At 41.4% G+C, this 144179-nt stretch overlaps 4 protein-coding genes across 11 annotated transcripts in view; all 4 read right to left on the bottom strand.

The window, feature by feature from the left end:
• shot (dystonin-like protein short stop) overlaps positions 1-26695 on the bottom strand; it is a 465355-nt gene extending 438660 nt beyond the window's left edge. For all 8 annotated transcript variants that reach the window (XM_071592974.1, XM_071592987.1, XM_071593006.1 and 5 more), the window contains exon 1: positions 26520-26695. In XM_071592974.1, coding sequence (XP_071449075.1) covers positions 26520-26622 — 103 coding nt within the window. In that variant the 5' untranslated portion in view covers positions 26623-26695. The remainder of the gene's footprint in view (positions 1-26519) is intronic.
• Positions 26696-37774: 11079 nt separating this feature from the next.
• asun (integrator complex subunit 13 asun) lies at positions 37775-58354 on the bottom strand. The gene is made up of 13 exons (XM_071592606.1): positions 58186-58354; positions 57930-58036; positions 57771-57845; positions 57532-57690; positions 57326-57450; positions 56932-57022; positions 55485-55695; positions 53010-53163; positions 51751-51967; positions 46727-46894; positions 45367-45524; positions 40952-41137; positions 37775-38195 (listed from the first exon to the last, which is right to left on the bottom strand). Exons 1-13 carry the CDS (start codon positions 58187-58189, stop codon positions 37775-37777), a joined length of 2076 nt encoding a protein of 691 aa, XP_071448707.1. The 5' UTR covers positions 58190-58354.
• A 7931-nt stretch (positions 58355-66285) lies between these two features.
• On the bottom strand, positions 66286-101877 carry ApepP (Aminopeptidase P). Its single transcript, XM_071591826.1, has 14 exons — positions 101589-101877; positions 101178-101301; positions 94657-94825; positions 94251-94493; positions 92547-92642; positions 92153-92352; positions 88603-88744; positions 82805-82931; positions 81301-81450; positions 74232-74361; positions 72560-72737; positions 71178-71353; positions 68182-68296; positions 66286-67659 (listed from the first exon to the last, which is right to left on the bottom strand). Exons 2-14 carry the CDS (start codon positions 101295-101297, stop codon positions 67607-67609), a joined length of 1899 nt encoding a protein of 632 aa, XP_071447927.1. The 5' UTR covers positions 101298-101301; positions 101589-101877; the 3' UTR covers positions 66286-67606.
• A 10352-nt stretch (positions 101878-112229) lies between these two features.
• Positions 112230-136080, bottom strand: nvd (cholesterol 7-desaturase nvd). Its single transcript, XM_071592605.1, has 7 exons — positions 135880-136080; positions 125482-125677; positions 122749-122946; positions 121784-121962; positions 118391-118633; positions 116631-116804; positions 112230-112396 (listed from the first exon to the last, which is right to left on the bottom strand). Exons 1-7 carry the CDS (start codon positions 136078-136080, stop codon positions 112235-112237), a joined length of 1353 nt encoding a protein of 450 aa, XP_071448706.1. The 3' UTR covers positions 112230-112234.
• Between the last annotated feature and the right edge of the window lie 8099 nt (positions 136081-144179).

Below are 144179 nucleotides of genomic sequence, written 5' to 3'. Positions count from 1 at the left end.
TGACGGAGAATAACGATGGCGGGAGACAATACAAGCACGGGGATTCATGGGAGTAGGAGTGTTCTCGGAGGTCATGACCCCGCAAAACCTGCCTTGATTGAGGCCTGATTGTCCTCGTTTCACTTACACACGGACAATGAACCCGATGCCGACGAAGTTATCGTCCATAGACTTGCAATGAGAGCCACTCTATGCGTCTAGGATTTTTTCTATCAGTTTGAACAGTGATTGGAACGTGTACTTAAGTTTTGAAAAATGTCGTCGTCATTCTACAGTCAAAATGAAACTCAGCAATTCCACAATTTACTCCCACTCTCCGACAATGGTCTGACCACTGCGTGGCATCATCATGGTGGGCCGATGGGCGTCTTGACCAGGTGACGGGGGACGATGCCACACAGCCGGAGGGAAAAAATATTTACTGCGGCATCATTGAGTTCCATTTTGTCGGTACAAGGGAAAAACACCAATTAGAGGGTGAAAATTTCTTATGTCGGTGTCATCCAATAAACGTTCTTAAGCCACGGCATGGCATTCCGCAAATAGCCTGGTCCACATCCGCCCTCAACTCATAACCTATAAACCTATATACAGTATAATATCTAGTAGCTGACACTTACATCTCAATTCACGCCTTTGACAGTTCTCCCGTTCGTGGCGCATCGACAGTTTTGTAACGATATACTATCCAGCAAGTGAAAAAGGCAATAATCAAGAGAACCAGTTAGGATTTGCATCGAGACAGGCATCGAAATATCGTTCCAATTGCACGCTCGCACGCACGCACGCACACAAACACACTTGGGGAGGAGGGCCACCCCACACGCGACCTCGCCTGACCCGATCCCATTCGCGAGCTTTCCGATCGCCCTGCCGGCACTCCGGGGGAGCCCGCTGGGGGAGGGGTGCCCGGAGGGGGGAAGCAACCCGCTCTTGCAAACAGAAGCTGCCCCGCTAAATCGCCGGCGCCGCGCGGGGCGCCCCAAGATAGGCCCACCACCCCCGACCATGGAGCTCATTACACGTACGGTGAAAACGAGAAGCAAATTGAAATTCCGAAGGAAACCCACCCACGAGGAAACCACGGTCTGCGATTAACGTTTTAATATGGTTGGCTCTTTTCAATGTGCGTTGGGTTTCTGGAATGAACCCAACACACAAAAGAATTATTACTGGAACTCGACCGGTTCTGGTAGTTTTTGGATGGACACAGAATACGAACCGTTTCTTAACAGCCTTACAGTCCCTGCCATCAATTACCTCTTCCTTGTGAAAGCCTCTTTGCCTAGCGCAATTCTTCTCCTTTCGTCCCGACTACTTTGACCGTGTTGGTCCAAAACACTTACGAGATACGCAAAAGTTTCCACCTGCTCTAGTTTTTGCCCTTCTTTTTTAATGTTTAGCTTAGCCTTTTTCTTTATAGAAAATCGCATAACCTTTATTTTATTAATATTGATTCTCATCCCATATCTGTCGCACGGAATTTCCAATTCACTCAGCTATGCTTGCAACCTCTTGGCTGACTGACGAACTATAGCTCGGTCATCAGGGAACCTTACATATTTCACGAATTCCCCTCCGACTTTCATTCCTACCTCCAATTCTTCCCATGCCTCTTTAATCATTCCCTCTGCATACAGGATGAACAGCAACGGTGATAATGGGCAACCCTGCCTTACACCTCTTCCTAAAACTGCCCATCCGGACTCTCCGTTCCTCACTCGCACCTGAGCAGTCTGAGACATGAACAGGTTGCGGATTAGCCTCCTGTCCCTCCAATCTATTCCTATTTTTCTGCAATATACGATCACGTTGCAATACATTTCAAGCCATTAATTTTACCTCGTAATTTAGTCTTATCGAAATCTAAGGCACAAAAGACATCCCGATTGTATTCTGTTTTCATTTCTATTAGTGACCTCATTACTGCAATAGCACCACGTGTACCTCTCCCCTTCCTGAACCCTAACTGATCATCCCTCGTGTATTCATTCAATTTCACTGCTCCCCATCCGCTTATTGATGATCCTGAGAATAACTTTAGCTGCGTGCGCTGAAATCAAAGCTATTGTTCTGCAGTCCTCACACGATGTAGACTTTCCCCTTTTTGGGATGGGAACTAACACCGATCTGATGATGATGAAACAATAATGGATGGTAAAGAATGAGCAAACAGAAAAAATATGACGCAATACAAGAGACTCTCTTTTGATTCAATTTTTGACTAGGGATGCTTTAATGCGCTCACAACTGAGACGCTCAACCATCGAATCGCGGCCTACAGTAATCAAGAAGAAGTTTCTAGAGCGAAATCCAAACCGTATAGTAATTTTATCAATTTCGCCATGTTATCAAGGCAAAAAATGTACGTTTCATTTGAATTTAGATGCCCACTACGTGACAAAATAACAACTCGAGTCTAATGAACCATTTTGGTTTTAAATAAATGTACATTATTAACACAAAGAAACTAGGACTATATTTTCGACTTTTGACCGATTTCAATGGCGCGAGAATTAATATTACGCGTAAAAATATTAAACTTTTGCTTCTTGTAATACCAGGCCAAAAGGGTCAACCCTCGCTCTGATCCAATGGAACTCATTCCGCCTAGAGTGAGGTCCAAATCGGTGACAGCCAAGAGCCATTATTTTAGTGAGCCAAGACTGCTGCGGCGACCATTTTCAAACCAGTGCTCGGAGGTCGATGCTCCAGATGCACAGAAGTGGCCTGGGTTTAAACTATTCGGGGATGGAGCCGACTGGAATTCAAATCGTCTCCGCGTGCACCTTTTACGGAACCGCAATCGAAAATTTGACGATGAACAGACTGCAGCAAAGCGATAAAAGGATTGTATACAAAGTATCGGGGACAATTTTTTCCAGACGTGACTGCACGTCCGTAAATACGGCACACGCCCCTGCGGCGGATTGCGGGGTATTATGTAGATAAACATGTAGGTCACGACGCGCTCGCACTGCGAAGGCTCGTTGGTGGGGGGTCTGACCTTCAACACATGCCAAGCGCCAATCGTCTTCGAGCATTTTTCAGGCTAGATCGTGTTATTAGCTGACCCCTGTCGAGTGCCTCAGTGTAAGCGCTAAATACGGTACGCCATCAAATTAAGTGTTGGACTGGGGAATTCGGGTACGGAAACGTTGGGCATTATTCGCCAAATATTAAAGGATGAAATTATATCACGACCTGCACTTTTTAAGTGCAGCTTTACCTATTCCTAAAAGTAAGAAAAACTTAGACTTACTTAACAACTGCAGTTTTTAAGTTTAAGTTTTTCATCACAAGCTCATCAAAGATGCCGAAAGAGTGTGGATCCCCGCGCTGGACGACCGTCGACGTCAAGAACCGACGATGGCGTGCAATGTGCGCGTGAAATGCTGAACTCAGACCATCGGTTGCGTACGAACGCAGACCGTATTGGCATTGAAAAGACGACAGTGCAGACCATTATCACTGAAAATTTGGCGATGAGAAAGATCTGCGCTAAACTCGTCCTTTCAAAGGTCTTGACGAACGACCAAGAGCAGAGGCAAGACTGCCTGCACGCAAAGACCTCCAAAGCGTTAAAGAAGACCCCGACTTGGCACCAGCAGACTATTACCAATTCCTAAAAGTAAAATGAAGTACACCACCATGGGACCCTAAGTAGTGCCCTCCAAGAAGGTTGCACGCGTACCCTTAAGGACCTTCCGTGATCCGCCTCCCAGGGAGCCTTGGAGTCGTGAAAAAACCGCTACGGAAAGTGTGTGGACGCTCAAGGGAGGTGGTACTTGGGCATTGTAGGAATATCAGAAATAAATATTTTTTTCCGAAAATTTTCGCAATATTTTTATATACATTTATTCTAGCAATTTTGGAAACCCGAAAACTCGAGACTCAAACCCCGACCCTCGTGACAGGGGCCCTAATTCCACCCTATCCTCTCCCATAAACTCGTGGTTTGTTCATAGTGCGCGTCCAACATAATTTTATTGGAAAGGCAAAAAAATAAACCAAACAGAGGTAAAAACTTATGCTAAGACGATTCGAGGTCGGGAGGTGGTGCTCTTGGTCGGAGTAGAGTACGTAATGAAGGCGCTGGAGAGAGGCCTCGCGGAGCCAAGGAAGTGCCCTCCGCCGCGACGCCAGCAAAAGCACATTTATGTCATTAGTTGAACTCTCATTATTCGAATAACCGTAGACGAATAAAGCTGATATGAATTATGTAAAGGGTGAGGAGCAAGACACCGAAGAGATGTCTGGAATGTTCGTAGCGCATGACCGCAGAGGAAGAGGGAACGGCCTTGAATCGATGCGGAGAGAAGGCAGAGGCTTACGAATCCACCAGCAGACAAGACCGAGAAAAGCCACGAGTACCACAAATTTATATTGCTGCAGGAAAATGATCGAACACTCGAAGAAGGGCCGCAATCGTGCGAATAATGCACAGCGTCACTGACATGAAATTACCAATAAAATTCTGTGAGCCGACTGTTATTTCAAACTTGTGATCACGTGATCATGTTGGATCGTGTTAACAGAGCTATTTACTATGCTCAGGGTTTACTCCAATGCGAGGGATGTTCATCTAATAGTGATCATATTTTTCTAATTCGCATTATTCATAGTGCAAAAAATTGTGCTAGCTCCATTTAGTTAGTTTTAAATTGCTAGTTAAATGAGTCAAGCATACCGGACAAGTTTCATCGATTTACCTCCGAAGAGCAACATGATGCCTTGAAATTCGTTTTCGTTCGAACATATCGCCGGTCGAGGTATATTTGATGTTACCGGAGGCTTATGTAAGGTCTGCTCTAGGCTGTGACACAGCCAGAAAATGGTCCGAAATGTTTCAAGAGGAGGGAGACAATCAAATTCAAAGTGAGGGAGGAAGAGGGACACCCAGTCAATGCTCTTGCGAAAGAAGGCATCACCCCCGCCGCTGCCACTGCGGGAGAGGAGGTGGTCGAATAGATTTTGAGAACACTCTCGGGAATTTCGATAACTATTTTCAAGCGCTGCCACCCACGCGTTGCCCACAGAATAATCACACGAAGGGCGTGTTTCTGCGCCGTGGGTTCCATGGCCGTTCATAGCAGAACAAAAGGGACTCCGGGTGCCTCCGCAATTGAAGTTGATGTTACGAGGAGTTTCTTCCGAAGGTTATTACAAGAAATGCCACTTGGCTACATCATTTTAATCCCGACGGCAAACAGCAACTCACTGCGTGGTCATCTCCAGAATAAACAACATAAATAATAAGCCAAAGTGGTGGGAAAGTTTTGGTCACATGATTCATCAGTATTCAGGGAATGGTGTACGTATCAGCACGTCGTTCTGGTGCACAGGTCAGTCAATGGGTCATGCCAAGTGGATTTAAATGATAATCCACCCTGGCCATTCCAATCGCAAGCAAAAGGCACCCCACATTCCAAAACGCCTCAGTTTTGAAATGATGCACCACGATAATGTATGGCAGCATATCGAAAATGCTGCTGCTGAATATCCCGCGAAGACCGACGTGAGGTGTGTTCCTCAGCCTCCCTAGAGCCCTCACCTAGTCCTACGTGGCGTTATCTTGTTTCCTTAATGTGTTCTATGTGCCGCCAATTGCATCCGTCTTTGCCCTGGGTGGACTGAAAGTGCCTCAAGTTGTTACGCCTGCCGCAAACGCTAAGCTGGAGTCAAAGCAATGAACCTTGTGGCACTTCTTGCATTACTTCCCGTTCACTCTCCCACCTGTGCGTCAGGCCAGCTGCAGCAGCCGAAATGTGTTCGACGACGACTGCGGTCCTGATTCTTTCGACTGATTCAAACTCGTCTCTTCCTTCGCCCAACTTTCATTAAACATTTTTTTTACTAGCCTTACAGTTAATAACATCCGAAGGTATATTGCCATGCTCCCTCTCAACCACGAGGATCCCCATCTTCCAGTGTCATACACCAAATATTCCGCTAACATTTGGAATCCCTTTGGTCCACTTATCGAGACCCTTTGGTGGGTTGGCTTCCGGCAAATGTGACCGCGCAGCCGAGGCAGCCGCAGTTTCGTTGGCGGTGCGGAGGGGAAACACCCGAATTTTCGCTGTTTTGGGCTACTTGGATGACATAAGACGTTACTCTCAGGAGATGACTCTCAGGCGTTACTTAATGGATGTGTTTCATACTAGTTCTACGTGACCGAGGACCAACTTGGCCAATGCCACTAGAGTTTTCATTTTTCACGACCACAGTTTCGTCGCAATGCAACATCACGTGATGGCGTTGCCTTGCGACGAACCCATGGTGGTGAAATATAAAAATTCTAGTGGCAACAGCCAAATTGGTCCTTCCTTCATGTACACCTACCAAAATGGGATACAAAATGGGGTAGTTCATTTCTCGTTGGATCTCGGCGATTTAATCTAGCTTAAGTCAATTCACACATGAAGGCATGAGCTTTAGTATAAAGAGGCATCCATTTTTAAGTAATTAGAAACATTTAATGGGGCACCAAAATTAGCAGAATTAATACGCAGATCAGCCTTAAAGGAGCAAGGAAATGTGCCGTTGTACTGTTACACAGTCTGTTTTTATCCAAAAACTAACTTAGCCAGTAAAATACCAACAACAACCAACGTGATATTCCATGTTCTCAATTTCAAATGACCTAAATACAGGGTTCGTCCGGAAAATAAGCGTACTGAGCTCAGGAAAAAAAAATTATTACACTTTTACATATCTTAAGCTAATATTCCTCAAAATAGGACCCTTGTGAGTCGATACACTTGTTTCAGCGGCGTTCCCATTCCTGGAACGCTCCCGCGAAGGCATCATCGGGAACCTCTCGAAGACACGTCGTCACGGCCTCTTTGACGGCGTCCAAAGTCCCGTATCGCGTTCCTTTCAAACTCCTCTTTATATTCGGGAACAGAAAGAAGTCCGGTGATGCCAAGTCCGGGCTGTAGGGCGGGTGCGGCAGCGTTGCCACGCCGTGCTTGGCCAAGAAGTCCGACACGACAAGCGCGGTATGAGACGGCGCATTGTCGTGATGCAGCCGCCAGATGTTTTTGATCGCTGGCCGGACCCTAATAATCTCGTGCACTATTGTTTTTGGCACATTGCACTGCTCTGCTATCATCCGAACACTAAGACGACGATCAGAGTTCAGTACATCGCGAACTTTTCGCACATTTTCGTCGGTGAGTGTCGTTGATGGGCGTCCAGGCCGTGCGTGGTTCGTCGTCGACCTCTTCTCTGCCCTCCACGAACATCTTGTGCCACCGAAAGATGATGTTTCTGGACATGGCTGACTCCCCGTAAGCCTGGTTAATCATACCGACAGTTTCGGTAGACGATTTCCCAAGCTTTACCGCAAATTTGATGGAATAACGCTGCTCCAAAAACTTCGGCATCGCGTTCCGTGACGTGGGTCGAGCGTGGAGGTTCGCGTTAACAGAGCTCCTCACTACACCACAGCTCAGAGCCGACTGCCTTTTTCAGCGTCGCTTGCCAACATACCCCCCTCCAATCGCAGCCCGTCAGAGCGGTGCTGGGTGCGCCTGGAGCGGCGGGAAAAAATCAGTACACTTATTTTCCGTACGAACCCTGTAATAAAAGGAAAGAAAAAGTCCGTCCGCCTACTTACAGCTACCTCCATTTTTAGAGTAACTTTCAGTTTGATATTTCGATTGGAATCCTCAGTTCTTAGCCTAGAATCAATATTGATAATTCTAACTTTCAGGAATTGCGTAGCTCTTCTTGTTGAACGAGGATTTCTTTCGCAAAATGCAAGAAGTGAACTTTTTGAGATAAGCAAATTTTGGTATCACGATTTCAAAGGTTGCTCTCACAGATATAAGGACACGATTGGGATCATGAGATTCGACTTAAATGCAACGAGATTAGATTTTGAAAAATTCCCACAATCCTTTCGTGGCACACAAATAGCATCGATTTTTCCCCGCCTTAGCCCTTAGCTCGAATGCCCGCGCGTGAGTTTCCGTTTCCCAAAAATATTTCCCCGACCAAGTGCCAACCGCCCGACGAACACGTTAATTGGCGGATGAGGCCAGTGGTCCACGGCCGCGATCTCACTCATCAGGCGACATCAATTATTTCACGATTTCTACATCGCCGAATGACTTCACTTTTCCCCCGGCACGAAATAAGCTGCCCTCACAAGTTGCTCCAGTGACACCGTGGCATTACTCCTGGGTCTCGCAGCTTTTAGAGCCAACAATCTTTGCTAATCACGTTTTAATTTCTGAGAGCAAGCCTTTCGCGTCTCCTCCCTTCCTACTTTTTACTATTTACGGTCTTTATTTCGCCCCAATCACTAAGAGTACACATTTGGTCACAGAAGAGAAGACATATATCACTGATGGAGAAATTTCCTGGAATTCTCCCATGGAGCACTGCACACAGTTAATGAACCTCTCACTGAGTGTGACACCAAACCTTCCACAGGGACTGAACACGGAAAGAGAGAGAAAGTATCCCCAAATGTAGTAGTCAGTCACCTACCACTGAAAATTATGAGCTTTATGCATTTGATTCTGCACGGCTGAGTGTCGCTAGGTTTTCATACAGGGTTCGTACAATAAGTATCGTGATTGGTTCGCTGTAGCCTCAACGGAGCGGTGGATTGGGGGTCCAACCGGTCGGCCCGGTAGAGGGGTCCCTCACCACTCAGGCGCACTTAAGTTCAGTCGCCTCCGGGCATGCGTTGAGACAGGAGGTGGATTTTTGTCACGTGTGATTGTTTGTGGTGTCGTCGCGCCAGCATGGAGCGCACCGCCGAGCAATGCTACGCTGTGAAATTTTGCGTTAAACTCGGGGAAATCCGCGTCGGAGACCCTTCAACTCATTAAACAGGCTTATGGGGACGATGCCTTAATCCACACAAGAGTTTTTGAGTGGCACAAAATGTTCAAGGAAGGCCAGGAGCTCGCCTAAGACGAGCACCGCGTCGGATGCACGACGACCGCTCGAACCGATGCTAAGGTGGCCAAAGTAAAAAAGTTTTGGACTCTGACAGGCGTTTAATCATCGCCCTTATGAGTGACGAGACCGGCCTCTCAGTCAGAACCGTCCACACCATTGTAACAGAGGATCTTGCGATGAGGAAAGTGTGCGCGAAGCTGGTGCCGAAAGTCTTGAGCGAGCAACAAAAACTGTCGCGGGTGGAAATGTCGAAAGAAATTTTTGAATGCGTTCAGGAAGATTAAGATTTTTTCGACAACTTCATTGCCTCAAAAGGAGCTCAAAGGATATCGGTTCGACTCCGAGGTGGTTCAAGCGGCGACGACAAAGGCTCTCAACACTATTCCGGAAAACGACTTCCAGGGGACTTTTGAGGAGTGGCAGACGCGCCGAACTAAGTTTATCGATGCAGGAGGAATGTATCTTGAAGGTTATTAAGTAATTGTAATGAAAACTGCAATAAATTTTAATTTTTGGAACCAGTCCCGATACTTATAGCACGGACCCTGCAGTTCTAAATAACAGGGCCAGCACAAAATGTCGAAAGAATTTGTAGAAAAATATTTTGGGCGAAAACAGGGCATCGGCGAATCGGCCTCGGCAGCGATAGGTACAGTATAAGGTTTACAAAGTTACGAAAATATATGAATGTTATACTAGAAGTATTGATGAATATTCAAAGTTACATAAATTAAGATAGGAACAAGAAGTGACGACTCAGCTCTGATCGAGTACATATTTTATGAAATAAAGTAAAAGATACAAAGATATCATATTTGTTTAAAACGAGAGCTGTGGTAGTATTTATTTGTCAGCCATAAGTAAGTGACAATACACCGAACAACTGAATACGTGGAATAGAACCCACGAGATCGTACCACTTCGTAAATTACAAGTATTCGCCGACAGGTCGAGTTCATTAGAGGCAGAAGTAACTTCAGGAGTGCCGCAGGGAAGCGTTTCAGGGCCCCTAATCTTCTCGTCATACATTAACGGCCTCGGCTGCCAGACGGCACAGTGACTTTCAGAGAAATAAGAACAGCAGATCTGATGTAAATTTTAATATTTACGGGAACGGATTTAGCATTTCAGAAGAGAACATATGCTTGGGGGTTACACTGGCATCAAAATTTTCATGGCGTACACCCTTCACAAGAATATGCGGGTTAGCCCGAAAGAAACAAGGTTTCACAAGACGAGTTGAACGAAAATGTAATGAAAATATAAGAGAGAGGTGTTTCTCCGCTTTACTTAAGGCACATTTGGAATACGCGGCAATCGGAATTAATGGGAGAAAACTTTAATTTAAGAAATGGAAAAGTTTCAAAGAAAATCCACCAGATCTGATGGAGGTATTAGGGCTAACAACGTCACCGACAGATTGAAGTAGTCGTGCTCCAGCGAACGATACGGAATCATAACAAAATCGAATGCACGCACCAGTATATATTTACTTAAAGGCTAGCATAACTGTATCATGGTTCAGTCAATTATTGCAAGATATATATTGAAATGTCGAGGGGAGAATGTTGGGCAAACGAGGAAAGGGAAGGAACAGGATAGGGATGTTGGACGGGATGAAGGGAGGAAGGAAGTACTCAGAGATGAAGAGGGGCCTGATATAGAGTAGGATGCTGGATTTTGTGTTTTGTTAGGAGTCACAAAATGTTTTATTTAGTAGCCTTGTCCATCCAAAAACCTACCTTAACCGGTAGATTACCTAATAATAATATTGAAATGAGGGTAGCGGTAGTCCAGGGGTAGAGCGTTGGACTTCTGACCGGAGGGTCCCGGGCAATTCTCTAGGCACCTGCAGCTCCCCCCACGCTATGTGATTATTTGGGTGCCAGATCTTCCTGGGAAACCATAACCGGCACAGGGAAAGGAACTGGCCCCCATACCCTGATGCGTGAATTTTCACACGCCGTATAGGGCTTTGTACTCTGGGTGAACTCTACCATCACCTACCAAACCGACTTTCGGGTTGATTAGCGTGTTTCTATCATTTCTCTCGAGAGATACAAAATAGAAGTCATCACAAAATTATTGGCAAAACTATGCTTTTAAGGAGGACTAGAAAAACTATTTTTTAACGATTATCGACCGTTTAAGGAAGGTTTGGTCAGGACACTGAGTAAACTAAAATTAAATTTCTTTGCCTCTTCTAACAAAACGCAACCTGGCATCCGACACTACAACAACCCCCTCTTCAATTCCGCATGCTTATTTCCTCCATTCCGTCCAATATCCATATATGCCCCTTCCCCGCCTGCCTAACAATCTCCTACCCAAACAGACCTTCGGGATGATTACTGTGTTTATGTTCTTCTTATATTGAAATGCATGATGTACATACCCCCAACATCGAATCAGGCCAGGTATAAAGTGAACCGCTAATTAAGAGCTCTAATCAATTTCTTCGACAAAAACAGTTTCACAACTAATGAAAGAGGAAAATTTTGAACGGAATGGTCCATTTCTTTAACACTTCTTACCATTGACTGTTTGCGACGGTATCACATCCCGCGGGTTTTTTAAGACTTTATTTATTTCTGAGGAGATTTACCATCTTCACCAGAAGCAAATCCAGTGGCGATCACGCCTGCCTGCCCTGGGGGGGGGGAGCGCCCCAAGGGGGTCCTCCACCCCCCCCGAAGGTGTAATTGGCACGCCTGCCACCCATCCCCCAACACACGCCGCCGGGAGCGGAGGGCGCTAATTTTTTAACCGTCGCACGGGACTGAGAGCAGTCTAGAGTTGAAACTGTTAAAGAGCTAACGATTTACCAGCCACAGGATGAGAGCCGCTGACACGAAAAACAACTGAAAGTCATTGCTCGCATTCGTCTGGATGGGAGCGGTAAATATGGGTCACTTGAAAGTTGTCAACATCACTTCTTTTGGATTTCGGAGCGGAAAACGGAAGGATCTCAGTTATACTTCATTTCGTCCGAGAAAGCGTATGTTAAAGTCATCACACTGGCAACCAAATAAATATTTTACATGAAGATTTTGCGCCTATCGAAAGTAATTTGTGCTCTTAACTTGAAAATACGCGCAAGCACAATGCGAATTCGTTAGAAACGAATTTATATGTACAGCAGGTACCGAGATTTTCACGTTTAGAGATAAAGAAGGCATGATTCTCAAGATAGTAAGCATCTGATATCATGATCTTGTGAAAAAATAGATCTAAAAATTTGAATTGTGCAGAAAATAGTGCGCGCGTCATATTACGCCGCTGGCTAGGCTCGTAAAAATATCAAGTGACCACAAACCTGGTTATGTACACGTCTATCCCCCCTTTCTTAGACATAGAACATACTTTGAGACAAATTGATGGAATTTCTGCGAACTCGACACGCACATCGCCCCAAACAGCTAACACGGGGGGTAATGGGGGAGGGTGACAACCAAAGGACGACACGAGGTGCCAATCCGGGGCCTAGTCCCGACAGAACTAACATGGAGCACGGCATTCGATACGACCGTGATTCGGAATTGAGTAAAAATATTAATAAGGAAGATTGATTAAGAAATATTTAGAAAAATGCAAGAGCATAACTTCTAAGAGGAACAGGACTTCAAGCAGCACCGTGGCATAAGTGTACCGCGAACATCTTCCGCCGGCCGGGTTGGGTCGAGTGCGGGCGGGGCGACGTCTTCCCGGACGGAGGCCAAAGCTTCCGCCTCCTCTCAAGCATTCAACTCGACAGATTGACGGGCCCTCCGAATGCACTCCTCAATTCAATATAAAAACCTGCCCGGGCGGAAGCGCCGTTTGCGTCCCTTCCCGCCCGGGTGTTTTCCCACACCACATGACTGTCTTGGGCGTTCGTGAATGTCCTCCTTTTCAATTTAATTCTTAAGATGCAATGTAAGAGGCCGATAATAGGCTTCCGATTATTGATCAAAAATATGAGTAAGCTTTCTAATCCGGACTGATTAATGTAGTCGAGTAAAGAGTACTGAAGCATTCATTACCATCGGCAGACTCTGAATGTTCGAATTACGACAATTTGTAAACCAAATCGACGCCTTTGCGAGCGCCACATTCTCGATGACCCTCTGGTGAGGGCAGTCGGAAAGCGAACTTCCGGCGACGAGCGAATCTCTCGGCGGACAGCAGCGGAGCGCGGCTTCTGGAGCCAAACCGAAGGCGACATTCCAGCCAAGGTCGGAGAGCGATTGGGCTGGGCACGGTGGTGATCCCGAGGGCGCGTGGCACGCGTGCGACGCCAGGACCGCACCCCCGTGACGGGCATCAACATTTAACGACCACTGCTGTCAATTGCTTCACTTGGATGTGAAACCGATCTACCTCTCCTCCCATCGGCCCTGCTTTGGGCTTTGCCGGCGGTTCCTCACCCCCCTCCGCCCCTCTCCGGATGAGCGAAAGATGAGTGAAGAAAGACCCAGAAGACGTGAGGGGTCACATGGTTCATTAGAAATTACATTATCGGCAGAAAAATTAGTCCGTGAGCATGCAGGAAAGACAGATTGGGTGAAATTAACTATGCATCCATTTCTACAGAAAACTGTTTAATTCAAAGCCTGGACCGAGAACAGAGGAATTGGATAAAGAATCGATTTTTCCCAATCGATGAGCAAAGAAGATTGAACGGCAAATGGCGGTGGTGAAGGATGGGGGAGGCTGGACCGCCATCAATCAAAGAAATCAAAACAATCGGATCACACTCCCCCTCGCATATATATGGCAACTTGCGCCGCATCTAGAAATCATACTTAGGAAATCGCTGGTAGATCACAAGGTTTCCAGTGAATGGAAAACGGCTAACGTAACACCGATACTTAAGAACGGAGACAGAGAGGAACCGAGCAATTGCAGACCTATTTCCCTCACATTCATTTTGTGCGAGGTCATGGAACATACTATAGTTGCTAGTTCGATCGTGAGACTCCTCGATTATCTGGAGCTATCAATGAAAAATCAGCACGGTTTCAGAAAAGATATATCCTGCGAGACACAACTTGCGCTTTTTGTTCATGATATTCTTATTTCGGGAGAAAGCAATGCTCCAGTGGTCGCGAATTTTCTAGATTTTAAGAAAGCCTTCGACAAAGTACCTCACAGTTAACTACTAACAAAGCTAGAAGCCTATGACATACTTGTAGGTAACAAAATACCCTGGGCAGGATTAAAGAATTCATGAATGGTCGGGTACAAGGAGTATGTATAGATGGAGTTAACTCAAATGCAGTAGAAGTCACGTCAGGTGTTCCCCAGAGAAGTGTCATCGGACCTCATTTATTCCTACTTTACGGTAATGACATTAACTCCGTAGTCAAGAGTAAGATACGTTTGGTGATTTCCACATTTTTCGGGCTGCGTCCGCGTATGTCGTTTAAATGTACAATAGTTTTGCCAGCTATCCTGCTGGCGTCCTCAGGTCAAGGATGAAAAGAAGCTTGTTGTCCCATCTTATATAGGGAAAATCCGGCGCCAATACCGGGAAATTTCTTGGCCAATCAGGGAACGTCCTCATATTTGCGCGGAATAATTCTTTTCCACGCACTGTGGAGTGGATATCCATCCTCTCTGTTAAAATTTTCTGGCCTTTTAACGATTTCAATGGCCTCTTTGATTATTCTCTGGAAGTATTTTTCTTCTATACGTTTCTAAGATACGTTTATTTGCCGACGGTGCAGTGGTTTACGGAGATATCCGTGATGCTTAGGATTAATAGCTTTAGCAGATGACCTAAATGCTGCGCAACGTTGGTCCGACACTTGAAAATTAGAATTAAACTTAAAAAAGTGCAAGGTGATGAATTTTTGGAAAAAGGGCGATTTCCTACAGAATGCATACTGCATTGGGAACACCGAAATGGAATGTTGCTCTCACTCAGGACCTCTCGTGGGTGAAAAATACACGGGGGATATATGGATAAGCTAACAAAAAATTAGGACATATTAGGAGAGTACTAGGTAAATGAGATGAAAAGGTTAGATAGAAATGCCGCATATATAATAAGGCATCTTCATGAAGTTGGTTTGATCGATGAATTGAAATGAAAATGACGCTGTTATGATGAACTTAGTGGCGTTTCCAAAATATCATTGTGAGGAGGAGTTTGGTTGGGGATCACTCACGGAGCGAAGGTTAAATTACAGACTGAAGCTCTTGCATAAATTGAAAGGACGTCTCTATAGCAGTGATGATGGAAACGTATTTGTACACCCATTGTACTAAGGTAGGGTGATCATATCAATAAAATTAGAGCGCTTGAGTGTAGAACAAATAGATTTAAGATGCCATTCTTCCACGAACGATAAGGGATCACAGAATGACATTGTCTGACCGCGGTAGGGGTAAAAATATTCGGGACAAGGTTTGTCTGGTCTGTAATCACCCCCTGCCACACAACCTATCGTTGGCATGCAGGGTACTAGTACAAGATTAAAATGTCGGAGCTGAAGGCGGAGGGGGAGGCAGGAGAAGTGGACAGGATGTCTGCAAAGGAGCCCATGGAGGCGAAACTCTTCGGAAGCCCAAGGGGCTCGCGTGGGGGCGGTTGTCGGCAACACGTGCACACTAATCCTCCCGAGGACCCTCCAAAACGCAGCTCCAATGGGACGACACCCGCACCAAATGGTTCCGGCGAAGACGATTCCAGGACACCCCCACCAAGGCCGCCCTCCACCGTGACCGCCATTACTCAAGACGGGGGAGGGGGGGCTCGCAATAAACACTCCGTCACTTCCGCCCTTCCTCATTCGCACTCCCAGGGCGGAGAACGCGGGCGACGACGGTGCACGAGTCGACACGCCCCGTGGGGCGGGTGGAAGGGGGGGGGCCGCCTCCCCCCCCTTCGAGGAATAAACTCGCTTGTTGTCCATTCGGGGGCGCCCTAGAAGAGGCGGAGGGGGTTCACACCCTCCGATGCGAGCGACGGGGGGCCCGAGGAGGCGATGACTGGAATCCTATGCCGGCCGTGACGCATCCCTTTTATTTTTGGCCGAAGCATAATCAAGCACCAAGAGAGATAACAAACGCGTGACGATGCGAATCTCGACTATCTTCAAGCATTTCAATGGCGCGCGTCGAGCACAACTAGATCATTGGATTTAATTGGAAGCCCAGATTGCAACATACACGTGAGCTAGGGACGCAATCAAATGTGAAAATCCACCGTCATCAATTTGCGAGTGTGTGAGGCGAGGATTGCGAATCCACACAAAGAACGACTAAGCCTCAAAGGTGGCGAAAGAAGACGACGCCAGCCAAAAGGAAGAAGATCCCCCGGCGCAATTAGCCTCCCCATCACTAGGCCGTTCATGAAATATCCTGACCCTTAGCAGCAAGTCCTCCGCAGGGATGGATGGGCTAAGGAGGATGAGGCCCTAATCAGATGGCCTCCGTCTCATTCCCAACCAGCCACAACACCGCCGTGGCAATTAGAATTAAACTTAAAAAAGTGCATTGCGATGGATTTTTGGAAAAAGAGCGATTCCCTCGCGAACGCCTACTGCATTGGTAACACCGAAATGGAATGTGCAGACTCGATTAAATAATTGGGCGTTTCCCTCACTCACGATCTCTCTTGGGGGAAACACATACCAGGGGGAATATGTGGACAAGCTAACAAAACAAATAGGATATACTAGAAGTGTGTTGGGGAAATGTGATGCAAAGGACAAAGAGAAGTGTTATCTTTCGCTGGTTAGGCCTCAATTAGAATATGCTGCAGGTACATCATCCAAACGAAGTTGGATTGATTGGCGAATGGGATCGCGTCCAGCGTAGAGGAGCTAGATTTGTAAAACGGTGCTACAGGGTTCGTCCGGAAAATAAGTGTACTGACTACTGATTTTTTCCCGCCGCTCCAGGCGCGCCCAGCACCGCTCTGACGGGATGCGATTGGAGGGGGGTATGTTGGCAAGCGACGCTGAAAAAGGCAGTCGGCTCTGAGCTGTGGTGTAGTGAGGAGCTCTGTTAACGCGAACCTCCACGCTCGACCCACGTCACGGAACGCGATGCCGAAGTTTTTGGAGCAGCGTTATTCCATCAAATTTGCGGTAAAGCTTGGGAAATCGTCTACCGAAACTGTCGGTATGATAAACCAGGCTTACGGGGAGTCAGCCATGTCCAGAAACATGATCTTTCGGTGGCACAAGATGTTCGTGGAGGGCAGAGAAGAGGTCGACGACGTGTCTTCGAGAGGTTCCCGATGATGCCTTCGCGGGAGCGTTCCAGGAATGGGAACGCCGCTGGAACAAGTGTATCGACTCACAAGGGTCCTATTTTGAGGAATATTAGCTTAAGATATGTAAAAGTGTAATAAATTTTTTTTCCTGAGCTCAGTACACTTATTTTCCGGACGAACCCTGTATGATAAATTTAGTAGCGTATCCAAAATATTAGAGCGGCTAGGCAGGGAATCACTCACGGAGCGAGGGTTAAATAACAGATTAAATCTCTAGCATAAATTGGAAGGATGTCTCTTTAGCAATGACGTTGAAAATGTGTTATTACCCCCATCGTGCTACTGCAAGAGAGATCATGCCAATAAAAGTAGAGAGATTGAGTGTAGAAGAGATAATGGAACATAATAGCGCCATCCGACTGCACTACAAGGGAAATGAGTTTTGTGTCAAATGAATTCTGGCGAGCCATCACCCCCAGCCCTAGTGGTGGTGGCTTGCAGGGTGCCATGTATGGATGTATGCGTGATGAGACGTGCAGCGGGAAGTACGACGGGTGAACGAGTCTCAAAACGAAATCCTCGCTCGAACTCTCATGGGAGCACGAAGAGAGAAAACCCTGCCTCACAAACAACAAACTCCAGGTCTAGCAAACAAAAAAAACTCCATTTCCACCATCAAACAAGTAACTATCTCATTCCGCACTTCCGAATTACGGCACAGGTAGTCGTTTTTCTCAAGTAGCTCCCTTGCGCGATGAGTATATCTCGAGAATATAGTTAATTAAAAATAGCAATTTTCCACAAAAATAAAATTTAATGCGACCGGTTTCAATGTTACTACATCATCATCAGGTAACATTGAAACCGGTCGCATTAAATTTTATTTTTGTGGAAAATTGCTATTTTTAATTAATCATGATATTCCACCATATCACGCCTGAAACATCTATTTTTATCCAGAATATAGGAAGCATGTTCATGAAGTAAGGGCCGTTTGGTCACATGAAAAAATATACTCACACGAAACACATTTTATTGGCACTTTCAGTTAGCTACAAACCTACTTCACTTCTATACATAACCGCCGTTCACTTCTAAGCATTTTTCGTACCGCTGCATAAGCTTCTTTAAACCCTCTGAATAGAAGCTCGCCGCCTGAGAGTTGAACCAATTGACAACGCCGTTCTTGGGTTCCTGATCGGTTTCGAAACGTTGTCCACCGAGCCACTGGTTCAAGTGCAAGAAGAGGAAGGAGTCGCTAGGTGCAAGGTCAGGACTGTACGGTGGGTGGTCAAAGATTTCCCAACGACAATCTTGAATTTTCTTATTGGTTTTGGCAGCAGTGTTTTGGTACCCACCTCGCACTAAATTTGTGGTCTCCGAGGTATTCCGTGATAAAATTGTAGACAGCAGTGCGTCCAAGTTGAGGAAATTGATCAGCCAGGCCATTAATCGTCAATCGACGATCACATCGCAGTTTTTGTTCCACTTGCGAAACAATTTCATCGGTCAGAATACTGGGCCTGCCACTTGGATCTTCGTCATGGACATTTGTTCGTCCATTTTTAAAATCACGGAACCATTGTTTAACCTTTCCTTCACTCATAACTGTAGGTCCATAAACTAGGCATAACTCCCGATGAATTTCAGCAGACAACAATCCTTTTGCATACAAGAATCGTATGACAGAACAACGCACTTCACAGCTGGCGGAATGAACGATTGTCGCAGACATGATTATTGGCATGCACGGACATGCAAACGACTTCTGAAACAAAACAAATGCTACTATAGCTACTCAATGAATCAGTAGATGGCGCTGCAGGAGTAAAACTGTGTTCTGAAGCGCCAATATTTAAATATAAGCAATAGGCCCTCACCTCATGAATATGCCTCGTACCTCCAGAAAATATTCTTCCACGAACGGCAATCGGAAATGGCCAGTGTTAGATTGATTTTTAAATTGGTCTTGTGTTTCAATGCAACAATTTCAGAGTATAAAAATCATAAGCCTTGACTGGGATTCGAACCCAGATCCCTCAATATCTGGTCGAGTACTTTAGCCACTTAAGGTATCGAGACGTCCTCTTAAACTCTGAAATTGTTGCATTGAAATGCACATTAGCGGATGACTCCGTTAAAAGTAACTGTTGCGGCATCTCCCGCAGTTTCTTTGGAATTGGTATAGTGTTGTTAAATTTAGTTAAGTTCTCTTTGTCTCCGGAATTCAACGAAACATTCGGAGCTACGATTGATTCCCTTAATACGAGCATTGAGACAACGGTTATGTGTTCTTTGAATTATCTGCGGCGCGACGGGAGGGCGACCCGCGAGGTTGGTTACACGAAACCCACCGCAGAAACGAGTTTTGTCCTCCCTTCATCGCCGACACACCTGCACTCCTCGGGAAGATAACTCAAACCACGTCAATTGATGCAATTCCACATTCCTAAGACGCAGGTGGACAACGACCTATCGATCGATATTCATATCGATAACCTTTCGCGATTTACAGTAGAAGTAGTATTTAGGGGAGGCCGAGGTAATTTGCGCCGTTAGGGATGGACAGGAAAGGATGAAGGGTGAAGAAACCCGGTGTCGGCATTAGCCCACTCCTTACGAAAGGCGCCAAAGGGTCCGCAGCTTAACGTCCCATCCGACGGACGGCGTACACACTCAAAGTGCCCTCCACAAAGCACCTCAAGTAGGGATCGAGATACCACTGATAAATATTCTACACAGCCGGGATTTGAACCCGGGTCCTCTGGGTGGGAAGCCAGTACGATAGCCACCGCACCATCCCGATCCCCTTGGGACTTACGTCTGAAAAAGAGAACTCGGGAAACGGCAGTTGCGGCGGTCGCGATTCGATGGGCGAAATTAGGACCGCGACGGTGTGCAGGGGAATGGGCATTCGAGGGGACCGGCTGGCTCACTTTCGCCGAAGATGAGGTGCGGGCTTCGTGTCGAGTTCCGCCACCAACGCCGGCGACACTCGCACGACGTCAGTCGGGAGAATCGGTGTTGGTGCACCACTGCTGAGGACAGGCAATGGATTTAACGCGGAAAAGTGTTCTTTTATTGAGGACCAGACAATTAAAATTAAAATATCAAAATTCCGTGGATTAAATGATTAATTGAAAGTTTTCCCATGGATCTTTTTAAATTAATGATCGCACCAAGCCTAGCGCTCCCGAGACAGCGTTCGAGAGTGAATTCAAGCCAGGGAGCGTCCGTTCAATCCTCCGTCAAGCAAAGGGGTCGGTTAGCCCACGGCGGGAAGGGGGAGTGAGGACAGCGTGCCTTCGGCGGGGGACGACACCGACCTCAAAATGCGATGCAAGCAGCGGAAATGGGATTGCATCGCAGCCAGTGGACAAAAACAAACCGTCAGGGAGGCCACCCCAGGGACTGGATGTCAGGAGCGGAGAGAATGGATTCTCGCCTGCCGATCCTCTCCTGCGGCCCAAACGCACCCCACACACGGGGGGGGGGGGAAGGGCCTTCCAGACGGGGTCGCGATTAAGGACCTTTCACCCACGCACACGTGGGCGGACTGTATTATTTTACATTGACCCCACACGACACTCGTTTCTCATGCTTTAAATTGCTTTCCATACGAGCGGATATTTCAACTGACAGATAAATTGCTGTTTATCACCATTAAGGACGATAAAGCATTCAAGGGGCGGACGCCGCCAATTGCCCTGCCCCCCCCCCCTTATTATTATTAATAATGATATAATATGAGATTATATGCCTCGCAAAATCGTGTGATATTTCTTTCTTGTTTATGTGGCACCTACTGCCAAGCCAACAGCTGATTGGTTTGGCAGGACCAGCATGGTTATTTTGAAATCCGAGGCCATTCGTAGCGTCGGCCAAGCGATAGGTTTGTCTCGCAGCTAAGCTTCTTCGGATATGAGTATCGGGGGCCGAACGCGAAAGGAACAGCCTTTGGCCGGAAGTCGGTCTCATAGCCACGTATGAGAATTACTGTCCGCACAGTTCGTCAAAATTATATCAATACAAGACGATCATATAACACGGAATATGCAGGAAGTTGATTCGAGTACGTAGCTTAAACTATCAGCGGAGTAAAATAAATGAAAATGGAGAGAAATGGCAGAGACATCTAGCGAATAAATTTTATAGGACAAAAGTTTTTATTTGACTACATATTCCCAAGATACAAAAATTATTAATGCTTTAACGTATATCACAACTTCTAACCGCCGTTTGCGGTCATGGATGCATTTATTTCCACGGAAACCACAGGAAGAGCTGCCGCGATTAACGATCTACAGATCAATTTGATGATTAAGTATGTATGTCCGCATAAACATTTCGCCAGCGGATGATTTGAAGGTCCACGAGCGAAACTAATGGCATAGAAGAATTGTCGGGAGTTGCAGTAACTTTCGTCGACTGAAACGTCGCGCAAAATTATCACCCAGCGTAAAAGGCGAGGCCCGTGATAAATTGTCGTTACTTTTCATTCTGGGCATTGGTTAATCCATTGGAAGTGACACTTGTGCTATTGAGCTAAGACTTCTTTTCCTTATTAATAATACGAGGGTAAGATGAAAAGTAATGCACACATGCTTGTAGACAACGAACATAAACAAATAGCTAGATCAAGCTATAAGTACATTCGAGTACAATTCTTAAGTTTCCAAATCATTTATTTATTTTTCAACATAGTCACCGTCAAGGCCAACACATTTCTCCCAACGCGTAACAAGTTTTTTCATTCCGTCACTGAAAAAAACTCTTCCGACTTTTCTCGAATCCAGCACTTGACACCTGCCTTCACCTCATCTTCCGAGGTGTAATGATTACCCTTGAGGTATCTCTTGAGTTGAGGAATAAAATAAAAATCACAAGGCGCAAGATCGGGGGGATGAGGAGGGTGTGGAATCGGTTCAAATTTCAGGTTTCGCAGAGCCTCTCCAGTTGCGCGCGAGGTGTGTGGACGAGCGTTGTCAATTTGCAAGATTATTGGCGCCAGGCTGCCTTTAACACGACAAACTCGATGTCGGAGGCGTTTTTGAGTCTCCATATATTGAGAAGAATTTACCAATGCCCCTCTTCCCAGAAAATTGGTCACATAAACTCGGTGAGCATCCCAAAACGCAGTCAAAAGAAGTTTCAACAATAATAGAACTATAATTGATTGGAACCAGCTGCCTGGAGGTTTGTTTGAGCCCTTTCCATCCAATTTTAGAAGTTTTAAGTATAAATGTAAAGCAGCCACTGGGTAATAAACTTCATTGTAGTTATTTAAATATTGTTTGTATGTGATATGGAAGTTTGTTTGTATGTGATGTGGAAGTGTCATTGTATGTAAGAATATTTTGTCTCTCATCTGTTTTTCTAGTGCGTGTATGTATGTATTTTTCGTTGTAAGATTGATCATTGACCAAACTTGACCGTTGCCACCAGGACAGTCGCCTACTTGCCACGTAATTCTTAAATAATAATAATAATTATGGCTTGTCCAAGCTCGCAACCACGAAATTTTATTACCTATCGATATAAAGTAGACCTATCAACAGCATCGTCACCATAAACACCCTTTAAACGACTATAAATCTCAATAGGAGTCACTTTTTCAGCGGTTAAAAATTCGATAACAGCACGCTGTTTCACTCGCGTTGACATAGCACACGACACGTCTCAGTACTTCCACTTCTCAAAATACACAGGGTGTATTTAACGGCCTCAGACCTGCGCATGTGTGTTGAGGGGGAACGTTACTTCCACATGCCACCAAGAGTGCTTCTGAAGGTCATTTTGTTTGTGGTCTACAAGCATGAGTGCATTAAATATCAGCCTACCCTCGTATTAGAGGAAAATCCCATATTCATATCACCAAAGTGTTTCCGTATTTATTTCAAGGTTCAAATTAAAGCATAATCTTCTTCCTCCTACAGGGCGCCGCTGATACGAATACTCGAGCATATCGGCTCTTTTAAGCTATGAAGAGCACCACCTATTGTGCTATCGTTCATTTAATAGATCAAGCACTTGAGAAGAAGGCGTAGTTGCACGGGACAGTTGGTAACATTAGGGATGCATTTCAATCAACTCCGTGACACCCTCGACAAAATTGCAGAGATCTCGCCGATAGTTCTCTTCCTCTTCAACGTCACCTCCAAAGCGTCGCAGCAGTGCTCAGAGGCGACGACTTACCAAATAAACCTCGCAAAAATATGAGCAATCACTCAAAAGGATTCCGAGGGTCTCTCATCGCTTCAGAGCAAACCTCTCGCCATCATAAATACGAAGAGTTAAGGCTCGCAGTATTCATCCAAGACCAGACCAGATCCCCTATTGACTGGGCATTTGCCCTCAGTTTTGACGCTGCTTCGGTGTGACAACGTCCACCCCTTCAGCGGCAGTGTATGTGCAGTGTGCACAGGGAAATAAATGGCGATCGAATGTGTAAATGACGAACGTGTACCTTTCCAGTGTTAGCTCTCGTGACACGCTTTTTATTCCCGAGGCCCGACCGCCCTCCACACCCGTCATACGTTTCCTACAGCCTCCGGGCCAACTTTAAGACCCAAAGGTAAGGCTCGCCACCAACTCGGAAAGGCCCGAGGCCGCACGGGCGTCCTGAGGCCAAACGTAAGGTCGATTTACCCCAAAGGTCAAAACATAAAACCTTCGGAATACCCCCACAGAAGTAGTGCATCTTAATATTTCTTCCAATGTACTCTACTTCCTTTCATCGAAACGTTTTCACTAAAACTCACCTAGTTTGGGTCATAATAAAAATTATAACATAATTTCTAAAAAAAATAGTCACGAAGAGGCGTTATTTCGCATAGGACAGGTCACTTTTGGAACACATGGAAATTATAAGAGAGAGGGTGTCTTTTTGAGATTGCGGGAATTTCACGGGGAGTAGGAAATCATTGACCGCGATTGATTTATTTCCACGCCCCCGTGAATGCATCGCACTATGCTGCATATCAGGGGAATGACCACGGTAGAAGTGACCGCGGATCGGATCAATCCCAAAGTGGACGGTATGCATTTATGAGAAATTGTTACCAGACGAGAGATTAAACGTGAGGAAGGCCATATTGGAGGGACCAGGGCAAAAGAGGCACCGTCAGGAGAGGAGGAGAGATGAGCGAAGTACACGTTGGGAACTGCCGACGACAATGCAATATCTTAAAGAGGAGTGCGACGCAATAATGCATGCCCGACAAAGAAAAGTCGTAGATGCATTTTTCGTGAGCGAGACTATCGGAGAGGGAAAAACAGCGATGGAAATGGTAGCTCAAATAACTATCCAATGAATGCGTTCGAGGCACCACGCCATAAGCCATGCCAAGCGGGGGGCTTTCTGATTTGGCAGAGAATGTCGATTGACAGCGGCGTGGACCCTTCAAGTCGCCCGAAGAGGCGGCTGTGACCTCAGAGAGGGTCCGGCGGGGGACAACCGCGACGGTGCACAAGAACACCACCATCTCAGTGCAAGTGAAGAAGTACGTATGTAGTCAAGGTTTCAATTGCGAGGGCTAGGCGAGACGGAGCAACTGCAGCCGCGGAACGGCGACCGAGTCGATCAATCATTGGGAGCGAAATGAGGAGAGGGACCAGAGGATCAACCAGACTGCCGTGGGAAAAATATTTGAAACGGTTTTCCGATGCCTGCATGAATTTCTTTAATCAATAGTGGCCTTGGCGAATGAGAGAAAAGAATTGGTGGCAGGAAAGAGTGGATAAATGGGAGGCGAAGAGCCACGTAGACTAATATGGAGGTGGACGCATTATGAGACCCGGTCTTTGAGGAAATGAGAGGATGTAGAGCATTATGGTTGGAGTCATTTGAGATGTGGGTGCGGTGGAGAATGGAAAATATGGAAACAAAGGCCTTGACGGGGCGGGCGAAGAGAGGAAGCAGTCTTTAGGGGAAATCCGAAAAAGGCAAAGGAATAGGGGTAGGGGGGAGGGCACACACTGAAAGGTACTGGGATGCAGATAAGGCCGCGACGGAAGGGAGAGTGCATTTGGCAAAGGGGTGGGGAAGAGGGGGGAGGAAGAGGGTGGGACATTTCAGACGGCATGAACGGAGGCAAGAAGTTACGGTTTGAAAATTATTCAGCAGCAACGCTTTATTTTCCCCCTCTTCATCGGCCGAGTGAATTGAACTATTTCCATTTTCCCTTGCTTTGTTAAATATTTCTCTCTTCTTGTCAACATATCTCATTTCAATTAGCTGACAGTGGAGTCTATAATCGTCCCATCACGGAACCTTAGTGCGCGGCGCGAGTGGATCCGAGCGCAGGTCTACGTGAATCGCTTTCCTCGCAATTCATTCCCCCGCCCGAGCGAGGGACGCTGATTCCAATCCTCGCGCGAGACGAGGTGTTCCCCGGCGGGCGAAGAGCCCCACGCCCGCAGTCGCGGACTGGTGCACGTCCATTCCCAGCACAGCAAAGGCGCTGCGCCCACAACTTGGGATCGGGGGAATGGCGTTCGTGCCCGACACAATAGCACACCGGGGGGGGGGAGAACAAGAATGGGGGGACAAGAATTGGGGGGGTGACAAGAATGGGGGGGTTGAGGGCACTGTTGAGGGCCGCGCGCACACGCCAGGATCTGGAACAGTTGGCGATCGCGCGGCGACCCCTTTCGGCTAGCAAATGGGAATTACTGCGATCGATGTGGAACGCAGTCCCTCGTGCGGGGGGGGGAGGGGGGCATTGGTCCGGAGGAGGACTATTCATTCAATTTAAACCTGCCTCCCCCCCTCACGTCAACCCAAGGGGGGCACACAATTGACACGAAAGATATGAAATGCACACGGTTCTAGAACCGGGTTTCCTTCCGTATACGATGGATGAAGAGGAAAGACGTACTTCTATACGATCACATTTCATATTTAATTGGCATTACATCACAGTAGAAAATTTACAATAAGAGGAATTTTATCCTCTCTCAAGATAACGAAAAATCAATATATTGGGGCGTTTTGGATCGATTGTGACAGAGGTTTTCCAAGTGTGGGAAATTAATAATGTACTGAAGCTCCCTTGTCTAGGCTGCGCAATGGTGGTGACAGATGAGACCACCAAGTCACTTATAAGGCCTGACTTCGACGTCGCTTGCAACCTTTCAGACACATGGCGGGAATGGCTTGAGCACCAAGCACAAAAAACAACCCTCTACGAGACGAAGTAACTCTTAAACCATAGTAAATTATTTCTGCGGGAGGATTCCTTCGAGCCCTTTTCCCCTCGATTCGTCGCTCTTCAATCATAGGGCTTGAGGGTTCACATTTCCAACGCCATTCTGCCGATGACCGTCACGCTTCCACACACACAAAGACTCGTCAAAAAACTAGCCCTGCAGAGTGACGTTTCAAACTCACCGGCGATGCGGAGGACGGCCCTGTCCGCAGGGTCCAGCTGCAAGATGCTCAGGGGCTTGTCCTTCGCCCACTCCTGGAGGCTGCTGTCCAGCTCGAACTCCATGGCGCCAACGACGACGCCCCTCCTTCAGGGCGGCACAAGGATCCCCTCGTGGTACGGAAACACACACACTCACTCTCACACACACAAACACGGAGCGGAGACGTATCTCGTTACATGGCGGCTTCCTCTCCCTCCTCTCTCGGGGATCCCTCGCACCCCCCGCCCCTCGTCAGCAGCTGACTCCTCCTGCCCCCTTACACGCTCCGCGATGACTTGACACCTCCTCCCTCACAACCCTCGCAAAACAAAAGACTTCGGAGCCGCCCTTAATCCCACCGCTCCTCGAGAGCAGAAGATACCGTTAGTGACAAAAGTTACATAAACAAGATAAACACCGACTACAGCGCGAGCACTTCTAAATACGCGATATTGAAACGCATCGTCTCATCATCTGTTTCTTACTGCCAGTCCTTTTGAACGCTTCTCTTTCCGTTCATATATAGAAATAATATTTTGTCGTCAGATGCTGCACTCCCATAGACTCACTAATTGACCTAATCTACGCTAGGATAATCCGAATCACTACTCCTGGAAACAAAACAGAGCGGGGCTAAGCTTGGATTATGTAGAAAATTCGGCGAGGCATCAGTCATTTATTTACGGCGCATGAGCGTGGCGTACTCTCGACAACGCAACAACGAGCATGTAACTGCAGAGCGATGGCGCCCCACAATGCAGCGAATACTTCGATACCAATATCACAGACGCATGAAAATATCCCATGCGCCTCTACTGGACGACATCCTATATATCACGGGCGCCACATAAGGGCTAACGAGGACTCAAGGGTCTAAACGCGAAACCATTCAAAGGCATCCTTTTCGAAAACATCTCACGGAACACACGGTGTTCCTTTCACCAAAATGCCTGTTAGTGAACCGAAGAAAAAACCGTTGACGCCTAATTAATACTTTATATCAAAAGGTGGAAGAAAAAATTCAATGAAAAAGTCGACAGTAGATCAATCGAAACCACGATCGCAGTCCACAAATCCTCGGCTCTATGCGTGTGACCGGCGAGGGCAAATAAAGAGTCGAGCAGCATCACCAGCCAAATGGCAAAAAGATTCCGGTCTTCGTTCAAGAGCAATTCTACTCGTTCGGGTTCGCACCCCGCCCACTCACTCACCGGATCACAATGGACGTGATGCCTCCATTAATTCGCACACAGAGCCTCTGTTGAATGCCCCCACTCAATCACTCTCACACACGGACTTCCTCCGGCGCCATCCACGCCTCCCTCACAACAGCCAGCCTGCTAATTCAACATTACACAACCAACCAACCCCCCTTTGACTCCGCCGTGGAACGAACGCATTTACCCCCTATCGAAAAACACTCTCTCCCTGATTATCACGCCCGCTCTCTCGCGATGCACTTGCAGATAAAATATGTCGGGGAGGGACGAGCCTAGGAACTGTGTGCTTCTTTGATAATTATTCGTTACTCTTCCACCAGCCAAATCCGACGACGAAGCATTTTCTACGCCGGCAGTCGGCTTCTGCTGCTTATCGACTGCCCCTGCTGCCGTCATCGACGTGATTCGCCACTTCGCCGCAATCGGTGGCGCTCGCGTTAATGTCCTCTGCCGTCTGGTTGCATTGAATCAGCCATAGATGGCAGCTCGGCGGCGGCGTGTTTATACCACTGACAGCTGCGGCGGGGAGCGCATGAAAGATAAGATTGCTATAATTTGATATTATTCACTCTCTTGGTGAAGAAGGCGGAGAGACAACTTTCATGTTGACACAGATGGAAGCGAATAATCCTTATTTTTCTTTCCGTTCCATATTTGCCCTTCCCGTTGGGCCATATTAACTTTCCCAGCCGATTTGATGTCAATCATGGAGCAGTAGTCTAACGGGCTAAGGTATGTTTTCGATGGACCCAGACAAAACACTACTGTAATACCAGGTCTATAATGATAGAAAATATACGTAGCGCCCACAAAACATACTTCAATGATTCCTTGGCTTCCACCCAAAATTCCATTACTTTTTCTCCCAATTCATCGCTTTCCCAACATTCTGCTTCAGTCATCGGCATCCCATTGCTTCTCAGTATCACCTGCATCCACCAGTCCGATCATCTTTGTATTTCTTCCGACAACCCTGTCTCTTCCTCGACCATGCTTAGAACATCTTCATTTCTTTTGATTTTATTTTTTCCATCCAAAGTCGACCTTAAGATCACATTAATATGTACCCTAAAGAAGATGATTTAACGTCAAATTGTAGGACACGGGGAAAATGTGTTGTAGTTTGGTCGCATAAAAGACTAATCACGGTAATTACCTTTGCTGAACAAATAGCCATAGAGACATTCACGATGGATGACAGCGGAGAGGAAAACATGATGTGCCTACTGTGATTTTAGTTATTTTCGTCCTTCTTATTTGAACTTTGAAGAACTTACGTATTTCTGCTGTGGGCAACATAAGAACTAAATTACGTTCTTGCGAGGAACCTCGCGTAACCATTGCATTATATTATATATATACATGTATGTGTGTATATGTATATATATATATATATATATATATATATATAACGATTGTACGGAAAAACTCACACGAGCGGCACAATAATAGGCTGACACAATATAACACAAATAGAAAAGAATAGACACATTTAAAAGAACACTCACACGGTAAATTGTTCGAGCTTTCGGCCCTCTCAGAGGCCTTCTTCAAGAGAGACTGTTGAAGAAGGCCTCTGAGAGGGCCGAAAGCTCGAACAATTTACCGTGTGAGTGTTCTTTTAAATGTGTCTATTCTTTTCTATTTGTGTTATAATGTGTCAGCCCATTATATATATATATATATATATATATATATATATATATATATATATATATATATATATATATATATATATATGTGTGTGTGTGTGTGTGTGTGTGTGTATAATATCTTCGAAATGAACGCAAAAATATATAAAAACACAGACATTAGTGCCGTCGACACGTCAAAACTACATATGTGAGTGTCCTTTCTTTATGTTTCTGTGTTTAAAAAAACTATATTCGTGTTTATATTTATATACTAGGGTGGTCTGAAAAGTTTCCCACCAAACAAAGATACAAGACATTTTTTCTCGTATATACATATATTTGCACTTTAAGGTGAACTAACCATTAGAGAAAGGTTCAAGGCGGCCCATTAACAAGTATTACGTATCAAGTAGGCTTCCTCTTGCTTTCCACCCCGCATAATGTCAGTTATTTGCAATTTCCAACTGGCTCCCTGCCTTCATTAAGACAATTGCTCTCTTCCCCACTTAGTCAACATCTCCTTCCTCACAGAGCCTTCAGCATCCATTCCAGGGCCACTTCATATTTCGCCCACCGACAATTCCTGCCTTATCCGAAATACAAAATGCCAACCAGTGGGAGAGGCATTTTGGAGGAATTTATTAAAACCCACCACGTGACCTGTTCCACCCGCTCCAGTTTATTCCCTCCCACTCCAAGACCTAGACTTCTGAAGCACTTCCGCTGACCACAGCCACCTCGCCCTAGCCCTCCACACTTCCAAACCCCAGTATTACACCCAAAATACCACTTCCCTCCCTCCCCATCATAGCCTACAGTATTCATTTCCTCCCATCTATCTCCGCACTCCGTCCCTGCCTCTCCATTCAACATATCCGAGGTCTCCCCTTCCGCTACTTGCATCTAACACACCAATCTATTAGTCCATATCTCAACATTTTCTCTTCCCCCTGTCTTATCAGGGTTTCCCTTCACCTCCTACCTTCCCGCGTCTTCGCAGCGAAAGCCTCCATTGCACTCCTTTGACATGGAGACCTCCAAAAATCTTCACTCTCCACTTATCTTTAGGTCTGTTCTCCCACTCACCACTTCCCTCGTCCAAAATGAGTGAATAATAAGGATTATTAATAAATCTAAAATTAACGCTCTAACATATGGAGAAATCAGTGCGCTGTACAGGTGAACGCACTGCGAGGAAATAAGAAGGGAAAATCCATATAAAGAGTCAAACATAAGTCACGAAAATTTGAACCGGGTAAGTTTCAAGAGAGATGGAAAAAGTACATAAGATCTATTTTGTGAATGAAGTATGCGGTATGAATTGAAGAGGGGCTTATTATGAAGTTAGGTGCAAGGTTGTTTTTTTTAGGAGAGGCAAAGGAATTGGTCGTCGTCCATCGAGTTCTTTCAGCACCTACCTTAAGCGTTCGAGTACCACTAATAATTAGTCATAATGCCGTGGACAATTTAATTTCTTTTTTTTACGGAAATAAGGTGCCACTTTGTATAAGTGATTGCATTTATGTCGGGGAAGGAGCCGAGAGCATAAAAATATAATTAAATGGCATTCATTTTTATAGTGTTTCATTAAAATGCCAAAAGTTACAGATTCGTCAACGCAAAGACTGACAGCATCGTATACTTTTCACTACACCTACCTTACCTACCTCATACAATTTCATTACACTTCTCACGCCATTGAGATAGTTAGAGCTGAGGAATTCAATGCGCTACTAATACAGGCGAAATAATTAGTTCTCAAGGGTTAAACCTTGCGCATACCCTTATCCACTCCCAAAGAATCCTGGACCAAATTTCGTTTGACTAGAGTAATCCTACTAATTGTTCCAACCGTTGAAATTCCATCGAATCGCTTTAAAATAGGCCCATGACCTCCTCCTCCCGGCACTCGATAATGGTGAACTCCGCATACTCCGACCGAGACATTCCCATTTTGAAACACGCATTGAGAATAACTGTCAGTTTTCGAAATATATATGTGATAGTGCACTAAGCCGTTCAAGTCCAAGTGACTAGTAACAAGTCATGATACTCATACAAACATGGTTGACCCTTCTACTTCGGCTCTCCCTCCTCCTGCAAAAGGGCGTTCTTGGCACAGCACCTTCTCCGCAAGAGCACACCCACGACGGCGACGCACGAGCACTCTAACGCACATTCACGGCACACACGTACTTTTACATTGCATTTCAATACCTCGTCTCACTGAATACGCGGCAAAGAATTGCATTATGAAAAACTACAGAAAATCGAATGGGAATGCAGAAAGTTGACAGTCCTCAGGGTCGTCAAAAATTCATAGCATATTTTGCTGAAATGTAATAATAATAAAACATTTCATTCGCACCAAGATCACAATACAAAAATACCAGGTGGCTGGCGTATGAACATGATATAAGGCACGTCAAAAAGGAGTAAAATTCATACAGACTCAATTGAGATGCAAAATATGGCACTAACTACGGTATTCATGAAATGCAACGTGCACGCAAACACCCATTAAAAATCACGGAGCATTAGTTTAAGCTAGACTAAGAACATTTCTGTAAACTAAAATAATGGACTCGAAGATCAGGTATATTGTTGATATTTAAAAACCGAGTAGAAAATGTTACATTGTAGGTATAATTTTAAATTTATGTTTGAATGCAGAAGTTCCCTTGGCATCCTTTATACTTTTGGGTAATTTGTATTACAATCTGTTAGCAATTTCCTTGGACCCTAATTTTAATGCTTTAGTTCAAATTTTGCCGTAATGGATGTTGCGCCTACTTTGGTGTAATGATGGTGTTAGTTAAGGGAATAGTTGTCGATGCTGTTTTTATATATAGAATTAAAAGCGTAACGTAAATGCACACGGGAGTGATAGCAAACTTAATTCCCGGAACGCATGCCTCGATGGTGCATTAATGAGGTTTCCCAGTGATTATTCTCACGTTATATTTAAAAGTTATTTTTTAATGCATTTATAGTATTACTTATATTTAAATGCATTTTCCCAAAGTAGGAATTAAGTAGCACTGTTTTGCCTGTAGTCAAATGCGGATTTTAACACAGACTGCAGTGATCACGTTTAACTATGGTTCCTACGCATTACGAGACAGCGTGTCGAAATACATGGACTGATAGAGACGAAACATGTAGACTGCTTATTTACGGCAAAACTTGAGACATTATGCAGAAAGGGTGTGCATAGGAGGCAGCGATTTCTTAAGCAGTAGCACGCCTGCATTTCTTCCCCTTTCGCCGAAATCCCTTCAATGCAATGTCTCTCTACAAGGACAATGAATGATTCTGCTTTTTTGTCACTCGCCAGTGCCGCTTGCTCCGACGGAGGAAGAGAACGGAACACGTTCTCAAGACACGAAACCGGTTTACATCCGGTCAATATTCTAAGCTCGGTCTTGGCGCATCCAAAAGTGTTCCAGATTAATGTTAATCGGACTAAGTTTCAGATCATTTCTCTTCGTCTCTCCAGCATAGGATAATCCCCAAAACTCAAGTATTTAAGACTCCCTTTATTACCAGAACAAGTGCATGCAGTTTTGCGACTCGAAATGCATACGCATCAACAAATGAGATTAATTTCATGCCACGCATAAAGTTTATCACATTTGTTGATATTTTTTCGTCTGACCCCAGCCCACAAGGAGGACTCGTTGATAGGGAGGTATCGCAAAGGGCGCTTCTTTTTCATGAGAATACCAGCCACGTGGTTTGTTTGGAAACCGCATTCCGGGCACCGTCTAAGACAACACAATGCCTTCGCACTTGCCATTTCACGCAACTGCAATTCCGGTACGCTCTCGGGTAAAACGATACGTGCGCCGTTCAGTAATTCACCCGAAAGCAAGCCGCCTCTACAGCGGGAATTTTATTGCAATATTTAGTCTGTCCGCAGGTTAAGGAAATCATACGAATTTCAGTTCGAAATGTTAACTATCACCATTTCTCACCTACATATTGACGCCAACCACCTCATTTATAAACAAAGTTATTTATTTACACGTAACAACCTGCTGTGCCCATTGCAGTTGAACAACTTAGGTGGCTAAGAGGGGGAGGAGGGGTGGGGAAGCTCCTTAAAATATGATTGAATTCCTCTTTACCTTTCTCCTTTTACGGGGATTTCCCAGGTGAACATATTCTTGGTCCATAGGATTTAATGGCACAAGGAAATCAGGGCATGGGAAGAATTAGGGAATAGGAAATTTACGGAAAAACAATATTCGGGGATGGGGTAGCGAGGGCCCAAACTGTCAGTGTGACATCATCAGGGGCAAGGCATGGTGGCAGGTGGATCCACACTTCAGAATTTTTATGGGTGGCATTTTTAATCCAGAAAACCACAGATATAATGAATGTGGGAACAGGCCATGTCCTCCCTGTGAGCGCATTCTTCAAAAATATTAATATTAAAAGTGGAATGGACTTTTAATACTATAAAAATTTCAATTCTATCAAAAATATCATGGAGAGGAGGAGATTGTACCGAGAGCTAATTAATAAACCTGGGTGAGAAGCTCGTAGAGCAAGCGAAAAGAAAACTGGAGTCAACATCAGCATGACAATATACAGAAATGTCAGATACAAGGAAAAGTAGAAATGCCATTTACAACTGTCATGAATTGATTGTGAGAGCACAGCTAGGATGTAGCAATAAGACAGGCAAGGTATAGATAGATAGATAGAGGTCTTTATTTGGGCGAAATTGAGACCAAATGGTCCCTTCTTCCATTGAACCCATAGATAGTATAAATAGAGCCAAAGGAGAATCAGGTAAGGTGGAAAGAATACATAGAATACAAAACAATGTGTGCTTTATGGTAAATATACATTAAGCCAGTTAGTTGAGAAGAGGGAATGCAACATACACATGGATTGTCTGGGTCGAGTAATACGGGATGACAAGACAGAAAATAAGGCAGGTGAAGTGGACCAAAGCAGTAGAAAAAGATGATATTCCCAGGGAATCAGAGTTTGGGGAAAAATTAGGAAAAAGGGATTCTTTGACCAAAAAGAGAGGAAAAAGTCTATGGAACTACTGTGGAATATGTGAGTAGACTGGAGGGATAAGAAACTTATTCAGAATTTGAACGTGAATCAGGTGTCTCAGGCAAGGGTGAGCAAGGGAGAGTGGGATTGGCAGAGGCAGGGTTGCCTGCCATCACCATTACTTTTCAACATTAATATACGCTGAGGAAATGCTAAGGGTAGCATGAGAAGAAATAAAGCTGGGAATCAAAATGGGCAATGAGAAGATTTTCGCCAGGCTTGCGGATCAACAAGCCACATTGTTTTCACTGTTAATAGACCGATGTAAAAGCCAAAAAGAGCGGTTTTCGGACTAAGGCTAAGTAAATAAAATAAATAAATGCAACACAAGGCCAGCGATAGAGGGATCTTTCAGTGGATATTCATCCACTGTAAGGATGAATATTAACCAAAAGGAAATGAAAACGGTGTGATTCTCAAGAAGTAAGACAACCAAGTCACATTTTAAAGAAGGAGGGAATAAACTAGAGTTCATGCATTTGGGCAATATTTATGAGGAAAAGGTATAGGAGGAAGAAGAGAATTAATGACAGGCATACTGAGTAAAGATGTGTAGAAGAAAGATTTTAAAATGAAGAGCAGTGCTTTGTGGATGTGAGACCTGGTCTTTGAGGAAATAAGAGGATGTACAGTGTTTTGATTGCAGTCATTTGAGACGTGGGTGCGGCTGAGAACGGAGAGAGAGTGAGTTGGAGACAAAGGCTTAAATGGGGTGGGCAAAGAGAGGGAGTTGCTGTTGGGGAATTCCGAAAAAGGCAAAGGAATGGGGGAGGGGGGGCACACATTGAAAGGTAACGGGATGCAGATAAGGCCGCGATGGAGGGGAGAGTGCATTTGGCAAAGGGGGGAGGCAGAGGGGGATGGAGAGAGCGGGGCATTTCAGATGGCATGAACGGAGGCAGAAGTTACGAAGAAATAAGAAAAGTAACAATGTATGGCAAATTTCTCATGGAATATAATGGTCTTCTTTAGATATGGTCTGAAGCTTACCGTGGTAGTTAGAAAACCTTGAATGAATGAATACTAAAAAATACATTTGATGTCAAAATTACAAGTAAAAGTACTAACTTGTAGTAGTGATTATCAAATAAAATAAAATATTACATCCTTGAAATCAAAGCGTGGAGGTGATGAGATTGCAGAAATCAGCACCAATGGTGATGGGTCCAAACACAAATGACACTGGCATCTCCACTGCAGAGGTCCCATGTAATCTCAATGGTCCGCCTTTCACAAACGTCGGCCAGGCCTTTCTTAGACTAGACTAGAACTGTACGTCTCGAGGATGATTACTTTTCGCCTCAAGTCTGAGCTTCAAAGGGCCTCTAATTCTACTTACCTCGCCTTAGCTCCAGAGACAAACAATGAATACATTTTGTAGCACTGCTGAGAAGAGAATGGAACACAATTCAGTTACCAAGTACAGCTGCTGAACAACATTTCTCTACTTTAAGCAATTGCCCTATGGGTGATGACAGTGGAGTGAAGCAACGTGGCTTCTCCCTCTATTCACTCCCACTCCCCTGGGATGGCCCACACCGCTGCCATGCACCACTCAACTCCCCCTTCAATGCACAGAAAGGGTTGAGGGATTAGAGGGTCTCTGGTAGGATTAGAGCCAATGTGAAACGTTATCTGTTCACATCTCTCACTCCTGAAGATGTTGTATTGCAGCTCTCACAAGTGCAAGTGACTGATTGGTTGGGTGTAATTCATCTGATTAATAAATGAGTACTCCTTAGATCCTGAAATCCATTTGAATGTGGATTCAAAAGTGGGACTTCCCTGAAGTTCAATGAGAGGTAAGAGCTATATTGCGTACAATTGGTTTTTCACCAACTTCATGAAGATTTTCATTCATATTTCTACATGGAATCATAACAAAAAATCACCATTACAGAGCTAATTTCAGTCTAAAGGCATCCTTACATCTGATTGATCTTTCAGAGCTTCATTAAAAATGCCTCGGGTTTTAGTAATCTGTAAATAAAAAAGTTTGTACCATGTATGTGAATTCAATTTTGGTAAAAAAGATTGTTTCGTAACGGTGCAATATTATTTTTCTAATCACTGCAGAATCGCATATCTGTACTTTGATATTTTGATTTTGCATAAGAAATTATTTCATAGTATAATGCACATGGTATAAATTAATTTAAAGTTTAAATGACAGTCATGACGTGATCAAGAGATCTAAATGCAAGAGTGTAAAATTATTTCAGCAGATTACTTGGTCAATACGTACACGGCCCATGAGAGAGTAGCAGCCCTCAGCTTTGGTCAGGCTGCTTGGTGTGAACTTGGACATGATTTTGGGGAGGGACTGATTGAGCAGTCACCCCTATGTTGATTTCAATCGAAAGAAAAGAACTAAGAATTTGAATGGCCAGCAAGATATTTCCAGCCCCATATGCCCTCGGTGAATTCTCACATGATAAAACACTTGGTCAGCTATTATCCATTCTCATGGAGCTGGGTATGGATGGCAGGGCAACTTTCCCAATGCATTATCCACGCAAGCATTCTTCCAAGAAAGACAATGGAATTATCCCCACACAGCTGTGATGTCATTTTAATGCTCCAAGGCCCTCCAACACGCTGCCATAATCCACACCTCACCTCCAGATTCACACGGTTGGGGTCAACTCTCAAATACAAATACATAGCTTTGGTATTCTGGAAATCCAAAACCAATGGGTTGGAAATCTCAATAATATTAATGCACAATTATGTCGAAAAATTAGAAAACGTAGGTCGATCATAACCAGTGTGCTTTCTTCCAGTCTAGAAAAATCACTGAAGTCATTCGCAGTGAAATACAGGACTTTATCAGGCTGTCACTCAAGTTCATTCATTAAGTGGCTAGCACAAGGCAGACAGAAGAAGACACTTAAGAAATTCAAATATTGAGAAAAATGCCATTCTGTTGAAAAGTCACAGTGAAACAATACCAAGGGATATTTCTTATTAAAATACAAATAGTTTATTAAAAATTGATAAAGAGAAGAATAATCTAATTGCATTCAAAATTTACAAAATTGCTATTTTCATATCCTTTCTCTTACAAAAATGTCTCTGGAGCAGAAATCACGTCAAAACCTGAGAGTCTACGTCTTTCTATGTCACAAAAAGGAGACACTCTATGCACCAACATGCATACAGACCTAAAGATTGAGAGTCTTTCATTGAATGCTTCATCTCTCTCAAACAAACTGGAAGCAAACAACAATTTTTGTACAAACCCATCTCCAGGCACGCACACTTGAGGCAAGGCCCTCGTTTGGGGTCCACCCCTCCCCATTCATTCATTCAATGGCCCCCCCACCACCACCGCCGCCCCCCCCTTCACTCTTGAGGGACGTGTAGAGCTTGGCCATGAGCCCCGTGCCCTGGGCCTCCGCCTGCAGGCGTCCCGAGAACTCGGCCCTCCGACTCCCCACCCCTGACGTCTTCCTGATCCAGAGGTCAAGCAGGGTCCTTGTTGTGCCCCCAAGGAGGCCCCTCGATGATGACAGTCCGCTGCCACCCCTGCCGTTGCCCGCTCCAAAGGGGAGGAGGGTGGAGCTGGCACCGGTGGCGTGTGGAGGGGGGGACATGGGAGAGTCCGTGGTGGCCCTGATCACTGTGGCCCTCGCCCCAGCCCCCCCTGTTGGTGCCCCCCCCTGTGAAGCTGACCCCTCCTGCGGTGGAGTCCCCCCACCTCCCGCCTCCCCAAACATTCCAAACCTACATTCAATGAATGACGACAGAAAATTAATGCTGCACCAAATTCAAACGGTCACCAAATGTTATCAACTGTGATTTGCAGAACTTACAGGTTAACGTAACTGTTTTCCCTATAAAGTGCTAATGATACTGGGTGAAATTCAGCTTTGTAATGTGGAAAAGATTTGACTGCCACAGGTTTTTGTCATGACAATCATGTACTGACAACCATGAAGGCCAAACAAAAAAAATGCTTGAAAGTATACCTTGATGGTAAAATTTTCAATTGAGTACTTGTTTCACAAGATTTGGTGAGAGGTATGAAAACTAAAAATACACCACAAACCATCATGGGATAAATAGAGTAGAGGGCCAGGGGACACCATCAATGGGACTCGCAAACAAGAAGAGTATCAAACTTCTTAATCAGAGCACTACTTTGAAACATATTGGGGTGCCAAGACAGACTTTTCCCATTAAGATACGACGAGGGACTGCCAAGACTTGCGAGGAGAAGCTCAATGGAATGGATTCAAAAGTGTGTGGGTATTAATGCGATGCTTTGGGTGAATGCATGAATGAGAAATTGAGTTGGAGCATGTCCAAGTGAAAATAAGAATGATAACATAGGAATATTAAAGAGGCAAATGGTAAATGATAAACAATACAAGTCTGCTAACAAGAAGTACGTAAAACTTCTTTCCTCCAATGCAACTTAAATACACAAGATACATTATCAGAAGAGACACAAGCAACGTACGAAGTGTGTCAATCAAATAACCAGACTGGGGCCACAAAACATTTCATTGATCACCAATTACATTAGAAAGTTCATCGCCTTCACTGGACTCATCTTAGCTGATTCTTACAACGCTCAATACAATGCTACTCCCATTACTCGGAGCAGTGCTGGAAGTTTGCTTCTGCCTGCCCGCTCTGTTGCTTTTGCTTCCATACTCTCAAATCGTGTCCCCTTAAGCTCCAATTTGACATTGAGAAATAAAATAAAGTAAGCAGGGCCAGGTCGGGTGATGATGGTGGGAGGTCCAGCATGATGATATCATCTGTATTTTGCAAAGAAATCCTCAACAGACGAGGCAGAATCGGCTGGAATGGCATTGCCTTGGTGAGGCATCCAGGAATTGATCTCCTCACTCATTCACGAAGGGCAGTCAGAACCTTGATGTAATGGTGCTGATTGACTGTATGACCTTTGGCGACCCAACCAACATAAACAATTCCATGCTTGTCAAAAAGAAACGATCATCATGGCTTTGAATTTTGACTTGCTCTTTTTGCCATTGTGAGATTGGGCTCTTGCAAATGCATTGATTGGTGCTTTGTTGCAGGATCACAGATAAAAAAACTATGTTCATCACAAGTAATCACTCTGTCTAACAATTGGATCATTACCAATGTGGTTTAAAAGGTTGGCACCAATGTTTATTCTTGATTCCTGTTACATCTTGAGTGAGAAGTTTTGGCATCATTTTTCGTGCAATCTTTGTGCATGTTGAATAATCCATGCAAAACCTGACGGACACTTTCTTCATTAATTCCTAAGATCTCAGCAGGATCTCGGGCACTCAGATGACAATTTTCATGGATCAATTCATCAATTTTCTGGATGTTGTCATAATTTTTTGATGTCGAGGGTTGTCTAGGGTGCAGATCATCTTCGGCCATTTCATGTCCTTCCTTAAACCTTTTAAACCACTCAAATATTTGTGAGTGCAAAAAACATTCTTCACTTTCATGCACTTTCTTTCACTTGGGATAAGCATCTGTAGCAGTTGTCCCCTCAAGAAACTTGATGTGAACTCCTTGCTCCAACTGGCATGCACCCTGTTTGCCAGTAGCAGCACCAGTACGGTTCTTTAACTGCCGCACATCGTAGATGTCCGCGTCGCAATGAGAGATCCAAATTCAAAAAAGAAAATGTGCAATATTCACTTGGGGTGGAGGGCTATTTGATCATATTCTGAGGCTAACTTTTTTCAGAGAATTTTGTCGTTTGATCATAACTTGTGTTGTTTACAGTGACTCAAAAATTTTGTCTCAGCGAAAAAATGGAGTTAACTGGTGAGCTCTGTCTTCATGCAATGATTTTTTATGACTTTCGACGTGGATTATCAAGACAGGAGTGCATCGATCAACTTACTTCCACCTTTGGCGATGAAGCCCCATCATTTGCCACTGTGAAATGCTGGTATAACGAATTCCATCTGGGCAGCAGTTCGCTCAGCGACCAAAGTCATATACTTGTATATATATATATATATATATATATATATATATATATATATATATATATATATATATATATATATATATATATATATATATATATATATATATATATATATATATACTCATATATACAGAAACAGATATAGGGAAAACGGATAGGGACACATATAAAGGACGAACACAATAGAGGTGGGGAAGGCGGAATCGAACGGATCACAAGAGTAAAAATATTTCCTCAACCGGGACTCGAACACCGGATCTTTCCACTTGCCGGGCGGATGCTCTTAACCACTTGAGCTATCGAGGATAGTCAATTTACCCTGAGATCCGTGGGTCTAATATGTCGCCAAGCGCCCCGATTCTTTCAGCCAAGAGATGGCGTCAAGGGGCTGTTTCACCCACCAAAGGAGAAATAGACAATACACAAGGAAAGGAAAGGACAGTGGGTTAGAATTCATACAACATCATACAGGAAAGGAACAGTGCGAGGTGTTGCGAATCGAATGATAAGTGAGGGTGCTACTCACTCTCTGAGGGCCTGGTTGAGGCCCACTCGCTCCTCCTTGACGCTGGCAGGGCCCTTGGCGCGATCCTCATCTGTCTTGTTGCGGCACTCCAGCAAGCAGTTCAGCACGCGCTGGTGCTGTTCAGAGTGCATGTTGGCGCGCATGAACACCTCCAGCTCACTCCACATCGTCCGGTATTGCTCCTCCCTTGGAACACCACGGCACAGAGGGAGAGATAAACGGAAGACGTGAGACAGGATGAAGGCCACAACAAATTTCTGTGAACCATATACCGCCGTCATGTGGCGCACAGCACCTGGACTTGATGTAGTATTGCATTCAATCGCTGTATTTTTACATCCCCACGTCACTGTTACATGTGACCACAGTCTAGCTCACTCAAGTTCTAGATACTTTAGCCCAAATTACAATGGCCAATGATGGATAGATGGATGCTCGTCCTGGAGTACCCATTCATATGCATAATAAGCATGATAAATAAAACAGTTTCTGATTGAAATTGAAAATAAACAACTTGACTTTTCCACACGGAAAAATTTTTATATACGACCAAGCTTCCGTTATGGTATAACATCATCAGTTAAAAATACAGGTCAAACACAGTATATATAGCTCTCCCCTCCATCCAGAGATATACATATACACTGTGTTTGACCTGTATTTTTACCTGACGATGTTATATCATAACGAAACCTAGGTCGTAAATAAAATATTTTCTATTTGGAAAAAGCCAAGCTGTTTACTTTCAATTTCAATACGAAGCATGAATTAGTTAACTTGACACACAGGTGAATCCAGGCCTGCAATGCACTGTGTGTTTCTCATTCACTCATACACCAAGCCCAGTCAGTCTTCTTCCTGTTCCCCACTCCGAAGAAACTCCTTCACGGAAAGCATTTTATATCATCACAAGCAGTTTTGAAGGTTGCTGAGGGGATTTTCAATGGCTTATAAAGTAATGGCAAGCAGCTGAGGCAAGTGCAATGCAACCGACATGCACAATTTTCAGAGGGACCATCAATATTGCGAGGATAAATACAGGTATGTTGTTGAAACATGATCATCCTTTATTGAACGTCCCTTTCAACAATATATTATTCCTCATTAGGTCATGCACATGGCATGGAGCTCATTAGGCCAAACGGCATATTATAAACATTGCAATAAATGATAGGAACACAAATTTAAAGCACAACATATTATAAACATTGCAATAAATGATAGGAACACAAATTTAAAGCATTCAAAGCTTTCCTGGATTAAAGCAGAGAGCTCTCAAGGAACATACTATATATATGACAAAGATGGGAGTTTCCAGGAAAAATGGCTTCCTTTATTTCTGTATTTTCAATAGTTTTTTTTAAAAAAGCAGGAAAGCCACCGCATGAATACATCTCAAATTGTACACCCTAAATTCCAGGCCTAGGAAGTTAAACTGTTTCTGCTTAAAAACCTATGCAAAAGGAGGTCCCGGATGAAGAACAAACCCTTCACATTTCGGCATGTCAAACTTAGCAGTTGTGACCTCATATTGGATTCATAACCTCACAAGTTCCATTGTGCAAAAAGATTGTTTGTTTTTTTAGCAAATGCAAAAACTGTTGCTGAAATTCCACCCAATAATTCATTAAATATTCGTGGCTAAAAACTCTTGAATTCACTAAACTGTATGGAGTCAAAGGATTCGAATACACCACCCATAACTTGCAAATCACTATTACCAATAACCTTTTTCCTAGCAATTAGCTGATATTTGTGGCTATCCTCCATGTGTAATATTATTATTATTAAAAATACACATGTGCTAATAGAGATTGTCAGGTGGCACACAAGTCCCAAATAATCGCAAAAGGTAATACATAAAACCAGACTTCAAAACACAAATCTCTTTAACAAAACAAGTGAATCCCCATCCCATTTACAGCCATTAATCAGCAAGAAAAAAAATGATAAATTAAAAATAAAATTAAGCTATTACATATAATACAATACACCACACATCAATCAAATTATTTCATATATGCCTTACATCTATTCTTAAAAGTATACACTCTGTTAGGAAAGGGCTCGAATATTTTTGCAGGTAAGGTGTTCCACTCAACAATTGTTCTATTTAGAAAAGAAAATTTTTTTTTATTTGTTCTCTGTGCCCGGCATTTTATCTTAAATTTGTGATCATTTCTGCCTATAAAATTTGGGTTCCCTGCCTCTTTCCTAAGATCTGCCCAAGCTTTCTCCCCCTGCAGAATTTGGAACATTCCACAAAGTCTGCTTACTTTCCTTCTAGTTTCTAGAGGTTCCCAGCCCAGCGTTTCATTGATTCATTTCAATATATTAGCGTCATTGGCATTAAAGACAAATTTCACCGTGCCCAGCAGTACAAATCACAATATTCCTTCCCTATAATCACCAAAGTGCATTTTCAATGCCACTCCGATTCAAGTGCCTATATGATATGATTGCTTATTGACTCTCGTCACTTCATAATTTAGCTAGTAGGCACCCACGAACAGTGGTGCAAGTTAAATATCATCACTCATTCTGAGGCAACACTGACTTTGCTATCACTATTATTTTCAGTGCAACAATTAGGGCAGCTCAAATTCAGTAATTACCATATCTCCAGGAATTTAGTTTCCAACAAAATCTTTTAATGTCACCCAATCATCACCAAGTACCTACCCATTAGTAGCAGCTTACAACTAATATGCATTTGGTGGCTACTAGGGTAAGCAATGGGGTAATCCTATTTTTATCAAGTTTTCCATACACCATAGTTTTTACAAATGAACTGACTTCTGTTAATTTTTCCATTAAAGCATACAACATTCTCTGTAACACAGGATGTATTAACTCCTCAAAGTTGTTCAACAATTCTAAGCAAAAATTTGAATTTTGAAAGGCCAAAAAGAAGAGCTGGCTCACAATTAGTATTACACTAAAGAAATGAAAATTCTGTGATTCAATTCAATATCATATAACAATGTCTCTCACACCGGCAGGATATAATAGTGGAGGTTTATTTATGTATATTGCTATTACTGGTACTCATGCAATTTGTCCATCTTATCACATGCTCAATTGTCCATTCAAATTATTTTGTATCAGTTTATCGCATGTTTACTGAAGTTAGATACCGCCCTTATCCCAATCAGATACAGTGAAAGCCACTTAAGAAGCTGTTAACGGGAGCAACTGATAATGAAACAATTAAGGGTCACAACCTGTGTAATTAAAACATTCAATATGCTTTGCTATTTATTACAAAGGTAGACTTCAGACTTTATGATGTGCCCTCATGCTAGAACGTGTCCACTGCCATCCATCGGAGGGGGCAGATATCTGTCTGGAATTTGGAATCGGGCATGATAAATCAACAAAATTTCAGTTCAGATTAGTGCTCTAATGCTCAAACCACACGGTGTGGAGCCCAAGTTTCTTACGAGTCATACACCGCCTGATTGTTTGCAAATGAATGAAACTTGTGGTTCATGCTGAGCTAATAAAAAAACCATGAACACAGTAATCAACCGGAAGGTCGGTTTGGTAGGTGATGGTAGAGTTCACCCAGTACTAAGCCGGATGGGGTGTGAAATTCACACATCAGGGTAGGGTGACCAGTTCCTTTCCCTGTACTGTTTATGGTTTCCCAGGAAGATCTGGTATCTGAAAAATCATATAGCTTGGGTGGAGCTCCAGGTGCCCAGAGTGGCTTTCCTGGGAATCGAACCAATCAGTCAGTAATCCAATGCTCTTCCCCTCGATTACCGCGACCCACTGAGCTGAGCTAATACAGCAACAGAATTAATTTTGAGAAGGAACTCCCATGCATCATTCTAAGTAGATGGGTTGAAGTTCAGTGTTCCAGACAAACATGACACATAATTTGTCACTCCAAAGGGACAAATAATTCTTGTAAGTATTTAAAAAAAATTCTCATTCAGAACAGGAAAGTGTCAAATTATACTTTACAGGAATGTAGGAAAATACAGGCCTTCTATGAGCTTAAAGCATTGAACTTGTTTCACTTTGATTAATTTGAATTTTCCCCTCCCAGACTACAGAATTCATGGGATTGCTCCAATGCAGACATGTATGCAGAGTTTTGCATACTTTGGAAAATTCATTTTAACTTTATGTACAAAATTGAGCCCACTGCTTTGCCGAGACTGGCCACTGGGTGAGGGGCCCTGTGAGCCATCAGGCACCACACCAAAGGAGCAGCAGCAACCCCACGACGTAAGGGTCTGTGCTGGGAGCACTCCCTTCAACCTGCCTCTCATGTCTATCCTCGCCTCTCCTTCGGAGCGCCATCGTGGAGGACACCCGGGAACACCTCCCTGGCACCTAGAAAAAGCACGGAGTGCACGTGGGTGTACTCCAGGGAGGAGAGCCCCTATCGGTAGAGCTCTCACCTCTTGGGCCCCTTCCCCCGCTGGCCCATGCTGGGCGTCTGCAGGGGCTCGTGCTTTGCCTCCAGCCCCATCAAATTGTACACCACCTGCTTGCACTGCACCACCTCCTCGTCACTCAGCTCCTCTTGAAGGAGTAGGGTCGTAAGGGGCTCAACACACTGCGGAGGAGGAAACCAAACGCATCAAAACAATGCAAATGCCTTGACGGAGAGCATCTTAAAAGATCCGTCAACCAGCACCAAGGATGGCGGAGACTGGAAGTGCCAAATTCCAGTTACGCTTGCATCCCCACCGATGTTTCCACAACAAGATATAAATTTTCCAGTCCATTCACCAATTGCCCAATCACTCATATAAAGGGTTAGGAATAGATCAGTGGGCATGAGGGCCCTAAAAATTTAGCTAAAAACTTCAGCAACACTGCCTTGGGCAACATGGACCCTCACTCCAAAATGGCACATGACTGACCCATCCACTCCTTCACCAGACAACCCAACCCTTTTTTACGAATCTCTTCAATTTTGATGACTTTCAAATATTTTGTGGAGTCTCGTGACTTGCCATGGACACTCCCTTTTGTTACATACATTTAGTTTTCTCAACACAAAATATCAACGTAACTGATTTATTTCTGCAGTCTCATTCTCAGGACATTATTTACTTTAAAGAAAACACCATTAATATGCAAGCGTGGTGTTGCTGGTATTGATGGAGATGGCCTGGCCTTGTCATCAAGAGTGAATATGCAATGGCAGTGGGTTGGTTGTACGCCGATTCGCACTATGCCGACCACAAGAAATTTAAGGAAATACTAGTTGGCAACTCCGCAACTGCTCTCAGCTCAGATGAAAGCTGACATTTAAAGAGTTGCAAGTGTAGTTGTGATACACTCCAGCAAAGTAAGACAGTATTTTAAGAATAATTACGGGGATATTGGGATTAGTTTTAAATGAACAGAAAATGAAAATATATTAGGAGACCCATCAATAAGAATCAGGAAACATGATTGGTCGGGAGGGTGTCAGATGGGATTCCCGGGCAAAAGTGAAGGTATCATTTGGGGAATTGAGGGAATGAAGATGCAAATAATATGAGCTGAGGGTTTGCATGGAAAAATAAGAGTCTCGAGTGCATGGCTCAAGCACAAAGCTGCGTTTACACACGAGCGACAAAGGGGCGACTCAAAGAGCATTGTAAATTTTGCCATTAGATGAGGGACTGTTAAGCATATTGGAAGACGTGATGAGGGCATTGAGTGGTGCTGATTGTGAACCACTATTCAGGGTATAGGGCCAAATCCCCCGTGGTGACCACTATCCAGTCACGCTCATACGCAGAGGAGCAAGAAATGAATGCGAACCGTTTTCAGGTTGAAGATGAGTGTGCCCGAGATGGTCATGGGCCAATACTTGGTCTGCCTCTCCAACCGCTCTCTCATCCGCTTGACCATGCACTCCTCATCGCCGGCATCGGCCTTGGACCGCTTGAGGGGTGCCAGCTTGTTGCTCTGCATCAACAGACCAAAATCCTGCGCAAATACAAAAAAGTTACTCTTGATGCTATCTTTCTATTAACCGTTCCCCCTACAGGTCGCACCTAAAAAATAAGGCACTATTTTTGGTCAACAATGGATCTTACCTGGCTGTCACAGTGGAATGCCCCTGCCGTCTAAATCGAGCGTCTTTTCAGGGAAAGCAAATTCTCACAGAAATGCCCTCCTTTGTGCTTGATGTGCACTTTCTGTAATCCGTAACGAGCAATCTAATGTGAACAGTGCAATGCCATGTGGTACACTCCCTCATCCCTCTCTCATCTCAAACACCCAGAGTTTATTCTGATCTCTGTTTCTTCAGGGAGTGAATCATTAAGGACATGTTTTTACCCACATGCTTGAAGTTCATTATTTCATTTCTTTTGAGCCACAAGGATTTTATGAAAAAACAACAACAATATATATATATATATATATATATATATGTGTGTGTGTGTATATATATATATATGTATATATATATATGTATATATATATATGTATATATATATATATATATATATATATATATATATATATATATATATATGTGTGTGTGTGTGTGTGTGTGTGTGTGTGTGTGTGTGTGTGTGTGGGTCGCGGTAGTCCAGGGGGTCGAGCGTTGGACTGTTGACCGGAGGGTCCCGGGTTTGATTCCTGGCAAAGCACTGTGGGCACCTGCAGCTCCACCCGATATTCCACCTATGTCATTTTTCGGGTACCAGATCTTCCTGGGAAACCATAACCGCCACAGGGAAAGGAACTGGCCCCCCTACCTTGATGTGTGAACTTCACACGCCGTCGGGCTTAGTACTGGGTGACCTCTGCCATCACCTACCAAACCGACCTTCGGGTTGATTACTGTATTATATAAATATATATATATATATAAACCATAAACACAGCAATCAACCTGAAGGTCGGTTTAGTAGGTGATGGTAGAGATCACCCAGTACTAAGCCCTATACGGCGTGTGAAATTCACACATCAGGGTAGGGGGGCCAGTTCCTTTCCCTGTGGCTGTTATGGTTTCCCCGGAAGACCTGGTACCCAAAAAATCACTTTAACTTGGGTAGAGCTGCAGATGCCCAGAGTGCCTTGCCCGGGAATCGAACCCGGGACCCTCCGGTCAGCAGTCCAATGCTCTACCCACTGGACTACCACGACCCACACACATATATATATATATATATATATATATATATTGAGAGGAGAAGTAAATGCTTTAGTAATATTACTTTGCAGAAGGCACGAAAACAATGTTTTTGCTGTTGTATTGTTGAGACTCGGAACAGCGATATAAAGTGTAGCCATGATATCCCCTGCCTTTCCAAATCAGTACTCAGTACTGAGTTAGTACTGAGTACTGAGTAGTATTAGTACTGAGTTAGTTATACATGAATAAGGTTCAGTTACCAGTACACAGCCAATGCATGCAAATTGGCACAAGGGAATTTGGGGTTGGGTTGCGTTGGGCAAAGCAGAGGGCATCAATGGGATCCTCTCTTGGGCCCTTGGCTCATTCTTGACCTGTGCTGCTCTCTTCACTTTGGTGGCCGGCCACCTCATGCGCAGGGCATCACAACCAAGGGGGGACAGGGGAAAAATTCAGGGTTGGGGACAGGAGATAGATCATGGAATGAATTCGGTTACAGCATAATAATAAAAATAAATACAAAAGGACTAAATAATTAGGGTTACATGTATAAAATTACTTTTTGAGTAATTCACAGAAATTCAAATTGATCAACACTTAACTACACATTAATTATTATAATATATGAAAATTGTTTTGATACATTATTGTAGCATAAAATATTCACATACAGAACACAGTTCCCAGAGTACTGATTAGCTTACAGAAGATGCAGCAGAGATCCATGATTTTTCCAAATGTTTTTTACTTGTTTCCAAGTGAAATTATCAAAATTAAGCCCCAACTAATCATTGTTATCAATGGGGATGACAGACAAAACCAAAGGGTGCGGTCCGTCGCTTCTGGTAAGGACTCAATGCACCCTTTGGCTTTAGGTATCCCAAGTTTTGATAGCCCAGGTTGTTTTGGTAGGGTCTGGATTGAAAACCAGAAACTTCAAGAAAATCCAGCCAGGGAGGTTTATGACAAACACGCACACACATGAACTATGAAAAGCAGACATTAGAATTAGCATTTGAGATGGCCATCTTCCATCTTTTACACCTGAACATGCAGAACTAATTGATTCCAAATAATCGCAGCGAGGATTTACTTGCCGAATACAATGCCTGTGAAAAAATTACATTGAAAACTTTGGAAATTCCCACATATGTAATCTGGGTAAGTGTTAACTCAGTAAATATGACTAATTAATATTTCCCATTGCTTTCCTCTCAGTTAAATTAACTTGCAGAGATTTTTACACAATAGTGAATCTCCCATACATGTATTGAAGTCGCAATTTTTCCTAATATCTTTAACAATCCTATTAGTTTATTGTAGTAGCGTAGTTTCCAGCACCGCTACCTGTGAGCGATCACTTGATGGGAAGCATTCATCAAGTGATCACTTACAAGTGTCACATGTATGTTACACTTTCGTGCCACAACTATATCACATACCACTTCTTTCGTGGCACAAAAGTTTACCCACTTTAGCCAATGCGATATTATAATGTCATGTTCAAGTCGCAAAGAATGGTCAAGCTCAACAGAGTTACTAATGCTGAATTGCTGATTGAAATATTTATATATTTATGTGTCTTCTTACGTACAATCAATTTCTTTATGCTCTAATTAATTTTTAACACCACATTATTGCCATACATATATTAAAATGCAGGAGCAAAAGACACAACTTCTGGCCAAAAGAATTTTGTCCGCCAGCTTTGAGAATATTTTCATAATCATTACTGTCATCGACCAAAATCTAATCAAGACACAACAAAATGCCATCACTATATTAAAGAATAGAAATTACTCAAGATTCTCAATACATGACACCGCTTTTGAAATGGGAAGGAAGAAAATCTGCCAAATTGAAAGTCATCCAAGTCAGTAAATACATTTAATGAACGAGCATAGCAATGAAGATAGCACTTTTAACGATCAATTTTCCATGAGCTTGCCCCCACCATTTTGCCTGCTCATGACAGTTGGTGCACCCTAACTTAGAGCAATCAATTTGCTTTCTGTTGGGCTAAATTTTTATTTCTAACTCACAAAATATAATCTAATTAATATTGTGTATAGTGTGATTGCGTGGTACAAAGAAGCTACTGAAACTTCTCCATTTTTATCTTGGGATAAATGCTAATGGCAACACTCTGGCACCATTGGGTGTTTCTCCTGCTTCCATAGCAACATAATCACTTCCTCATACTTCAGCAGGGGTTAGCTAGGGTAAAACTTTGTAAACAGCATCCGGTCATTATCTTTGACTTGTTCCATAAAGGCCTAAAAAGGCTCTGTTATTTGTTTTCCCATTATAATACATGGATCATTCAACAAGTCCTTAGAGAAAATAGAAGGAAAAATTACCTTGGGGATATTTTTTCGTATTTTTCAGCATAATCCCCTTATAGCTCGATATATTTATCCCATCATTTCTCCAACATTTTTAAGCCATTCAAAAATTAGGATTTGGGAAGGTACTTCATCATTCTACAAGAATCGTTTCCTGCTGAGCCGTATTTCCAAGCTTGAAAATTTCAAAGGGTCACTGGGAGCCTAATCTGGTAAATAAATTGGATGGTGTAAAAATGCAAACTTTAATTTCATAATATTCCCCATCAAAACTGCACAGGTGCATGCGTACCTGTGCATTGTCCTAATGAAAGAGAATTTTTTTCTTTGACTTACTTTGTATCTGGAACATAATGGTGCATCCATATTTCGTCCACAGTTACCTATCAACGCAGAAAATTGCCAGGATTGCAATGGAAAAGCACCAAACCAGTCTCAGAATTGATCACAAAATAGCATTTACTCTTTACTAGGAGCAAACCCATTGTGCGGGGATTATTTTCACACCTAATTTATCTAGCAAAATTGGAAACACTGTGCCTTGTGATGTGTGCCTGTGACCTCAACTATTTTGCAAACTTTGATTCCTTGATTACTCAAAACCATCGAATGGGGATTTTTTAAATCATTTCGGGGAACGTCACTTTTATTGGATGTCCCAAATGATATTCATCCTCCGCGCATGTTACCCAATTATAAACAGTCACAAACACAGGAGCAGATGTGCCATGAACTTCATTAAACTCCGCTTTGATTTCTTTCGGTGTTAAAAACCATAAACAAAGTAATCCACCCAAAGGCCGGTTTGGTAGGTCAAGGTCACCCAGTAGGTAAAGGTCACCCAGTACTAAACCCTATACGGCATGTGAAAATTCACACATCAGGGTAGGGTGGCCTGTTCCTTTTCCTGTGCCGGTTATAGTTTTCCGGGAAGATCTGGTACCCTCAAAATCACATAGCTAGGGTGGAGCTGCAGGTGCCCAGAGACTTGACCGGGAATCGAACCTGGGACTCTCCGGTCAGTGGTCCAATTCTCTACCCCCTGACTACTGCACCCCACTCTTTTGATGTTAAGCCTTTTCAATAGAAGTGTTTCATCACTGCCAAAACTTATGCTTCCCCATTTTTCTAAATAAACAAAAGTTTGCTGCTTCAATGGACTGTGAAAATGAAACCATGTGATGGATAAAGATGAAACTTAAAGAGCAGACTAGGTCGCGCAACGCAGAGGTCGGCAATAAATATTTATGTGGCAGTACTGTATTTTCCTATTATCTATAGACAGAGTTTAGGTTTCACAGGCTATGTTTAATTTTATAAATGGTTGAGAGACAATAATAACAATCACACACCGGTATCCTATAGTCGGTTACGCGACCTCCACAGCCTTCGGAGATGGAGGGCGGCTCTTCGAGCACACTGCGTGACGTACTGAGGGCGTGAATGAAGATCTCGCCCCCGTGAGCAGCAAGGAGGTGTGATGTCATCTTTCCGCCGGACTTGCGAGCCATCTCGAGCATCACAGACCGTCCATTCAGTAAGAAGTTGATCAGGCAGGACGAAGGGCGACTGCAACAACCAAAAACCCCAAAATCAAAATTTCCCCATCGCCTTACCCATGTTTAACGAGCCAATTCTATTTCCAAAACTGACAATTGTCTAAAATAAAATTTTGCAAAAGTTATACAAATTTCTTTCAAGCAAAAATAACTGTTGAAGTTTAGCTTATGACTAATTTGCTTATAGCTAGAATATCATGCATCTTATCAACATATTCCACCAATCAAAGGTAGATTTCAGTGAGTTCCAAGCAGCTAAACTCTACGCATCTTGTGGCCTTCCTCTCTTGTTTGCCTTTCATTGCTCCACCAATCATGAGCTCTCAGTGCCTTCTAGCTTCTTCCAAGCCATGCACTGCCACTACATAAATAATCACAAAATGTGATTTTTGAGGCCACTGACACAAGCAACTCCACTGCACAGTAATTATAATTAATAAGGCCCAAATAAATCATTATACCGAGTAAGAAGTGCATAAAGAAAGCAGCAGAAGACAAACCGGATTAGTAGTAAATTAGGTAAAACTTTAAATAAGGGCGATTCATTTAAACCTCAAAACATTTTTCATTAATAAAACAAAATACTTTTACCAGCCACACCATTTTCACTACAAAAACTGAAAAAATTGAGTGCCATTGTAAACCTTGAATGATACTTCCATTTATGCTTGAAATTTTAATTACATGCTGGCAGTCAATTGGGAAAATACATCAGCACTAAGCCAGACAAATCACAGAATAATATCAATTAAACTCACATTTATGGAGAAATTCATTTGCTTACAACCTAACCGTTAATGATGCCATGGCCCAAATTTAAGTTATTGATGTCACTTGATTTCCATCATGTTTAATGTATTTAAAGGGTGATATGAAAAATGATGATGTATATTGAAAACATAAAAGTAGAAATTTAACGGCTATCATTAATCTGAATTTTACGTGATTCTGGCAATTAAATGTTAAACTAAACTTAGCAGACGCTAACCTAGTATTCTGCTCAAAGGGTATTAATACTACTCTCGTGGCAGCAGTCCATCCAAAACACACACCTGTTTACATCCACTGGGGTGATGCGGTGCACGGCTGTACAATTTTGGAGTTCTGAGGCACTGCAGCTTCGAGGCGTGCACCACTTGAGGGTGACTGTCTCATAGTCCGTCCCTTCTCGCACTGTGCGTATCTGGACAGCATCAGCTGCATTCCCTGTTCCACGATAATTAGTTGAGCACCATTGAGGGGAGAACATACTTTTACTGAGAAACATAAACACTTATACATTCAAGTGCATGTCACAAAATTTTTATGCACACATAGAAAGCAACTGAGTTCTGAAGAAGACGGGCTAGTCATCACCAACACTTGGTTTAGACACCACAAAAGACGCAGGTATACATGGAAAATGCCAGGTGACTCAGAAAGGTATCAGCTAGATTAAATTCTGGTTATACACAGGTTTAGGAACAGTGTAATAAATTCGCACAGCTTCCAGGGAGCGGATGTGGACTCAGACGACAATTTAGTTGTTATGAAATGTAGCGTCTGTTTCAAAAAGATAAGGCAGGGGCAGCGGGTTAGAAAATGGAATGTAGAAGCATTTAATGGTTTGAAAAGGAAAGAGTACCAACAGGCTGTAGAGAAAATCATGGAGGATGGTAAAGAGCTAAATACTATCGAAGAAAAATGGGAATATATCAAGAAAGGGTTGCCTAAAGCCGCAAAAGACACTATTTGAACTTTTAATGCAAAAAGGACTAGGAAACCATGGATCACGGATGAGATGATTACAAAGATGGATGAGCGGCGAAAATGGAAAATTGTAAACACAGAATTAGGCAAAATGAAGTACAAAGAATTAAACAATAAGTTGAGGGAGGCAACAAATAAAGCAAAAGAAGCATGGTGGAAGACGCAGTGCGAGGATATGGAAAGTCTGGAGAGGAAGGGTGAAATCGGTGCGCTGTACAGCAAAGTTAAATCTTTATCGGGAAGTAAGAAAGGGAGATCAACGATTGCAGTTAGAGATAAGGCGGGTAAAGTACGAGGGTCATCCGGAAAGTAGTACCCGTTCGTGCCGCATGAAGTGCTGACGACGCGAGTAGCCGCTGGACGAGGTCAGATAGCTTCAGTGGCTTGTCTGCCTTCTCTGAGCCAAGTTGCGTGATGCTAGCATTGCCTGTGTTGTTTCTGTGATTGTTTACAATGTTTAAAAAAATTGAGAACGCCGCCAGTTGTGAAGTGAGGGCAGTGATTAAATTCCTCAATGCAAGAAACGTTCGCCCATGTGATATTCATCGCCAATTAAAGGAGGTGTATGGAGACAATGTAATGGACGAGTCGTCTGTTCGGCGGTGGTGTCGCAACTTCAACATGGGGAGGGGGAACACACACGACGATGAGCGTTCGGGGAGACCGTCTGTCATTACAGACCAACTGGTGAGCTCAGTTGACGAATTCGTGAGGAACGATCGGCGCGTCACAATTGATGACATCTGTGAGCATTTTCCCAATGTTTCTCGAACAATTGTTCATGAAATTGTTAAACACCATCTGCATTATGCAAAAATTTGTGCAAGATGGGTCCCTCGCGTATCTCAATGAGCTGGCGGCGAAGGACTATGCAGCAGGAATACAGAAACTTGTCACACGTTATGACAAATGCCTTAATTTGCTTGGAGATTATGTTGAGAAGTAGTTTAAAGTATCCTCTTTCAAATAAAATTTTTTATGTTTGTTAATATTTACTTTTGTGTCTTTATTTCACGAACGGGTACTACTTTCCGGATGACGCTCGTAATAGTTGCCGCAGGAAGGATCCAAGAGAGATGGAAGGAATAGATAGAAGAACTGTAACGTAAAGAACTTATGCCAACAAGGTTAGACTTAGAAAAGGAACATGATGTAGAGGAAAATAGCTTAGGTACAGACATACTCGACGATGAGATAAAAAAGGCTTTAAGGGAGATGGAAATTGAAAAAGGTCATGTGGGTAGACAACTCTCCTGCCCAACTACTAAAAGGTTTAGGAAAATGTGGGAGGAAGAGGCTATATGAACTGATTCGTAGTATCTATGAGAAAGGAAACTGGCCGGAAGACTTCGTGAGATCAGTGTTAGTTCCTCTCCCAAAAAAAGGTTAAAGCTACAGCATGTGAGGATTACAGGACAATAAGTTTGTTATCCCAGGTAGCTTAATTTGTTCTCAGGATCATCAACAAAAGGATACAGAGTAGGGCAAATGATTACTTAGGGGATGATCAGTTTGGGTTCAGGAAACTGTGTTATTGGAATATTTAAGTCAAATTAATCAAAATTGTACAACTTATACCAAACAAAAAAGCTAACATTTGACATAAAATTACTTGTTTCCAAAATAAATTATGCAAATTAACAAAAGTATGATCACTCTTTATTGAACGGCCCTCACAGTTATCAATGGCCTTTGTCAGATCACAGCGGAGGCCTCTCGAGCTGCATTGAAGAATGTAAGGGAATGGACCAATAGTAAAGCACCTTCACCAAAATCACCTTTGATGATGGAGTTATGCGCAGCTGATGGGTGAAATATCTCCACGTCATAATTGGCGGATGAGCTCGCATTCTGCTCCTCCTTCATTGGGATCCCAGTTACGGTGGTCGACGCAAGGTTGTAATGTGATAAGATCAAGTGTGACAGTTTGGACGCCACCTGGCCACCGGCCTTAACCGAGTGCACCTCCGTGGTAAGAATTGCAGACATCTGTGAACAAGGAAGTTCATATATTTGCTGTAATTCAGCCAACAAATCCACTGCAATTCATGCATTACATATTTAAACAGATCAAATTATCTTGTTGATACAATATACCACAAGGAAATCATTCATTTTACAATGGCATATAGTATGGGAAATCAAACTTGAACATATCTGGCATTAGTAAACCACACACATGTAAACCTCACACCTCTTTGAAAGACTCTCCATTCTCGGGATGTCACCGCGTAGGTTGTTTTTCTGACAACAGTTTCGCCCGTGTTTCAACGAGCGTCTTCAGGTCGAAGACGCTTGACCTGAAGACGCTCGTTGAAACATGGGTGAAACTGTTGTCAGAAAAAACAACCTACGCGGTGACATCCCGAGAATGGAGAGTCTTTCATCTGAACACCGCAAAAATCTACGATCCCATCTCACACATCTTTCTTTCAGTTTGGCACTGTCCAAATATTAGTATTTTAGTTTTGAGAGATGGTTAAGGTTTATACTTCGTGGAAATCCATTCGTAAAAGACGAAGAAAGAATGTAAGACCAGTGCAGATGATGATATAGTGTAACGAAACTAGTCGACAATAATAAATTCCTTGCTCTGGCAACAAAAAGTCTTTGGTTCTTTCTTCATGCTTCAGTATTTTAGGTTATAAAAAGAAATATTTCCCTTAACTTTTTAATTCATTTTTTAACCACACTGTCACTGCACAAGTCTTTCACTCTTAGCACATTCATATTCATTCATTAATTCATTCATAAGCAACCTTTCAACATCGTTGAGAATACATAACCGTTGTGTAAATATTCTTCTCACTCCCTATGAAGCATCCATCTCCTTCTTATGTTGTCCTTTTTCCTGAGAATAGTGCAAATCATAGACGTGGACCAATTGTACCCAAGTGCAAGCTAGGTCAGCCATGCTCACACCTCGTTCTCGTTTTCAGGGATTTTCATTTTCATTTCTATGGTTATTTTAATTCTCTCGTGGCTATCTTATTGCACTTTTTCTTTTATGACATTTTGAAAACTAGGCACAAAATATTATAAAACTTCGCACAAAAAAATCACAAATAATGTCTGAACGCGAGTTTGGAAAAATGTGAAATCACTGGCAACACTAAGATGCTAGTAAAACACTTGCTAAACAAAAACTGAGGAAGCAGGGGAATACATACACGCACACACATACATACATATTTAGCTAATGCGATGGAAATAATGTTTACATACATCTTTTGGTGGATGGCCAGTGACTTGAGACTCCACATTGTTGGGATATACATTAAGAATCACCAAGTGGCAGTGGTGCACAGTTATTAAGCTGAAAAATAGATAAGGATGAGTTTATGAATTAATTCATATTCATGAGTCAAAAATAGTTCACAACTACCATAAACACAAGGAATGAAATGGGGTAATCCAATGCCTGTTCGGAGGGGAATAAATTAGGTTAACCAGACCCCAAAGGAGCCCAGGCCGCCAAAGGTCTCATGAAAGTAAAGTCAATTTGGAACTTCAATATGAAGTGATGAAAGTAACTTTGCCATGTAGGGGAGAACCAAAATGCTAAAAATTAACTTTGGATAATCATTCAGAGGAAATGTGTTAACCAATAGGTACTCACTGGTCTGATCCAGCCGCTATTTTATTTTGTTGTATGAGAATATTTTGAAAGTATTCTTCAAAACTCTTGATGCTGGAATTGTCGATTGTTGAAGTAATACAAATAACTCTACACCTGTTCAACACCTTTAAGTAATGCAAGATAATCATCAGCAATGAGTTTTTATCACTAAAATTAGCAAATTTTTGACTACTTTTCTTTCATACCTTGCTTGCATTTTCTGTCAGCGATGTTCTCCTTTCATGCTGGATATCAGAGCATTCACATAATGCTTCAATTGCACTCTTCAATCCATAGAATATTGAGCAATCCCGACTTGAGAGTCTCGTATTTGGCACACCAATGTTGGATAATGCATTCAAAAGCTGCGGCAAATAAATAAATTAACATATACTGATACAAAATATGATATGTTAAGGAATCGAAAAAGAGTGCTGTTACATACGTATGGTAAATTTTGCTGCTGAGAACTCCAAGAATTAAGAATTTGGACAGCTGAGTCATTAACAACAAAGCGAATCTGAAAAAAATGCAAGGTATTTTTAATGGTTTACAATACGAGTTAATCAACCATATAAGTAAGAATGCCAATGCGGATACATACCAGTTTACCCTGGGGAAATATGTCCCAAACTATGCGACAGTATTCGACTGCAGCTTCGACGCAGCATGTCCACAAAGATTTTGAAATTGGAGCTAGTGGGATGAAACCTGGTCCACGAGATTTCGTAAAATCAAACTCAATTTGGCATTCACAAGAAATACCAAAATACGGAGAATGGTCCAAGACAAAGATTGTTTTATGGTTCGAAGGGCAAAGTTTATCGATATTCATTCTGAAATGCTCTAAAATAACTCACACATCAACAAAAACCTCTCTGGCGGAGACACAAAAGTAACTTATTGTCTCACAAATGTTTATGAAAAACATTTAGAAACACAATTTTCAACCTTACGCACTGCAGCACTACTAGGACAAATAATGCGAACTGTTAAACGCTCACGTTTCCATACTGTAACCCGATTCAAACAGTTATCGTTAGATTACTATCGTACACACAGCCGCATCACACTTGACGCAAATATTATTATTTGATTTTCGCTCGTCAATTGAAAACAGAACCATCCAAATATTAAATTTTCGTAATGCCAACCAAAAAATTTGTAAAAACGATGAATGGCGGCATTTCCGAACAACCTTTTATTTAATATGCATACCGATACTGCAATGTTTTTAGGGCATTTACCCGATACAGAGTTAGGCAAAATAAAGTACAAAGAATTAAACAATAAATTGAGGTGGGCAACAAATAAAGCAAAAGAAGCTTGGTGGAAGACGCAGTGCGAGGATATGGAAAGTCTGCAGAGGAAGGGTGAAATCGGTGCGCTGTAAAGCAAAGTTAAATCTTTATCGGGAAGTAAGAAAGGGAGATCTATGCTAATAGTTAGAGATAAGGCGGGTAAGATAATAGTGGACACAGGAAAGATCCGAGACAGATGGAAGGAATATATAGAAGAACTGTATAGTAAAGAACTGAGACCAACAAAGTTAGACATAGAAATGGAACATGACGTAGAGGAAGATAGCTTAGGTCCAGGCATACTAGACGATGAGATAGAAAGGGCACTAAGGGAGATGAAATTAAATATGGCCGTGGGGGTGGATAACATTCCCGCGGAAGTATTGAAATGTTTAGGCAAATGTGGGAGGAAGAGGCTCTATGAACTGATTCGCAGTATCTATGAGGAAGTAATCTGGCCGGAAGACTTTGTGAGATCAGTTTTAGGTCCTATTCCGAAAAAGGTAAAGGCTACATCATATAAGGACTACAGGACAATAAGTATGATATCCCACGCAGCTAAAGTTGTTCTCATGATCATTAACAAAAGGATAGAGAGTAGGGCAAATGATTACTTAGGGGATGATCAGTTTGGGTTTAGGAAGGGGAGAGGAGCGCGTGATGCGATGAATCGAGAGGAATATAGAATACAACCAGGAGGTATTTGCCTGTTTCTTAGATTTCGAAAAAGCGCTTGATAGAGTGAATTGGGATAAACTAATGAGTATATTGAAGAAAATAGGAATAGATTGGAGGGAAAGGAGGCTAATCCACAACCTGTACATGTCTCAGACTGCTCAGGTGTGGGTGGGGAACGGGGAGTCCGGATGGGCCGTGTTAGGAAGAGGTGTAAGGCAGGGTTGCCCATTGACTCCGTTGCTTTTCAACCGGTATGCAGAAGAAATGATTAAAGAGGCATGGGAGGAACTTGGGTAGGAATGAAAGTGGGCGGGGAATTCATAAAATCAGTTAGGTTTGCTGATGACCAAGCTTTAGCTTTTCAGTCAGCCAAGGGGTTGCAAGCATTGCTGAGTGAATTGGAAATTCAGTGCGACAGGTATGGGATGAAAATCAATATTAATAAAACAAAGGTTATGCGATTTTCCAGAAAGAAAAAGGCTTAACTAAACATTAAAATAGGAGGACAAAAACTAGAGCAGGTAGAATAGTTTACGTATCTCGGCAGTGTTTTGGACCAACACGGTCAAAGTAGTAAGGACGTAAGGAGAAGAATTGCGCTACACAAAAAGGCTTTCACAAGGAGGAGGGAGTTGATGACAGGGACGTTGAGTAAGGATATTAAGAAAAGACTCATAAAAACTTTGATATGGAGCGTAGTTATGTACGGTGCGGAAACGTGGTCATTAAAGCAGGAGGATAGACGTAGACTGGAGGCTTTTGAAATGTGGGTGTGGAGAAGAATGGAGAAGGTAAAATGGACAGAGATGAAAACAAATGAGGAAGTACTTGGTATGGTGGACGAAGAGAGGGGTTTGTCGGGAGAAACCCTATGGAGGCAGGAAAAGTGGATGAAGGGGGTATTGGCCGGCAGTGGGATGTTGAAGACTGTGATATAGGGGCGAATGTTGGGCAAACGAGGAAAGCGAAGGAACAGGATAGGGATGTTGGACGGGATGAAGGGAGGAAGAAGGTACTCAGAGATGAAGGGGGACCTGATGTAGAGTAGGATGTTGTGTTTTGCTAGGAGTCATAGAATATTTATTTAGGAGCTGTGTCCATCCAAAAACCTACCTTAACCGGTAGATTACCTAATAAATAAACCCGATAAACTCCCTATTTCCCATCTTTTTAAACCGCAAGAGGACTACATATCCCCTTCACCTTTCTTCCCGATGTCTCCTTCAGCTTTTACTAATTCTACTTGCTTAAGGTGCTCAAACTTACAACCCTTTCTAGCTGCACTCACCGATATCACCGTGCCCTCGCGTAATATGCTACACTGTCCTGCCACTTTCCAATCAGGTACATTGGCGAAAAAAATCCTTTTAATTAAGGATATGATAAACTTCTACATAGCCACATGTGAATGTTGTTAATTATTACCTAAATTAAATGACTTATATACTACCCGTTTTCTAGAGAATGACAATTACCGCATTTTCTCATCGATAACGCGCGCGTTATCTATTCAAATATGTTCAGATGATTGGAAAAATGGCAATGCGCGTTATGTAATGAACATTCAAAAAATCCAAACATTTAAATACCTATGTTCACAATAGTTCATAGAAGAGTTTCGCAAAAATAAATTAGTCTTGACGCATGCCTTTTTAATTGCATTCTATTTTATACAGATCTGCTCCTGTTAGTGTTATCTCATATCATAAATCCATAAGAAAAAGAAGAAACATATAATTTCTATACTTCATTTATTCTAATGCATAGTACTTCTTTATTCTAATTCATAGTACTTCAGGTATACATAGAGTACGTCGTATTATATACACGTGCATAAAAATATATGATAGGTTAGGTAGATCACTCGAATCCAAGAAATTCGTCACATGAATCACAATTAAATGAATTAATTGCAGTTAGTATCTCTTCAGGCACATCACCGAGTTCAGTCTCCGAAGTTAACTCTTCCTCATGTTCTAGCACTGGCGTTGAAATATTGCCTAAAGCTTTTTCAAATCCATTTTTTACAAAAGTCCCTGTGACACCCTGCCAACTTTCCAGGATCCACTGGATTATTTCTTCATAAGACACTCTTTTAAACCTTCCCGACTCAGTGTAGTCTTTCATTCCAGACATGATCCACTTTTCCCAGCTAGAACGTTTCTTTGATTTAAAAGATTTATTAATGGTTAAATCCTGGCGGCCTCACAATTTTCTTTTTCATTCGAGAAATTGATGACTTCTAGCTTATACATCGCTGTATACGATTTTCTTCTCCATGGGTAACTTTCTTTGGAAAATTCTACATCACAAAAGCTAAACTCGATTCAGATTCGAAACAATCACCAAGTAGGCGGGCGGCACTTTCATTGAACTTGGAGGGTGTCTAGCACAACTGAGCGAAGTATTACTAACAAAGCAAAGTAAAGCAAACAAAACAAAAAAATTCTATTTCATTCATTCTCTTATTTTTCCATCTTTCATTTGCTGAAAGTTAATTAATAAAGCAAATAAAAGGGCACACAAACCAATGTCTCGTTTCGACTTACGAATCATAGCGCAAAGGCAATAAGGCGACATATTGTGTTGGATTGTAAATGTTGTTTATTTTTTGATCCATCTGTTGTTTGGAATTAATTTCAATCACCTGGCTCTAATCATCTGTATACTTACGGTAGATATAGCCACAGGAAATTATGATTCCATGTATTCATTGGTTGTTACCATTTATTAGTACATAGATATAGACGTAGTTTTACACGCAATATATATTCATACACACACAGATACGCGGAATCTATACACGTTCAAGATAACCATGGAGCCCTGGGCGTGTGGTATCAATACAAATTCATTATAACTACTAAGTTCTGGGCGCGCGTTATCGATGGGAAAATAAGGTACATATGGTTACTTCCACCAATCAGCAACCACTTCCATAAAAGAGCAGCAAGTATTAACACCTCTAGTTTTATTCATTGAAGATAAAGTATTGTACTTGGATGGCAACATAAAACCGTGAAATGCTACATACCAATGAAATACGTATATTTGTGGAATGGACCAATTGTTCTTTTTCAATATATATTTAAAGGTCACACAAAGTGAATCTTTACATGCTTAAGTTTTCGAATAGTCTTCTGTAAACATTAGTAATTATAAGCAAATGTCCTCGGAGTATTGTATCCAACCCTAACGTCATGTAATAAATCATATTGTAAATGATTTTATCCACTGGAATTTCAACTGCACTACTATGAAATTGATTATAATGATAATTGCCTAGCAAGATGGCACCACATACAACTTGTTCCTCCTCCTTTGGCCATACCTACTGTATTCACTTTTGGGACATAAAAGATTCGAATGAGAGAATCCTCTCCATTTTCACCGATATTTTGGTCTGATTTTCATACTTATAATTCAATGCCTTCATATATTGACGAATGAAAGAGACAGACATGGAATAGATAGCCTTACCTTCGTCAATTCCTTTTAATTGAAAGGAGGAGGATATCTCAGGACTCAACACTGTGTCATTTAAGTTTTTAGAGCTTTCTTGCCAGTTTTGGCCCTTGAACTACCTTCACACAAAAATTCAGCTTTCATGCACATTTGTTCTATTTCTGAGAGCCTGTTAGATATCAGTATTCATATCTTTATTATACATATAATATCTCCTCCGCAAATAAAACAATCAAATTTTAACCCCAAGGTTGTTTTGATAGGTGAGGGTATAGCTCACTTAGTGCTAAGCTCAACAGCCTCGGAAATTCACATACATCTCAGGGTAAAGGGGCCAGATCCTTTCCCTGTCCCACCTATGGTTTCCCAGGAAGTTCTGGTACCCAAAAATTCTCACTTGGGCCCTTAAGTCCCACATCCAATGCTGAGCCCTTTAGTAAGTCCAATTCTCTACCCCCTAGACTACCACATCCCCATGAAAGCCAACATTTTAACCATATTAAATGGCTAGCAACTCTGTCAAACACAATTATACAAGAGTAGTTTAAAAACTTCTCGGAATGGAATAGAAATAAACGACTTACCTCAGTGAAACTTTATTTTTCAATGCATTCTTCAAGTACACTAATACTCTTGGTCCAGCAATATTCCAATGTGTTGATCCCATCTCGAAAATTAGATTCCTTCAGGCCTGCAAAATACCGGTCCACTTTAGCTGTTAGTTCTTTGTTTAGAGAGAACCAAGGAAACTTTGAGCTTGGGGAAGAGATGGAAATGTTATGGAGCCAAATCAGGCAAATAAGGTGTGTGTTTCACAATTCATACCTTAGTTGACGTATTTTTGCCATGGCACCAAGGCTAGTGTGTGTGGGTGCATTGTCTTGATGAAAGATGAATCTCTTCCTTGCTGAAACTGGCCTTTTTCCGTGCATCTGTTGCTATAGTTGATCCAGGAGGTTAACATACTAATGCTCAGTAACAAAATAAACTATCAGGAAAATCCCTTTTGCATCACAGAAAACTGAAGCCATCACCTTTCCAGCAGACTGTATTGCCTTTGCTTTCTTAGGTGGCGGTGATTTCTCATGTTTCCACTGCTTTGACTGCTGTTTTGTCTCTGGGTAGTCTATAGTAGTGGACCAAGTTTCATCCGTGGTCACAAACCAGCGCAGTAAATCTTGTTAGTTTGCTCGGAAATTTACATTCTGATCCTGTGTCAAGAGACGCGCACCCAACTCGTAGATAATTTTCTCATATCCAATTCCACTGTTAAAATGTGAAATGCCTGTTCAGATGACATTCCCTACAGCTTCAGCGGTTTCTCGAACTTTCAGTTGGCGATCCTCCATGAATATTTAATGTACTTTTGCAATTATTTCTGGGGTAGTGGCAAATTTTGGCCGACCACTGCAGGGATCATCATCTAAGCTGTCCCGACTAAACTTGAACTCCTTGGTCCACTTGGCAACAGTTGAATATCAAGGAACAGAGTCCCCCAGCATGTTCTGAAAGTCAGCATGAATTTCCTTTGCTTTAATACCTCTTCTAATAAAGTATTTAATCAAAGCTCGAATCTCAATTTTTTTCCATATTCTCAAATTACTGGACGGGAAAAAAAACAGAGAGGCATCTACATCACAGGTCTCTTCTCAGATCACTGACACATTACTTTTTTACTTATTAAGGATTACAACTTACTACGCTGCAAACTCGATGCTCAAGCACAGGTGGTGATTCGGAGAGCCTTTCAAGCTACCCTCGTAAATTTTCACAGAGTAAAAGAATAGAATTTTGAGAATTATTTCAAGAGAAGAAATAGTTCACATTCTTTTCTGTTAGCTGGGTTAACAAGATACAACCTGAAATGTAACAACACTCAGTGAAGTGAGGTGGGAGGGGAAGAGAGGCTGTGCAGTGTGATGGGGTCAAGGAAGGGTTTAAGGCCCCAACACGGAGACTGGCCACCTGGACAATGCGCTCACACCTCAACAGTGGAGGTAATCTCAAAGAAGTGGTCAAGGGTACACAGAGCAAGGTGCCCTGCAACACTTGTTTCTGTCCTTGTTACATGACAAGTTAGGATGAGCAACATAGGGGAGAACAGAAAGAAAGGAAGGGAATAATATTTTGGTGAAAAACTGGAAACTGTTTAATCAAAAGTAAATGAAAAGTGTACCTTTAAAAATTAATTTAGCATGCAAAAGTTTTGTGTGGGTGAACAATGTAAAATATGCTTCTGAGTATTGACAACAGCGGTGGGGGTTTGGGGGGTGCAACACTAAGCAGAAGGTTAGATTCAGGAGGAAGTGTTGGTGTCCATGAATGGGGCAAGTCAAGAGGGAAGTCGATCTGACGTCCCCAGGGTCCAGGAATGGTAGGGAGGGGAACTTTTAGAATAAAGGAAGTGATGCCGCTCTTCTTCATAACTGAGGTAGACTTCCTTTAACTATGGATTAATGTTTTAGTCTTCATAGGAAATGCATAAACAGTGACAGTGCCAGTGAGGAAAATCTATACAAAATGTATTACTACCCCTGAAATAGAAACACAATTCACTGCAACCATGGCTGATAGGCTCACGGTCAAACCGAAACATGTTTCTCTGCAATCCCACAACGTTTTTGTAATTTTCAAGGACTTTTCCAGGCTTTCCACACTCTTCCAAAATCCAGGACATTTCCAAGTTTTCCAGGTGACTAACTAGAATAACTATGGTGACCTGGGAGTTAATTTCAGAGGGTGGGCACTTCAGCCGGGAGAACTAATCCACCACACAAGGAGGCCGACTTCTTCTAATCGTTTTAGTTCAGCTGTTGGATCCATATTCCAAATCCCCACGCTTGTTGATATATAATGAAATCTCATCACTTCTTAATATGTGCTCCCCTCTCCATGGTTACTGCAGCACTTCCTTTGCCCAACTTGGGTAGATCAACCTTGTTTTTGGCATAAGACTCCTTCAAGACAGAGATTGATTTGCACTCGCTGTGTAGATATTAATTTTCCATCAGCTATATTTGTGTTCCAATACTTCAATGGAAATGCATTCTTTGGCTCCAGACTTACCACCTCACAGAGCAGGATCACAGTCCAAAGCAATGCAGCTGATGTATGCTGGGATGTTTTGAGCATATTTGAGCCCTTTCTCTATGATCCTCATCTTCTCTGGCTTGGAGCGCTCTTTGGACACATTAACTATCCCATCACTGGACTTACCATTACGCAACTGTGTAAACACAACAGTAGATCCCCAAGTGCTGAGAGAATGATCGGTCCAAGACTGGAGATTGTTATTATTTCATTACTGTATATCTTACCCCATAAGCTGACCAATGCATATGACATTCCCTGATTTTTCATGTTAGAATTTACGAAAAATACTCATGTAAGACAGAAATGGATCAAAATATTTCGGTGTTAACACTTAATACGAAGAAAATTGATTAGTGATATTAAAAAAATTAGTAGCCAGGCGTATATCAATGTTTATTCATCGTAGAAATTTGTCATCATAGCTGCTAAATCATTTCCACATTTATTTTGTTTCCACTTTCCTCTTACACAATGTTATATCCACATCCATGTAGCAAAATGCTGATTCCATATTTTTAAAAAGAAGTTATGACAGTCTTACTTTTAACTTTTCCCCATGACTTTTTCAAGCTAGAAATTAAAAGCTGTTTCATTCTTCCTGCTGGAATGACATCATGAGTTAGTGCCTCATAATCTTTTGTTAGTAATCAAGTGGCAGTTTCAGGGGTGGCTGAACCATTTAACAGCATATGAATGTAAATTTTGTCACTCAATCTGCAATTACTATTTGATCTTATCAAGATTTATGTTGAAAACAAGCATTTCCAATGCCCTTACAATTGCTCACGTACTTATTAAGGTTGAATGCCTGTAGACTCTGAGTTTATCAGGGGAGATACAATGCGTACGCATATTAGCAGAGGGGCGATATCCTTGTTGGCCCAACCTGTATCAAGTTTTGCAGTGGCACCACACGCAAGATGTTATTACACACACAGTGCATTGCACAAATTTATGATTAGGGAATTTTTTTAGGAAGAACTTTCAGCTAAGTATTAAGACTCTGTTGCTTAAATTTGTAATCAAGGTTATCATTTTCTCTGCCTGGTGCGGGAAAAATACTTAATATGGTAATTGCCCACTTCAGTTCATTGAGATGTATCAGCCCATCAAAACTTTGAACTTCCATTATTTTCTATTAATACATTGTGCTTTAAAAACCATGTCATCTTCCAATGATATTCAACATTTGTTTTTTTATGAAGGCTCAGAAAACTGGTGCCAGCTGGGAAGCTTAGTGAACCTAGTGCTCCCCCGATTTAGTTAGTTGCAAATGCTCCATTGTGGCTCTCCCTCTTTTCCTTTACTCTTGGTTACAACAAATGACCTTCTCATCATTTTAAGTTTTAAGATGCATTTTGATACATTACTACAATAACATCTACATATATCAACAGTAACCATTTCATTTATGTAATGGATGTTTGGCTCATTCAGTAATGCTAAATCATTAATTTTCCTAAAGAATAATAGGTGTTCCCTCTGACATTTTATCTTGGGGTGTAAATAGATTCAAAACATGAATTAATAGGGGCTAAAAGTCTTGGAGCATTAATGTTTGGATTAGACACTAAGTCAATGTGATAACAACTACAATATTTTCTCATCCATTACTGCATGTTTTATTGTATTATATCAATGCAAATATGCTACAAAAATAGCCACAGTCACCTCCAGAGTCTGTTTTAACCATGGTGAGAGCCCTTACGTCAGCAACATACTGGAGCAATTGGTCCTCACGGCATCACACTAGGCTGTGATCAGCATGCATTACTTTCCCATTGCATTTCCCTATCGCTGAAAATTTCAATTTTTTATTAATTTAAGAAAATACTTGGCACCAGTGCGCTTCTGCCACATAATATTATCCTCTCCAGATTATACACAGTTTACATATTCTTTTGCTCTCAAGGAAATTTTTTTTAAGAAACCACGCCATTGTGAACACTATCTTTCAATGGATGACTTCCCTCTCGTACAAACATGGACAAGCCATTCAGAAAGTTCAAAACGATGAGATTGCATTGCTCACCACTTAGCTCTCTCATTAGAAAACAAACATTTGTGTATTGACGAATTAAATGAATCAGGTAAAAATAAACATTCCAATACCTCCAGTTAAATCAATATTAAAAAAACAAAAAAAAAAATTAAACCATATTAAAACAGAATTCAAATGAAAATCTTTGAGGAAATGGTGATATTTTAATGTAAAAAAAAGGGGTACTTCAAGAGTGCAGCCCCACAAAAAAGTATGCCGCAAACATCATCCCAAGAATTCTAAACTTGGTGACTTTCTTATTGCCAGTCCTTGCTAACCAATTGGCTCCGTTTCGCGATACAGCCACTCCCTGGCCTCCTGGTGGCCCAGCTTCTTCAGCAGTGGTCCAACCTTCTCTCGGCACATGGCGTGGTAATCATTCAAATACGCCACCTGCAAGATGGAAAAAGGCCACTGAGTATGAGCCGTCTGGCGGGAGCACCGCCCGCAGGCGCTCCCATTGTTGAAACTTCGGAGCATGTTTGCCGAGATATGAGCAGGCTTAAGCCACGGCATCTCTTGGAAACGTAGGCATGATGCCAAGTGGTTCACTAGAATAGAAGGTAGATTGCTGCAATTTTTGCAGACTTCATATAGACCATCTCATCCCATCACTGCCTTCTGCTTGGTTGGTTCCTGGATGGCAAATATTTTAGAGACCGGGAGGAGGGAAGCCCAAAGCATATGTCAATATTCCTTTGACCACAGGAATCACCAAAAAGATTCCCAGAATCTGTAGGAAGCATTACTTCGGCACTAGATACAACCATGTGACAATGATAGCTGACCATTTGACAAGGCCTAAGAACAAAATTCAATGATGGAGTACACTGATTGTATACGAAGGAGTACACTGAGTGCCAAGCTCTTGAGGGGAGTTCTACATCGGGGAAACCTGCCAATCACTGAATTTCTGAATAAAAGAGCACCAGAGAGCAACGGAGAATAAACATATCAGCTGATCCGCCATCTCCAAACATATGCGGAGCAAACCAGGGGCCGTAAATTTGGCAAAGCGCAAGTAACTGCAAAAGAGAGGCGATACTATTCCAGATTGATAAGAGGGGCAATTGAGACGGCAGTAAAACCGGCAAACTTCAAACAAGAAGTTGGATACCCACTACACAGTGAATGGAAAAGAGCCATCTGGTCACCAACCAATCAGAAGGCAGCAATGGGATGAGATGACCTATATGAAGATGGCAAAAATTGCAGTCATCTACCTTCAACCTGAAGATGCCAGCTGGAATGCTGGCAGAGCTGTTGTCAGTGCCAGTCAGCATATGCAGTGAAAACCCAAGAAGCATGCAGAGCTCAATGCAATATCAATATGATCAATCAAAAGTCAGTGAGCAATCCATCAAGTGACTATGTGGATACTTTAAACTCCTGTTTGAGACTGTGAGACTCTCTCTCTCTCTGCACTGCTAGAGCCAGCAGTTTTCCCAAGCACTATCAAGTTGCTCCTATCCTCCATTGGGCTTAAGATAAATGCTTATTAAGAGGAAATTAAAGAAAAATTAATTATTATTCCACATGAAAATATTGATTTTCTTGTACCATATGAAGTAACTTCGAGTCCAGGTATTAAATGTTTTTAGCATCTTTCACCTTCAAAATCCTTCATCCAAGGTAGAAGAGTAAGGTTATGTTTTTTATAAACAAAGATTTCATCTACACTTGATATACACCACTTACATCTTTATCAGAAATAAAATCCTCATTTAAATTTGAACAAAAACCTCCCTCCTTCATTTCCTCCAGACTTTCTTCCCACCATGGCGACCTACCAAGAGAAAACCACTATGCCGTCAACCACCTACATCAACCTTCCACATCCTCTCAACATATTCCCCCTCATTCTCACTCATATGATGATCATGTGATGAAAAGGAGGCATTCAAATGCACACTGTAGTATAATACATTTCATTGAACTAGAGGACAGTACAAACTGCTCTTTATTTTATTTTCAGGCTTGAGACAGGATTTCCCCAAAACCTTTCTCTCGACATAATAGTTCTTTTGGAAATTTCATTTTGGCAGCTACTTTATTAAGTGCCCTTTTATAATGGCATCTGACCAGCAAAAGCATTTTAATTAGAGATTTAAGGATAGGCATTTATATCTTGAATGACATAGGTACATGAACTATAGTTTAGGTAATGACACTTGTATGATGATACATGTAATGATACTTTAAAATTGTATGATTAACATGATCTCTTCAAACAGAAAAAGCCAGTTTATAAAGCGAGCCCTGTTGTCCACAACCAGCTTTTACCAGAACCTCATTTGGCTAATTAAGCCATGCTAATAAGTGGGATCAATTATCTCCATTGCAAAAAAAATAGATCTGGATTGATTAATTGATTATTCATCAATCATGAATCATATAATAATCAATTTGTACTCCAATTCCTTGGGGAAAAAAAAACCTTCCTCACACACCACACCACACAACTTAGGCAAATCACATTTTATCCTCGCCAGTCTAGGCTGAGAGAGAAGCACAACGACAAATTGGAGGAGACACTCGGCACACTCCTGAAGTCTTTGTGGCGTGAGGATAGCAGTGGAATTAATATGACAAAAATCTTGTTTTTTCCTTAATTATGTTTATTGCAGCCTACTCTGATGAGTAAATTTCACATATTTTATGGTCTCAGCAAGGATTGGGCTCTACCCTCACCTATCAAACTTGGGCTAATTACTACAATTTTCAGATGCAATATGTATTCATGGCAGTGGAGTGTACTCTTCATCACAAATATATCAACGAGAATAGAGTATTTTAATAAGCACATACATATGATTTTCGTTCATTACACCGAGAAAGGCCAAGCAAAAACCATTTGCATCGACAAAACAAAATGGCAGTGACTGCCATGCAGAACAACAGACAAGCAAACAATGGATGGGTAAATGGGGGGGTGTGTGGCAGGGGGGATGTGCTTCATGCCGGAGAAGGAGTGGGCATGTCCCGTGAATAGTGGGCAACGTCATCACGAACAGAGGCCATTACCGATGGCTAAGGGGCACCATGAGTTATGAACGAGCAGGAGCCCTCTAAGCAGGCCAAAAGAGAGTGCAATCGCACGGGAAGGTGCTATGCCAGAGGCAATACATGGTGGCAGCCACGGTTGATTCAATTCCTAGGCCAAATCTGCCACCTTGAGGAATCAAGGGATGCGTGAGGGAACCCTGCCTACCCAGAACACTCAAGCTCTCACGCACACGGTGTGATGGCATGACCTGCCGTTGCCTTCTCTTACCTCCTTCTCAGTCAATACTTCTGGCACCAGCATCTTCGTTTGAATTGGCACCAGGGTAATAGTTTCAAAGGTGAGAAATTCTCTCTCTTTGAAATTATAAGGAGTTGAAGCCGGTACAATCCGAACAATGTTCTCCAACCGTATACCAAACTTTCCATCTTCATAATAGCCAGGCTCTGTGAATGGAAAATGTTAAGGTTTAAGTATCCACTCAGAGAGAACAGACATTCAATTATCTATCACTCCCAAAGTGAACTGGCCATCAAAGCCTCTAAATTAGACGTTACTTTAATCACTTGAGTTTAGTAATCACGGATGGCATATGTGCATACGAAAATCTTAAGTCCTACAACTACAAAAGCAGGTTCCAAGGCTGTCAACAGATCTTCCACTCCCACCCTGTACGTGTGCCTTTCCTGTGAGGCAAGAACACACTTATAGCGTAACAGCCCTCCACTACTTCATTATTTTAGCTGCTATTTTACGATGGTAAAATATACGGTATGTTACACAAAACCCAAAAAGATACATACATACATACTGCAAACATTTAAATTTACATATTTATAATTGGCTGTCATGGATTAACTTCTCACGAACTGCCAATTATGCGCACCTACCATAATCGACAGTTATGGATCTCACAAGTAGTTAACACCACCAATGCAATCCACTAAGTAATGAGATAATTACGGGGTCCATATGTTTATTTAACGTTTTGCTAACCCTTTTTCAATGGTTGTCATGACTTATGGGTGGATTAATATCTCTAGTTTCTCCAACTGACCATTAGCCCCTTTAACATGGAGAAAATAGCATACATTTAATAGGATATCCCCTTATTGACCAAGTAAAGATGGAATATACACCACCATTGTATAAGAACAATAAGATAATCAACAATAAATATTATTTCATTCAAATTTTTTTCAATATTTCCTTGTGATGTAACATTTCATGAGAAATGATCTCGGTCATCAAAAGACACAAGCAGGAGTTCCACTCAGCCACAACAGGGGGGAGAGGGAGAGCACAATTCAGCTATTTATCAAGTTTCACCAATGGAATTTAAATAATTTTTATGGCAAATGCACCCTAACCATAAACAAGGACCCAATGATAAATGAATCATTCTCTTGCCTTGTCTCGATTGAATTTAACAAATGTAAACAATGGATTTCCCATTGTAGAGCCATCACTACCGGACACTACTTTTCTCCCTACATTATTGTAAATGGCCTTCAGGTAAGTACCCCTGAAAATACTTCTTTACCTACTTATGAGCTTTAGTTCCTCACAATACTTGGAAAATTGGAAGAGAGACAAATGCGAAGATATATTTTGGGGCTCCTAAACCCAAGGCAGAGCATAAACTTCCTCACCATTTGACAAAAACATTCCTTCTTCCAGTCCAGGGTCATCTGGCAAGGTACGCCATGACACTCCAATTGGCCCCTCGTGCACATTAAGGTACGCTCCAATGCCATGGCCCGTGCCGTGAAGGTAGTCCAGCCCGACATCCCAGAGAGGCTTGCGAGCCAATGTGTCCAGGCAATTGCCCTGCAACACATTCATATTTTTAAAATGAGCATTTTCAGACTTTGTTCAAAAATAACATTAAAAAAAATCTTACAAAAACAGACACCTATAGCATTGTTTCTACAATTAACAGCCCTGTTTCGCTCCCCTTTACAATTATGTCTGAAGCATCTATGTTTTTGTGTTGTAATTCCGGTTAAATGGAGAGCATATTTTTGAGAAGAAAGCGGGCTTTCATTATTTTAAATGTACCATCATGTCAACATTAACCACCACAAGCCATCATTCAAATACAATACACTGAAAACAAGGCCAAAATGACTGAATCTACTGAACATATCCATCGGGAAAAAACAGCCCTTCCTTCATAGCGCTGCACATATCCTACAAATCTCCATCATTAGCATTTCTCAAATCATAACTTCAATATAACAGCAAAACATTACAGATTTCTACTCGGCAACCAAAAATCTTGCCCATATGTCAACAATGATGAACAAGAGTGTGTGTTTTGGAGGAGGCATCTCCACGACCTTTAACATTTCATGGAAAAAATCTAGTCAAAGCATCAAGCAATAACATTCTTCAGTGATGAATCAGTCATGAAGAACATCTGCTACAGAGCTGGTGTCCTTAAGTTTGGGGGTGGTTTCATGGAAAATACTTCTCCATGGTAAGATCTGGTGCTTTCCTGGCATATGGAGTCTAGAAATTCCTCTCGGACCTTCCACCGGGGGAGATTCTCCTCCATTCTAGAGACTCTCGCCCACTGGAAGATCCAAGAAGAATTTCTACACTTTCCCATGGAGGTAAACTGTTCGATTTGCCAAGGGCCAGATGTGTCTGCTCCACCAATTGGCATTCCATGTTTTTTCACAGATGTGTGTAAAAAAAGATGCCCACAGACATGAATAAGCATGTCCACACACCATAATCTTTGATTGCTCTGATACGTACGTACATATTTTAACATTAGCACAAATACCATAAACACAGTAATCAACCCGAAGGTCGGTTTGGTAGGTGATGGTAGAGTTCACCCAGTACTAAGCCCGACGGCATGTGAAATTCACACATCAGGGTAAGGGGGCCAGTTCCTTTCCCTGTTCCGGTTATGGTTTCCCAGGAAGATCTGGTACCCAAAAAATCACATAGCTTAGGTGGAGCTGCAGGTGACCAGAGACTCGCCTGGGAATTGAACCCGGGGCCCTCCGGTCAGCAGTCCAATGCTCTCCCCCAGGACTAACGCGACCCACAACACACATACTTGGACCTAATAATGCCACCCAACATAAATGTGAGTAATGGCCACCAACTGATGGCATCCAATGATTTACATCACAGATTCAATTAAATACGTGCACTGCACTCTGAGAAAGCGTTTTTAATCTTCCAAGCAAAATAAGCAAAGATGAACCAGAGTTTATGACTACAGATATAAATTTTCACCATGTGACATAAGTGTACCAAATCAATGTTGTCCCAAGTTCAAGCCAAGTTTCTAAGGCAACATACTTTGATTTTGGAGGGGAAAATGCATGATCCCAGGGCAAACTGCCCCTTGAAGACTCTCGTGAAGCACTCCTTCTCATACTGTGACGGTGTCCCCAAGTGAATGGTCCTTGTCACATCAGTCGTGCCATCCCTTCAACAAATGGATCAGTCATCAGTCATTTGCCATCAGTCAATTCACACACACAATCACTACCAGGAAATATTTACAATTGAAAATTTCCAATTCTGAAACATACTTGGAGATCCTATGCATGTATATCACAGGTTTACATTTCCAGTCGACAGTGTATCACATAGCCAAGCATGTTAGAAGGACCCAAAGCTATGTCAACAGGACAACAGTCCAGGAAATATGACTTTTCTAAATTTCTCCACCAACAACAAGTACTCGTGGTAAACTTTGGATTTCAAAACAAAGTTCTCATGTAAAAACTGCACTGTCTCACAGTACCACAATAGCATGAGCTTCAAATCTATGCTACAATTATGGATTTACAAAAATCCTTTCTTTTACTCATTCTGGTTTTCCACATAGCCCAAATTTCACTTTTCAAGAGTTGAACCATTAATTGAGGACAATTTATTTGGAAATTTTGCTTTCACAAGAACAAATGCTTGAAATCAATAAGCTAATGGCATTACCTCAACCATGGGAAGCTTACATCAAATACGTAATAGAAAGTCAACATCTTGTTACAGCATGCATGACTGTGTGCTGCTTCATGACAACAGAACTCGACCATCAATCCATTAACACTCGAAATTTCCTTCATGCCACTGAATATTGCATAAATTCACAACTGTTAGCATGCTTAACAGATAAAATTTTCCATAGGTACAACAACGAATGCAAAAACCACAGATTTGTAGGATCCAGCTTATGCAATAAATATAAATAAATAATAAGCCCAGAAAATACAAATGAAGTACAACTTTGTGCTCAAACATAAATCTTAAATATTAAAATTAGATCAAATATATGATTTGTCAAACAAGTCTTGCCACTGCTTCTTCAATAGTGCCCACCTGCAGTTCACCAATGACAAATGACCTCAAGGAAAAAAGAAATTAGGGCTTTCATTCCTTATTTATTGTCATCTTCGCAGCTGTTAAAAGGTGCATGATTATTGACTCATATTAATACCTAAACATACAAGCAACTTTAAGCTCTGAAGTCATTGGCACCCTTTAATTTCCTCAATGTGTTCATTGGTATTCCTTATCAGTCGAGTGCACTTTTGCCAACAATACTTCATTCAGTGGCACTCCTACGTGTCACCTGTGAATGCATGGAGTGCCCTCACACTTTCATCCCCACGCCACAATGCCCACTAGGGTCAGTGATATTATGATTGGCATGCGGATGAGGGGTGTCAAAACGGGGCACAAAACACCTCATTTCTTTGAATGGAGCCCTTCTCCCCTCCCTCACATTTCTGAAACCTCTGTTTTGGAAAAAATTGAGTTATTCAACAACGGGCCCCACAGTCAACATTTCAAAGAGGCTGCCAGCTTAAAAAAAATCCTTTCACCACACATTTAGTCAACACTATTTCTTTCTTCTCAGAGAAAACAAACTAAAGACAAACTAGGGAATACAAATTTCAAAGCTTCTAATGGCTGGCAAGAAAGTTTTTGAACTCATCATATTATTGTGTTTGTGGCGAGGTAAATAATGCACACATGGCATCAGTCTCCAATTGCAAGTCCGAAGTTCCAGACTTACTTCCAAAGAAAATTTAGATTATTATTATACGTAACCTGCTGGTTAATTGTAGGTTTTGGATGGGCACATCTACCAAATAAATATTTTGTTTCTTCTAACAACCCACAACCCAACTTCCTACTCTACAACAGGTCCCTCTTCAACTCCATTTACGTGGTCTGCGCAATAAATGCGCAAACTGGTGGCCATGATGCGGACTATAGCCCCACCCACTAGCGGCGCTAGTTGCCTTTTAACCCAATGAGCCATCTGTGTTTGGCGAATCATCGAGCTGTGCATATGGTGCCAGTTATATTAGTTTCTGTTGTCCTCGTTTCTACTGTTTGTCGAAAATAGAAATTGACGAAATCATGGAGCAACAAATCAACATCAGGTTTTTTGTTTAAGTGCGGTAAAAGTTATCATGAAATAACTGAAATGTTGACAGCCGTTTACGGTGTTAATGCTCTGAAGAAAACATCCGTTTTCAAGTGGATTAAGTGTTTTAAAGATAGCCGACAAGACTCCACGGATGATGCAGGGCCGAGACGACTTTCAACCTCCTGTGTTGATGACACATTGATTGTGTGCAGTCCCTTGTCCTTACCGAGCGTCGAAAAACTGTCCGAATGGTAGCTGATGAACTGAATTTAGGAAAATTAACAGTGAATACTATTTTAACCGAACATGATGGATGGATCCTTAACCATGACAATGTGCCTGCACATTCAGAATTGATTGCTCACCAGTCTCTGGCAAATAACTCAATCACCATTGTCCTTATTCACCAGATCGCTACTTTTTCCTATTTCTAAAATGCAAAAATGTGATGAGAGGACATCACTGGGAAGATGCGGACACAATAAAGCAGGAAATGACGACCCGACTAAAAAGCCTAACTGCTGAGGACTTCCAAGGGTGCTTCAAACAGTGGAAAAGAAGATAGAAATTGCAGAGCAACAAATGGAGAGTACTTTGAAGGGGACAAAACTGATGTGGACTAAATTTTGCAAAATAAAGGTTTTACGGCCTCAGTTCGCGTATATATTAGACAGAGTAGTACTTCCTTCCTCTCTTCATCCCATTCTACATCCCTATCCTATTCCTACCCTTTCCCTCTTGCCTAACATTCTCCCCTCTATTACAGTCTTTAACATTCCACAGCCGGTCAATATGCTTTTCATCCATTTTTCCTGCCTCCTTCTGATTTCTCCCAATAATCCCCTCTCCTTGACCACCATGCCTAGCACTTCCTTGTTTGTTTTCTTCTCTGTCCATTTCACCATCTCCTTCCTTCTCCACACTCACATTTCAAAAGCCTCCCATTTATGCCCATCACCCTGCTTCAATGACCATGCTTCTGCCCCGTACATAACTGTGCTCCATATCTAAGTTTTGACGAGCCTTTTCTTAACATCCTTACCCGAAGCCCTTATCATCAACTCCCTCCTCCTTGTGCTAAAAGCCTTTTTGCCTAGTGCAATTCTTCTCCTTATCTTCCCACTACTTTGACCATTTTTGTCCAAAACACTTCCATAGAGGTACATAAACTGTCTCCCCCGCTCTAGTTTTTGCCCTCCTATAAAATGTTTAAGTTAGTCTTTCTCTCTTTATGGAAAATCATATATCCTGTGTTTTATTTAATTTATTCTCATCCCATATCTATTGCACTGAACACAGCAATGCTTTCAAACTCTTGGCTGACAGACAAACTAAAGCTTGGTCATCAGCAAACCTAACTGATTTTATGAATTCCCCGCCCACTTTCATTCCTACCCAAGTTCCTCCCATGCTTCTTTAAATATTTCCTTCGCATACATGTTGAACAGCACCAGTGATAATGGACAATCTTGCCTTAAACCTCTTCCTCGCTCAGCCCATCCGAACTATCCATTCCCCCCTTGCACCTGAGCAGTATGAGACATGTACAGGTTGCGGATTAGCCTCCTTTCCCTCCAATCTATTCCTATTTTCTGCAATATACTCATTAGTTTTTCCCAATTCACTCTATCAAACACATTTTCAAAATCTATGAAACAGGCAAATACATCCTGATTGTATGCTATATTCCTCTCGATTACTGATCTCATTACAGCAATGGCATCACAGGTACCTCTCCTCTTTCTAAACCCAAACTGATCATCCCCCAAGTAATTATTTGCCCTACTCTCTATCCTTTTGTTGATGATCCTGAGAACAACTTTAGCTGTGTGAGAAATCAAAATTATTGTTCGGTAGTCCTCACATAATGTACCCTTTCGGTATCTTTTTCAGAATAGGAACTAATACTGATCTCACAAAGTCTGCCGGCCAGATTCCTTCCTCATAGATACTATGAATCAGCCCATATAGCCTCTTCCTCCCACATTTTCCTAAACCTTTTAGGAGTTCTGCGGGAATGTTGGCTACCTCCACATCCTTATTTGATTTCATCTCCCTTAATGCCCTTTCTATGCAGATTTCTTCCTCTTAGATGCTATGAGTCAGTCCACTCTTCCTACCACATTTTTCTAAACCTTTTAGTACTTTCGCTCCCGCTGAAGCATGAAAAAGTAATTATGTTACTATGGAAGCAGGAGAAACACTCAATGGTGCCAAAATGTCACAATTAGTATTTATCCCAAGATAAAAATGGAGAAGTTTTAGTAGCTTCTTTGTACCAAGCAATCATACTATACACAGTATTAATTAAGTTATTTGAATGACCCACATACTGTGGATTGGAACTAATAAATTTCATGGCAAACAAGACTCCCCTATTTATTTCCCTTTAGTTACACAATTGACTCATCTGCTATGTGAAGATACTACCTCATGAGACAAATTGCTTTTAACTCGTAGTAAGAAAACAAAACTATATATTAAGGATATGTGGGAAATGCATTTCATAGTTTGGTACAGATAGAAAAAAAAATTTCTAGACATTCTAGGAAAAGAAGCAACTACTTCATCATATTTTCATGGAATACATTTAACACGTGAGTAATGTGACGTGCGTTTTCATTACATAATGATAACTCAGATATTAACTGAAGGGTAATGCACACTAATACTGCAAGATATTGAAGCATATAGTATTTAGATACTCAATTAGAAAATTAAATTTATTAAAAATTATGCACATCAAAGTTGAATTGTGATATTAGATAGAATATTACACAACATTCATTAGGCCACAATTGTTTCTCGACTCTGAAAATAAGTTTCTCGTTACATATAATTTTTATTTCTGTGCAATAAAATAGGTTCTTCTCATAAAATTTGTTGTCTCTGGCATAACTTTATGGAATTTGTCAAAAATATTGAAATGCAATGATATTATTGACTTTGTAATTCCACACACTTTATTTATGAACACGACCCAGGTTTTGAAGTTGAATGTCATCATCAGGTGGTCCCCATAGAAGCAAACTTGGTGCACGTACCTTCTGATTGAGGTGGGGAGATTGGTCAGAGGGGGAGGGCGGAGGGGTAAAAAGGTTAAAATGTAGGTGGGAGGGAAAGAGAATTACATCTTTCTGTGTCGATCGTTGACTTGGAAGAGTGGTATGTCTAGGAGTGGGGAGTGGGAGGGATACAAAATTTCGTTGGCAAGTTCATCTTTGCAACGGATACATTTCAAAATTTCCAACTGCTCCAAAGCATCGAGCCTTTGATCTTTACTTTCAAAATGAAGAATTGTAGCCACAAAGTCACTTTTGTGGTCACTTTTGATGAGGTGCTTCGCAAAGAGGGAGGTTATGTTCTTATTTTTTACACATGTTTGGTGTTCTTTTATCCTTTCTATAAATTTGCATCCTGCTGGTCCAACATACTTCGAGTTACATTCCAAGCACATTAATTCATTCACTCCACTCCTCTTGTTTTTGGGAAATTAGTTTTTAGTGTGAGAGATCAGGTTCTTAAGGCATGAACCACTGTAAAAAGCACATTTAATTTTTTCTTTAGGTAAAACTTTGATTGCTTTATCAGAAATAATCCCCAGACAGAAACCATTTGGCAGGGGGATCTTTTAAATGTTTGGGGTTGTAAATGTGGCTTAGGGCTATTTTTGTAAGTTTATTGATTAGATCTACTGAATAGTCATTGTTTACTACTAACGTTTTAATTACATTAAGTTCCTTATTTATGTTGAATTTTGACATAGGGATAGAGGCTAAACGTTAGATCATTGAATGAAATACCGAAAGCTTTTGGGCAAAGCAATGCCTTGAAGAGGAATTAATTAATTGGTCTGTATACATTTCCTTCCAAAAAATAAGGTACTGCAACCCGTCTTTGTCTTTACAAATGGATAGGTCAAGGAAATTCAGGGAACCTTTTTCATCTTTTTCACACACGAATTGCACATTAGAATTGACAGAATTTAAATGTGCTAGAAACTGATGTAGTTGCCTATTGAAACCTGTCCACACACAGAAGACATTGTCTACATATCGGTGTTATACAAAGTCATCAGTTTTGAATAATAAAATGAATAACTCAAGTGATTCCTCCGACTCAATTGAAAAGCTTGTCGAAAAGACAGCAGTAACTTGTACATCTCAAAGAAACCTACAAGCCTACTGTACTAAAACTTTAAAAATATTGCTGAATGGATTCAGCAATGAAATATGTCAATAGGAATTCATTGCATACTTATTTTCAAATTTTTGCAATGGAATAACCCTAGCAATCTCCAGTGGAGATGGGAAAATTCCTAATCTCCGTGAATCATTGACCAGGGACAAAAGGAGAAATTTAATTAAGCCAAATGATTTTTATTTATGCCACGATTACAATTGATTCCAAGATTCTGGATATTAACTTATAACTTTTCATGATGGGAAAAACATACTCTGTTATTAAAGAGTAAGAATATAACAATTAATATGCAAATGCAAAAGTGTTAAAAGGACCCTCATGTTCACAGAAAACATCCGTAAAATCAGAGGTAAGTTGCAAAAAGTAGGTAATGATGTTTTCCGCTGGATTCACTTAATTCTCTGCAAAGACCTGATTTGCTATCCTGGATGTATGTTAAATTTGTATTTGCAGGCTCAACACAAAGTATAAGCCCTTGGTCAATACACATTCAATTCAATTCACATGTAAGTAAAATTATCATGAAACACGTATGAAAATGATACCTTAACATTGGAATTTGAAAATGTTAGTATTTCTTCAGTAGAACTTTCAGTTTTCATGAACAACATACATTCATGACACATTTTAAATAACTGGCCGTTTTAATTCCCAAACATAATTTATTTATTTTTATTTAAATAAAATATGTTTTGGAAGTAAAAATAAAATAGATATACTACAGACCATCATAATGTAAGAATGTTAACTATACATTATCAAATATCCTGAAACACTTACAGGTACTGCCCACCAGAGTCACATAAGTAGATTTCCTCTGTAGTGATCGTTCGATCTGTTTCTGGCGATGGCTGGTAATGTATTATTGCACCATTCGGTCCAACAGATGAAATTGTAGCAAAGCTTAGGCCAACATAATCTTCTTGTTCCCTTCAAGAGAGCAATTTCATCAATTTATACGGTTACAATTTTGGCACTTTGATAGCATACACAGAGTATATTAAACATGTCAATATGACCCAAATCACTGAGCAGAAATACCACACAGGTCTTTGCAGTTACACATTTCATTAAGATTTTTACTTATAATTATGATAAAGGAAATATTATTACTCATTGCCACACCAAAATATTTCAATGAGGTGCTTGCAACTATCAGCAGACTAAATCTGAAATACAGTCCCTCAGGAAACTTAAAGGTTTAAGCTCGTTAATAATACTGAACACTGTGGTTGACAAAACCAGAACATACCAACAATAAATTCCAATAAACTGCAGGAGATGCCGTGACAATAACTTTTAACGGAGTCATCCACTAAATGTGCATTACAATGGAGCGATTTCAGAGGGTAAAAATCATTCGCATTGGCTGGGATCTTAGTCAAGCCGAATGATTTCTGCACTCTGAAATTGTTACATTGTGATACCACCCATAGTTTAATATTGCAATGCATTGGAATGCATGGGATGCTCATGGATGACTTTCAGCATTTAAAACAAGGGATTCATCCAGACCATGAAGTCAACAGTCAAATAAAGAGCAGTTGATGAGGGGCTACTACAGCTTTTGATGGAAGTGCCCGGAATTGAATATGGGTTTATTGTAGTGTTGTATGTTAGGTTGAGTCATTGCGTGGGGCTAATGAATGTAGCAATGTTTAGTCTGTGTCCATACATAACCTACCTTAAGTGGTGGACAACCAATAATTGAACATTCATCATTCTTCGTTTCTTTAATTCTATCTATTCTAACATTTTCCCTCCTGCTCTTATAATCAATGTTCCACAGGCATTAAAAAATATATTCCACGTAAGTTAGAATGAACTACTCCCTAATGTCTAAACATGTACTATTAGCTACTACTAACTGTTTTTCTGGCGGACAGCTTTCTTTGCCTTAACTATTCTACTTAAAAATGAAGAAGAGGGAAACAAAGCAGGTGCCATCTACGAGTCAGTATTTTACCAAAGATCATAACTCAAAGAAGCAAAGAGGGGATTAATTAAAGGAGGAAGACTAAGGACACATTATGAGAAACATGTGTCGAAAGATACCTTAATGCAGAGTCATCAGGGAAAGGAAAAAATGCCAGATAGATGGATGCTTTTCGAGAACAGTTACAAATTAGCCCTCCTTAGAATTACAACCTTTAACAATGTAACCCTCCTTATTTCCAAATCACAGTAAAATAAAAAAAATTATCAATTTTAAGTATCTATTGGATAAAGGTTCTGATAGATTACACTCATTATCTATAGAGAAGAGGGATGAAAATCCAATTACCTCCTGAACTCTTCTAGCTTGTTGGCACCTGAGATTTCAGTGACAGTTCCTCGGAGCACTTCCTTCTCAAGCCAAGCAAAGTAGCAACACAGAGCAGCTGCATCACGAACGTGGGCGTTGGTTAATCCTAGGCCAAAGAAGAAAGGGAGATATTACACTGAGCTACGTTCTTCATGTGAAAATATAGGAATTGTACTCGGTCATAGGTACTGGACATTTTAATTGACAAAACAAAAAAAATTACACTGTATATGCAAGAAAAACACTCTGCTACTCCACAAAAATAGAACTTTATTGCAACTGGTTCCGATATAGCATATCACCATCTGGCTGTATTGAAACCAGTTGCAGCAAAGTTCTATTTTTGTGGAATAGCAGAGTGTTTTTCTTTCACATGCATCATGAAGGAGTTCCTCCAAGTTATGTTATCCATCATTGCACAAAATTGCAAGTTCAGTCATATGAGATCTGTTCAAAAAGTATCACGAATTTTGAATTTTTGCAGGTTAAATATATTTGATTTTCTATTTTTTTGTGGCATTATGTTGGTACTTATGTCTCTCACTTATGCCGAAAGGTTTGGCCATTTTATATGTTCAGTTAATTGTTGACAGCTGTTTTGCTTGGATGTATTTTGGCTTGTCTTCGATTTTTGCCTGTTCCAAAAAATGGATCAAAGAATCTGTATCGAATTTTGTGTGAAAAGAAATTAAGTGCGCGGACGCATTACGAATGTTGACTGTGGCATATGGAGAAGCTACTTTGGACCGAAGCAACGTTTATTGGTGGTACAAAATGTTCTCTAAGGGTCGAGAAGATATGAAGGATGAAGAGCGTGCCGGACGCCTGAGCACGTCAACCACAGAGGAAACCATTGATGAAGTGAAGAAAATAGTATTGGCCAATCATGTAATCACCGTTAGAGAAGTTGCAGAGGACCTAAACGTATCGACTGGCTCATGTCATTCGATTTTTACCAATGATTTTGGCATGACATGGGTCGCAGCAAAATTCATAGCAAAATTGCTCAATTTCGACCAAAAACAGCAGCGCATTAAAATTGCTAAATGAAATGTTGGACTCTGTCCGCAACGCCCCAAACTTGCTCCTCCCAAATGGGTCGTAACTGGTGACGAATCATGGGTTTATGGTTATGACGTGGAAACTAAAGCTCAATCATCCCAATTGAAGCTGCAGTACGAGCCAAGACCGAAAAAAGCGAGCCAAGTTCAGTCGAATGTGAAAGTTTTGCTAACAGTGTTCTTCGTTTGCAGGGGCGTGGTGTATCATGAGTTCTTACCATAGGGTAAAACGGGAAATAAGAATCATTACCTGCAAGTTATGCGCATTTGCCGCAAAGCAATCCACCACAAATGCCCAGATTTGTGGAGGAACAAAAATTGGACTTTGCACCATGACAACGCCCCAAAGATGCCGAAGCCACCGTATTCCTAAATGACTTTTTCTTGTTCCCGAAATTGAAGAGGCCCATGAAAGGACGACCCTACGCTACGAGTGACGAGATAAAGACTGCATCGAAGGAGGAGCTGCACAAGATCACAAAAAATTATTTTTTGAAGTGCTTTGAGGATTGGAAAAACGTTGGTATAAGTGTATAATATCTAATGAGGATTAATTCGAAGGGGACAAAATAGATATTCATGAATAAATAAATAATTTTTGAATAAATACAAAAGTGGCGATACCTTTTGAACAGACCTGCAACATAAATTCTACCATCCTTTTTATTTTAAAATTTATTGAATAAAATAAACTATAGATGAAGCTGTAGGCAGAAGAGAGGAAAAAAGAAGATAGCGAACATTAAGAAAGAAATGGAGACAGGGTGTACAGATATATAATAGGTATGCATGAGGTGAGATGGAGCAACAAAAGGGATTTCTGGGTTCATTGTTACGGAATAATTTAAGAGGAGGGGGCGGAGAATCAATGTGGATTGCCAAAGTATTGAATGGGAAATTTGGAAAAATGATAGGAAATATACAAGGTCTGTCCCAAAAGTAGTAGGACTGAGTCGATTCAAAAAAAGCATTGCCACAATTGATACATTCACTCAAAAGTCTTCAAAGTAGCACCCTAGTGTGCTCAGACACTGCTGCCAGTGGGTTTTCTATGCCTTCTGGAAGGCGGCGCCAGGAATGCTGCTGAGCTCCCTCGTCATGGCCTGTTGTAATGCTTCCACCGAGCTGTGGTGACGTCCTTTCAGCAGGGTTTTGTGGTGGAAGTAGAGGAAGAAGTCTGGTGGAGCATTTTCTACAAAATTTGGATCCTAAATCAAGAGAGCAACAAGCCCTTGGCAGATAGATCTAGGTGCAAGTTTCCTTTTGTTCATCCAAGAGCACTTGCGGCACCAACTTCCCACACACCTTTCTCATGCCCATGCTTTTGGTCACAAGTCAATGCACATCACTATTAGGGATGCCAAGTTCATCAGGAATCATGCAAACACTTAATCTGCGATCCCTGTCCAACAAAGCTTTCACCCTTGCAAGATTTTCGTAACTTTAAGAGGTCGAAGTGTGCCCTGAACGTTCAGCGTCCTCAACATCTTCTCTACCCTCCCGAAACAACCAGTGCAACTCAAAAGCACTCGATCTACCCATTGGGTTATCACCATAAGCTGCACTGAGCATGGCATGGGTCTCTTTCCTGGTTTTGCCCAGTTTCACGCAAAATTTGATGAGCACGCATAGTGCTGTTCCAATAACTGGTTCATGATTGAGCTTAAGAAGGTAATGTTATAGGTTTTGCCAACGAACAATCCGCACTCTGCAAAGGCTGGGAGCCAACTTTCACTGGCCACCAGCCTTTGCAGAGACTCCCCTCCCTCGAACCCAGCCAGACAAACCACCACCCATCCATTCATCTATCCAGGAAAAAAAAGCCACACTACTTTTGGAGTGGACCTTGTAGTATTAGTAGAAAAGAAAGCTGAACGACCCTTTGACTACCAGTAGTATTTCAATCCCCAATCACTATCAAATGATTCCTTCCAGGAACACCTGCAGTTATTTCCTCCAAATGATCATGTATCCTGTTGACTTCTTCCTGTCTTTGAATTATTGATGACATGTAGACCTGAATAAAGACAGTTTGTTGATTAATCTTTTACTCTGCTATGAATATTCTATCACTGGCCTACTCCATGCTTATTATGCTTCTTCCCATCTTTTTATTCAATATTATTACCACTCCTTGCAGGCTCTCTTTCCCCCTCATCTACATCACTTTATAACTATTGCTCCCATCATCACCACTATCCTTCCATCTCCCCTCGCTCAGCACTAAAATATCTATACTCTTTTCTCCACTTCCTGCTTCATATTTTCTTATTTCCATGTCCTCCACATCATCCCAAGATGTTAAATCAATAATTCAAATTGATCTGGTCCTCTTTAAGTACCTTCTTCTATTCTGCCATCACTACTTCCACTTTGCATGAATTTCATGAAATGAGACGTGGGCTGAGCCACGGAAGCAGTTGTCACATCTCTGTGCCAAGTTCTTGCATGGCAAAGCGGTGAAAGATAGCGAGTGCTTAGCGCTGGCATTGTGAAGTGAATTTGGGCACTAAATGCCAGCACTTGCCGGATTTTTGAAATTGAGAAACCAAGAGCAGTCATATTTGCAGCTCTGTTGGGTTAACTATGAGATATTGCTCAATCAAAGAATTAACACAAGTATCACCCAGCGTACACATGAGGCTGTAATTATTTTTATGATGACATTGAGAAAATTGCTCAAACAACTTACAGCAAGGGAAATGATTAAATGAGATTTAACAAATATGATCACTATAAATAAATGAAAGGACTAACTTTGTAGCTCCACACGAAAAACTACAAAGTTAGTCCTTTCATTTATTTATAATGAATCGGTTCCATAAAGTTACGCCAGAAACCATTAATTAAAATATGATCACAACAATACTCACTCTGGCAATTAAAAAAAATCTCATTTCATTAACTGAACAAAAGCTGTTTTTTTTAACCCATGCATCTAACACCAAGATTCATCAAATTTGCAGATTGGGAAAACTTTATATCAAATATGACAGTATAACTGATGGTATGAACTTAAAACATAAGAGCCAAAGAGGTCACTTTGACCACTCTGCCACTTCCGATGTCAGAAGACTACTTCATTTTCATAATTTTCAACAAGCAATCAAATGAAGCCAGTGGATTCCCAAAACCTTAGAAAGAAAAACTAACTCTTGGTAGAATTTTGTCATTTTAATGCTACCATTAGCAGAGTGCGAGGGTAAGGTGAAAATTTCTCGGCCTGACAATGAAAGACTGCGATTTTCAGTTAAAAAAATGATTTTTTTATTTCTCCATAACATCCCTTGACTTCAACACACTTGGTCCAGCGTTTCTCCATCATCAGTATCCCGTCTTGGAAGTGAGAGTCTGGAAGGCTGTGAAAATATCCACCTAAAGCCCTCCAAATGCAAATTGCTTCCAAGGAACCAATTTCTTCAAGTTGTGGAACAGATGGAAGTCTGAGGGTACTAAATCAGGAGAATAGGGAGGATGGCCGAGCAAATCGTACCCCACGTCCCGTATTTTTCCTACCACCAATGTACCTTTGTGAGCAGGTGACAGCAGGTGGTCCTGGTGAAAGATGATTTTCTCTTCTTCAAGCCAGGCCTCTTCTCATGAATTTTGGCATCCACTTGGTGATTAAGGTTGCAGTAATATTCGCCTGTAATTGTTCTCCCTTTTTCGAGATAATATCAATTAACATATTCCCTTTCGCGTCCTAAAACGCACTGCCCAAGACCTTTCCAGCAGATGCGATCCACTTCGCTTCGATTTATTTGGCGCTGAACCACCCACCGGCTTACACCCATTGCTTTGACTGCTGTTTTGTTTCTGGCGCGTAGTGGTGGACCCATGTCTCATCCATGCTGACAAATTGTTGCACAAAATTGACGGTTCCCTCTGGAATCCCCCCAAATATTGCTGTGATAATCCGCTGCAAACTTGGTTTTGATCGGCATTCAGCAAATGCGGCACCCACTTTGTGTAGAGCTTTCGAATCCCTTATTCTTTGTGCAAGATGTTTCGCACACCCTTTCTTCCGATATCCCCACGGTCTCCGCTATCTCACTCACCTTTACCCACACATCGTCCAATACCGTATTATACACCTTTTTGATGGTATCCGGCGTGGTTGTGGTTTCTGGATGCCCTTGACGTGGGTCATCTTTCAAGGGTCTGCGACCACATTTAGATTCAGCTGCTCCCTTTTCAACGGTTAATATTAAAGGAACAGAGTCCCCGTACACTTTTGTCAACTTTGGATGAAATTCCTTAGCGGTTAATCCATCCTAAATGAGGAATTTTATAACCACACAAAATTCAAGTCTATTCATTTTAACAAAAAACATGAAATATGTATACTGTAACAATACAAGTAAACAAACTACTCGAGAGAACAAGTTGAAACTTGTCTCACGAACTAATGACACGGGCACCCAGAGAGGAATCATAAATTTTTGCTGATTGAAACGCCATCTTCGTGTCAGGCCTAGAAGTTTTTACCTTAGCCTCGTCCAATAGAGTACACCATTACAGTTTAGTTACCATTTTTGCATGTGCCACACCAAGCACTATCAATGTGATACCAATGAATCAATATTATCATCTTTTTAACAAAGCATATTCTCGGAGCTTGCACATTAGAGTGGGTTTCCTTCTCTGGGTCCCCAGGCCCATCTCCCCACCTCTCACCCAAAGAAACAACACATGCAGTCTGTAAGGATCACATACCTTGGATTTCCACGGGATTTTTAACAGCTTTCATCAAAGCTATTGGCGTAATTTCAACGATTCTTTGTTTTTCTGGAACAAGGGCCGTCAACCCATAGCTGGAGTTGTTACCAATCCATATTCTACCTTCTTGCTCTGCAATCTAAATGTTAAAATTGACTTTGTTAATACGATTAGGAGAACTTTGGATCACTATGTGATATTTTTGAAGCCACCACCCATCCCTTGTTCTTTTGACACCAACAACCATTACCCCTACCAGAGGGAGCAAGTTCAAGTCTTCAATTTTTCTCTCATACTGCGTTGTGACTGATGATTCTCTTAACAAAAGCACTACACCAGATAATGACTATTTCGATACTTGGATAAAAATGAACCATACGATGAAGGGCTTCAAATATCAAGAAACAAAAAGTGAGAAAAGTTGCATAGAACAGGCGAATTAAAAAGGAATGTTAAATACAGATCACATAGACATAGCGCTCCTCAGTGTTTGAATATCTGGCTTTGATGGTCTCTCCTTATGAAGTGTGCAGCAAACTAAGGATGAAGAATTCTAGCATAATTTCCAGCCATACTGATGAAACATTTGTTCTCCCCCATTTTAAAGACCAGCGCTTTGCTGCACATTGGCATTCCTTCAAAGTTCCTTCAGGTGACTGGTGAACAAACGGGGCCAGTATGGTACAAATGAACATATTGTGTCAACTAAAAATATATACAGCAACTGCAATTCCCAATGTACATAATTGTTTAGTAAGCAATCAGTTTGAAAGTCATGCACCAATGTTTAAGTAGGCTGACCAAGACTATGAACTTCAAGTTATGACACAATTATTTTGTGTAATTCATGCAAGAAGATGCACGCAATGTTCTCTGAGCATTGAGGACAACCTATGATAAAGACACATTGAAACAATACATTTTTTTAGGGTAGGGATAGCCAAATTTTCAGCAGATTCATAAAAAAAAACATTCCTGTTGGTCTAGATATCCCTGCACTTACTTCGCTCAGGATGGTTAAAAATCCCCAAATAGTTAACACTTTTTCTGTTTTCCCAGTTTGGTAAACACCCCGATAAAATTCCAACACCAACGTAAAAGTGGGATGGCAAAGGGGAATGGGAAGTGGAGAGCTTTGGGAGTCAGGCCTCAAATAAGATGATGGAGAGGGGTGCTGGTGGGAACCACTGATCTAAAGCCAAGAGTGTTCGCCACAGAGGAGAGTGGCTCAAGGGAGGGATGGGGAGTGCCGTGTGAGGAAGGACCGAATGAGGCAAAGGATTTTAAAGGGCTCTGCCCACAGCCACTCATGGCGCAGACCCCGTGGCCCAAGCCACACACAGGCTTACCACAATAGCTACGGGCATAGATCATGAGGCCAGGCAGCGGAAAATTAAATGGGAGTGCACTCGAAATAATTCTAAGAAAGCGATGTCATAATTTATTCCTGAAAGAAAAATACACCACTGACTAATGAAAGTAAGCACATTAAATAATAAATTAAAAATGAAGATATTTCCTGAATTTGAAAACAAAATTGCATAATTTTATGTTGACAGTGGCACAAACATTCACAATTTTGAAGAGGGAAACATGATATGAAAATGTAACAAATATGCATAAGCTATGACTGAAAACATATTCTTCAGCTCACTTCCATATTGATATAGTTCCAGGGGCACAGGAGGAGTTTATAGGAGTGGTGAGAATGCAGGAAGTTCAAACAGAGTGACTGGAAAAACTTGATAATACCCAAGTGATTCATCACTAAAAATAAGAAAAAGTAAAAGGCTATGAAATGCTTTAAAATTAACTTAAAAAGGTAAACGTTAATGTGAAATATCAAATGAATCTATTCTTTGTTTGACACTATAATAAATAATTTAACAGCAAATAAGTGAAAATTCATTCACGATGAAGAGAACAATATGGAAGAAAGTTTTACTTTCTCTAGCAGTAACTTTAAATACACTTAATTTTAATGATTTCCAACAATGATTATAACGACAATTTTGCATAAATATGAAGGGAAATTTAGAGTCTAAAATTATACAACCAAATGATAACATTCTAATCTCATACTGAACTGGGTTCATGTTAAAATGGATGCATAGGGAGAAAAACGATCTACCATTTACTCCACACACACATTCTCACTGCAAGTACAGAAACTCAGCAATTTCTTTTAAACATGGAAAGCTGTCATCAAAATATGTATCCTTCTAATAACATAGACAAAGAATATTACAACTTTTCACTTAATATAGATTTATTTCTGCCTAGTTTCTTTATACTAAATCATTGTCAAGTTCACCACTTGACAATGATGTAGTACATTGAAACAAGTGAGAAATATGTAAAACTTTATTAAGTGGAAAATTGTAATAGTCATCGTCTCCGTAATTAAGGAACAGTTCCACCACATCACACCCGAACCTGTAATTTATATTTATTCATTCATTTCTCCTTTTTGCCAATGCCTTTTCTTGGAATTTAAAATAGGCCCATTCCTTGCTTCCATTCACACTGACAATACAAAACATCATATTTTTACAATGGACCTATTTTCCTGATAAGCTATCATACTATCAAGTCATATATATTCATATCTGAAATATAAAATCTGACAAATTAATCGCTGGAATGGGTTTTGTCACTATAGTATTGTGCTAAAAATTTGATGACATCATAATGACAACAACCAAGCCCCGATTTGAGGACTGTAGTTGAAAAAAAATCAAATGGCAGTGGTGCTGGAATATTTAAAGATGGTGTGCCATGTCAGCTGCGATGCCAAAATAAAAGATTTACACTAAAGAGCTTCAATTCATATACCCTAATTCATACTTTTGCAACCACCATAGTCACTTTGAGGAAAATTGATGCCCGTATATCAAGTGAGTGAATAGGCCAAAGTTACCTCGAACTGTTAATTACACTTCAAAGGAATTAGTTTCTACCGTTTTCATATTCACAGACTTGCCCATGAAATACTCGTGGAGTTGACAACAGAGAAGAAACATGAGCATCGACTATCTCCTGCATGTTAATGGAACGTTAAAAGCATGGATCAGAGACGGCACCAGGGAGGTGGAATGGCTAACTCGACCAGCAGTACACTGGCTTCAATCCAACTTAAAAATACAGCTTTTAAGACTTCACGTACTTTAACCTCATCCATTTCTCAAAACACCATTACTGTGCGGGTAAAAGGCACTGAAGAAATTGTCTGGTACAAACCAGGCCACTAATAGCTTCAATGATTTGACATGCTACGTACATACATCTCATACTAAATCTTCACCCTTGTATCAAAATTCTTTCACATTTTCATGAAATTAAGATTACACATGCATATAATTAAATATTAGTCCTATAATATAAAGAAAATTATTTGAAACTTAATGAGAAAGAGACCACACGAATACCCTTTGCTTTACAAACAGTGCATGAGAAGTATTAAACCCTTCCACTTTCCTCTCGTTACACTGCTCCAAAGAAATTTTAAATGTAAATGAAATGGATAAACAAACTCCTGCCTACTCACATGTTCTGTTAGAAAAGAGTGCAATTTCTCATATGCATGAATGGTGACTTGCAATCCTTCATCGCCAAAATGACTTCGAACAGCATGTGTGATCTTTCCTTCGTCAATAAATAAGTGAACATGAGAATTCCCCGTAATGACTAGGTATGAAAAAAACACAGGATTGTATGGGATGTCAGACCCACGAAGATTCAGGAGCCCTGAAAATGTAGATGTGAATTAGTTACAAGTTTATGTTTGAATAGAGCAAACTTGAGGAAAAATCAAAATATCAATTACATTTAAATTTATTAGGATAAAAGTCATACATGAAGTCTGCATAATGGAATTTCATACATGCTTATCTCCATTATAAAAAAAATATGTTGAAAAAAACTAATAAAAAAGAACAAACATGCAATTTCATCCAGCGCAGTGACAATCAGCATGGTGGCACCTTTCTCGCGCATCTGGCTCTGTACATCTTCCACCTTATCATGGCTAGATTTTCCTGAAAAACAAAGAAATTTTAATATTCTAAAGTTTAATTAGTGATGTAGAATCCTCAAGATCAAGTTTTTAAAGCTCACTTTAAGCAAATAGCAAAATACTATGTTGTGTGTATGTAAAATATATATGTATAGAATATTTCAACCACCTCCTGGTACTACTTCCTCCGTACTGGTTAAAGCTTCTATGTAACATCCCCTCATCATCTTCCTCTAATTATTTTCTTCACTTTAGCACTACATCTCATGAGTATTCAATTATCATCCGAATCCGTGGCATATACTCCTTAAAAACTGCAAATTGATGACACTAACTAAATTAGAGACTAACTAAGATGAAATTTAACTGCTATCCCCATCAATCCCTCAACATTTTTCACATATACCATTGTCTATTCAGGTGTTTGGACCAGGTGTTAGCTATTACTCTCCTATGTTCACAACTCTTCTTCCTACTTCTGAAATTCAGTAATGTTCTCCGTTCAATAATCCCCTATTGGCCTTCCACACCTCTGCTATTTATACTCTGAAACTATTACTCCAATAATCACCACACTTCACGAAGCCCTAACATGTCTTCCCTTCACCTCCTCCTTCATGATTTCTTATTTCCCTGGCCTCCACATCATTCAAACATTCCACATCCCTATTCTAACCATTGCAGACCTCTTTGGTGCTTTCTTCCCTGCTGCCGCTTAGATGCCTGTCCTCTCAAGCCCTGTTTCCCCCGCTGCCGGGCATGATGCCCAGCCCTGACGCTCTCACGCTGACTCATTCACTAATTCTGCATTTTGAGCCCATCATTACTTATTGGTTCCCCATTGTCTTCCTCAAAAATGTTTACATGTCACACCATCACCTTGGCAACCGCCTTACTGAGGAACAGGTGATTTCATGGACTACATTTTGTCTCCCTTCTAACCTTTGACCTATCAGGAAGTTGTCACCTTACCAGGAGTAATTACCACTGACTTCTAAGCTTAGCCTTTGGGGTCATGAGAACATGCAATTCTTTCTTTCATGTCAAGGTCGCAGTCTACAGCATAGAATTGGTATACAAAGTCGTTAAATATGATATATTGGATGGACTAAAAATATCTAATTTGTTATACATGTAAAGTTGAAAAAAAAACAGATATATTTTTATTTTTGTTCATCCAGAGTCATTCCTACCACATATGATTAATCTAGAAACTGGATTTTGTATATGTAGGGTAGAACTCATCCTGAAATAAGCCTGAAGATGCATGAAATCCATGCACTCAGGTTAAGGGGCCAATTTCCGTCCCTGGCCTCTATTTTCATTTCTCATTATTTTTATTCAAGAGATTGTCCAGAGGGATCATCGGAGGGACATCATCTGAACCAGGGCCCTTAAACCAAAACCAGGAACCACTGAGCTACCACACCACCTTTAGAAATGTACCCATGGAATGATAAAGCTATCAGTATTTGTAAAAAGCACTTTCGACTCACAACAATGCAATGCAATGGCTCAAAACATTGAATATCTTTGGTGTGTCTTCTGCAGTAGTGTTTAGAGTGTATCCAATGCTGTGGCATTTTACCTAAATCGAGAATGATCTAATGAGAAGAGGAATGCTAATTACCAGTATATGCTATGTCAAGTGGTTGTATGATTCCCGTTGGAGGGAGGGGTTTTTCTTGGTCCCACACTAAGTCTACAAGATTTGCACTGAAAATTGGAACCAGAGCATGGCCTGCTGCCTCCAAGTGGACTTGCAATGGCTTCCATGAAACATATGACATCAAACTGGGATCAGTTCCCACTCGAGAACCCACAGGCAGCATTTTTGCCAGCCAAGCACCCTGAGTTAAAGTCCCGGGAACTCCTAAATGAGAGAATAAAATATTAAGTTTGCATAAAAGTGTTATACCAATATATTTCACTATTTTCTCCATTAATTACCAAAAGTAGCCACATCAATTCATCTGAGATGCATGACAACCCTCAGGGATATGACATGGATCCAGCTAAAAACATGTGATATTAACCTTCTTTAATCAGAGTCCAGTTGTCATCCATTTCCTTGGAGGCTTGCAAAAAATATCGCCCATCAGTCCAAAGACAAGCATGCTGCTCCGTTACGACAACAGTGCCAGCTGATCCAGTGAATCCAGAAATAAAAGCTCTGCGCTTGTCACAGTCGGCCAAATACTCGCTCTAATATAAAGAATGCAAGCCTTAATAAATGCTCAAGTATCAATTCAAAATTGCATCACCGTACTAAAAAAGAAGTAGCCAGTACTTATATGACTAATGGGGTCATAATAAAAATAATTATGTCTGAGTTTGCAAGATGAGAGCACAAAATGCAAACCACCCATTTCTTCACAGTGTGCCCGGTAATAGATGGTTAGCGGTTGAAATCTTTATGATGGGCAAACCTTCTGGAATGAAGAATATTTGGCTCCAAAAAGTAAAACAGACAAGGCATTCACGCTGGGCCCTTATTGGATGGGGGCCAAGACAAGTTGGGAGTGGCCAAACCAATTTGATATCTATGCAGGGAGCATGCATGCAGTGGACGGGGTCCTCATGGGGGATGTGATAGCATGTCATGCCACGAGTGAACCCTGGCACAGGGGGTACATGGTGGGAATGCACTCTTTGTGGCATGAATTGCATCCTGAACAGTCACACCTCTCAAATCAAAACCTACGAGATTATGCCAAACACCTGCAAAAGACAATCCCTGCCAACCACAGAGTAAGAGGAATGGTACAAGTTACAAGGGAATAACTTGAGCCCTCTCTTGTTCAGTACTTCTCTCCTTCCACTATTGCTGAAGCTCAGGTGAGGAAGAGGATTTCAGTGTGGTGTCCTATCAAACAGCAAGCATTAGGTCACCCATGTGTTTTACATAGATGACCCAAAATCTTTCTAGTGCAAATGACCTCTCTGCCTTATGCTGGACACCATGAGCCAGGCTATAGGAATTATTCATTTTGAAGAAAAAGGTCAAAGGCTCGATGCTTTGGAGCAGTTAGAAATTTTGAAATGTGTCCGTTGGAAAGATGATCTTGCCAACGAAATTTTGTATCCCTCCCACTCCTAGACCTACCACTCTTCTAAATCAAAAATGTAATTCTCTTTTCTTCCCAGCTACATTGTAACCTTTTTACCCCTCCAACCTCCCTCTCTGACCAACCCCCCCCCTCCTATGATCAGAAGGTATATATAGCCAGCGTGCTTCTATGAGGACCACCTGATGATGACGTTCAACGTCGAAACCTGGGTCGTGTTTTTAAATAAAGTGTGTGGAATTACAAAGTCAATTATTTCATTACATTTCAATATGCTATGCAAATTCCACAAAGTTACGCCTGAGACAACAAATTTTATAGGAATGGAGTTTGAATTGGAGTGAATGTGTGACTGTCCATCGCGTGATGGGAAGAGTCAAGGATAACAGGTACAACATGAAACTCTTGGACAGATACATCATCTACCATCTTCATGTCCAGCAGACGCATGAATTTCTTGGCGTTCCTCAGCTTCATATTCAGGGCATGAAAGCAGTGGAGGAAGGTCACACCACCAAATACTGACAGGCTGTCACATGTCTTAGGAGTTCTGAGCTGTCTGGCAAGAACACTGCCCTAGCCATGAACATGCACCTGGTTCCAGTACTGCTCTACAACCTCGGTTGCAGTTACTGGCACGCTAGCAAGCTACGGAACATTCAGAATGGAAGGAGTAAGAGAATGACCATCCATCAACGTGTTCTGTCGCCAGGATTTGTCTCCCTTGAAAAGTAGGTAGCCAAAGACTTGTAAAAATGGAGAGTCTTCATGACAAAGTAGTCCTGGGTGCATCGTACCAATTGGTGTTCAACAGAACAGAATCATTGTTGCGTCCGTCGAAAGAGCATGAGAATGACAGCACAAGGGCATTTTGTATTGTTCATGAATGATTTTAGGTTGTTCACGTTGTAAAATGCTATCCAAAATTGTTCCCTACGGAAGAGGTTAGCTATTTTTTGTGAAATCAATCCAAAATAAGGGAGTCCACACCATTTGTAATCTTTTATATTCATATTACCTGTTTTAAACAATAGATTGTTTGTTCTCAGGGAACGTTTTCTGTGTAAATTCCAAAGAAACTGCGGGAGATGCCGCAACAGTGACTTTTAATGGAGTCACCCGCTAATATGAATTTAGATGCAATAATTTCAGAGAGTAAAAATCATCCGCCTTGACTGGGATTCGAACCCGGATCCCTCAATGTCCAGTCGAGTGCTTTAGCCAAATAAGCTATCGAGGCATCCTCTTAAACTCTGAAATTTTGTTTTCTGTGCAGTATTTTTTCCATTATATCTTCTCGTACCCATTTATCACTGCAATATCTTTTATCATCTTCAGTTCTTGATCAAAATTACTTTTAGAGAGAGTCCAGCAGTCTATTTAGCAGGAAATGAAAAGTGAATAACTTTTGAGATATGTAATGGCGGGAGTTGAAGGAGATGTTTTGGTCTGTGACAGTACTTTTATGAAAAATTGCAAATTCAAAACCCCAACCCTTAATTGACACTGCGATATCTAGAAAATTGAGTTTTCCATTATGTTCTTTCTCACTTGTGGAACGGCTTTGCATTGGGAATATAAGATGTTCACAAAATTGTCTCATTGTTTTCAGTGCCTCTCCATATTGCGAAGATATTGTCTTCCTAACAAAATTAACAGTGAATGTTCTTTGTAAAAACTGAGGGGTGGCTTAAAAACACAAGCAGAGGAATAGAAACGCTATTTCAGGAAATGTGACCTCGTGCAATCTCACTTCAGTATGCATCTGTGGGAAGAAAATCATGGAAGCGATTCCAACCCGGACATGATACACCAAATGGACAAAGAAAGGAAGATGGACAAGTGGGAAGAGCTCATTTGTTCAACAAGTAATTGTTTGAACACCTCTCCCCAATCCTGGAAGCATCCCTTTCCTTCACGGAAAGACCCAACTACCCTCCCCTCCTCCCCCCACTGTGAACCCAACTAATCGCCTTTCCTGGTGCTTAACGCCCCTCTCCTCCTTCCCATCAATGCCGATCGCAACCCCTTATCTTCCTCCCCTCTCTCACCCACCCTTTCCCCCACAAGAATGGTATTTAAATGGACTGCAACTTGAGTGCATTTGTACCTGATGATGACGCATAAGCGTTGAAAGTAGTAGTACCAAAATAAAAAACAGCGGAAAAATACAGCGTGTTCTTCATCCCATGAACATGAACTTCCACTAAGTTGAGCCAGAAACCATCGAATAGACATGGCCGTGAATTGCAGGCTGTGCCACACTCAGCTGGAGAACTCAGCTCATCTCCAATCTGGCTCAGGCCATTACATAAGATCCGCTATGCATTCACCACCATAACACTGCCCTGTGAGTCTCGTATTACGAACTGTGACAAAATTACCGCATAGAGATGACACCTTTTCTGCCTATACACAAGGAGTGGAAAGTTAATTGTGGAGAATGATAAATGTTAAATCTCGTGGATTACTTCTCCATGGCTGGGGGGAGTAATTTTGGTGAAATAAGGGGGATAACAGTAAAAGGAAGACATGAATAAATAAGTAAATATTTAACCTGATCAATGAAAAAACTCAATGAACAGCAGGAAAGTAGATGGGCAATAGAAAGAGCAAATGATAATAAACTAAATTAGCAGAGAAGTATGCTGGGCAAAAGAAAGGTATTTTGAAGATGCTTTTGCTGTAATTTAAGATGACATGAAAAGGTATAAGACAGAAACTGCATCTTAAAAGGCAAGTAATTTCTTTGGAGAAAGGATGAATGAAAAGACTAACTATCAAGGTGAAAGTGGTGACATAGGAGTTTAAAGAAGATAAAATGGCTAGGAGATGGGGAGACTATTAAGAAGGGTGGGACAGGTAAGAAACCGGGAAACTTTATAGAAAATGTCAATGGAAGAGACCTGGGAGACAAATCTTGAGAACTACATTTTAAATTACAATGGAAAAGCATTAAAAAAAAATGGGATTGATTCCACACCAGCAGCATTGAGTTAGGGAGAAGGAGAATGTCTAACTACTTTAAATTATTAAATACATACATCAAAAGGGTGCGGTAAGCATTGATTTTGAAAGATGAACAGTTATACCATTGCTTAAAAAGCTAATGTGAAAAATACAGTAAAATCAAATTAACCAGCCATATTTTAAAAATCTTGGCAAATATAGTACTTTGGCCAATTAAAGGTGAGATAAATGCAAAACGAAGTGAAGATCAATTGGCTTCAAACAAAAATAATGAATTTGTGAACCGATTTTAACCCAAAGAGTGTTGAATTAGAAGAGAAGCGTGAATAACATCAATTCAAAAATGGCCTTCATGGCAGTAGAAAAGGCTTTAAATAAAGTTAAATCGGAAGAGTCGTTCAATTTATTGAAGAAAGCCAGGGTGAAATACAAGATAGAAGAATTACACTTTTATTTCAATAAAAAAGCTGTCATAAGGACTCAGAACAAGCAGAGGTCCAGAAAAGTGTGAGACAGGTGAATGCCTTGGCACCTGTCATTTTCAAACTATATCGAAGATGCAATTCAAAAGTTGAGAACAGATTTGCAAATGATATAGTTAATGTAGTAGAAAGTGAAGAAGAATTACAGATAAAAAATGCATATATTTTTGCTGTAATCCAAGGGTAGAGCGTTAGACTACTGGCTGGAGGGCCCAGGCTCGATTCCCAGGCAAGCCTCTATGGGCACGTGCAGCTCCATCCAAGCTATGTGATTTTTTGGGTACCAGAGCTTCCTGGGAAAACATAACTGGCACAAGGAAAGGCACTAGCCCCCTTACCCTGATGTGTGAATTTCACACGCCGTATAGGGCTTAGTAAAACAAAGGAATGGTTCGCAGGAGAGATGGATAAATTAATGGTAAAGTAACAATTTTAGAAAAAATACTGGTGGTCAAGGAATTCAAATATTTGGGGTCAATGATAGCAAATTATGCAATAAGCAAAATACAAATAAAAAATAGAATATCAATGACAAAAAGCGCTATCAACAAGAAAAAATAGCTCTTAACAGCCAAAAATATGAACATAGAATTTAAAAAGAAATTAATAAAAGTTTTTGCAAGGAGTAATGGCTTACGTGGGTGCAAAAGCTGGGTTATACAGAAGGAAGAAAAATATTAAGTTTGCTGTCATAAAAAATTTTGGAAATACATTGGGTAGACAGTGTAACGATTATAGAGGCATTTAAAAGTGTGTGAAGTGGGGCCATAATGGAAGAGCATAGGGAAAAGAAGAGCAGGCCTCACTGGGGGATATATTGAGGCATGAAAGTAATGTAACGAGGGTCATCCGGAAAGTAGTACCCGTTCGTGCCGCATGAAGTGCTGACGACGCGAGTAGCCGCTGGACGAGGTCAGATAGCTTCAGTGGCTTGTCTGCCTTCTCTGAGCCAAGTTGCGTGACGCTAGCATTGCCTGTGTTGTTTCTGTGATTGTTTACAATGTTTAAAAAAATTGAGAACGCCGCCAGTTGTGAAGTGAGGGCAGTGATTAAATTCCTCAATGCAAGAAACGTTCGCCCATGTGATATTCATCGCCAATTAAAGGAGGTGTATGGAGACAATGTAATGGACGAGTCGTCTGTTCGGCGGTGGTGTCGCAACTTCAACATGGGGAGGGGGAACACACACGACGATGAGCGTTCGGAGAGACCGTCTGTCATTACAGACCAACTGGTGAGCTCAGTTGACGAATTCGTGAGGAACGATCGGCGCGTCACAATTGATGACATCTGTGAGCATTTTCCCAATGTTTCTCGAACAATTGTTCATGAAATTGTTAAACACCATCTGCATTATGCAAAAATGTGTGCAAGATGGGTCCCTCGCGTATCTCAATGAGCTGGCGGCGAAGGACTATGCAGCAGGAATACAGAAACTTGTCACACGTTATGACAAATGCCTTAATTTGCTTGGAGATTATGTTGAGAAGTAGTTTAAAGTATCCTCTTTCAAATAAAATTTTTTATGTTTGTTAATATTTACTTTTGTGTCTTTATTTCACGAACGGGTACTACTTTCCGGATGACCCTCGTACAAGATGCAAGAAGAACACCTTTAGAAAAAATCAAAAGGAAGGCTGAGAACAAAGATGAGTGGAGGTCTGCATTCAAACCAATTGAACAATTACCAACTCCATGAAAACATGTTTTATTATCCTCTTATGATTTTTAAATTAATACTATGAATAAGCAAGTCGCATTGTTTTGACATAACAAGGCACAAGAAATCTAATGCCAATAATCATGAAACTAGGTTTTAGACAAAAATTAATCATTAACAGTTTAAAGTCCATGGTACTAAAAGTGATAAGAGCTTAATCGTATGTTGCACATGAGACAATGAAAGAAGAATCTATGAGTTAGTAGAAGATATATAGATAAACGTCTTTATTCAGGCGATATTGAGACCATAAGGTCCCTTCTTCCATTTAACCCTTAATGTAGAAATGAGTAAGGCCGATAGAAAACTTTACAAACCTGATGAGCATCGCAGGAGGGAATAATGTATGCCTGCAAGGGTTCAGTGACATACTTCACATTTTTCATCAGTGAACGCAGCTTTTTTAGGAGGTGACCCGTAGGTTTCGGCGGCGGCATTTTCCTAAAAACCAAAATACAATACTTTAATGCACGCAATGAAAGCACGAACTCTTGACTACTAATGAAATGATAAAATAACTGGGGCCCGAACTTTTTGTCTTATTATCTTATCAATAGCGTGAGATTCCCAGACGGAATTCTTCGCTGCACCGTGATACCATAATCTGCGATACTTCAAAATATGTGCAGCCAACTGGACAATACCGTCATTCACTCACAGTGAAACCTTAATACGATATTGCATGCATATTTTATGGCAAACTAATGTAGGACAAAAATTTAACTTACCACGTATAATCTTTACTGTGCGACTATTAATACAAATCAGCTCGCATCACTGTTTTCCTAAAAATCTTAGAAGATAAGTCTATGTAACATCCTGTAGAAATTCCAGTTATTCAAGACTGTTTTTAAAATTATAGCTGTAGAAATTCTTAGGGAAAGCTAATATAAAAATAAGCAAAATGATCTAGAAAAGATAGCTAACATTCAGAATAATTAAAAAACGCAAAGTCGTTATCTAGCAATCTAAAAAGGAATCATTTAATAATAATGATTACGTTTATCACGACGATAAAAACAATAACACTGCGCACTGCGAACCCATATTTTCGTTCTTCAGAAACCATCGAGCTATTTCACCCCTTCCGTGCGTCAAGTTTGAATTGCAAGCAGAGGGCAGAGAGGGGCTAAACTTCAACTTGGTGATCAGTTCAGTCCAATTCAGGGAACTCCTCCGGAAGGAGAGTGAGGGTATAATTTTTGGAAGGAACTCACCTACTAGAGAAGAAATTTGAACTTTTTTCACTGGAACAGTCAATTAATGCTAATATTTCGGCAAAACCGACGAAACCGTCATGAATGACGGAGAATCTCTTCGCAGTTCCTGTACTCAATACGAAGTTTTAACTTTCTCAACGATTAAGAATATGGTTTACTGAATTCAATATAAAATTTTTAATACCACAGAATGAAAGTTTGAGAATGGTAATGATATAAACTATTAAAGCTGCAAATTGCCATTATTTTGGAAATGTAATCGCATTCGGTTGAGAAGTAAATATTTGATTATTCTAAGACAAGTTGAAACATCAAGCAAAGAATAATGTAACTTTATTTAAGCAGAATACATTATAATAACACAGATATCTTCAAAATCTTGTGAAAATCACAATGAAGTAACTAAAACATCTTATATATCACACAACAACTTTAAGGAAAAAGAAATTACTAACATACATGACAAAGTATATTCTTATTTAATCAATAAGGATAAATTAATGCACAACTTTTCACACTTATGTGACAACGCAAGTTCTCGAAATATAATACATTAATTGCAATTAGGGACGTATTTACCAGTGCGCCAACTACGCCATGGCGTAGGGCGGCAGCTCCCAGGGGGCGGCACAAGTCCCGGAATTTTCATTTCATCAGTTTTTTCAACTTAATTTAATGCGAACATATTGATTCAAAATCCCAATGCGTTTTCTTTTTTAGAAAAAAGGTTCCACCATAGGCTGCCAGGAGCGCGAATCATGTGTTTACATTAGTCGTCATGCGAATGAACACGCTATTCATTTTTTCGCTAGTTCCTGTTGTTAGGCGCGAGGACCTTGTGGACACATTTAATTTGGTTCGCATTATTTAGAAAATTAATTCCTTAAGGGGGCGGCAGACATTGACTATAGCATATGGCGGCAAATGGGGTTAATACGCCCCTGATTGCAACACAAGAAGCATTACAAAAAATAAAACATGCCCACACGTGGGGATAATTCATTAGCATGTGCCCAAGCCAATTACTCTTCCTTTTTTTCCAGAAATCTCCATTCTCCCGCTCTCCTATCAACACCTCCTCATTCCTCACTTGGTCTATCCATTTTATGTTCAGCATGTTTCTCCACATTAACATATAAAGTGCATCCAACCTTTCCTGGTCCCTTTTTAATGCAGTCCATGCAATTATTATTATTTCTTTTCACAGCAGTGATAACCTAACACTCCATAAATAACCCTTTACTAGTCTCTTTCTCAGCTCAATAGCCATTCTGCTACGTTCACTTTTCTTTTTCTGCTGAATGCTTCCTTGGCCTTCGCTATGCCTATTTTAATTTCCTTCTCACTCTTCCACCTTTTCTTCACCTCTGTACCCAGATACCTGTGTACCTCTTCTCTTGCTCCGGCCTTTCTTCTTCCATTACAATATTTGTTCCCTCCTCTCTACCAGCATTCATCACCTTGGTCTTGCTCCTGTTTTTCATCAAGTTGTAAGCCTTTTTCATGCCATTAAGGTATTAAAACATCCCATTTAACTGTTCCTCATCCTCAGCAAGAAGGATCATGTCCTCAGCAAATCTGATGCACACAATCCTTCTTCCTCCAACTGACACTTCTGAATTTTCTCTCCAGCATTTCCTGACCACGTCTTCCACATAAAGGTTAGAGAGGGTGGGGGAGAGACAGCACCCCTGCCTCACTCCCTCCCCCCTCCCAATATCGAACCAACCCTCTTTTCATCAATCATAATACATACCTCTGGTTTAAGTTCAAATTTCCAGTCTTCTCTCTCTCCAGTTCACACCTTTTTCTTTTAGAATTTTTCTAAGTTTTCATTGCACTCAGTCAAAAGCCTTCAACAAATCAACAAAACATATGCACAAACCTTTCCCCTTCTCCAGACATCGCTCTACAATGGTATGCACGACTCTTTTTACATCTCTTGTGCTCATTCCTCTTCTGGAGCCATACTCTTCCTCCACTGAGTTCTACACCATGGTTTTGCTCAGCCTTCTGTTCAGTATTCTTAACAATACCTTCGCTGCATGAGTGATGACACTTATCGTTTGATACTCCTTGCATTTCCTTGTTTTTGGTAAATGCATCATCTCTGTTTTTAAGAAATCCAGTGGTCTCATTCCACTAAAGTAAATTCTGTTGCAGATAGATGTTAATCCTACCTATCCCTCTTCCTGCAGGCATTTCATGAGCCTTATAGATATTCCATCTACTCCCTGTGCATTTCCATTTTTCACCTCCTGCCATGACTTCTCTCCGCAACATATCCTCTCCAATTCAGTCTTTATTCACCTCATACTCCTCCACATTTAGATGCTCAGCTTTTTCACTTGCCTGATACAGATCTTCCATGCTCTCCTGCCATCTTTCCATTAATTCTTTTCCTTCCTTTTTACATTTCCTGCCCTGCTCTCTATCTCCATACCTGCTCACTGTGCTCCCGATGTTCTAGTGCCATCCAACTAAATATTCTTCACTTTGTAGTGCACCAAGTTATGCCTTCCCATGCATTCCAGATGTTCTATTTCTGTACATTCCATTGTTTTAATGTTCTTCCCTTCCTTTATCTGCCTCTCTTCTTTGTTTACTGTTCAGTTTTGTGAACAAATTTTTCCATCCATGATCTTTTGGTTTTTGTACTTTCTTCTCACCTCAATTCCATCGATCATCAACAACGTTATCCAAGGTTTCTTTGTTCTCTTTTTCCTTTCCTGTTGCCCCCAATTCTTTGCTTGTCTCTTCTATCCCTTTCTTTATTATCTCCCACTGTTCTGCTACACTCTCCTCAGTTGTTGTCTCAATTCTCTTCATCTCCTCGTACATATTCCCACTGATGTCCTCCTTGTCCAATTCCTTTAGTTTATCCAATTCCCACTCTTAAAATGTTGCAGTTCTTTTTATCCTTTTCAGTCTTATCTCAATTTCTGCAATAAGAAGTACTTAGTCACTGTAAATATCTGCGCCAGGGAGTCCACAAACCTGCTTCATTCTATTTCTGAATTTATTCACTACCAATATAAAAATCTATCCAATAAAGAGTGAATAGTAGCAATTTCCCACTAGATAATATTTATTATACGACCAAGTTTTGATGTATAACATCATCTTCAAGTACAAAATCTTATTTTATCCATTCTTTATTATGTTCAACTTCTACCACATCATGCTCAAAACTACTACTCATTTGCTCCAAAGTCTATCTGCTTTTTATACATAGCACCCATCACAGGTGCTTTCCACTGGTAATATGTTCTCTTTGGAATTGAAAACAAAATATTTGTAAATCTACACTTATTTCCCCTACGGAACTCTACCAATAAATCTCCTTTCATGTTCCTCTCTCCAAATCCATACTGCCCAACTGTTTCTTTCACCACCCAGTACTCGTGTTCCAGTCACCCATTACAACATTGCAGCATGCTTGCCCTTTGTTTCTCCTCATTTTATCTTTTCTCTCATACACTTCCTCTAAATTGCCCATTAACATAGTCGCCTGTTTCCATGTATGTACACCCGAAATACTAGAAGGTTTTTGGTAGCAGACTCTTATCTTCATATACAGGCCTGCATATCATCCTGTCACTGTTGTAGATAACCTTGCTGACACAAGCCTTCGTATTTGCAAAGATTCCATGTTAATTCTGTCTTGCCCATTTGCGGCCACGATTATCTAGGGAATCCCAAGGGATCTTTAATGTGGTAGTTCCCTGTTGTTTTCCACATCCTGTGGAATGTGAACCCTGTTCTTGCAGGACAACTCCTCGACCAAACAGCTTAAGATGAAGAGCTAGACTTACATGTCTGTGCTGAAACAGCTTTGAGCATCTGGCCTTGAACAGTTCTTTTACTTAACAGCTTTAAGGTTGAGAACAGTTCCACAAGCAAACTATTCTTTCTGATGAGTTTCCACATCAGTTCTGCAACCTCTGCATTCATCTCTTAGTAATCAGAGCAACTCTTGCCAACTTAGGTCGTTTCTCTAGAACTGGGAGATTTAGAGTACTATTCATTTAGGGAACAGCTCACTTCTTGCAACAGTTCTTTTAAAAGTATTATATTGATTGTGTTCTCTATGGCCACTCTCCACAATACCTGCAAGACTTTAGTGATAGAGGCAAGAGTGATCAAGTGTTTCATCCAATGAGAAATAGCCGAATACTGCCTAAACTCTCCCTGAAATCCCACAGTATTTTGAATGCCAAGGGAGGGATAGGTAGAGATAAAAATATAAAAATACCTGGATAAAATGAGAGTAAAATAAAAATATTATAATGAAGCATGTATGTATTTTGTTTCAATGGGATAATGTGGTTGCTGCTGAAGACATCTTCAAATGTATAGGTAAAGGAGGAGATAAAAAAAAATTGCAATCCCTACCAAATTTTACGTAGTAACCAATCCACCCCCTTCATAAAACACCCATTTGGAGAAATACTGGGTACGGCAACATAACTTCCTTTTTCCAAACTTAAAATGCTTTCAAAAAAGGAAGTTATGTTGCTGCACCCTGTATACCGGCATTCCCAAGTGAAATGGTATATACGAGGGTGGTCTGAAAAGTTTCCGATCCCAGAAAATATCAGAAAAAATGTTTTGTATCTTTTTTAGGTCAGAAACTTTTCAGACCAGCCTCGTAGCTATACACTAATGCATACTTCCAAAGGCTTTCAGGTGAAAACATCCATGAGTAAAAATTCCCCACCGACTTAGGGAATTTTGCTTTAGACATCTGGTGGATCAAAAGTAGTTTTTAGTTCTTTCCAATTGGCAGTCTATTATATTTAGTATATAGCAGTAAAATCTGAAGAAATACAGGTATACATGTCACCTATAACACTTCTATGGCTTAGTCATAAAAATATGAGATAAAGAGAGATCCAGTTGGAATCTAATAAAGTCTGTGAGGTCGATAAGACTATGTAATAGCATAGTCAGAGAAACTTTCTAAGACTCTGGTAGGAGGTACTTATCTACATAATAAATCTTCCTAGCCTTAATCCTAAAACATAGTAACACAATTGGAAACTTCCAATGCATTTTTATTAAATGAACTGAAAATATCTTTTGGCTGTATCTTTAAAAAACTACAAAAATTCCAACGTTTACTTTATAAAATATACCTATGGTGAACAATGAATATTGAGCAAAATGAATTGACCATGTCACCAAAGTGGTATCGTAATACTTGTCCAATTCATTATTTCAAACTCTTTTACAGGGCTCATTCTCCCTCAAACCCATCTCTTGATCCACCATAGGTAGCGGAAGAAAGGCCATCGCATTCACACCCCTTGTAACCATTTCTATCTTCTACCACACGAAAACTATGTCCACTTTCAAATGTAAAATAAATAATCACCACCGAAATAATACCCCCATCAATGGCAAAGGATCACCTGGTTACAAACTTAACCCATAATCCAATATGGTTTCTTGGTGTACTGATTACAGAAGATTAAACCAGCAATGTCAAACATTGAAAGAGAAGGAATGTCACATTTTACCTGCAGAGACCAATATTCTCAAACCCAAAGTGGTGAGCTAATTCACAACCTTATTATGAAAATAATTAACTCAAATTCTATGTTTTATCATATTCTTTTAAAGGACACTTACCTTTGAGGTGTTGAGATGACTTGAGCAATCAAATAACTTGCTCAACATTGCTCCTAACTGCTGTTAGGAGCAATGATGATTGCTACTATTAGGGTCACTAATCACCTGTACCAGTGGTAAGTACAGGAAAACCCTAGCTTGGCATGCCTCAAATTTAGATTTCCTTGAACACAAAGAATATTTTTGCGGTCCAGACTGGTGTTTACATCAATTAATACAATCAAAACCTAAATTTCACATTCCTTAACTTGGGATTTCTACGAAGAACAGCCATTGCCCCATGGAGATACAAGCCAACTTTCATCACATTTTTCCTCGGTTCTTTTCATATCTAAGTTTGAAATTTATTATTACCTAAGTATATGCTTTTATTTGTTGATATATCTAGGTAGGCAAAGATTGATTAATAATAGTTTTTGTTATTAAATTGGTAATTAGTGCAAGTTTTAAGAAAATTTTAAAATCATCATGACAAGATATTTGCCCATTTATGGCCAACGAGTAATTTTTACCCAGCCAATAACTGCTTATGCTGACTTAAAAAAACCTAATATTGGAAATGTCACTTCATTTTTAATGCATTTACATAAAAACGTTTGTTGATAGAGTACCTAATTTAAAAATGTTTGTTTCTTAGTTACTTTATACTGTTGTTTAATTCCTAGCTTACAACTAATGTAATAAAATAATTCTAATGTCACAAGTATTTTTCTATATTTGTTAGTTTTCCTAATTACAAAACACTCAAGATATGGATTAAATCTCAAGTGTAAAGACACTTCCAGGATAAATCTAATAAATTGATCAATATACTGAGTTTTATTATAATTTCATGAAAATACTACAATGCCAGCAACATTTACTGCAGCCTTGCTATCTATAACATTTTATTAAGTGACAAAATATTGATTTTTTAAAAATCATTACCATGAGTTACTAATCCTAACATTAGTTCTTTGATCATGAAACTAACATGTAGTTACCGGTGAATCTATTCTTTCTCTCACAGTTCCTTGCACTAGCATTTACCATTTCCTGATTTTCATAGTTCATCCTAGGACTTCCTCTGCAGTTCTCCCCTTCCCACATTTCCTTCAACTATGATTTCTGTAAGCTACCATGTCTCAGGATGTATCCAATCAATTTCACTTTTCTTGTTTACGCTCATCATAAGCTTCTCGATCTCCTGACTGTTCACAGTACCTACCTCATTTGCTACCTTTTCACAGTACATACAAGTATTGTTCCACTTTGCCATGGGAATAATGCAGACAGTAAAATATAAGCCGTTCCAGCAGTTTATAGATGCTTCCAAACAAAAAAGCTATTGATTTTCTGCATTAAGCAATAATAGCCCTATGCCTTCATTGCTTGTTTTGGCCAACACCTTAAACTCTCCCATCACTTCCTCCATTTCACCTCGTATTCCCTATGCATAGGCATTCTTCATTACAATTTATCCTTATCTCACTCAACTCCATCAGGAATTCCATTAAGGATATAATTTCTAGTAGTAGTACAGTTGGAATTATTAGGGTAAATCAAAATTGTGGCCATTTTGCACTGCACGTAATCCATCTATTACTTATTTCAAGTAAATTCTAAAAGGTTCTGATGGAATAAATTCTGTGGATATACTCCCAAAAAGTGAACCTGACCCTGTTAAGGTCTACATTAAGGCAGTACTTAAACAACTGAATGCTGCTACCTATATACTCTTGTAGTTTATATTGAAATTAAATTTAAAACACTTTGCTTTTCCACACAAAAAACTTTTTTTTAATGCAGAAAAGCGAAGTGTTTTAAATTTAATTTCAATATGAATAATTTCCACCAAGTGACGCCAGAAACTGTTTTATTTATCTTGTAGTTTATGACAAATATTTTTATTTTAATGGAAGCAAATAGGTGAAAAGTTGAGTGATTTTGTAAAATGGAGTACTTAAAAAACTGAAATAAAAATATCAATAATCAGTCTTCCTTGTAATTCATTAATGGTTGTTTTAAACCATTGCCTAAAATTAAAGCAGTAAAAGTTCATCATCAAATGCAAATTTTGATCTTTTTCAGAGTTCAAACAATACCATATTAACAATGCAAATACATAAATCAGGTACCTATAGCATACTGGCAAAATTATTGTTTGCAAAATAAAGGAGTAGCTTTGGAGGCCCCTGTAATGAGAGGTGTGTCTTTGCCCAGGCAGCAGAATCATTTGGATAGCCAAAAATGCACCATATGATAAAAATACCTAGGTTTGATTTCATATAAGCTGAGAAAGCCAACCATTTTCTGAGGAAAACTTCCTTGAGAGGCTTCCTTAAGAAAAACAAGTTGTATGAGCTTTTACAATGGCTGCAAGATTTGGTGACCTATGGAATATGCAAGTCAGAAAGTTTTTTGCAGAGCTACCTCAATCATAAGGAAGTTAAAATTAGAGCTCAATGATACTTACCATATTTCCCAGCCCATAAGATGTGCTTTTTTACTCCAAAATGTGCTGAGCTATAAGAGAAAACTTCAACCTCTAAGCATGAGCTGATTTGCCAGAAAAATACTTACTGTTAAGATTTTTTTCCCGCACTTGGCATAGAAAATGTTTGCCTTTATTTCAAATTTTGATAATCACTGTTTTGAGTCAGTAGGAAGCAATAGAGTTTTAATATATCATTGATTGATTGAACTTACTCAAAAAAATTCCCAAATAAATCTTAAAAATATACAATGTAGGATGTGTAGTTTCATCTCACATGTGGTGCTGCTGTGAAAATTATATGCGTTATGTTAGTGGGGATGTTGCCCCTCTGCTAATACAATTACATGCATATATTGTATCTCATTTTCAAAAGTAAACATCAGTTGAGAAAGACAAATGATGATGGTGTTGACCACTGGACTGGGGGCAGGGCAGGGAAAGACTAATGAAATAGTGGAGTGGAGGTTGAGGAAAAGAAGGTGGTGTAGCGGAGGACCCTGCAGTGAGGGGGTCAGGAGGAAGGGAGGTTGTCCAATTCCTTGTCAACAGATGTTAGTAAGGCTGGGCTTTTGTTTCAGGGTCATAGCTGTAGTAGACCCATGACTCATCTCCAGTTATGATATAGTTTTTTCCCCAGATGAGAGTTTTTTTTAGGAAATCTGGGTCATCATTTGCAGCTGGGAGCAAGTTCATTGCAACTGCATCATGAAATTCAGGATGTTTACTAGATAAAGGAGAATGGAATGAAGTAGCTGATGACCGCTGCAAGAAAGGACTTTTTTTTAAAAAGTAGAAGAGATGCCGAGGTAAGGGTGTGAGGTCCCAAGGGGAGTGCTTCAAAGGGGACTAAGGCCTCCTCATTTTTCTAGGTGGGCTATTTTCCTCAAAATATTGCATAGCTGGATCCTTTCTGGACAACATCATTTGTGTGTGTATGTATGAGTATCACTCACTGCAAAGTAATGTAATGAGATCTTAGATGCAAGTAGGCATGACTGCTAATGTCCTTTGCTGCACTAAAAATGAGAATCTAGGCCCTATAACTATGCTGCATGCACCCTTAGGCTGGAATAAATGAACTTTTCAGTCATTTTCAGGCAAATATGAATAATTTTACAAAAATATCCTAACTCAAAACTTGGCAAACTAAAAATATGTTCATCTTTAGACTCAGTAAAAATTTTTCTGATAATAACCTCTGCCATTGATTTATTTATTAATTGCTTAGCTAGAGAAATACAGTTCCTTATCATAAATAAGTCAATTTTTCTTGCCTTATGAATTTTGATTAAATCTTGGGACTTGCAACTTAGTGAATCTTCATCACACATGCACTGTTATGTTATCAGGCAGTTGGCATCAATTACCAGGTAGAGTCAACCGGACTGAATATCAGATCCGAAGGAATCTTTAATTACTCTTCAAAAACCTTATTAGCTCTTTAATATATTATAAGCTAATTAATAAGATTCATAAGTGTCCTGTTAAAAATTATTTTACCCATAAAATACAGATAAAAATTTAATTACAAAGATTATTTTCACATTAAATACTTACAAACTGTTGAATCATAAAAATTTTCATGCATATTACTTAAATCCATTTGTTGATATCATCATTGATTATGAAAACCAATGATCAATTTATAGTACTTATTCATAGTATTACATTGATGAGATAATTTGTACAAGCACATAATTTGTGCAGTCATAAAAATCCATCCATTAAGGAGGCATTTAAAAAATACATCATGGGAACAATTACTCCCATTATCACGAGTTTAACAACCATAACATTTGCATCTCAACACTGACTGACTATAAAATACTACAGAAACATCATATTTTGAAATATAAACCGGCAACCACTGAAAATGTGTATTTCCATATTAATATCAGATGAGATTTTTGGAGAGAGAATTCTTCCATGGAAAGCAAAATAAAATAAAATTCATTTAATTCAATGTCTTTTCCATAGCAGTTCAAACCCCCTGCAATCATAATTTCTTCCTCAATCAGAAATATCTGTATTGCCACCAACAGTATCACCACTCTAGAGACCTGTCCTTCATACTTACACGTGGACTATTCTCAGAATAGAATTGGCTGTACCATCTGCGATAGTGATTAATTGCTCTATCTTCACTAACAAGGGCTGGCTTGTCCAGATATAACTTGTGATTCCATACCATTACATCACGTTCAAACTAGAAGATATTTAGAATTTTAATTAATATCCTAATATTAAAAAATAGGAATGTTAATTAATTAATCAATGGGTTATTAAATAATTAAAAAAATGGAGAGATTTAGAATACAATACATGCAATGAATAAAAAACTATTCTAGATTCTCCCACCAATTTTAATTTTTCCACTGTGCCTTCTAATCTCTGCTATGCTGAGGCTTTTCAAGGACAAAGTTTTTCCAACAGAGAAGCATTTTCCTTTTGTCTCTCTTCATAAAGATAATGAACAAAAGCCAACATCTATGTTGTACTGATTGAAAATTTTCAAACACAAATTTTAACCTTTAAAGATAGTTCATCTAGTAGAATATTCAAAAGCATAATTAATTAAAACACAGATTACCTAGATGAATAAACTCATTTCAGCCAAAACCCTTACTGCTTTATGTGAATAGACAATTTTATTGCATAGTAAATTTCATCCAAGACCAATGTGTGATATTCCAAGAAGCCAACCAATATATTCCTTTGAGCATTAGTTGAGATGGGAATGACACAAAATATCTTGACAAAAAAAGAAATATCATATCAGATGTACTAAAATTGAAATAACTCTCTTTCTGTTAGTTGACTTGACTTGATTTACATTAATAAGCTATCTTGTAGTCTACGAAATACAACCAGGTGAAAGGCATGTGCGTTTGCTTCTCAATGTAAAGGAATGGACTCTCAGGTTGCAAAGTTTTTTGAGCACACTGGGTTGGCAATTTACGTGATGCTATCTTGTTTCAATTTATTTTTAAGAAGGCAACAGGAAAATGCTATACTTATCATCCAATTAGTGATGGTGGGTAAGGGTGATAATGAATCTTCGTAACCACAGGAGCTGGCTCACTGTGGCAACTGTCAAGATTGGCAGTTTGGGAGGCATCATAAGCATTCCTTGCGAAGCAAACTTGAAAACAGAAGCTAAAAATAAGACATAGAAGAGGACTGCAACTGCTAGAACACAGACTTGGTGTTGCTAAGTGCAGTCAATACTTAGTTGGAATCATTGCCCAATTAGCTGGTCATGGTTAAGGTATGTTTATTGACCTAGCAATGCTTTGCCCTGGTGACCAATCATGTGTCACTATCATTACCGATCATGTGCCACTACAGGATGAACTACATTCTGATTATAAAGGTCACATGAGTAAAAGAAGGTGAATATCATCAAGTTTATGGACCCAGAACGGAAATTGTAACACAGTGAAATGTGGAAACTTTAGACGAATAGGAAACAATGTGATGGTTAAGAAATACTGATAGAAACAGATGAAGAGAATGAATTAATTATGTCTTTGATGCATCATGAGTTCAGTATCACAAGGTTGGAAGAAGACAATCAAATCACATGGTCTACACATACCAAGGCAGCCCTCATTCAGATGCATTATTGGTAAGGAATAGAGTCAGATTGAAGCGCGAATATGTAACCAGTGGAGGCAATTGTCACTTTAATGCTAACCATGAGTGACAATTATCTGGGGGATATAGTTGAGCATGACAGAGGAAAGGATGCTTGGCTAATGTTAGGAGACCTCCAAATGGATTTGGACTACTGCACACAGTAATGCTGTTGAGGCTTCTAATGAACATAACCAAAACTGATAGTGTATGCCGTATTATACTGCAAAAAAACAAGATGTGAAGAGAAAGGTGGCCTAGGCTGGTTTCAAGCTGTCAGACCAAATTCTAAACATGCAATATTTGATGGGTCTACCAATGCCTACCTGTTAAAGTCTGGTGGTAGTTGAGAGAATGATGAAGACAGTATTAAAATGAGAAACATGAAAGAAAAACTACTGCTGGAAGAGAAATAAGTCAAAAGAGAGGAAGGAAGGAAATGTTGTAGGAAATAGCAAGGCCTTGGCTCTGAAAAAGAGGTTGGGATTAAATGAAATTTCTGAAAATCTGTTCAAGAAAAGATAATATTTTATGGCAGAAATATAGAAGGAAAATTTTGAATTTAAACTGAAGTTTGTCATGTGTTTTACATGTGGTAAGAGAGGTTATTTAACAGGAGATTGAAAAAAATTCAAACCAATCATGATGGAACCAAAGGAAGGGCCTAATGAGGATAAAAAGCAACAACTGCTCTGCAGACATACAAAGTATATTGTGCAAATGGTGAACACTCTTCCTTGGCTAATAAATGTATGTGGTTGGGAGACTCAGATTCAATGGACCATATTAGACCTAATTTAGACCTTTTTGAAGAATATAATAAGGAAAGTGGTCACTTAGAGTCTACTGCCAACAATTATACTGTAGTTGATGAGGGTAGGGGAAGAACTGCTCTGGATATTAAGAAACATGGAGGATACAAGATAAAACTGTACAATGCCTTACACATGCCACAAATTGTTGACGATTGGCTTTCTGCAAGTTGGAAGAAAAGTGACTCCATAGATACAAAAAATTTGACAAAGAAGAAATTATAGTGAATGCAGTGAAGGAAGTTAACCTCTTCATTTTTATATGAATGGTGGAAAGTCATGTGGAAAGTTACATTTCCTTGAGGAATATCACTAAGTGAATTGAATCTATCGATGGAGGGCATCAAAGGCTGACAAAGGGTCACACTGCAGCAGTAGTCTAGGACAAATAAATGTATCTCACGAGTGGCTGTGGAGTCAATGTCATTAATGTAAAGTTGGAAGAAAAGAGGTCCAATAAAATTTCCCTGGGGAACACCTGAAGGAAATTCTGCTGCATTTTGGCTAACTCCTATGACTACTCTTTGTACCCAACAATACAAGAAGTAGTCTTAAATCTCTTGCATAAATTGGAAGGATGTCTCTTTAGCAATGATGTTGAAAATGTGTCATTAGCCCCATCGTACTGTAGGTAGGCAAGATCATGTCAATAAACTTAGACAGATTAATCGTGGAACAGATAGATTTAAGATTCCATTTATTTCACAAATTATAAGGGATCAGAATAATATTGTCCAACCACGGTAGGGTGATATTCAGGTCAAAATTAGCCCAATGTGTTTTCAGCCCCTGCCACACACCGTAGCAGTGGGTTGCAGGGTATTCAAATATCTATCTAAAAATATCTTTGTAGAAAAATAATTTATTAATGCTCCTTTCAAATTTATAAAATAAAACTTTGTCTTGTCGCTAGGTTCATCTTTTATTTCAAAATAGAAGTTACCTTCTGGAGAGTCTTCTTGCAAACAATCAGAGCAGAGACTACTTGAACAAATTGTTGCTGTTCATAGACTCCCAGTAAATTATTACTCCCTGCAAAATGGTATAACTTAGCAATAGATTTCAACCCTGAAAGATGTTGTGAGATGTTTGCTGGTCTAGGTGAGCAAAATGTTTGGGGGCGAAACCGTGCAGTTGGGAGGCTGATATCCTTCAACAAGCATCAGGCATCTAGATTCTCTAAATGATAGGCCAGAAAAGAAAGAAAATAGGAAAGCTTGCAGATCTCTGAATGCAAAGGTTGGGCAAGAATGAATGATACCAAGAAGTCAGATGACAGAGCAGAACAAATAGTTTTTTTGGACACCCTAATGGTGTTATTGGTCACCACTTATGGCATTCAAAGAAAAAGGTGATTAAGGTCAGCCAGGATGTGACTATTAAGGAAAGCATATTTCCTTTTAAGGCAAATAAAGCACCTGGATGGCCCGCTTTAAGAGGTATGCATTAAGAGGTATACTTTTTTTCATAACTTCAGCTTGTGAAGCTGAAATTATCTAAAGAAATATTATTTTAACAACCCTTGAATACATATAAATAAACAAATATATAATATAGCAGAACAAGAAAAAACATGATTAGAAACTACATTAGACCTCTACCACTTCCCCCCCTATCCTTCACGGCATGCCCTGGACTCGCCCCCTCCATAGCAGTTGCATCCCTTCTACTTGAAAACTTCTAGTCTGACCTGAAGAAGGCCGAAGAGAAACATGCATATTTCTACATATATTTTTGTGCTCTGTTATAATAATATATAATATAATTTTTTGTGTCCTGCAGGTTGCCCAACTATGTTGTAGGCGATCCTGAGAAAGCCTAGTATGGGCCATTGGCAGCAACCCATTCAGTTGGATGGCCATTAGGGCTGCTGACCCCTCTGACCCCCCTAAGTTTGACAACTTTCCAAATCATTGAAATCACCTCCAGGGTGATGTGAGAGCACACACAACCATGCTTGCTAGTGACAGGATATGACATCATGTCTCTTACCATTATTGTCTCTCCAAGGAACATGAAGTTTGCAAATGGCTGGATGACATACTTCGACCCATATATCCTGTGCACAACCTTCTGAATCATCGGCTCAACCGGTGTGACTGTCTGTAATATTATTACTCTCCCAAGAAATGTTTGAATGTTGAGCACCACATAACCAGGACCTATCTGCAAAAGGGAAGAGCATGGACATAGAATTTAAAATATTGCAATTGATTGCATTACGTGAGATCTGTTCTAAGACTATCCAGCCATGTTATAGTTTTAAAACCCTAGGGACCTCACTCACTTATCCCAGGGTCTTTTCCACTTTTCAAAACAATCGGCAAAGACCTTTTCTAGAATGTTCATCTGCTGCCTCATTGCATTCTCCTTTATCTCGCCACACAACTGCTGGGAAGACTGGACTTTTGTTTTGGGACCATAGCCATAGGCCCATGAAATACATGCTCAGTTATGATCTTTTTTTAGAAATCTGGGTCATCGTTTGTGGCTTGGAGCTATTCCCCTGCAACTGCAGCTTGAAATTCTTGATATTGATGAGATTAAAGAAAAGGCGACGAGGCAGCTGATGACTATTCCAAAATAGGACTTGGCCGATTGTTTTGTCAAGTGGAAGAGATGCTGGGTTAGGTTCAAAGTGTCCCAAGGGGAGTACTTCAAGTTTGACTAAAAACTCATTGCTCTAGGTAGACTACTTTTCTAAAAATATTGCACGGCTGGATCCTTTCCAGACAGACCTCGTAATGCTATTTTACAATGAAAATCCATATTATTATTTGATAACTTTTGAATATATCTGACTTTATTAAATTAGCATAATTTTGGCCACGAAAATTCTCTAATTATCCAAAATTAAGTTTAAAGGCACAAAGTATTCTATTTTTGAAAACTGTATTTTTGTATTCAATGGTTTCTGGCTCGATTTTGAGGATGTTCATGCTCATTAAATGAAGAACACAATGTATCTTTCCACTGTTCTTTATTTTGGTACTACTAGTTTCAATGCTTATGCATCATCATCAGGTACAAATCAGTCAAGTTGCGGTCCATTAATGCCAATCACAACGCCTCCTCTTCCCCCGCCCCCCCCCCCCCCGCTCTCTCACCCATCCCTGCCTCCACAAGAATGGTATATAAATGGCCGGCAACTTCACTTAATTTGTACGCGATGATGACGCCTAAGCATTGAAACTAGTGGTACCAAAATAAAGAACAGTGGAAAAATACATTATGTTCTTCATTGAATGAACTGTATTTTTCCTCAATTGAATATGTTCTGGCTTGTAAGCTTGAAGTCCAGGTCACACATATCAGAAAATCAGCACACAAAATTTACCATGAGACAGAGCACAAGGTACCTGTGTGGGTATCTAAGTACAAGGCCAAGTGCAGGTATTGTAAGTATAAACCTCATAGATTGGATGAAAATGGTCTGTCCACCACCAGCAGCAGAATTTGGACAATGTGTGTAACTTCAGATTGACCAAGATGCTAGTCAACATGAAGGTTGTGTGGGACAATTGCACCCTCTTCCTTCAGCCATGCTGCATCTCACATGAACAATGAGGGTGAACAGTACTACCTGCATTCAACTGCCATCTTTTAGGGACATGGTTCACAATAGCATTTGATTTAGAAAGATATATCATGCCTGTAACCCTTGAATAAGGGAAATTTCAGAGTGCCGACATGTAGTTGCAGAGATTCCCATTTAGGGGCCTACAACTTGGGTCAAGGGGACCTTTTCTCACCTGGTGGGCCTTCACATCATTTCCCATTATTAGGAACTTGTTGAGGAACCTCAATTCATGCCTCAGGCTCATCGTGGCTGTGTGCTCCAGGCCTTCCTCACGGCTTGCGGCCCACGAGGCCTCCCACACATGCTTTGCAATGCCCTTGGATGTCCCGCTGCGGCGTAGGTCACCCCCACTCGTCAGCAGTGGTTCGTGCACCACATTTAAATGGGCCACATCAGCACCATTCTCCGGGATTTCCTGCCAATGGAAATGAGCAAACAATTAAGGAAACAATGGCATGCAAACTCAGCATCAGAATCGCAGTTTGTGGTGGCAGTAAGACACTGGATGAGCTTGGACACTATGAGTAGGCATTCAATTTTTGCGATTGAAAAAAAAGAGAAATGGGTTGGCAGCAGATGCCCAGTCACTCCTAACTCTCTTATATTTATTGGTATTCAATTTAATTGATTATTCAATCAAGATGATAGCAGCTGCATTGGCTTATTCCACTTAATGAAAAATTTTCAGTTATTTCTTCAGTTTACATTGCATTGATAATTGATGTAAAAATAAGCCTTTTATTTATTCCTCTGCTTATTGCATTACTTTTATAAACTTAATTATGCACATCCATTTGTGATAGAGTGCACATTTGTTCGAATTTATCACATTATTAATTGCTAAAAACTATTTATGTATTTTTTGAATATTTAAGTGCAAGTGGCTTACAGTTGAGCAGTCTTCGTACCACATTTGGACCATGGTCTTTTTTTATTTCAGTCAATTAACTCCTTTCTTGCCATTTTCTTTCATGAAATCCATTATGATCTTTGTCTCCATCCCTCTCCCACTCTTCCTGTCCTCAACCCAGGAAAGTTTTACACAGTTTATCACACATTTCATTTTCTAAGCAGCAATATATTGTTTCATTGTGGGATTTTGTCCATTGACCCATTTTTTGCCCGAGTTTTTATCTTCAGGCCTCAAATTTAATACATGCCCTGATTCTGGGTATGAATGTATTTGAAATTTGCATTCCTATCAGCCTTTCCCCTTCTGTTTGGCTTTCTTCGCGAGATAAGCCTTAAGCCCCTCTGTATTCTGTCAAAATTTAGGAGATTTTTCTCAAGAACTATAGTTCCATGCTTGTCCTGGAATTTAAATCAGAGAATATTACAAAGGTACTTCTTCCTTTCCCCAACTCAACTCACTCCTTCTCCAAGTCCTTCTCGGTGATGGATGTTAGCGTCTTCTTGAGTGTGCTAATTCTCGGGTCTTCTTCACTTCTGAATTCCATTCCTCAGTAAGTGGTAGCATTCCCCCTTTTCAACTCTTCTCTGACTACTCATTCCAGAATAATGCACTTAAATGGAAATTCCAAAGCAATTCTGTTAAGTGCTGCAGAGCTTACGGTGTTATAGCACTAGGTTTTTGGAATTAAGCGGGTCTGCTAAGTCTCTTGTAGTTCCTCATAGATTCTGCTGCACAGAGCTTTATCCCCCCAAATTATGCTCCCATATGTAATCATTGGTTTAATTACCCCATTGTTAATATCCAGCACAGACTTCTTCGCATACATAGTCCGGGAGTACCCCTTCAGGGCATGGAAAACATTTTTCATTTTCTCTGCGAAGCAATTTATTCGGGGTGGGAAGGCACAAGGGATTTCTGGAATATGTGGCAAAGAGGTGGACACGTAACAACTGCTCGCTAACCAATGCATGATGCATGGTGGTCAGGGTCAATATTGTGCTGGATGATCTCAAAGAAGAAGGCCCTAAGAGCCAGACTGTCCAATTTTATTCCTTTCTATTGAAAAATATAATTTTGGGAATAGTGTGCATGCATTTGTTTGTGAATGGTGGGCCAATGAATGAGCATTATTATAAATGGCCTTGGAGAGTCAAAAGAGATAGCTTGAATTGTTGCTCCTAATTTTATCAAAAATATCAAGCAAAATATAAAATTTTGTAAAAACCAAAAATAGAATATGTTCAAATGGTTTTTCCGAGCTAATTTAGTGTAAAATTCATGTTTTTTGATTCCTGACACAGGTAACACCACATGCTTGAATTTTTTTAAATGATGAACTTGCATGGACAAAAAATGTATCTACAGGTTCACAACCAGCGTTCAAAATGTCACCCGAGCTCATGCACATGCCTCCTCTCCTCCTGGCCATTCATGCTGCAACATTTACATAACAATATAATTCTTCAAATGCTTCAATTTCTGAGAAATTAGACAAAATCCTCATTCAATGAATTAATGATGAAATGAATTAATGATGAAATGAATTAACGATGAAATGAATTAATTTAATAAATCATAACATTTAAATTCTCCTATTATCCCCTAACTTTGCCAGGAGTCCTAAATGCATTTTGTTCAACTTGATAGTTACATTTTTACACGTGTCATACAATCCTTGGAAAGAGCCCCCTACATCCCTACATCTTCAACATGGAAGGTTTCTTTCCTAAATCACACCAACCCCTAAATTTGAAATTATTATGCCTGTGGCAATATCCATACATATTGATTTAAAAAATTCAAGTGCTTTCATAGCATCAAGGATGGAGAATCCAATTTATTGGGCCTTTATCAATAGTGATCAGCAGTCAAAAATTAATAAAAGGAGTATCTGCACTAATCAATATTCTCTGAAACTAAAGATAGGCAAACACATAATTGAGCTTGCCATAAGGAATGAATCTAAAGCTTCAAAATATAACAAAAGGTTTAAATCAATGATTCAACGATGACTGGTCAGTACATTGGAAAATCTACAGAGTAATTTGGGTTATTAAAAATAAATTTCCTCTTTTCCACGGGGTTTGAATTACCTCCCTCACTAGAATGGCAGTGGTTTGTATGAACTTTTGTTTGGTGGTAGAGGCCAGCAGTAAGGATTTTACAGTTGGGTGGATGATTGAGTTGGCACAGCTTGTGTAGTTGGTAGGGGCATATGGGGGTGATGGAAATGCACAACACAAGTGCGTTGGCTAAACAAGGGCAGGGGCTGTTATAGGTGCCAGTTGAGAGCTCTTTCTCGTCCAGGCTGACCAAATGTCCCTGCCAAAATTCATTAATGTTGAACAAGGCCTAATTATATTTATTACATAGTATTATTATATAGTATTACATAATTAGTGCCCTCTAAATGCAAAACAACCAGAGGTAACAGATAAACAAACTACGCAAAAATCGTGAGCCAAATGTATCGACTTTGCTGAATCAAATTTCTCCACCACGTTTTCTACGGAAAAGGCATCGATCCATGGCTGTTGAAATCAAATATCGATATGAAGTAACAACTATGGAAATATTCGATACGTTCTGACGACAGCCGTTATCCCAAGGGATCACATGGAAGTGAAGGAAGTTTGTATTTTCTGTGCTCACCTGGATGTGGCAGTTGACGTGGAACGTGGACCGGCCCTTCCGCAGCCACTGCCCGCCGTCCACCTCGGGGATGGCCTCAGGCTCCCACGACGGCTCCTCCCCCTCCGCGTGGTACCACACGAACACCACGCGGTTTACCTCCCGCGAGGACCAGCGCTGCGCGCGGGCGAAGTCCGGCACTGCCGGTGGGGAGAGAGGCGGACGGGTGTGTGTTAGCGGGCGTCACCCGACCCGATTGCACCAACGACACCCGCAGCGGTCGAGGGTGGGGGGGGGGCGGGGTAACTCCAAAATTGCGATGAGCGTGGCAATCAAGTCAAAGCTCACCCTTCTGGTCAGACTTTAGGGGCTCATAGTGTAACCAAGCGTAGTAATAGCATTTACTGAAAATTACTCCCCAGAACTCCAGTCACAAAATGCAAACAACTTCATTTGATCCCCTATTTAAAATTATTGCCTTCTATATGAACGAACTCTATCTTCGGCTGAATCCGAATTTCAGCCGACAAAAAGAATTGCACTACTTAGTGGCACTTTAAAGGGAAAGTATTGCAGTTGAAAGTGTTGAAAAAATCAATTTAATCTTAAAGAAAATCATAATCACCGCAAAGGAATCTTATTGAGAGTCGACAAATGATTTGGAGACGGCGGGGGAGATTCTGAAAGGGCTTATATAGTCTGTGCGAACGTGGCGTCACTACCGCGTTAAATTTCAGGCTAATCCAAAGTGCTCAAGAAGTTCTCTCGGGTTTCCCACCGGGTCAGGTTGCAGTACACCGACGTTTCGAAGGCTGACTCTGCCATCGTCTTCACCCTGAAGACGATGGCAGAGTCAGCCTTCGAAACGTCGGTGTACTGCAACCTGACCCGGTGGGAAACCCGAGAGAACTTCTTGAATACCATACGCCGGGAAAACCTGAGATCCTTCATTAATCCAAAGTGGTGCGAAAAGACCTTTGGCCCACCTTTGGCGCTATAGGGCACGGCCGCGCACTTCCCGTCGGCGCCCCGGAAGCGCCACCCGTGGAAGGGGCATTCGAGGCAGTCGCCCCGCACCCGACCGCCGGCCGCCATGTTGGCTCCAAGGTGCGGGCAGTAAGCGCCCAGCACGTGCACCCGGCCCCCGGCAGCCTCTTCCTCGCGGAACACGGCGAAATTCTCTCCTGGGGACAAAACACATACACACACACACACACATTTAGTTCCTTGTGCATTTGAACTCTTACCCAAACACACACATTTATATAGAGAGTACGAGTACGAAGGTCTATGCGTGGCATCGCCGGACTAATTTATCCGTACAACTGTCACTGGATATCATTCGTATTGTAGGCCTTTCTATGTACATGTGTATGCGGGCAGTTTTTTCCTTGTCACGGCGTTGTCCATCTGCATGGGATTTTGCAGATGCTTCGGGCAAATGCGATTTGAATGAAGAAAACTCTGAATCCATCTTTACTGCCTCTTTTTGATGTCTCCCAGCCATCCCATCTCCTCATCCACAATATCCAGCACTTCCTTGTTTGCTTTCCTCACTGTCCATTTCACCATCTCCATCTTTCTCCACACTCACATTTCAAAAGCCTCCCATTTATGCCCATCACCCTGCTTCAAAGACCATGCTTCGGCCCCGTACATAACTGTGCTCCATATCTAAATTTTGACGATCCTTTTCTTAACATCCTTACCCGACATCCTTATCATCAACTCCCTCCTCCTTGTGCTAAAAGCCTCTTTGCCTAGTGCAATTCATCTCCTTATCTTCCCACTACTTTGACCATTTTTGTCCAAAACACTTCCATAGAGATACATAAACTGTCTCCCCCGCTCTAGTTTTTGCCCTCCTATTAAATGTTTAAGTTAGTCTTTCTCTCTTTATGGAAAATCGTATATCCTGAGTATCATTTACATTTATTCTAATCCCATATTTATCGCTCTGAACTCAGAAATGCTTCCAACCCCTTGGCTGACTGACAAACTAAAGCTTGGTTATCAGCAAACCTAACTGATTTTATGAATTTCCCGTCCACTTTCATACCTACTTCCAGTTCTTCCCATGCTTCTTTAAACATTTCCTTTTTTCATTCATTTCATTTACGTTGAACAGCACCGTTGATAATGGGCAACCCTGCCTTACACCTCTTCCTAACACTGCCCATCCGGACTCCCCGTTCCCCACTCGCACCTGAGCAGTCTGAGACATGTACAGGTTGCGGATTAGCCTCCTTTCCCTCCAATCTATTCCTATTTTCTGCAATATACTCATTAGTTTTACCCAATTCACTCTATCAAACGCTTTTTCGAAATCTACGAAACAGGCAAATACCTCCTGGTTGTATTCTATATTCCTCTCGATTAATAATCTCATTACTGCAATGGCATCACGCGTACCTCTCCCCTTCCTAAACCCAAACTGATCATCCCCTAAGTAATCATTTTCCCTACTCTCTTTCCTTTTGTTTATGATCCTGAGAACAACTTTATAAGCGTGCGAAGTCAAACTTATTGTTCTGTAATCCTCACATTGGCTTTCCCTTTTTTTTTGGAATGGGAGCTAACACTGATCTGACGAAAAATCTTTCCGCCAGATTCCTCTCTCAACATGCTACGAATTAGTCCATAGAAACTCGTACTCCCGCGTCCTTCTATCCCTTTAAAGTAGTACCGCGAGAATGCGGCCTACCCTCACGGACTTATTTTATTTCAATTCCGATAATGCCCCCATTCCATTTCGCCATCGAGTAAGCCCTAATGTAACCCCTTAATTAATTCCCTATGGACCGAACCTATCCCCATCTACGTCATAATCTCTGACTATGTATAAGTTAGCAATCTCTTTACCATACAGCACATCTACATAATACCCCGCAAGCCGCCGCAAGGGAGTGTAGCGGGGGAGTAGTTCTATGTATCCCTTTCACCTCTCTTGGATCTTTTACGGTTCAACTATCATTTTTCCAGCCTTATCATTGAGTGTTTGCAACGATGTTCCCTTTTTACTCCCTTCCACTTCCCAACTTCTTCCTCCCTGTGATTGCTTGGCGACGTGCAGACATGAGCAATAACCTATTTCGTTGGTTCATCTTTTTAACTCTACTGATAACATTCTATGAATTGCTAAACTCTACGTAACTACTCTTCTTCCAACCCCTTCGTTCGTTATTATACAGGTAGCCACCCCTCCGCTGTGCATTACTCGCAGTCCTCGCTCCCCTGCCATGCACCTCGCGCGGTCCCATTGTATCTTTATTTCCTCTCTCCATCTTACACTTCACACTATCTCATTTCCCTGCCCTTAACGTTCCCATTCCCTACTCTGCTGCTCCTATCGATTTCGCTGGGCAAGGATGTCGTGAAAAGACGACCGCGGAATCCTTCCCTCGCCCGCTGCCGGGCACGATCCAAGGCCCTACGGATAGAGAGAGTCCTTTCGCTGCCAATATTGATTCTCAATTTCCAGTTCGTCATGGGTAGGTGAAACAAGTGGTCCACCGTTGCCTTCCTCATTATTGTTTTCAACCATCACTTAAATGAACTCACCGATAGGATCAGACGACGGTCCGCGTGATCTAGAATATAAGTTGCGTGCAAAGAAGTGGCAAGCAGCGAGTGCCTGTTTCACCATGACAATAAGTACATACACGTATTCGGGGCAGTGGAGAGGACGAGGGATGCGAGCTGGTGCAGGAGGTACTCACCGAGCGCGGAGACGTGCTTCACTTGTCCGAAGAGCAGCTCGTGGCTGTCGACGAGGGCGAACCAGCCGTTGGGGAACGCTGGCGGCAGGGAGCCGAGGAGCCGCGCCCGACGACACAGCCGCACCCGCTCCCGCGCTGCAGACCGTCCCCCACCCCTCTCCTCCTTCAGGTGGCCGAACCCTACTTCCCCCAGGGACTGCACGTTCAGCGTCGGGCCGCAGGGAGAGAGAACGCGATGGCCGGCGTGCGACATGCACACAATTAGATAAGCGTTCTTTTTGTTTCCTCTGCTCAACTAAATTGCAAAACATTTTAACTTATATTTCATCTGCATAAGTTTATATTTGAGTGCACAAACCCATGTATACATATATGTGTATAAATATATAGACATACACATATATTATAAAGAGATTAAATTTATAAAATATTATTATTATTATTAGGTAATATACCGGTTAAGGTAGGTTTTTGGATGGACACAGCTGCTAAATAAATATTTTGTGGCTCCTAGCAAAATATCTACACACAGGAGAGATCCATGAGAGATGGAAGGGGTATATAGAAGAACTGTATAGTAAAGAACTCAGACCAACACAGTTAGACATTGAAAAAGATCAAGACGTAGAGGAAGATAGCTTAGGTCCAGGGATACTCGACGATGAGATAGAAAGGGCATATACATACATATATATATATATATATATATATATATATATATATATATATATATATATATATATATATATGTGTGTGTGTGTGTGTGTGTGTGTATATATAAGGCCGTGGGGGTGGATAACATTCCCGCGGAACTTTAAAAATGCTTAGGAAAATGTGGGAGGAAGAGGCTATATGGGCTGATCCGTAGTATTTATGAGGAAGGAATCTGGCCGGAAGACTTTGTGAGATCAGTTTTAGTTCCTATTCCGAAAAAGGTAAAGGCTACATCATGTGAGGACTACAGGACGATAAGTTTGATATCCCACGCAGCTAAAGTTGTTCTCAGGATCATAAACAAAAGGATAAAGAGTAGGGCAAATGATTACTTAGGGGATGATCAGTTTGGATTTAGGAAGGGGAGAGGTACGCGTGATGCCATTGCAGCAATGAGATTATTAATCGAGAGGAATATAGAATACAACCAGGAGGTATTTGCCTGTTTCGTAGATTTCGAAAAAGCGTTTGATAGAGTGAATTGGGTAAAACTAATGAGTATATTGCAGAAAATAGGAATAGATTGGAGGGAAAGGAGGCTAATCCGCAACCTGTACATGTCTCATACTGCTCAGGTGCGAGTGGGGAACGGGGAGTCCGGTTAGGCAGTGTTAGGAAGAGGTGTAAGGCAGGGTTGCCCATTATAACCGTTGCTGTTCAACTTGTATGCAGAGGAAATGATTAAAGAGGCATGGGAGGAACTGGAGGTAGGAATGAAAGTGGGTGGGGAATTCGTAAAATCAGTTAGGTTCTTTGAGGACCAAGCTTTAGTTTGTCAGTCAGCCAAGGGGTTGCAAGCATTGCTGAGTGAATTGGAAATTCAGTGCGACAGGTATGGGATGAGAATCAATATTAATAAAATAAAGGTTATGCGATTTTCTAGAAAGAAAAAGGCTAAGCTAAACATTAAAATAGGAGGGTAAAAACTAGAGCAGGTAGAACAGTTTACGTATCTCGGAAGTGTTTTGGACCAACGCGGTCAAAGTAGTAGGGACCTAAGGAGAAGAATTGCGCCAGGCAAAGAGGCTTTCACAAGGAGGAGGGAGTTGACGACAGGGACGTTGAGTAAGGATATTAAGAAAAGACTCGTAAAAACATTGATATGGAGCGTAGCTATGTATGGCGCGGAAACGTGGTCATTGAAGCAGGAAGGTAGACGTAGATTGGAGGCTTTTGAAATGTGAGTGTGGAGAAGAATGGAGAAGGTGAAATGGACCGAGAAGAAAACAAATGAGGAAGTACTTGGCATGGTGGGCGAAGAGAGTGGTTTGTTGGGAGAAATCCTATGGAGGCAGGAAAAGTGGATGGAGGGGGTATTGACCGGCAGTGGGATGTTGGAGACTGTGGTAGAGGGGACACATTGCTTAAGACATTTAAACACAGAAACACAAAGAAAGGACACTCACATACGTAGTTTTGACGACACAATCAATGTTATATGTGTATATATATATGTATATACTATATATAGTATATATATTCAAACACGAAATCCCGCCAAACGGCGAATAAATACTCATATATACAGAAACATATATAAGGAAAAGGGATAGGAACACGTATAAAGGACGAACACAGTAGAGGTGGGGAAGGCGGAATCGAACGGATCACAAGAGTTAAAAAATATCCTCAACCGGGACTCGAACACCGGATCTTTCCACTTGCCGGGCGGATGCTCTTATGTATATATATATATATATATATATGTATATATATATGTATATGTATATATGTATATATATGTATATATATATGTATGTATATATATATGTATATATGTATATATATGTATATATATGTATATATATATATATATATATATATATATATATATATATATATGTATATATATATATATATATATATATATATATAATGGGCTGACACAATATAACACAAATGAATAGAATAGCAACATTTTAAAGGACACTCACACGGTAAATTGTTCGAGCTTTCGGCCCTCTCAGAGGCCTTCTTCAAGTGAGACTGAAAATATGCGGGAGAGCGGAAAGGGGTATGGGCGGGGAGCGGAGGTGTGGAGGGAATGCTGGGAGGAAAATTAAAGATGGCGGTTAAGGGTGGGAATTTTGAAAGAACGGAAAGCTAATATGTAGGCGGATTCACGAGTTCTCACCTCTATATTGATGGCTGAATCAGGTAGGGATTCTAGGATGCTAAGAGCAAAACACTGGTCGAATGAAAGGTTGTGGGAATTGGCGTGTGAAGGGATAGGAAGAGAAGAGAGTGAGGCAGAATTATCTTCGAAATGGAACGCTCTTCGGCGACGCACAAATATATAAAAATACAGATGCAGATTTTATACCATAGAGACACCAAGAAAGGACTCTCACAATATGTTATTTGACGTTTCGACGGCTCGGCCGTCGTCTTCAGAAACGGTCTCTATGGTCTAAAAATCTACATCTGCGTTTATATATATATATACATACATACTCGTATATATTTAATCATTCATTCAAATGGACATAGATAAAAGGGATAGGAATGCACGTAAAAGACAAGAATGTTGGGGAAGGTGGAATCGAGTGGTTCACAAGCGCAAAAAGATTTCCTTGACCGGGACTTGAACCACGGATAATATTTTTGGCTATCGGGATTCGGCTGGAGAATGGTTGGAACAAGACCTTGTAACGAAAAATGCACAAACCTTGGATCATACTGAAGGTGCCCAGAGGCTAACCCGGAATTGAACCTGGTTCCTCCCGTCAGTAGTCCAAAATTTCAAACTAATTGGACTACGAAGTGTACGAGGCCTATTCAAAAAGTATCGCAAATTTTGAATTTTCTCGGGTTACGTAGAATTCATTTTCGATTTTTTTGTGGCGTTATGTTGGTACGCATGTCGAAAATTTCTGCCATTTTGAATGTTCAGTTAATTCTTGACAGCTGTTTTGCTTGGACGGGTTTTGGCTTGTCTTCGATTTTTGCCTCTTCCAAAACATGGATCACAGAATCAAATTTTGTATGAAAAACGAAATTAAGTGTGCAGATGCATTCCGAATGTTGACTGTGACATATGGAGAAGCTACCATGGCCCGAAGCCACATTTATCGGTGGTACAAAATGTTCTCTGAGGGCCGAGAAGATGTGAAGGACGAAGAGTGTGCCGGACTCCCGAGCACGTCAACAACAGACGAAAACATTGATATGAACAAGTGAAGGAAATAGTATTGGCCAATCGTCGAATCGTCGTTGGAGAAGTTGCCGAGGACCTTAACATATCGATTGGCTCGTGCCATTCGATGTTTACCAATGATTTGAGTATGACACGGGTCGCCTTGAAATTTGTACCAATATCGCTCAATTTCGACCAAAAACAGCACCGCATTAACATTGCTATGAGGTGTTGGACTCTGTCCGCGACGACCCAAATTTGCTCCAGAGGGTCGAATCATGGTATTATGCTTATGACGTGGAAACTAAAGCTCAATCATCCCGATGGAACCTGCAGCACGAGCCAAGACCGAAAAAACGCGCCGAGTTCGGTCGAATGTGAAAGTTTCACTGGACCTGGCCCCGAGTGACTTTTTCTTGTTTCCAAAAATGAAAATGCCCATGAAAGGGCGACGCTACGCTACGATTGACGAGATAAAGACTGCATCGAAGGAGGAGCTGAAAAATATCACAAAAATTGATTTTTTGAAGAGCTTCAAGGATTGTAAAAAACGTTGGCAAAAGGTGAAAGTTGGAAATAATTGACGTATTACACTAATGTGTTAAACTTGCCTCCCTCCTTAATGCTCCCTTTTATTGTTTTAATGCGTCGATTATTTCTTACTTTACCCTTTTAAAGTGCCGCTTCTTTGAATTCGCTCTTTGTTTCGGTATTTTACCTTTTAATGTTAAGTGTATTGCACAGGATTTTCCCCAAAAATAAGCTGAATAAATTCGGGAAAAAAATTATTGCAGATCGAAGTACAAATCACTAAAATTCTTCAAAATAGCACCCTTATGCATCGGAACATCGATACCAGCGCCTCTGCCAGTCCTCGAAGGCGTCGACGGGAACCTCGTGTTCAGACACCTCGTCACGGGCTCTTTGATGTTATACAGCATTCCAAAATGGTGGCCTTTGAAGCTCCTTTTTATTATTGGGAACAAAAAGAAGTCCGGCGGTGCCACATCGGGGCTGTAGGTAACTTTCACAACGGCCCAAGAGAGCACGCGACATTTTCACGCAAGCTGGTCTTCTGAAAGTACTTAGGGGACCATCTTGGCACACACCTTTCCCGTGGCTATATCTTCTGTAATATTGCGATGCACTGTGGTTTTTGGACTTACATTGGAATATACATCGGCAACTCAAAGGTTCAAGCAATTTCGATCAATCAAGCCACCACATGACACATACGTACATCATTGGACATCTTAACATCCTTGTCACGCGGGCTGGCGGTTAAGCACGCTTACCACCATCCCACCCAGGTAGCAATTACACTATCACCAATGTAGCTAGTCACTTCAATCGTGGATTTGCAGCGCTTCGGAATGTTGTTGGCATTAAGGAATAATGTACGAGAGTCAATTTACTCCCCTGCAATCTTAACCAAATTAGTATAAGTAGCGACTAGAATATTTGCTTAATTACAACAGCTATGAAATTTTGATGGGATGTGCATTACAAGAAATAAATAATAGAATATGAATATGAGTTTTGTAAAAAAAATTGGCCAGATATAATTATTAAATAACCTGCCTCCGTGGAAACCATAACTTATGACGTTCTCGAGGGCGACATAAAGTAAGGCTGGATTCATAAGGAAAGACGTAGAAGGGATAATTTCGCAGATGAGACGACAGACAGAGAGATTCAAACAGTATTGACGCGACATTAGATGTAGACGTGAAATTAGATCTCGAAGCGACATTGTTGACATTTGAAACACCGGCATTGTCTCAGATATACCGTCGTCAGCGACGCATCGCGGAAGAGTCGACATTGCACTGATGTCGAGTGGCGGAATCAAAAGGCTGTTGTTACGCAGTCCTGGTCGTCAACGTGGCATGCAAAAACACAAAATAAAAAAAGCAGCATTCACTTCTGAATTGGAGAGGGGGTCGTGGTCGAATGACAATCGATTAGGGGAAGCGATATGAGAGGGGAGGAGAGTGGCGCAGATTTGGAGGAGAAGCGGTGATGGCTAATGGCGAGGAGGAGAGGGAAATGGTGCACGACATTGTCCAATTGGGGCCAAAGGGGCAGAGGTTGCAGGAACGGGAACCGTCTCTTAAAAGGAAGTTTTCAAGCGGGGGGGCGGAGCGAGGTACCATGGACCGAGGGGCGGCGGAGGCTTTCCGTGGGGGCCGGGTGGTGGTCGGATCGATCAGAGAATGTCGTAGTAGTAGTAGTTTTGAGGGGAGGCGACCGACAGCTGAGGTCATTTGCGCCATAGGGGATGGACAGGAAAGGATGAAGGGTGGAGAGAAACCCGGCGTCGGCATTAGCCTACTCTTTACGAAAGGCGCCAAGGGGTCCGCAGTTTAACGTCCCATCCGACGGACGGCGTACTTTACTCAAAGTGCCCTCCACAAAGCACCTCAAGTAGGGATCGAGATACCTCTGAAAAATATTCAACACCGCCGGGATTTGAACCCGCGCCCTCTGGGTGGGAAGCCAGTACGTTAGCTCCCGCACCATCTCGATCCCCCTCAGAGAATGTCTCCGGGGTGGGTGAGCCGTCGTGGGATGCGGAGCGAGAGGTGGGGGTGAGGGACATACGACTCCACTATTTTCTATGATCGAGTACGACTTCTTTCGCAAAGATCTTGAGGTGTACCGCAATCTAGAAATTCTTTGGGGTGTCCATTAGTAGCGGTGTAAGCCTTGCAGAAGGACATCCCAAATGTTCGCTGCTCAAATGTAAATAATGGAAAAATAATTTATTTTTTCGCTTCCAATTTTGTTCCTGTTCATTGCAATATTTACAAGTTTTGTTTCAAATTCTCAGTCTTGGGAGATCCTCTTCGATTTTTGCACTTCACTCATGTTCACACAGCACTTGATGGCGGGACTACATACATACAACGGGTGGTCTTCAGGGTGGACGACGGAATGGCAGTACACCTACAGGGTTCGTCCGGAAAATAAGTGTACTGACTCCTGGGCTGGGCGCGCCGCTCCAGGCGCGCCCAGCACCGCTCTGACGGGCTGCGATTGGAGGGGGGTATGTTGGCAAGCGACGCTGAAAAAGGCAGTCGGATCTGAGCTGTGGTGTAGTGAGGAGCTCTGTTAACGCGAACCTCCACGCTTCGACCCACGTCACGGAACGCGATGCCGAAGTTTTTGGAGCAGCGTTATTCCATCAAATTTGCGCTAAAGCTTGGGAAATCGTCTACCGAAACTGTCGGTATGATTAACCAGGCTTACGGGGAGTCAGCCATGTCCAGAAACATGATCTTTCGGTGGCACAAGATGTTCATGGAGGGCAGAGAAGAGGTCGACGAAGAGTCTTCGAGAGGTTCCCGATGATGCCTTCGCGGGAGCGTTCCAGGAATGGGAACGCCGCTGGAACAAGTGTATCGACTCACAAGGGTCCTATTTTGAGGAATATTAGCTTAAGATATGTAAAAGTGTAATAAATTTTTTTTCCTGAGCTCAGTACACTTATTTTCCGGACGAACCCTGTATGTACAGTGCATGAGCGCTCAAGGGTCGACTTAACAACAGTTGTCGCTAGAGCGAATGCGATGAAGGGGAATGAAATACGAAGACATAGCGAAACGAAATGCTAGAAGCATAAAAGATGAATGTTTGGAAAAATCAAAGGATGGCACTCCCAAATGTAGTATTGTAAGAATGTGGAATTAAGGAGGGGCAGTCGGGGAGAAGGATATCGGAAGTGTATATGGACGGGGGTCTGGGGAACGGAAGGGAGACAAGAGCCGAAGCGATGGTATCCGAAGAGCAACTCGAGGGATAAATAAGGGATGTGACGGAAAGGACAACAAATGTCCATCATCGGATGGATAGAAGAACTAAAAGAATCCGAGGAACGAAGTAAAGACAGCCCCATACAAGCATCTACAAAAAAAGTCATTCAAGAGTCTAAGTGGAATAGTCGAAGAGAACTGAAAGCTGCTGCAGATGAATCGGCGACGACATGGAGCGATGCAGAATAATGACGCGTCGATTCGCAGAAAGGAAGACGGAAGATATAGACGAGAACCAGCGATGCAGATGGGATTCGTCTCATTGGAGACGGAGGCTTGGGGCACGAATTAATCAGTGACCGGCCGGAAGAGAGGGGAAACAAGATGCCCAGGACTGGCGATTGTAGAAGGAAGATCTATCACGGCGCACTCTTCCTCCAATATACAGGATAACGCGGGCATCTAAGTGACCGGACCGAGTGGATCCAGCCCTCCGTCACACAGTCCCCGACTTCCCAAGGCTCAATAGGGAATTCTTCATTTCTAGAAGAAACTTTTGTCAGTTTAAACGGAATTTTGGACATTTCATAAACATATATAAATATCTTACGGTGTTCTTAATAAAAAATCTCTGAATTAAATAAAAAAACGTAAGAAATTTATTCATAGGAAACCAGGGAAGCGAATACTATTCCTATATATTCCCTCTACATAACGCAAAAAGATGCTCATGTATCATGAGACGTGTAGTTCAGAAATTGTCCGTTCGAGAATCGTTCAATTTACAACGCACTGATAATTATAGATCGCAAATGTCCCTTCCAAAAAAATTGTAAAAATATTTCTTTCATAACGCCCAAAAACTTTCCTGTGATTCCTCTGAGTTGTCGAGAAAATTAATTAACCTCATTTCCCCAGGCTTTCCTAGGCTAGCGACATCCCCAGATATTGGTCGGTTTTTTTAAAAATCCACCAGGGGTGAGACCGAATGCAAGTATGCAAGCCGAGAGAAAAATCTGCTTCTTCATTAGATTTAGCCCAGGGAATGCAACCTGCGCCCCGATTTATTTTTTACCAATCTTTTCGGTACGACTTAAATTAATGCACCTGTCATACGTTCCCTTCTCCCTGCGAATTCTTCTCTCACAAACTTCGTCTTTCGGTTTTCACACTTTGCGCAAATTTTCTCCAAAAATACTTCCATATCATGTAAACAGATCCTCCTGTCCTGGTTTTCCCAATTCCATTTTAACAATTAACTTAGCTCTCCTACTCAAGGGTGAATCTCATGAAATAGGTAGTCTGTGATCACCTTCATCCCATACTTCTCATAATCCTTCGGTAATGCACTTAACAATGACTACATCTCTTTGCTTTTTAACTCTATGTATCAGCCGGAAGCTTCAACAAACATTTGTTCTCTTCCGTTTTTCAACATTCATGATTGACGTCTCATTGTAATCTCTTGAACTGTTGATTTGGAATCAAAGTAAGAATTTTATGGTATACAGGCTAGGCAGATGTTGACTACCCACAATGAGAGGTCTGATTTAATTTCCAGAGGTTGAAAGAGCTTTGGTGAAATAAAATCTATTTCTTTGAATCCCTTGGCCTTGCTTTCTTTTAATACTTCGGTCTAATTGCCAGACCTTCAGTACAGGCTGTCAAGTGGAATTCCACGCATATATCTTTCAACGCATATATATTTCAACGCATATAGCTTTCAACACATATACCAGTCGTCGCCAAACGTCGAGAAAACCACGGTTTTCTAATCCTCCCATTTCTGGCTCCATAGCTCTTCTTTCTTAATGCAGCCATTCCCACTGCTACGAATTAAGACGACCGTGTGTGCTCGCGATTCATGGAAATATAATGAGCATGAATGCCAAAAGTAAACATAAAACTCGGTCATGTTGTTTCGCGATTCTCATCACAATGCGTAGTTCTTAAATTCGACAGCAACTCCCTCTTCTCTTCTGCACCCAGCGCCGAACCTTTGCCATACGCTCCTGAAGCTTCCGGCTGTTCCGTCTTGATACACATATCATCTCATTTCTCTTACGCCTAACTATCTGCCCCCTCCCCTCCTCTGTGACAATTGCGGAATGGCTCGCGTAGCTCTTTTCTGTCGCCTTTATGAAAGGATGCACGCGCCATTGCACACCAAAAGCCTTACGTTTTCTTCCTTCCGAAGCTTTGATTGCCAGGGCCTTGGTTTGCGTTGGAAAAAGTCCAGTTGGACGACGCGTCAAAAGGGCTCTACTGATGAGTTACGCCCATCACAACCAGAATATTAACAACAGACGAAAGTTCCAGGCGCGCCAAACTTATGCATTTACTGATTTGCTTTAACTTATCTTAAGTTCTAGATTTTATAACACACATCGTTGAGACGTTGTTAATCAGAATACTATATTTAGAAAATATGAATAGAGTTTAATTTACTTCACTAGTAGTAAACAAAGGCATTGACCTAATATTTAATTTTCACGTATGTTTACATATATTATAATCACTTAATAATGCACAAATGGGATCGGTAGAGTGTTTGACTTATTGGTTGGGGGACCAATAAGTCTAACACTCTCGTCGAATCAGTGATAAGCCCCGGTTAAATCGAAGTCGCGAGCTTTTTCTGGTAGCAGGGCTTTCCTGGGGTACGACAGGCGACAAAGGGATAGCAAATTAACCCGAATGTGCGAACTTCACACGCTGCACAGGGTTTGAAACGAGGTGGTCGCCCAGCGATCGAACCCTGGCCTCGAATGCTGTTGCGTTCGGGGTACTCACTCGGTTCCACTCGATCGGCGTGAAGAGGTAGCGCCAGGCGATGAGCACGGCGAGCAGCACCAGAAACGCCAGGAGGGCGTCCGGCCGAGTGGCGAGGAGCCGCGAGACCCACGCCCGAGCCACGTGGAGGGCGAGCGGGGGGACACCGTCCCCCGAGCAGAGCAGCCAGCCGCCGCCCTCGAGGGTTGTCGCGTTCGCCATGGCACGAACAAACACGAAGAGAGACGCGCATGAGAGGCCTCACTCTCCCCGCTGTATACGCCCCGTCTGTCGGGCGGACGTCACTCCAGTGGCCGAGGTGCGCTCCGGCGGCGGGGGATAATCACATGCGGGGAAAGGAGGGTCTCTCGGGGTGGAGGGGCGACCGCGTATCACTCCGCCTTCGACCGTCGAAGTCTCCGCCGGCCGGCCGACGCCATTTCGCCCGTGGAACCGTCTCGGATTCGGCGAGACCTACACGCGGAAGGGAGAGAAGATAGATAGAGAGGCCAATTCTGCTTCATATTTATCTCCAGCGGGGTGGGGGTGAGCGTGGTGGGGTTGGAAGGGGGGACGTTGACGCTAGAGGCGGAAGAGGTTGCGACAGCGCAAATTGTGAGCAGGTGGAAGGAAATGTGCCATCGTCCCCAGCCACTGACATTCGGCATTAATAATTTAAACTCGGCCGAGTGACATACGTGATGTCTTCCACGCCATCGCGGCTCCTGGAGGCGTGCAAAATCCTCGAGAGCTCTGATCAAGGCCTCCAGGGGCGCTCGATCGGGCGTGGGTGATCCTGGGGTCGTCCGAGCTTACCACTCAGACTGTAGAGGAATGTTTTGCGTTCGATATTCCTTGGAGACTTATCACTAGCCAATCGAGGGCCGCCATGACCGGAAAACTTCGAGTAGAACTCTGAAAAATGCGTGAATTTTTTCAGAATGTAAATGTTTTATTAGAGACCTCACTTGGACAAATAATCTATCGTCAATTTGCTAGCATTTCCTAAAGTAAATTCTAAGGGGAAAACAAACGATACAAAATTTGGCAATATCAGAATAAAAGTTGAAATCCATAAACCAACTGAAATGAAAACGATTACTTGCGTTTTTCATTGAATTTTGGATATCAACCTTATTTCTATCGCTGAACATTCAATAGTTCCGCATCCTAACCTGCCAGAATGTTTAAATCCATTCCCCCCTAGGTCACATCACTTCACCTAAGCTGCCATACATTTAGGTATTTCGAGTCCTCCAATCGTCCCTGACAGAACCTCATTAGCCGACCCCGATGGTCGGCTAAATGGGTACGCCTCACTCCAGATCCAGTCTACTCCGTGTGAAATCCGCATAGCGGGCTCCATTTTCCTAGGCCGCCATTCCGTCTCCCAGGAACATCTGTCACCCCAGAGGATACCAGTGGCGAGGTGAAACTGACTGGGTATACAGTGACACCGACAGATTTTGAAGCCGGGTCCTCCCGCTAGTAGTCGAATGCAACACCGACGAGACTACCACGCCGCTCCGGTCTTTACATTCTGCACCCCTCTCCTTCTGCTCACCCCAGCGTCCCGTCCCATCATTCTCACCCTACTATGCACTGACAATAATGCGGAGAACACATTCCGCAACAAGCAATTGGCAGACAGAACACTTTTCCAAAAATTGAAACTGATATTTGCTTATTCCACACCGAGTTTAATTCAAGCCCGACTGTATGTGATGATATTTATTGCGGAATAATTTCCCTTCTGCACATTATTGTGATTTGATTTCACAAATTCATACTGGAGCCGTGAATCTTCACTTGGTGAAAACCTCAATGGATCTAGAAATTTAACTAATGCATTTTTACCCCTTTTCATAAATTTATTACCATTTTTATTCTCTTTCATTTGTGTCGTGGCGACTTTGTTCTTGTGGAGTCGATAGATTAATTGAATCAGTTGTGATCCATTCAATGTGTTCCCAGCACCACACGTCATTATATCTTACAATTCCTAATTTATTCAGATAATACATACAGGGTTCGTCCGGAAAATAAGTGTACTGACTCCTGGGCTGGGCGCGCCGCTCCAGGCGCGCCCAGCACCGCTCTGACGGGCTGCGATTGGAGGGGGGTATGTTGGCAAGCGACGCTGAAAAAGGCAGTCGGCTCTGAGCTGTGGTGTAGTGAGGAGCTCTGTTAACGCGAACCTCCACGCTCGACCCACGTCACGGAACGCGATGCCGAAGTTTTTGGAGCAGCGTTATTCCATCAAATTTGCGCTAAAGCTTGGGAAATCGTCTACCGAAACTGTCGGTATGATTAACCAGGCTTACGGGGAGTCAGCCATGTCCAGAAACATGATCTTTCGGTGGCACAAGATGTTCGTGGAGGGCAGAGAAGAGGTCGACGACGAGTCTTCGAGAGGTTCCCGATGATGCCTTCGCGGGAGCGTTCCAGGAATGGGAACGCCGCTGGAACAAGTGTATCGACTCACAAGGGTCCTATTTTGAGGAATATTGGCTTAAGATATGTTAAAGTGTAATAAATTTTTTTTCCTGAGCTCAGTACACTTATTTTCCGGACGAACCCTGTATATCTGCAAAAGCATGTAGTTTCAGTCAAAAAGGCGGCATTTCTATCACTTTAAATAAAAAAATCCTCGCTTTCCTATAGCCTTTACATCACCGCATTTAATGACGCATCTTGACTGTGGAAGAGTGACAATCTAAATCCAGCGAATGAGGTGTGCATTTAATTTAGTATAAACTGTAAAATTGGATAAATGAGCAATGTGCGCGTGAATATGAGTAATGGATTCAGAATTAAGAGCAAAAAGACACTTATTCCACGCTGGTTTTCAGTGAGCACGGCCCGCATTGAGTGTGAAATAAGCGAGTGTCAGGCGCCATTTCGTTCATGATTTTCTTTCTGGCAAGTGGTGCGTAAGCTGATCTTGCTCCTCTCCCAAAGGGCTTGTAGAAGCCAGCGAATAACGGGCTGATTTATATAATGAGGACTGAGATCTCTAGTGAGGGGCATGAGGGCACGCAGGGGTGACAGGCGGACCATAATTTGGTTATTTCGAGAGAAAGTTGGCAAGGATGGCAAGGAAAAAAGAATTGTCTCACATTTCTGTCATTCTGGCCCAAGATTTTGGGTTTACATGATTTTTGATTCATTCGATAACAACTGTTTATTTTCTTCAGTTGAACTTTAAACATGCTCGGTTTTCCTGGTGTGCCGCGATCTCTTGAAGGCGCGCAATTTTCAAACACTCAGTCGGAGAGTTCGGGTCGGGATAGGTTCGCCCTCCATTGGTAACGTGCTTCAACCTGGATGACCCCAAGCGCCGTAAAGAAGGAAGAAGATGGGAAGGGGGGAGTGCCTTTGCCGACTCCCATTGGGAGTCCTTGGACCCAGGTGGACACCAAAGCTATGCTATTGCGTGGTATTTTTCACCACTTGGGCACGAATCAAATGTTTTCGCGCTCAGTCTTGGCAGTTGAAACAGTTGAGTTGCATGCATTAAGTATTTTCTTCATACAAATAATGTGGATCACCTCTTCCATCTGAAAACATTCATTAGCATTAGCATTTCTTGAGGAAAGGTTAACGTTACGAAAATAATAACATTTAATCCATTGAAAAATAATCAAATCATGGATTAAACTGCGGATGAATACTCCAATAGTAGGTTTTTAATATTTTAACATTTAGCTATGATAACATGTAGAAATTTTAATGTGATGATTTTCATTAAAGACAGTTTTCTTAAATCTTCACGATTCTAGAAAGATAATTAAAATCAAATCTTAAAAGTGCGCGGCATCGCACAAATACATAAAAACCTGGTTTCATAAAAGCGTTCGCATTGGCGTGACAGTCGAAAGCCGGGGGAATAAAAATATCCAAAGAGTATTTATTTCATGTTGAGGAAGCAATATTGGTAGCAATGAAAAGGGAATTTGTTCTGTACGAATTTGCTAAAGAAACAGCTATCCATACTTCTGACAGTAAAAAAAAGCTGGACAATTGTTTATTCGAAGATATTAACTCTCCAATCACGAAATTTTGTGCCATGTCCAGCAAAGGGGACAGTTCATTGATATTAATATTCGGTTAATGAACATAAAGGATGCATACCTTTGCTTTTACCATTAATTTGATTGATTATGCTCATGGAAACAACGAAGCATTTTACAGGCTAAAAATTCATCTTTTTTATGAGATTTGCCCGTTTCCATAACTTCGTAACTTGGGAATTTTGGGAATATTACCAAAAGAGACAAAATATTTAAAATTGAAACACCTATCACCATTTTCTAACATCGTCTATGTTAGGCACATTAAAAAATTACAACTAAAATTAACCATAAAAGAATCAACAGGTTCCATGCTATAGAGATTTATCCCGCTGGCTTTCAAGGATGAAAAATCGCAGAATTGCCCGCCCTCACCTCTCCGCCCTCGAGCCGCAGAGCTCCGGGGAGGGACCCGCGGGGGCGCAAGGGGGCCGCATCCTACACGGGGGAAATAAATGGCTGCCCTCCCGCACATGAGGCGCCCACCAGCTAATCAGGGTCCATTAAATTCAAATGGTTTGGGACAGATTAACTTATTAATCGCTCGGAAGAGTGCGCGCGATAAAGTGAATTCGGGGTGTAAACACCAGACGCTCGTATGAAGCTTATTCTAACGAAATTTACGTCTAGAGCATGGAGTCGGGCAAAGTCGATTTCACTCACGGAATGGGGTATTATTTAAAAATGCAGTTAACTATTGTCCAAGTTGGCCGTAGCCAAACGAAAAAGTCTCATGAGAAGTTGTGAGAGAGACGAGTTAAACACAACCTCCAACTTTTACATACGGGCTGCATATGCACAACTACCAATCAGAAGCGAAATTAGCGTGGATACGTGATTTTTAACGAAGAAGGAGTATTCCGAACGAACTGTAAAAATGGGTGATAACGCACAAATAGTCATAGAATCTGGAAAAATAATTCCACGGTAATTCGGATCCCCAAGGAGGAAGGATATCGATGACTGGGCAGAGAGTTAAAATAATAATTGCCACTCCATGAAGCCCTTCCAAAGGGTCATTTGGGATTATTGCCTTCTAGTTTACGCCGTGAGAAAGAACGCCACTGGATAAGATTCGGCGCGGACCTTTTGCCGGACGAAATGGTTGGGACTCATCCAGCGAGACACGGACTCGGAGATTCCCAAATGCTCATTTCAAAATCGATGAGATCCCACGTTAATGCCATTCGACCAGTGTGTGCACGAAGTTGGAAAATAAATTGAATCCATTTCGGTGTTCGTTTCCTCCGTGGTCCTTGCTTCTGACACCACCTCACCCCACTCCCCTATCGTCGCCGCCTTCACCCACCCGAAAAGCACAACTCAGCACGGAGTGGGCTTAGGCTTGGGGCGCCCTGGCATTTCCATTTTCTTTGAAACATGAGCTCGGCTTCCTGTCAACGGTCCATCTCCAACAACCCCCGCATCCCCCCACCCCCAACATCCGCTGCCGCCTCCCAGAGCCCGTCAGACCGCGAGGGCCGGGATCCGAGTCGGGTGCGCGAACGAGCGCATGCGTTTTGATCGTCCGCCTGTCGTCCATTTGCATCCGGGTGCGGCCCCCTCCCCCCCCCCCCCCCCCCCCCCCGAGACGACGTATCCTCATTAATCTGAATTTCCCTTACGGTACTTGCCCCGCTGCAAGTCAAATGCGTCCTCTCTCGGATTGACGACTGACGCAACGCCTCCGCATCGTGGATGCCATATCATCATCCCATCTTCGAATTCGATTACACGCAGAGGGGCGGAATGGACAGGGGTCGAAACGATCAAAAAAATACTTCGCAAGCAATCGCTGAAACCTCAAAATCCCCCCCTGACAAATATTAGGACGCAGCTATTCTCAATGCTATAAAATTTAACGCCAATATCAAGTTGAAGGCTCTTTTCAGAAAACATTGTGACCATAGTTCTACAGCCACTCTACTCCTACGTTTGGCTCACATCTCTCGCATGTAACTCATAGGAGTTAGTTAAAGTGTGTACAACACTACATACATTTGGGAACATTTGAAATAATCCGAAATCGAAAAATTGTTGGTTTACTCCATATTGCATAACTGCGTCCAATTGAAAGCACTAAGTCGCCGTGAATATTTTCTTGGAGCACATATTTGCGACTGCAGCCTACTGTGGAAGGGTTGCCATTCGAGCGAGTGGACCCCATGCATTAGCGACATCTCTCTGGGTGGGTTTTGAGCAACGGGAGGGGAATCTTTTGGCGATATTTTTCCGTGTCAGTGTGACTGTTTATACACATGCCTTTCATTACCCAAACTCTTCTTCATTCGAAAACCACCAAGTCAATGAACACATCCCGTATGCGTTCGACAGTCACTTCTGTCAATCCCTCATAAGAGCTGTGCTATAGCTTAATAACTTATTTCCTTCCCCTGCCAAAACCATAACTGCTCCTCGGTGAAGTAGTCCTTTGTGATTCTTACGAATTTCTCATTCTTCCGAAATTCTTCCAATTTTTACCTTTCCTGAGTCTTCAGCAATAGGGAGCAGTCTTGACTAGGTTGGCTCTTACACAACTCTTTCTAGTGGCATTAGCTTCTTAGGAAAGACGCAAATGTTGCTATTTACGCAGGAAATTATGCAAATACAATATTTCAGGACGAACAGGAGCCCAATCAAACTACACTGCGATACGTCGGGGGCTACAACCTTGACCCCCTGCCGCCAAATACTGCTTTCTATTGACAGGGAGAGATAAATTCGCTGACGCAATCGATAAATTTTCTCAATATCGTAAAGCTTTGGTTTGAAAATTAGGAAATTGTGAGGAGGCTTGTTAAAGGTTTTCATGAAGCCTAAAAATATTGCATCCACATCGCAAGCAGCCTTGTGCGCAGTTATTATTCCAACTAACTCTTATTTGATCGTTCCTCTTTGCTAGGAGCTCCTCTAGGTTGACTTGAGAAGTATTTTAAACTTATAAACTGCAGTGCGTGTAAGTTGCTACAGTAATCACCAACATTGTTTAAGTTATGTATCATCTCTACTGTTGATTAAGAGTTAAGCAACATTTAATTTTGAAGACGCACATCCGGCCTCACATCATAGCAGTGCCTTGCGGGGCACCAAGCAAAATCTCGTGTCTACCTTTCTCCATATACTTTTACATGCATTCATTTCTTCCCTACGCGCCCTCTCCTTTGCCTCCTTCGCCATCACTATCCCGTCCTCACGAATAACAACCCTCGACATCAATGCCTCTCTGAACCATTATAAAATGCCACACCTCTGTTTACGTGGCTAATTACGAACTACCGAACACCAGTGCCGTCACTAGACCAACCCTCGCCCATCAAACCACACAGCAGTTACTCTAAACGCTCTCACACTCCATCCGAGGCAATCCATTTGGCAATTATCCTGAATCCCTTGGCATGTTTATTTCAAATCAACGTATTTTTACCCAACCAGTGGATACTCAGAGTTGCTCCTACGCATAGGGGAACCGCTCACGAGTGCTCATGCCGTGCTTTCCGAGAGAAACACTTTTTTAAAGAGCTTCGGCTCCGTCGACCCAGGGTGCGCCACCGAACTGGATCCTTCGCTGCCTCCATTGACGGTCTTTTTTCGCTCTTCTGAAATATGCTTCGCGCCGCGTTTTGGCTGTCCCGAACATTGGGAATTGGGGGTAGGGGAAATAGGTCGACTTAAGCAGTAATGCTCTAATCATGAAACATAAGGTAGATTTTTCGCATATTAGTCGTAAAATGAGAACTTACTAGCGGTATTCCCACACTACCACATTCTAAGACCCGTATTCAGAAACAACACCACATGAAGAAGGCGTAAGCAGCCCTACAAGATAACCAGCGGTGATTCTCCTACAAATCCGCATTCAGAAGCAGCACTGCTAATAGTCTTAGCCGTAGTAGTAAGGGAGATGGCTGCCACTCCGTTTTCTGTGTAGCGACATCAGCGAAATTTTCCTCGATTTAATGCGGGAACCTGCCGAACTAGGGGGACAAATGAAATACGATTTAAACTGGCGAGGTAATTGCAAAAAAAAATAAGTACTTGACGTAAAATCCATATCGCAAATTCTTGAAATTAAACTGGTGTGAAAGCTTACTGGATATAAAAGAAGATCGATACTGTGAGTGCGATCAAATATTTAAAAAGTTTCATTCGGTATTTGCAGATAATATTTTCTTGGTGAAAATTATTTTTACTAACGGAGAAGATAACTTATTTACCACCCTGTTGTTGTCAGAGAGCGCAGTTTTCGAA

The sequence above is a fragment of the Hetaerina americana genome, unplaced genomic scaffold (assembly GCF_022747635.1).
Source record: "Hetaerina americana unplaced genomic scaffold, ioHetAmer1.1.p SCAF_5, whole genome shotgun sequence".
NCBI lineage: Eukaryota > Metazoa > Arthropoda > Insecta > Odonata > Calopterygidae > Hetaerina > Hetaerina americana.
This window is presented reverse-complemented; position numbering and strand designations above follow the sequence as displayed.

Excerpts from the sequence above, each read along its gene's own strand:
- asun (XM_071592606.1), bottom strand. Across the intron at positions 57,846-57,929 it reads TATTTCCCCAGGGTAAACTG|ATTCGCTTTGTTGTTAATGA; the intron begins GTATGTATCCGC and ends CATTTTTTTCAG. Across the intron at positions 57,023-57,325 it reads ATAGCGGCTGGATCAGACCA|CTTAATAACTGTGCACCACT; the intron begins GTGAGTACCTAT and ends TCTATTTTTCAG.
- ApepP (XM_071591826.1), bottom strand. The coding sequence starts at position 101,297 with ATGCCGCCGCCGAAACCTACGGGTCACCTCCTAAAAAAGCTGCGTTCA. Across the intron at positions 94,494-94,656 it reads CTGGACTCTGATTAAAGAAG|GAGTTCCCGGGACTTTAACT; the intron begins GTTAATATCACA and ends TCTCTCATTTAG. Across the intron at positions 92,353-92,546 it reads TGCGCTGGATGAAATTGCAT|GGCTCCTGAATCTTCGTGGG; the intron begins GTTTGTTCTTTT and ends CTACATTTTCAG.
- nvd (XM_071592605.1), bottom strand. The coding sequence starts at position 136,080 with ATGGCGAACGCGACAACCCTCGAGGGCGGCGGCTGGCTGCTCTGCTCG. Across the intron at positions 118,634-121,783 it reads ACGTCAACTGCCACATCCAG|GAAATCCCGGAGAATGGTGC; the intron begins GTGAGCACAGAA and ends TTCCATTGGCAG. Across the intron at positions 116,805-118,390 it reads ATGATGTGAAGGCCCACCAG|ATAGGTCCTGGTTATGTGGT; the intron begins GTGAGAAAAGGT and ends TCCCTTTTGCAG.